The sequence below is a fragment of the Sinohyriopsis cumingii genome, chromosome 3 (genome assembly GCF_028554795.1).
Source record: "Sinohyriopsis cumingii isolate HCF-2022 chromosome 3, ASM2855479v2, whole genome shotgun sequence".
Lineage (NCBI taxonomy): Eukaryota > Metazoa > Mollusca > Bivalvia > Unionida > Unionidae > Sinohyriopsis > Sinohyriopsis cumingii.
In genome coordinates this window covers 122,247,977-122,392,155 of record NC_142963.1, presented here as the reverse complement: position 1 = coordinate 122,392,155, position 144,179 = coordinate 122,247,977, and the positions used below count along the sequence as shown (strand labels likewise).

The following is a 144,179-nucleotide window of genomic DNA, read 5'->3' as shown; positions in this document are numbered from 1 at the left end:
TTTGGGCACACAATAAACCCTTGATATCCCTTTTGGTTTATTGAGTAGATTTTGTTCAAGCGGTCTGGGCATTGGACTTTAATTGCTATCATAACTGAGGCTACTCCCTTTACTCTATCTCTCGATAATCCTAACATGTCTATCTCTTGGGCTCCTTTTTTGTACGTACATTCCAAAAAAGATCCATCATTTGTTTCTATCCGTCTAGTGTTCAAGTATTTTTCTAATTCCCTTATCTCTTTGTTCGCTCTGTGTGTCGCCATTTTTCCTCGTGCGTCTTGTGCTTGTGAAGATATTTCCATTGTATATGTTTAATTTGTTTCTTCTCAATTTGTAAATTTTTTCATCAGTGTGATTCTTGACTCTTCTGTTGAAGCATTTGTGCAATGATTTGCAGTATCTGTCTTAAAGCTACCGTTTTTCAAGAACGGCGCGAGTGACATTGCACTGTATAACCCTGACTATAGTTAACTCTGAACTGTAAAACCAAAACATGCGTTCAGAAAATATGTAACAATTTTCGTCCTATTTTCTCTCAGTTTAGACTGTGGATAGAACAAGGCGCGTTTTGGTGCTGTTTTTTTTTCTTCCCGCCCCTAGATTTGTGAAAATTTTGCAACATTGTTTGTAGCGTGTGCTGCAAAACACAGGACATCTCTTGAATTTGGGATATATTAAGAAAATGTTAAGCAGTCAGTCAACAATAAATAGCACACTACCTTTTATTTAATTTAATGAAATTGATGAATGAATGAAAACGATGAACATTTTTCACATATAATGTATGGCTGTCTTCATTATCTTTGTCCTGCAATACCGCAAAAAATAACAACCAGAAATGAAGTCCTACGTTTGTATTTTGTTCGTTTTTTTACCATTCTTTCTTTCTGTAATGTTAAGTCTGTCTGCACATCTCTTAAAACACTCCAGGCTAAAGTGTCGCCCGTTTTACTCTCACCCAATGCAGTAACACTTGTGTGCGTGTGCTTGCGTGCGTTAGTGTGTTATGAAGATTATGTTTTACAATCTAGTAGCTCCAAACGTGACTTTCAGAAAAATTTAGAACGATGACATACAGACGCGTATGTTAGCTTTCGCTTACACATATCATTTGTGACAAATTTTAATAAACAAACAAATAGCAACCAATGATGTAAATCATTTGATTTTACTGTGATGCTAGGTGTATTAAGTTAACCATGATTTGTCATATTCAACACTCGACATGTGAAACTAAGACCAACCAGTGTCGACAGAAAGCTCGTTTTTCTGCCATCATAACCACTACATAATCCTTACTCAGATATATAGTTTTCCGCTACAGGTCCGGATTAGGGAGGGGGCCACAGGGAGTACGTACCCCCCTCCTCTCCAGTTGCTGTGGATAAAATCACGTGTTTAGATAAACCATATATAGGTCTAAACCGTCTCCTACTTAGCCTACTACATGTATAGATATAATAATTACACGCATATAAAGGACATTTTAAGGACTCATTTCAAGGTGAAGATCTGTAAGAACACCACAGGCACACACACCCGTCTTAAGTGCTCCGCACCCCAACCCCAATCCGGCTGTGTTCTAATGTGGCTGCAGATGACGTTTTCAGAAAGGGTCTGTATTTAAAAACAGCCAGGCACTTAGACCGTAGGTATTCTAAAGAACGACCACATAATATGTAATTCAACCACTGGAACACTAAATGTCGCACATAATTTATAACCATTCCCAACGTTGAGTTCAATGCTATTGACTCAGACCCAAGTGACCAAGTGGCCCAAGGCGCTCGCCTTTACAGATGTCACCTCTGTCCGCGTCGGTTCGAACCTCGGATCCGCCAGCGTGGGTTTGCGAGAAAGCGTGACAGTAGGTTCACGTGAGTCGGTGGTTTTTCCCAGGGTTTTATAGAGTTCTTCCTCCACCAAATATATTGGCCGACATGTATATTCTATATAACCCAAATCCAACGGATCATGCTACGAATGCATGCCGATAGCTTTCTTTTGGACCGCTTTGGATATTTACGAAACAAGGTATGAAAATTTCTGAATGCATACAAGTAGTCAATGGGGGCTGTTTACGGACAGTGGAAATCTCAGTTAAAAAGAGACTGGGGCTGTTTACGGACAAGGTTTTTCAGATCTCCCTGGGGATGTTTATGGACAATGTGAATTTAAAATCGGAAATATTGGGCCTGTTTACGGACAAAGGACACTTGGGATGAATAGGAATGGAACAGGCGAGGTGACATCACGGTACTGGACATTGGCAACAATGTGGCAAGGGTATGACATTGTTGTTGTTGAGTTTAATTATGCACAATTGTGCATGTGCCACTTTTTTCTGACTGCACCGAAGCCTGCTAGTTGTTCCTGGGGAAGGGAATGGTGCCACCTCCCCCAGGCTTTTATGGATTAAAGGAACCCTGATAGTTTGGCCTCAATCTGTGGGTCCAGAAAGGTCCCTTACAGTTGAATGGTGTCTGTCATTAGTGGGAAGGAGAGCTCGGGAACGGTCCTGCTTGCTTTACATCGCTGGTTTCTTGTTGCATTTGCATGGTGTTTCTTGCGATTTTTTTTCGATTTTTTCTTTTCTTCTTCAAAATGTTCTTTAAAAAAAAAAAGGGGGGGGGATGTTCTATGCTGTTTATAGAGGTTCTTAGCAGAAATCATATATAAAGAGAGATTTTCAAGGTTATTATGGTATTACTAGTCGAGGTGTTTAGGGTTTGCTTCCTACGTTATCTTATTTATAAGTTTTTAGACATTGCCTCTTTAAGTTATTTATTTATTAATGTTTCTAGAGATTGAATGTTATTTATGCTTTATTTAGCAAGAGACCGGAGTCCTAGCCGATTACACAGTTCGTTAAGGACATCTAGGACATCCGATTTTGCGGTTTCCTTAGTTTTTGTTTTTATAGGTGCTTCGTAAGTGAATTATTTATTAATACTTTTATAAAATTGAATGATATGTTATGGGGTTTTATGTGGTGGCTTCTAAATTAATTAGCTAGTTAGTGGGTCTTTTGGTTTTGTGGGGATAGTAATTATATTTTGTTCTTAAGTCCTGCTGAGTCCATAAATTTATTTATATTTTTATATGCTGATTGTTTATTTTTATTAGAGTCCATAAGTAACTCTGGATATGTGTGTGGTGATCCAATCTCTTTTTGGTTTTTGATAAATATTTTCCGAGCGGGTTGATATTTTGGGCATATATTGAATACGTGGTGTAGATCTTCGGTGGTGTGGCAGTTAAAGCAGTTAATACTTGCTGGTTTGGGTCCTATAAACCTTCCAAAGCTGCTTGCTAGTTTAGTTTTTTCCAGTTATTATCCTGTTTATGGTTTTCTGTTCTAAATAGGTACCCTTAGGTAGCTGTATTTTCCTATCTACGTTTTTTTTGGTTTCATGGTGCTTTTTACCTTTTGTGGAGGACTTCCAAAAATCTTGCCATGTTTGGTCTATATATATGTTTGTGCGAAGCTTAGTGCTTCTGCAGAACTATAGTTAAGCTTGATAGAGTTTTGATTTCCTAGTTTGGTTTGTGCAACTTTGTCTGCTGTTTCGTTGCCAGAGATTCCAGAGTGGGACAGTATCCACATGAGCTCGAGTAATTGAAGTGCTGTGGTGATATCGTCGATTAATTGGCATACTCTGTCGAGGAATTGTTCCCTAGAGTGTGTATTGCGATTTTGGATCGATTTGATAACGCTTAGATTCCCTAATAATGACTGCTTTAGGTATTTGGTTGTCTTTGATCCATTGTAGTGATTTAAGTATAGCCCAGAATTCAGTGGTGTAAATGGAGCAATATTCAGGTAATCTGGATCCCGTTTGTATATTGAATTCAGGGATGACTATTGCTGCTGCTGTTCTTGGTGTATTGTTTGTTTTTGATCCATCCGTATATATTTTAACATAGTCCGGGTAATTTTAGTTGATTTCATTTACAGTACAGGTTTTAGTAAGTTTTCTTGTCCTTCTTTATTGCCTAATTTGGTAGCATCAGTGTTAATCCTTGGTGGTTTTTGTAACCATGGTGATTTGTTCTGGTCTGTATTGTTTTTTACCTGTTATTTTAGTAGAGGTATCTTTGGGTGTGACCTGAATACGCGCTACTCTAGGGAGAGACATATAGAATCTATGATGGGGTTTGGACCGAGACAAGGAAATCGCAGTCAAGGGTTTATATTATTTGTCTCCCCACGAGGCTTGTCCGAGTGGGGAGACATATAATACAAACCCGCGAATGGGATTTCCTTGTCTCGGTCCAAACCCCAACGTAGATTATTTTTCTCACCCAATATTTTCCTTTTTAAAAAAAAGAATTCTTGACTAGTGTTCACGTCCAATGTTTACATGAGGCGCATGAATATAAATATGTTAATGAGGGCTGTGGTGTGAAACTTTTTTTCTCCATCAGTTCCAATTTTGACAAGTTATATTGTAAATAATAAAACGATGTTGGCTACTCAGCTCTACTGCAGTTATACTTAGTACAAGCAGTAACGAAGAGTAACATGTTTCTTTAGATTATTTACCAGTAATTAGAGATCTGTGTCACTATCGTATATAACTATTCTTTTCTTTGGAGGAGGTGAAACTGCGTGTGACATACTTGTGTTGTCCTTAATATTGATTGTAAAATTACCCCGTGTATAATAGACCCTCCAAAAACGGACTTTAGCGGATAACCATGTGCTAAACTTTCAAGTTCACGGATTCTTTGATCATTTATTTTTTTGGTCCTGGAAATATGGCAAGTGCTACAGTGAAATTTGCTTATGGATTAATGTGCTGACGGATAAATGATTCCTTCTGGCTGGTAAGTGTATTATTTGTCATCAGATATTGTAGGTATAGTTTTGATTCAACCGGGGGCACACTGGAGATGCTTAACAAAATAAGAAAAAAGCATGTTTTTTTATAACACTTTTCTGGCTGTTACTAAGTTTTCCGTAGTTGTTAACAGAGTTGGGAGGCTATGAAGTGTATAGGTCTATAGTCTATATGCATGGATCAGTATTTTCGGGGGTTTCGAGCCTTGGACCAAAGAAGAGGCCAATTATGCCCAAGAGTTGTGATCCGAAATTCAAACGTCAAGTGAAAAATGTAACTTTTAAACCTGTGTTAGTGACAGTGTCAGAAGAAGAAGCAGACACGAACGAAAGGGAGTCTTCAGGAGAGGACTGTCATGGACATTACTAAAAGGCCATTCCCGGGATGACACCTGTGTCACTGTACCCAATGTAGAGACTGTAAGAACATTATATACTGTCCCTAGGACACCTTTGTTACCAAAATCATGTTGTACAGTGACTTGTTTATATTCCACTTTGATCGTAGTGATCTGTATTTTTGTATTTGGCTTTAATGTATTTTTGTCTTTCTTGTTGTTCCATTTTAACTTGCAATAAATGTGTCCTGAAAAAAGTATACAAACTCTTGTTTTGTCTGCTTCGTGTCAAAAGTGACATTCCCTGCACTATGGCTATCTCTACTGTTTCTGCTCCCTCTTCCTTCACTTTCAAAGTCATCGACGAAAACTTAGATCGTGCTATTTGGGAGGTCTTGTATCTTCGCCACCCTTTTAACATGTTAGTTGCCAGACCCAGCGGTTCAGGCAAAATCGAATTTGTCAAACGTTTGGTCGAACATAAACATCATTTGAACGATCGTCCACCTCAACGGATCGTGTGGTGTTACAAAGAGTGGCAATCGGCGTACAGTCGTTTGCGAGAAAGTTAAGGCGATTCCATCGTGTTTGTGGAAGGCATTCCTAACGAAGTCGACGGAATCGTGTCTGACCTCAGTCAAACTCATCTGGTCATCTTCGACGACATTCTAGGAGAAGACGAAGACGAAATTAAACTGTGGTTTACGCGCAAGGGGCACCATCATAATGCCAGTGTCATTTACATCACTCAAAATGTGTTTCAACAAAGTAAAGCCCATCGTACCACCAGTCTCAATGCTCATTACGTGGTCTTGCTTAAAAGCCGTAGAGACAAATCGCCAGTGCAAGTCGTAGCCAGACAGTTAGGACTCATGCGTACGACGATGCCACTGAAACATCACGCGCCTAATTATTCGTGGATTTAAAACGCACCCAGCCCGATTATTTGCGATTTCGTACCCATCTGTTTCACTACTGGTGTCAAGACGGAGGGCCTGTCCTGTACACGTCCACGTCGTCGACGAATCAACAAAAACAACGAAAATCTATAAAACCTCGGACACTTTGGGTCTGACTCACACAGTGTCAACATGACGTCCCTTCAGTCTTATCTTCCCGTCAAATTGATTCGTGCCTTGTAAGGCATCAGTTGCGAAAAAATTCCACAAATACGTGCTCGTGTCTTAGAAGCCAGTCTCAAAGAAGTCTTACGATAATTTATGGCGACAGCACATTAATTACTGCAAGGCATCATTCACATTCCACATCAAACCAAACGATTTTTGACAGAAACAAAGTAACCTTGACGCAACTGGTCGACCCTCGCATCGACACCCAAATCAAAAGGCAAATCATTTGAAACCTGGAGGTAGCGGTTCTCTAGGAGGTTTCATCATTCTCTCCCTCTTAAAACGGGATCCTAATGCCCCCAAAGCCCTCCCCAAGAAAAAGCCACTCCCAAAAACTCCAAACAGACCGAAAAGAAAAAGAGCAGCGGCGTCAAGACGAGGTCACAACCACAGAAAAAGAAAAGCCCCCAGAAAAATAAAACGTAATGCCCACAGAAAAGACCCCAGAAAACAGCTTCTACCCACAAGAGAAGCACTTCGACCAGAACGCAACCTTACATTCGCAAACCAGGACATGCAGCGACGGTGACCATGTCTCCAGTAGCTTCAGGTTCTTTCACTTTTCCGTTGCTGGTGATGCCAGCCAACCCCGATTTGTCAGCCGTTCTTCCTCATTTGATGAAGCATTGGAAACCCGCGTCTCCAGAACTTATCCTTCGGCGGTGACACATACCTTCTCTTTAGCTGCAGTAGCAGCTGCTCACAAAGTACCTGCCCCAAAATCAAAGTCCAAGAGAGATCGGGCATGTTACAGAGTTTACTGGATTTTTCCAAGGAAGAACTAACCAGATTTATTCCGTTGCGAACCTTCCACGACGCGTGATACATGTCATCAAGTTGATACGACGTAAGGACAATCAGTGGCGACGCATTCTAGTATAAAAAAAGACCATCAGTAAAGGACGGGTATCAGTATTTTGGTGCTCCTGAACTCCCAACGATGTCCCCTCAATCAAAGAAGCGCACACCGTCACCATCTTCATTATTTCGTCCAGAAAGGAAAAGCAACAAGAAAAGGACAATCTCGTCATCCGAAAAAACACTTAGCCAAGCATAGACGTTTACTCCTGAAAAGACACAATCGTCCAAAGAAAAAGAGGAGCAATCAAATGGGAGGAATTTTTTTTAAACCTTCTCAGACAAATAAAACAAAAGGACACATGTCAAGCGATGGACTTCGTGTATTTTTGCTCCTGAACCAAAAAGACGTCCCCTAAAAAAGTGCACACCACTCTCTGGCTAGAAAAGGAAAGAAAAGTAAAGGACTTCCTCCTCGTCTAGCCAAATATTGGGACATGTTGTCTGTCCAAACTCCTTCACCCATGCAAAAGCAACTCAACCAATCAGCCTCCAAAGATATCATCGATACCGTGAGCGAATATTGTCTGAATGAAAGAATGCTTAGCCAAATATCGACACGTTCTTCGCCAAATGGTCCAAAAGTAAATACCCATCTGTTAAAAGAAAAAGATGATGGTGAAACAAAAAGGATTTATTTAGGACCTCTTGTCAAAGGAATAGCAGGGTCTATGTGGAGAGGACTCCTGCAAGATGCTTTACCCAAAGGTCCAGAAAATAAAAGGGACCTCTGGAGTTAAAAGATCTCAGACGTGACCATTGAAATCCGATGAAAGGACGAAAACTGGCTTTAGTGCCCTACAAACGATGGATGGTATACTATCGTTGGCAAGAACAACGGACCCCGCATTTACCTCCCAATCCTCATTTGTCCGAGATGTCCCAGTTGCAATCGTTGATGGATCTCAGCGATTTGTCCGAAACGGAAAAATCGCAAAGGTACTGTCAACTGTTGTAACGACTGCAACTCTTTCACCAAAAAGCTTTAAACGAAGCAGCTCTACCAACTCTGAATGAATTTTTTGGACCCCGATGAATAAACCACCCCTCAGCGGTTAAGACGAAGCAGTGCCACGAATGCCTGAGATACGAAGAAGAGGTACGAGAAATCTTCCAAACACCGTCAGCAACTCCCATACCTAGTAAGATTGCATCGTCCTTGTTGACCCCTTCCACACTCCCCAACAAGAAGAACTTAAAGCTTGAGTTAAAAAGATGATATTCACTCCTCCTTCGGCAGACGTCAAAAAGAAAGAAGGGAAACCAAAAGTGAAAGAAAAGAAAAGAAGACCAAAGCTATCCCATTATCAGAACCACACCCACCACTACCCTCGATTTCTACTTTCGTTAGCAGAGGTTTTCAGAGAGGAATTCAAGAAGGATCAAGAAGGAGAAAGAAGAATGGACGGAGAAATACTGACTTCAGAAGCAAAGAGAGCAGAGAGAGCAGCAATAGCAGCAGCAACTAGACAGAGGTTTTGTCGACTGCCTTATAGGCACATAAGAATTCTCCTTCTCTTCCCGAAGAAGCAGACCTTGTGATGTGGAAAAGCCTGCCGCCAGACGGGGACGAAATCTTAGACAATAAAAGATTGCCATAACTCTCAGTCCACAAAACAGCCCTTTCCAGGGCTACCCTAATATTCTAGAAAAGAGATACTAGTCCAGTTGCCAACAATTTGTATATTTGTGCTTGTCTGTACGATAAAGAAATAGAAGTGTGTCTATAAGCACTCATTTCTTTGCTTTATGTCAAAGAGTAGAAATTTGTCTATAAGCACTTCGTTTCCGAAGCTTGTCAAATAATTTGTGTGGTTGTGTTTGCTACTTACTTACTTATTTGGATTAAAGTTGCGTTCGCCCGCTAGAGCATGTGCGACTGTTTTATGCACGGCAGACTTATAAATTGATCGTGGGGGAAGGAATCAGTGCCACAACCCCCATGCATTTCTGCACTCAATGAGTACTGATGATTTAGCTGGTGGGTCTTGGGACTAATTGTCCCATTCAACCTGTAAGTTATGCTTTTATGAGTGGTAATAGACCCAACACACACTCATGTATAAATCTATAGTCAGTCTATTTAAGGATATGTCAGGCGTTGATTATTTATGCGTGCACTGCGCGCTGATAATCGGGTGTCTGTCCGAGGCAAGGGCGGAAGTAGGTTGTGTCTGCGCAAGGTCACAAGATGGTGCCGAGAGATTCCAGGGTTTATGGCATAAAGCTTGTCGTCTTTGACGGAATTTCGAATAAAATAACCTCTGTGCCGTTTTTGAGAGGGTTAGAGAAGACGAAGCGTTTTCCTATATGATAACTATGTTATATTCTTAATCTAAGTTTGCCACCTTGTATGGCTGGCCCTGATGGTTCTGGGCTTAAAACCACCTCATACGTGATTACGTTTGGGAACTTATCATATTTTTAGACCTTGAAGTTGGATAACTTAGTTGCCACATTGTGTTGCTGGGCCTGATGGTCTCTGGTGTTTAGACAACCTTATATAAGTTAATTTCGGGACCTATTTTTCTAAGAATGTTTTTTGTGCCAATTTGTGCAGCGGGGCCTGATGGTCCTTAGTAATGTGACCATCTTATGTGTTCTTATTTTGGGTCCTTTCTATGCTGAAGTTTTAACCCATGCATAATTTATAGCTGTCATCTCGGGCTATAAATCGTGTTAGGATGGAGAACTATGTTAGGATAGATAATGGGGGGGGGGGTGGAGCAGAAGAAAAGAACTCTTTTTTACATCATTTTTTTCCTTTAAATAATTTAAATTAATGTGAGCCCCCATTTTTAAGTGTATTTGGGTGGATTTTGTATAGGACAGATATCAATGCTGAGTGTTCAGGTTTAATATGGGATAGTTTAATTTAAGGTAATAAAGAAATATATTAGGTAAGGGGACTTTTTATCGAATGCAGTTAATTTTAATTCTTATAAAAATTATTAAATTGCCTGGCGTGAGAGATCAATTTAAGGCTCGCGTACGTTTGTGTGGTTAGTAGAGTGTGTGTTTGTGTGCGTTCGATTACTCTTATGTGGCTAGTATATATTGTAGGTTTTTTCCCTTCCCTTCTGTGTGGATAGTAGAGTGTGTGTTTGTATTCTTGTGCGTACGTTGTGTGGATAGTACATTTTGGGTTTGTATGCGTTCGCGAACTTTTGTGTGGATGGTAGATATTGGGATTTTTCTCCCCCTTGCTGTTTTAATTCACGCCCAAGAATATAACGAAGATGGCCATCAACATGGAGAAGATGATGCGATTGCAGGAGGTGCTAGATGAGCTTGGGATGTTGGAGGAAATGTTGGTGAAAGTTGAACATGGGTGTTATAGCGTACATCGTGTTAAATAATCTCATGAAAGGCAAAATAATAGTAGAGGAGCTGCTTAAAAAGGAAAAAAGAAGATATATAAGAGAAAGAACAGATGGAATGCTAAGATTGAAAAATAAGAGGAGAATGAAAGAGAAAAAGAGAAGATAGTGGAGAAGGAAGAAGAGGAGGAGGATAAAAAGGAGAAGAAAAAGATGATTGTGATAGGGAAGAGAAAGTGCTAGTGGCAAAGAAAATGATAAGGGAGAAATTAGAAGAAAAAGAAACTGAATGGCTCAATTCAGGGCCACTCCGTTGTCTCGAAAAGATTTGTTTTCTTGCTTAAAAATTTGTTTAGTCGATTTTATAATTTATGTTTACCTCCCCCCCAAAAAAAAAACAAACATTTACTCTCTTGCCCAATTTTGTTAGTTGATTTTATATTTTAGGTGTGATAGACTGATGTTCACCAGTCTATGTATGTATTATAAATATGTTTACTTAGAGTAGCGCGTATTCAGGTCAGAACCTTGCAACATTGTTGCTTGTTCTTATACGGGCACATGGTACTGGACATTGGTACTGGACATTTCTTGATCAATTCCGTGATTTTGTCTGCCTGGTACACAGGGTCTTGCCATCGCGACTGACTTTGATTTTGAACACGTCGAAGTGATGAAACTCGAAAGAATTTTCATCCTAGGCTGAATTCTTGACAATGCTTATGATCAAACGCTTGATTATCTGTCCTTGGAACAGATGATCTTCAATCATGGATCGCTGGTTAGCGGGAATGGTAAAAGGTTTCGTTTCCACGCGACGCATCGGATACTTGGCGGTCGTTCTGCTGAAAGTGGGGCTGATGTAGTTTTTCACTTTAGGCAACATTTCCACACGGTGCACGTAGAGTCTGGCTTCTTGGATGGTGGTTTTGTACTCGGCATTAGCCATGCAATGGAAAGTAGCACCGCTTCTATTCAGTATCAGGCGGACTCCACGCCTTCTGAAAATACTTCCCTTGCAACAACATTTCCAAATGCAAACGATCCATCAGTTCTAAACTACGGCTTCTTGCAATTTTGTCGTTATGGTCTTTAAACCCCACATTGTGGTCATCTAGGTTTTTGAACTTGCCCATTGTGTCGGTGCATCATTTTCTTTCTTTCTTTTTTTATTCTCTGTGTTTTTTAATAATCAAAAGCGTCTAAGTCTCTGACGGTTCTTCTTTTTTTCGGTCTTTCTAACTCTAGGGGCGTGAAGGCTTCTGAAGGAGTATTTTCGTCGTCTCTTTCTGCTTTGTCCTTGCTGTGGCGTTAGAGTAGCAGGAGTGTCTGACTCAGCAGCGTCCAGGGCATTTATAGGTGTTTCTCGTCGGCCCAGAATGTCTTTGCCCGTTTTCAGCAAGACATTTTTGCCTGCTCTCAGGAAGGCTTCTTTGGGGTTTTAGTTTTTGATGATGCCATTTTGGAGAAATTCTTTGCTGTGCGTCAAAGCGGCATCTTTCAAGGCGTGCAATCCTCGTGTCACCATCGGTTTCAACACAGGAGCCAACAAACGAAAGGCCGATTTCAACATATCTTGTAAACCATGTCCACGCTGTCGAGCGTCGCCTCGGTACACAAAATACATGACTTATAAGTCGTTAGAGAATAGTTTTCGAAAATGGAGTTTCACCGTGCCTTTTCCCTTGGTGAATGAAATAGTTTGTCCTAGATCTCCTTTTAGAGCAATGTTGACAGTGTCGAAATACGACTTACTGACGGGTAAATAATGAGGATGTACAAATTCGCCGTGAATGTGATATGTGTTCCCACCTTCCTCTTCAATGATAGTGGCATAATCCACTTCGAAATGAATGACACGTAGTAACGGTACGGAGGTGTGTCCCACTTTATTGTACTCCACCACATCGGAGTACACAAACATCAAACAGAGTCCTTCGTTCAGTTTTCCTGGAGATCCAAAAGACCTGTAAAAATCCATATTGCTTTTGATCTTCGGGCTCAGATTCTCTGTTATGATCTGTGGCTGTCCACCCAAAATTTCAAACAAATTACCATTAAACCTGATGAACAATGTTTCCTTATCATTAAATCTATTCATTAGGCTACGAGCCACTTTATGGTACTCAATCTTATCACTTGTTTGGCAATTCGCGGTTTTTTCAAACGCTGCATCGAACCTATCAGCCATTGTGTCCACCAAATATTGACTGCTAAAATAATTGCCTGCCTGAATTATCAACGTGTAGATGTTGAATAATGGATTGCTTGATGGCTTTGTGGCAACCGAAAACCAGATTTTATTCATCTCTTCTTGCACTTGATCGTTCAGGATTTCGACGTGAAAAATGCTTTGCTTTTCATTGATGTAGGATGAATAATTTTCACCAAAGCCACTTCCCAATGGGCTTCGTGATCCAATTGATTAGCGTGATGTAATCTGGCCGAGTAACAAAACAAAGTATTGTTGGGAAACACCACGAAGGATCTGTCACTGGTAATGTTAAGTAAAATTGGTTGTTGTGATTCATAATTCCAGAGTTCTGCTGTCCGTGGGTCAGTCGAAGTCAGATGAGTGTCTAAAAGAGGACTGATGTTGTGGTTATTGTTGGAGTGGTGACTGACGTTGGACATAAGACTCCCATTGTTCCGGTTCGAGGAGTATTTCAGGGAAGGTCCAGAAAAGGGTAACCGATGCAACTGCTCAATAAAATGATCCACGTTTGTTTGTCTCCTTGTTGCAAACTCAAATTGGCAATGGCAGCACCGATGAAACAATACACCACAAAGATTTGGCAGCTAAAGACGACTTGCGTTTTAGGTTCACGTTCTCCACACAACACACACAAAGGTTGCTTTATTAGATCTTCCAGAGAAAAACTCGGCGACGGAGTGGTCACGGTTGTAGTTGCAGCTGAGGCTTGTTGAAGGGCATGATGATCACTTCTTTTTTTATAGTCGATGACTTGCGAAGCGTCGATCAAAGAATACAAACTAGGAGAATATCATTTCCAACGTCGTTTGACTCCTTTGACACGTAGTTTTCCCACTTTTTAGGATCTTTGTTCGAGAATGCTTTTGATGTCGTACACTTCGTCTTATTATTAGTCACGCGTTGTAACTCAGGCAAGTAAAACGTTCCTTTTAACACTTTCCCATTTACGTCTTCCTATTTATAGACGGCAGAATGACGGCCACAGACTCGTCCATTGACACGAAACAATTCGGTTGTCAAGTTGGGTAAGTAACCTTTGTCGAAAGTTTTACTAATGCGCACCCCATTTCCTGCTGCCAACACTCCATCTTTCTTGGGAACAGTCACCGTCGGGGCTGTACCTATCAGGCGCTAAAAAACAGTCACTTCGTTGTCGGGAGTCACTTCTTGGGGGGGGGGCACATCCGTTGCTCCGATGGAAAGATTGGTTGTACGCTTGGACCAGGTGGGAAAGACGTCGACGTACTTTCAAGTGTGTTGATGCGTAAAATATTTCCACATGCGTTCTTTCAAGGTGTGTTGAAAACGTTGCATGATGTTGGCTTTGGATTCTGGATTATCGATGGTGAAAAAATGAATGTCACATTTCTTCAATTCTTTTTGGAAAGCTTGGTTCAGAAATTCGGTACATTTGTGGGTTTGCCATCGAAGAGGGTGACAATCACATTGTTTCAACACCAGTTGGAGCGCTCGTACTAACTCACTGCTCGATTTGGAAGTCAATGGCACGATCCAGTCAAATTTGGAAAAGACGTCGATGATACAAAACAAATATTTGCAGATATGATTGTGGCCAAATGAAAGAGATATATTAAATCGGCTTGCCGTCTGGAATTTCACAATTTATTTGAATCTTGAAATACGTACATCGATATCCATTAGGTAGTTGTTGAAAGTCCGACAAGTTGAACACTTTCAAATTAATCAAGTCTCTTATTGCATTCAGATACCATGGAAAACTTAAAGGTTGATGATTGTTAGAATCCAAATGTTTCTTGCGTTTCTCTTGTATCTTGACCAACTTTCTGTAAATTCGTTCTCTCAACTCCACAGGCAAACCACGTATGTTTTCTTGCAAAGTATCCATCCAGAGATTACTGAGGTCCTCCAACTAAAGGTAGTTAGTGACAATCCGGATATCGAATATGTTCTAGGTAAGCGGAATCTTTCTGCTCCCACTCGGAAGTGACACACTGCAAATGAAGCACTTGACTTATATTCCCTTCTTTCAAGTAGATAGATCCGGTTTTGGGTAATTCTTCGGGGGTAGGTCCTCTCATATTTTGTTCATTTTCCGAATACGTTCCTATGGTCTTATCGCCTTCTCTGTTGCGGGCATGTTGGATCCATTTGTCTTCCTTGTCACACAAGTAATGTAGCCAGCATAGGGCCTTGACCGAGTATTGACGTTTGACAAAAATTTGTCGTTTGAGGGATTATGACAGCCAGGGTGTTTTCGGGCATAAATCTTTGGCGGTATACTAAGGAACACGGTTTGGAAATGGTGCAGGCTTCTTTCAAAGGCTCGATCCCTTCGTGTTCCATGAACAATTTTCGATATTTTCCACAGCAACTTCGTAAAATGCCCACTTCAGAACGACAAAAAAAATATTTCTTCCTGAAAGTCGAAAGGGTCTGAGGCGTGAGTTTGGTACCAAAGGTAGAAAGCTTCTCGTTGTTCGGTACGCATGTTGTCGGGGTCGTAGTAGTGAGCCTCAGGCAAATGGGGTAGAACGGCGTGTTGATTGGCTTCGGTATTGAAAAAGTGCGGAAAATTGCCTTTGGCCATTTCTGTCATTCCAAATGTTTTAGGCATTCGACTCAAAGGCATGGCCAGGTAACTCATCGAATCTTTAAACTGTACTTGTCCCACTTGCATGGAAATGATTTTGGCTCCGTTTAAAGACACTTTCGGACGTTCGGTACTTTGTTCCGTATTGTATCTGAAGAGAAACTGTACATCGTATCCCGAGAAATTGTGAGCCATTACCGTGGCATGGCCATGACAATCTCCGTAATGTTCGATGTACTGTTTGTTCAACGTCTCGTCGATGGGGTCTAAGATCCATTGGGCGTAATTGGTCAGCGTGTTCGGTCCCAGAAAGATTTTCCATATCCTCCTGGAATCTCGCTGCAGTGATGGCAATGGCTAAAGCTAGGCTCTTGGATGTACTTCACGAACGCTCAGTGAGCCACGCAGAAATTAGGAATGTGAATGCCCGTCTCTTGCACGCATTTGAAGTCGAAAAAGATTAGATTGCCTTTCTTCTTGTAGTCTTCCTTTCTTGTTTGGAATGATATTTTTGAATGAAGCATTCGTGTTCCAAGTCCAAAATGTGACATAGCTTCTTTCCTGAACATACGTGCGTCTTGGCATTATTGGTACGTATGCCTTGTTCACAAGTAGGGCACAATCTCAGCAATTGACAAGCACTTTTCTGCTGAAAACCTTGCGTCTTCAAATGTTGTTGGTAACAGGTAGGGCTGACAAAAGCGCTCTGGCAAGCAGGGCAATGCACTCGTTCTTTTCCTTCTTCCAGACAGGGTTTAGAGGCCAAACATCCCTCACATTTTGATCCAAAATGCTTGTGTTGCTCTCGATTGTTATAGCCATAGTCACAGTTTTCACGGTAATAACTGTATCCCAGGAATGCAGCGATACTAGTAATGGTATTGAAATGTTCATCGTGATAGACGTGAAAAATATTGCCTCAAAACAACATGTGTCCGCGCACCTCTTGACGTTGTACTTTCAATGTATAGCGTGAAGCGAGCCAAGACGTTTTGCATTTTTTGCATATCAGGAGTTCCACAGGCTGTGTCTTTGAATATCCAGACTTGCTGTAACAGGAATTCTGCTTCTCTTTGTTGTTTGGCTTGGTTAGAGTTTTGACTAGTTTTTCAGGCTCTTTTCCATTCTGCCGTATCTTTCTTGTCGGCATACGTTCGTTCCACCACGATGGTACAGGCTAAACACATCTGTCTTGAGGGTTGTTAATTTGGACGAGGCTACGCTTGATGCTAAGAAGTTCGTCCACCAAGAACACCTTTTTGCTTCCTGTCCCTTGTGGGAGAGAAACGTGGGTCATGAACACTGTCGCTTTTCCATCTGTGATGTGAAACTTGTCGTTGGATTGTTGCACGTGTTGAATCTTATACATGGCTATGGAAGGTATCAATTCTGCCGGGCTGCTAAACTCCATCCAAACGGGGGACTTCAAACTGTCGTGATGAATAGAAATTCTCAAGCGATCGTCTCCTTTGGCTTTACATTGCCGTTTCAGTGTGGTTAACAAAGAATCCCATACATCGGTGATGAACTCTTCTGCATTCTCCAAAGGTACTTCGGACTTGAAATCGTTAAACTTCACATTGTACGTGAAGGACGTGGTTCTAAATTTTATAGAGGAGCGCTTTTCCGTATCTCGAATGTGATAGTAGTTTGAGGGTTTACTAATGGTGGCGGACCTTGGTTGGGTGTAGACTCTCTGGGCCTAGATTCTGGCTCACTCATGTCATCTTCAAAATCGCTGGCATGAATTTCAGCCAAGAGTTCAGCTACTGTACCAGACGATAAATCACATTTCTGCCCCTTACTTTCTTCTCCTTTCTCCTCAAAATGATGCGATCGTTTCAACTTGACTGCAGACCGTTAAATGATTACATTTGAAACGCCATGGTCCCGTATATATTCATGTCAAACAAGTGTATATATAAATGGTCCGTGTCTTCCCTCCCAGTATTCATTTCACTCTCGAACCTACCAGAACGACGGACGAGCCAACATAGCTAAACTTCTGATCAGAGCTTTGCGATATGCCATACAAAAGTTTTCTTCAGACAAGCTGACGAGATAAAAGTCAAGATACTTGCTATATCTGTCAGAAGAAAGGGCATTGGGCTACAGAATGTACAGATCGTCAAAAATGCAAGACATGTGCTAGAAGAGACAAAAGTCAAGATACATGTTATCATTGTCAAGAAAAAGGACATTGGTTTCAGAATGCCCTAAGAAACAACAGGAGCAATACGAAGAGAGGGGTTCCGAACAGCTAGAAGAAGAGATACCCTCCCCAAAGGAACTACCCTGTCACGTCCAGAAAGAGAAGAAAAGAAGACGACGAGAAAGTGAGGAAGAAGAGGAAAATCCCTTGAAAATGAAGAAATTCAAAAAACAGAGAGTGAATAAAGACACAGAAGAAGTCTATGAACTTTTTAAAGTGTTATGTTGTGAATTGGATTGTAAAATTTGTACCAAAATACACCAGACAGAAAACGTAAATGATCTTGGTTTTGATTTTTTAGAATAAGGACCTACACTCGCGCACTCACACACGTTCATCAGGGGATTTTTAGTTTTAATTGGTTTTGGTAAAATGAATATTATCTCTTTTCAAGAGAAGTGGGTTACCCTGGAAAAGGACCGTTGGGTGTTTGTTGTTTCACTTCATTCCCTGTTTTTTGTTTAAAAAACCCAACTCAGGAACGGGAACAATCAGCTTTAACTGCCTTAAGTCTTTGCCACGGCCAAGGCCTACTTCTGGACTTGTTCCTGTTGATGATTTGGTAGAACTCACTAGAGCTGCCACAATGTCTAAGAGTACCGTCACTGTCTGACTTTCACTATCCTCCGTCGCTCCTAGACCCAGTTTTTTCTCTACTGCTTCTTCTTCCTGTCGTTTCCTTTATGCCTCTTCTTCTTCTCGATGTTGCTGTTGAAAGAGAACAGCTTGTTCTGTTTCTTTCTGCTGTTGCAAAAGTTTCGCCAACTCTTTTCCTTTCTATGTTTAAAATGCTCGACGTGTGGTAAGGAAGGAGAAGGTGGCGAAGTTACTGGTACCAGAATAAATTCTTGCGAAGAAGAGAAAAAAATCCACTAAATCCCAACTAAAATCGGTCTCTTCTGGAAGAGGACCGTGTTGACTTTGGTATCCGCTGCTATGCCATCGCTTTTTGTCTCCACGGCCTGTGCACCCCAATTCTTAGTTTCCATCATGTTTGAAAACTCTGACACATTGATTGACTTCGCACAGACGGTAGCGCATCTATATAGGGAATGTGGCGTCATAGTCAACTCTCTTCGGATTGGAAGAGAGACTCGGAACTGTGACTGAATTTTGAAACGCGCATTGGGATTGGTGAAAAATTCAAGCCGTTTCGATCCGCTCTTCTGCTATAAATAACCCCGGTTAACTTCATTCCCTTCACATGTTCTCGTCACAAGATGTGGACTATCGTCGTATCGTCGATGCTGTTCCGTGCGGACTTATTCACATATGTAAAATCATCATGAACAGTCATCCGGATCACCGATACGAGCGTTTGGAAAAGAAGGGTCTATGTGGAGAGACAAGGCTGTCTGAAGAGAGTCCTCATCGACGATCCAGAAGTCAGAAGTTTTTGGAAGAGAAGAAGACCCATGTGATGCCCTTTGTGTTAACGGAATGGTGTTAACAAAAATACCAAAGACCCTTCTTAGGGCCAATCCACTGTCTCGAAAAGATTGTTTTGGTCGATTTTATAATTTATGTTTGCCTCCAAAAACATTTACTCTCTTGCCTAAAATTTTTTTATAGTCAATTTTATATTTTAGGTGCGATAGATTGATGTTCATCAATCTGTATATGTACTTTAAATATATTTACCTAGAGTCGCGTGTATTCCGGTCAGACCCTTGCATCATTGTTGCCAATGTCCAGTACCGTGACGTCACCTCACCTGTTCCATTCCTATTAAACCCAACTTTCCCTTGTCCGTATACAGTCCCAATATTCCATATGTTAAATTCCCGTTGTCCGTATACGTACCCAGGGTGATCTGACAAGTCATGTCCGTATACAGCCCCAAGGGGGTCTGTATTGTATTTCCCATTGTCCGTATACAGCCCCCCTTTCACTACTAACAACCAAAATACATACCATTGTTTTTCATAACCGGTTATGTCAATAACTTTTTAATAAGGACCCTGGTAAAACAAATCCCAGGTCGAGGATAAAAACCAAGCCTATCAATGACGAGAAATAAAGTTCATTCAACGAGAGTTCATAGATGATAGCAGGGGTACAGAACTCAAACGCTTACATGAGCCAGAATCGACCTGATTGGAACTAAGCAGGCAGCAATGAACAAGTTTTGGGTTTATAGTAAATGTAAAAATACTCATGCGTAAAGTGAGGACATCGACCGCGGGCCACATTAATTTGTGTCGGCTGGCCATTCGCATCAAGCGGCAAACATCCTAGTTGCGAAAAGAGGTCTTCGTGAAGTATATTTCATTCTTTAGTTGCTTTATATAAATCTTGTTTTTAAATTTCATTTTTGGGTACTATTTATATTCCAATCATGAAACTTGATAATTGTATACATCTTTATTAGTATTGTATCCTTACAACCGTGTACATGCAGTCTTCCAAGAAGACCCATTCAGAACAATGCAGTTGGAAATAAGAATAAATCTGTTAACTTTCCATATTAATGACTGTTCACTGTATACTGTAATGGGTAACATCGACTTATCTGCGTTTGTACTTGAAAATTAATATATGCACCAGATGATTGGTACTGCATTCTGCACATTTTTCATGCCATACCTTATATTTAGTGGCCAGTAAACTTAATTATTGATGCATGAACTATGACTGTATAACTGACTGCCATTTGAAAGTTACTCAAACCCGTGATTATCACACAGGAAAATCAGTGGTGGGGGTGGGGATGGGGGTGGCCTGGGGGGAGAATGATAATAACTTGTCAAACAGAGTTCAAGGACAATGATTTAAAAAAAAATATAATACAGAAACATTAATCTCTGATTTTATCAATTCATTATAGTACCTTTACGTTATTATCATAAAAACACCAAAAACATTTTTTTGGGGCATTATTTTTATTGTATGCCCTATCAAATTAGGTAGGCAAGTAGATGTATACCTGGGGTAGGTAGATGTATAGGTAGATGACAGTTGGCGTGTGTAATTTGGATTTTTAATGTAGCTTTAACAATTTTTTCAGTCAAATCGCTACGTTGTTTGCAGTGTGGCAGTTTATAGTGATGCTCAGCACCACAGTCACATTATCCTGACACCAGGCCGACCAGTCCTAACACTAATCTCTTAATGCTGAACGCCAAGAGAGGCAGATGTAAGAATCATTTGTGTAGGTCTTTGCTATGACTCGGCCGGGGATCGAACTCACGACCTCCCGCATCCGAGGCGGACGCTCTAACCACTAGACCACCGGAGCGGTCACGAAAATCAGTTGGCAGTGTTTGCTTTAATTCTACCAAAACTAAAACGTTCCAGGCCCGTAACGAAAGATCTGTAGGAAATTAACAAACATATTTTCGCTATTTCAAAAACATTTTTCGAATAATAATGAAAAAAAATTTGTTATAACGAAAACATACTTTGGGAAAATATTTTTGTAAAGTCGAAAATTTTGTAGCCGTTTCTGAAAATAAATGAAAATATTTTCTCTTATTGCGGATAATAGGGCACAATATTTAATGCAACAGCGTTACTTTACATTTTTTCAAGGAAACGAAAATATGTTTCTTTTTAACCAGGTATTTGTTTCCAAACATATCTGTCGTTCTTTCCAACTACACACACACACACACACACACACACACACACACACACACTATTATTTTCATAGATATATTCTTGCAGCAGTTATGAAACATTATAGTTTTATATGGCTTTTTGTATTTTGCACACTGGGATATATGCCTATATATGTTTTAATTACGCTCTTGATTTTTGTGTACAATATCGTTTAGTTATTTCGTTTGGAATATTTTCAAAAATAAAAAGGAAGAAGAACAATCAATCATCCGAGAAATGACACAATTACATGGTTTAAATAGCCTATTAACAGTAGCGTAGCACCACCCCCACCCCTACCCCCGAAAAAGCAACCCCCGCAACCTTATTTCATTGGGAGGGGTCCCAGAATTAAGTTTTGCATGTGGACGGGTGAAGACTGAATTTCTTGCTACGCCACTGCCTATTAATACAACGCTATATAATTTTCTTCTTGTAGGGAAAGACTTAACTTCTAGGTCCAGTTTCTCCAAAATTGTGAAACATTTACCTGCAATTTGCGATTTTACATTATCCTGGATAAGGTACCTAGGCAGTATTGCTGTATTGTTAGTAGAGAAATAAAAAGTATTCGTTTAATTTTAAATGCGATCACCTTGCAATCTTTTTATTTTTAAAAATAGTTGAAACATTTTGACAGTTTTTGGAAATCTTCAGATTTTTTTTACACAGATTAAACAAGATTATTGTTATTTTAAATAGGAAGTATTGTAACTGAATTTTATTCCTTGATAAATTTTTCTGCTGAATGTTTAATGAATTGTTAATTGTGGCCAACAACGTAAAAACAAAATATCAAAGATACTCAACATGAGGAAGAAAATTTGATATCTTTTGTGAAACTGACCTCTTATTTTTTGGCGTTATTGTCAAAATAGAGATTACCACCTACAGGTGTGAGTTTATTTGATTATTGAGGGCCTACATATATAACAAAATAAAAATAAACTGGCAAGTTATTTGCATTAGATGGGTATTAAGTACACTGCATTTAAATGCTATTTTAATCTTGAATTGTTTCGATACAAATACGAGAATGAATCGCGTCGTTGTTTACACGTTTGTTGTTGCCAGAAGTTGGATACTGCTGAAGAAATAGTGTCTCATTAGACTAAGAAAGGTAACTCTTGGAGTTAGACCGCTAGTAGTATTGGGGGAAAAAAACGGGAAACAGAGATGGCCATCTGGTAATACTGGAAATTATCATTTGACACAGTCATTCCGGATTCCTACTTCGGAAATCAAGGTATATAGAATTAATTACATAAGAATTAATTACTTGGTCGACACGCGAGTGTGTCTGCTACGCATGAGTTTATATACTGTACCATCGACTTTGTTGCATCATTTTTTGTGATGTTTGCTTACTCGTGATGGTATATGGACTGGTGCATGCAGACAAAGCGATGGATCACGTTTATCATAGAACCTGGGTACGATTCTCCGTAGAGTACAAATTAAAGTTCTCTAACCGGTATGATAGCATTATTTATCATAAATAAATACATGTAACAGGTGAATTTTGTAAGATGTTTTGGAAACACATAGATGAGTGAACGTTACAGGGTCAGCGTGACACACAGCCAATTAAATTGATGAATGTGTTTAGGCAGCGTGTTAAGGATAGGACCTGTTCTAGAATAATGTGTTTAATTCCCTGGCGTGGGACGAGATTGGTTTTTAATTATATCCGTTTGAAAATGGTCAGACAGATGGACGAGGCGAGGTGAATTTAGAGTCTAAGTATCGGAAAATGACTAGAGTTGAAATTATGCAGAGACACCTTTCGTACTTGTTGAAATAGGTGTCATAAAATGAAACTATCCCGAAAACGGTTTATTAATATAGGGCAGAAATACGAGGAAATAATCAAACCTGGATAAATGTGTGTCAGTTTTCGGCGGTTACATAAATCAATAGTTGATTGGCTAAGCTAAAATAAGGAGTGGGTTTCTCAGGCAAAATTTCGTGTTTTATAAAAATTAGTCAATATAAGGTGTGCAAAAGGCGAAGTCTTAATAGCAAGTATTTATTTCTCGTTAAACAAAAGTTTAAGAAACGCGAGTTGTAAGCCTTGAGAGAAGATTCTGTAAAAGGGTAAAGAGGCGATTCTGAAGGGGGAGGGGAGAGCAAGGTACCGTATCTTAGTTCCATACAATTTTCCTTTGATATGAGCTTGAAAGATAATTGTTTGCAATGATTTGTCTTGAATGTTGTATGGCTCATTTATTCTATGAATTTCAAACAGTATTTTCTTGAAAGTAATCTTGAGATAATTGTTGAATTTAGTCGTATATATTTACTTCGAATCATGTAGGCTAGAAATTGATATTATTATGTCTAGAGAGTGTTATGCCAGGTGATTATTAGTTAGGAAATAAAGTAATTAAGACAAGGAGTGAATTCCAGTAATTTATTTGTATAATTAACACGTGAATTCTTTTAACAGAGAATCAAACACCTGCCGACCAACAGTTAGTCCAGTTAGTGATTTGTAGTTCACGACAGGGCGTACGGGTTTATTGTGTTTAGATTGTGTTATAGATTGATCAGGGATGCAAAATAGACCATTAGAGAGATAGATTAATCTCTTGTTCTAGGTTTTGCAGTTAGTGTGCTTTTGAAGTACGATGTGACCATATCTGACGTAACGATATCTATGTATGAATGCATGTGTGTGTGTCTGTATGTATGTGTGTGTGTCTGTATGTATGTGTGTCTGTCTGTCTGTCTGTATGCATGCATGCATGTATGTGTGTATGTATGTATGTATGTATGTATGTATGTATGTATGTATGTATGTATGTATGTATGTAGGAGTTAGTGGTGGACTTCGGATGGGTGTAGACTCTCTAGGCCTGGATTCGGGCTAACTCATGTCATCTTCAAAATCGTTGGCATGAATCTGAGCCAAGACTACAGCTACTGTGCGAGACGATAAATCACGTTTCTGTCTCTTACTTTCTTCACGAACTGACGCGATCCTTTCATCTTGACTGCAAAAAAGTAAAATGACTACATTTTAAACGTTATGGATCCCTATATCCATCAGGACTAACGTCTTCCATAAATAAATATTGCGTGTCTTCCCTCCCAGTAGTCATTTCATTTTCAAACAGAGCAGAACGACGGAAGAGCTAACATAGTTGAACTTCTGATCAGAGCTTTGCAAAATGTCATACGAAAGTTTTCTTCAGACAAACCGACGTACTCCACCTCCTTTCGAGATAAAAGTCAAGATACTTGCTATATCTGTAAGAAGAAAAGGCGCATCCAGACCTTCAAAAAAAAAAACAACAACGCAAGACAGGTGTCAGAAGAGACAAAAGTCAAGATACCTGTTATCATTGTCAAGAGAAAAGACACTGGTCTTCAAAATGCCCTAAATAAAAGCAACAGAAGCAAGAGGACGAGAGGTGATCAGAACAGGAAGAAGAGGTACCCTTCCAAAAGGAGGAATCCAGACACGTCCAGAAAGAGATAAAAGAGAAGAAACAAAGACGAGGAGAAAGTGAGGAAGAAGATGAGGAAAAACATGTGAAAGTGAACAAATTAAAAAAAAAAAACAGAGAGAGAGAGAGAGAGGGAGAAAGAGAGTGAACACACGCACAGAAGTTTATGAACTTTATAAAGTGTTGTGTTGTGAATTGGACTGTAAAATTTGTACCAGAATAGATCAAACGTAAGTGTCTATTGGTTTTGATTTTTTTAGAATAAGGACCTACACTTATGCATTCACACACGTACATCATGGGCAAAACAGGGGATTTTGAGTTTTACTTGATTTGGCAAAATGAATACTATCTCTTATCGAGAGAAGTGGGTGGCCCCGAAAGGAACCGTTGGATGCTTTTTTTGTTTGTTTTTTATGTTTTTTTTAAAAAAATATCTATATATAAATAAAACTGAGGAAAGGGACGTAATTCGCTTTAACTGGCTTAAGCCTTTGCCACGGCTAAGGACTACTTCTAGACTCGCTCCTGTCGATGATTTGGTAGAAATCACTAGGGTGGGTATTTCATGCGTAGTAACAGAGTTCGGCTGCTTGGCTCGGAAAGGTCTTTTTCTCTTGGGCCGTATTAAATAAGTCTGATACATTTGTTTCAGACTCCTTACCTCTGCTGAAATATCTAAGAGTACCGTCACTGTTTGACTTTCAATGTCCTCCTTCTCTCTTAGACCTTGTTTCTTCTCTGCTTCTTCTTCTTCGTGTCGTTTCATTCTTGCCTCTTCTTCTCGTTGCTGCTGTTGAAGGAGAAAAGGTTGTTCTGCTTCTTTCTGCTGCTGTAAAAATTTCTCAATTTCTTCTTTCTGTCTCTTTTTTAAATTATCGACGTATGCTAAAGAAGAAGGCGATAAAGGTACTGATACAGGAACAAATTCTTGCGAAGAAGAAAATGAAATTGACTAAATCCCAATTAAAATCAGTCTCTTCTGGAAGTAAGAATGTGTTGACTTTGGTAGCCGCTGATATGCCATCGCTTTTTGTCTCCACGTCCGGTTCACCCCCAATTCATCGTCTTCTTAGTTTCAGTCTGGTTTTAAAACTCAGTCGCATTGATGGACTGCGCCCAGACGGTAGCACATCTATATAGGGAATGTGACGTCACAGGTAGCTGTCTGCGGACTGGAAGACAGACTCCACCCTGTGACTGAATTTTGTAACGCGTATTGGGATTGGCGAAAAAACTCAAGCTATTTCGATCCACTCTTCCACCATAAATAACTGCAGTTCATTTCATTCCCTTCACCTTGCCAGTGAAAGTTACCATTCATGCAGACTTTTTGTTATGCCATTTGTATGCTGCACATTTTTAACAACGCAAATAAGACCAGGTTTTATCAAGACCGGACTGGGATTGCTAAAAGAAATATAGACAAAATCTCAGTCACGAACAAAATTGTCGCATAACGAGCTACATTTCCGCGTTATTTCTCTTAACCATCATCACTCCAATATCACCCTGCTTAAAAAAATGTATCGAAAATAGGACCAGAGTATCGAGACACCCCCCAGTTCCGAGTCCCTATACTGGTCCCATAAATACACCCCCAGCAAACAGTTTGGCATTGAGTCCCTATACTGGTCCCATAAAGACACCCTTAGCATACGAATGGGTCAGGAATCCTTATAATGGTCCGTACAGAGACAATCCCAGCATACAGTTGGGTCTGGTCCACATTCTGTTTATGAGCTGTGTGGGATTATGCAGGTAAACACAACACACGTTAATGGATATATGAATCGATGGAATGGATCATTCGTCGCCGACGTTTTGATTTTAATTTTTAAATTGCCGGTAGTGTACCAGAAGTGTTGTTTCTAATTGCCTGGTCGGTAACACGTTATATTTTAAAGCAGAGGTTGGCAAATTGAAGCGCGTTTGACGGGGATTATTGGACAAAGGGAGATAACTTCGATATGCTTACGCTACGATCGAAATTTTGTTCTTATAGTTATAACTCTCATCATCACACACAAACACACATACAGTTTGGTAAATAAATAACAGCGTTCAGGGCAGTCATCAACCCGTTAGTAACATATAATAGTGGTGCAACAATATACCGCAATACGATTTTTGTACCTCGATTTTTTCACGATACGTCTTGCTTTTATCTTACAAATCTGTGTTCCTCGCAATGTTTCCAATTTATTTCAAGAACCATATGCACAGTACCATTATTCGGTAGCCGGGCAAATTTTAAAGAGGGGTGGAGGGTGGTTGGGCTGGTCAAGACCAGGGGTTATTTTTTTCAGAGAAAAATAATAATTATAAACTTCATTTTGCCTCAGATGTTATGTCCTGTACCTAATGACCATAAACAAACAGTACTCAGTCCAGGCTTCACTGAATGAAGCACGAGATTTAATTTGTTCAGGAACGAATCTATAAATTAATGTTGGAAAGCTCATCGGTTTTCACTCCTTGCACAAGTAGCAAGGATAAGGTTATGCATTCCTACAACTTTTGTGCCGTCGAAGAGTTTAGTACAGCAGGAAACGTTGTTACCACACAGATGGCTGTATTGAATTCAAACGTTGTTGGTATTTTCAATGTCCTCAAGAAAAATATGATACTTCGACTATTATCTATTCATCATTTTCCACAGACCTAATAAAAACTCCTGAAAAGTGTGCAGAATAAAATGCATTACCATAAATGCACCATACAAAGGACACTTTCTCAACAAGTCCCATATCTTGTGTATGTATGTTGCATAGGGTTTAAAGGCACACAAGTACAATCCTGGCATGTATGTTGCATAGGGTTTAAAGGCACACAAGTACAATCCTGGTATGTATGTTACATAGGGTTTAAAGGCACACAAGTACAATCCTGGCATGTATCTTGCATAGGGTTTAAAGCAGTGTTTCTCCAACTTTTTTGTCTTGCTGCGCACCAGAAAGATCTAAAAAATTTCACGGCACACCTGAAAAGATTTAACAATTTTTGTGTTGAAGAACTTATTTATTTTTACATATATATTTAATTTTAAATTTAATGTGAAGGATGTGCCTGCTTTCGAGAGCAAATCAGATTGAAGCGAGACTCCAAAGTCGACAAGCAAGCCCGCATTTCATCGTCAATGTTAAGAAGTCTCTCTCTCTCTCTCTTTCGATTTGATTTCAGTCAATGCTGAAAATCCAAACGCACAAAACCACGAAGACACAAATGGTAGAATTACTTTGATTGCTTTTAAACTGATTGCAGGATATGACTTCTTGATTGAAATCCAAAACTCATCCAGGCTCTTTTCGGGAAATGTTGACTGAAAAAATGTATCATTTTTTAAATCAATGAGCTATTCTTCTTCGGTTGTAAGATTTGTAGTTTCGTTGTTTCCGAATGGATTGATCACCCATCCATATTCATCACTTGCATGTGATGGGAAGTAATGCTGCAGTGCTGATTGTAGGTCTCTCAGTGTGTCCAGAATTTCGGGGATGAGATCTCGCACAAGTCGCGCGTTACGAAAGGAACCAATGAATGACAGACTGACAGATATTGCGTTTTTATATATGTTACTTTTTTAACTTTTGCGACATTGATTTATCATTTAATTTTTCGATTTGTTCAAGGTTTCAAAATGCTAGCAATTTTAAATATTTTTCAAAACTCCCACGGCACAGCTGCAAATCTCTCGCGGCACAATAGTGTGCCATAGCACACAGTTTGAGAATCACTGATTTAAAGGCACACAAGTACAATCCTGGCATGTATCTTGCATAGGGTTTAAAGGCACACAAGTACAATCCTAGCATGTATGTTGCATAGGGTTTAAAGGCACACAAGTACAATCCCGGCATGTATGTTGCATAGGGTTTAAAGGCACACAAGTACAATCCTGGCCAGATTAGACAGTTTACACCTCACAAAAATGCATACAAGAGGAAGATAAGAAAGGCTAAAATCATTACAATACAAAGTCAAATCTGATATAAACCAACCATATATACTCACTTATAATCCAAGTCCAACAACAAACTGCACTGTCCCAGATCTGCCTGCACATTATGAGCGACATATCTGGGTCTGTGCAGTTTGTTAGGAGTAATCAGTAGAACAAAAAATAGCATAGACCTCGATCTACAGGTACACTATGCCATGACAGACCAGGATCTTTGTTGTCTGCAGTCTGACTAAACATATAAGCAAGTACAGATGGTAAATCTTAAAACTTTCCAGGCACCTTCCCATAATGACAAGTTATTTGTATCATTTGCCCTTTGTTAGATAATGGGAAAGAAAAGGGGAGGGGTGGGGTAGAGGGGTCAAACTTAAGAATATTCTGCATATCCAAGTCAATAGGCAAATCCTTTCTTACAATATTAATATGACAAGATTCACTGTATTTAATGCAAGATTTCTAACTTGTACAATTGATGTAAATACTGTTTAGTTTTAAGAGTCAACTTATGAGCGTTTCTGTCTGGAAATATTGTTGAGATACAGTGAAGCTTCAAAAACATTTCTAGTATGTGTTTATAGTGATGCTAAAACAAGAAACATGTCCATAGGACATAGATTCCACTGTTAATATGGTTTAATTAAAGAAAGCTTGCTTCAATGTGCAAGGCAAAAGTTCTGGATCTAACAGGGGAAACAACTCATATTATTAAAAGAAATGTTGAAAATCAAATCTTAGCCAGATATTGTTAGTACCAAGCATCATGCCAATTTTCATTTCAATCCAACAGGGTACTTCGTGAGATATTAACAGGAAACAATCTGCAATGGACAGAATCTGACTGGACAGGACATATTTCAGTAAAGCTACATGTTCCTTCATAGAATCTGGTGGATGCATACAAATTCTTAGGACCACTCTGGTGGCATAGTGGTCAGAGTGTCCATCTCGGAAGCAGAAGGTTGTGGGTTTGATCCCTGGCCGAGTCATACCAAAGACTACAAAAATGGTACTAACAGCTGCCTCGCTTGGCACTCAGCATTAAGAGGTTAGTGTTAGGACTGGTCGGCCTTGTGTCAGGATAATGTGACTGGGTGGGGACATCATGCTACATGTCTGTGGCATGATGCCCCAGTGCTAGACATCACTATAAGCTGTCACACTGCAGACATTGTAGCAATATGACTGAAAAATTGTTAAAGCTATGTTAAAAATCCAAATCACACACACACACATACAAATTCTTCAGTTACATCATTTTGTTATCTTCACTAACCCCGACAGCAGTGGTATAAATAAGAAATGCAAATTCCGATGACATTTTATGTTTAATTAAAATGATAGGGCATATATATATATATATATATATATATATATATATATATATATATATATAGCTGGAAAATGCAATATTTTACAACTTAAAATACAACATTATGAATAATTTTTACACGCAGTTTTAACTGTTATATTATTTACCAGATGATTCCTTTAATTAAAGCATACTGACAAATACATAAATATGTAAAGTGCCAACTTACTATATCCCATTTATAAGCCACTCAGAAATTACAGACCATAACAGTGTATTTCCCTATGATCAATTTATACCATTACATGGGCTTACAGCACCATTAGAATCAATACTTTAGTTCGGCTTTTTTTCCATCAAAGAAAATGCCAAAATGAGAAAAGTTCAAAATTTTGCTGATAGTAAATAAAACGTAACTTCTTCACCGAATAAAACAATGTTAAAGAACAAAATCATTAGCAGACATTTCATTAATGTATTTGGTTACATTATAATCCAGAATGAAATTACAATTATTATTTGTCTGCTAAAAGTTTTGATCACCAAAAGGTGACAATTTGATACATTACCACTGTACACATATGGTGTACTATAAACCATTGCATCTTAAATACTTGCATAATGTTTTGGGAAGCCTGATTAAACTTCAAACATCACCAATACAACTTTCAGTATTGTAAATGCCTAAAGCCAATGAACAAACTGGATACAACAAAATTATACTCAAATAGCGGATAAAAATAAGAAAATGCACCAATAATAAACAGCATAACTGATGATAATGACTAACAGCAGTCAAACAAAAGATAAGTTCGCCTGGATATTCAGCAGAATTCCACAATTTCTTCACAGATTGTTGGCTGCATAAGTTATAAAAACAAAATTTCAAAGTAATTGGTATCTACATTCATATTTGATGCGACATCAAGGTCATTTGTTCAATACCAACTGGCCTCAATGCCAGGATGTTTTCTCTCAGGGTTGCCAAAATTCTATTATGTGTTCGTTTCATATCTCTGTCCTATTTTACTATGTGTCTTTTTAATTTTTATAACAGCCATATCTGATGGTGGACTGGTATCATTTGAACACACCTAAAACCCCTTCATTTCTGAATATTTTATGTCAAATTTGATCCCAATTCTATCAAGCTGCTTTGAGAATTTGATTTTCTATTTTCTGTAATAGTGGTCAAATTCGATAGATCAGCATCATTGGTACCAACTTCAATACCCTGTATGCAAGGATGCTGTCAAATTCTGTTTTGTAGTTTTGTGAAGTTGTTTAAAGGGTTTTCTATTTTCATTAACAGTTGCAACATCTAACGGCAGATTAGCATAATTTGTTGCTGTTGTTGTAGGGTTTAACACCATTTTTCTGCACATGGCGGCAAGTATTAATGGTGGAGGAAGTACCTGGGAAAACTCAAGAAAGAACTACCGACCCACAAGAAGCTACTGGCAAGCTCTCTTACATATCCACATTTGCCAAATCCGAGACTTGAACCCACGCAGTCAGAGGTGAGTGATCTGTAACAGAGAGCGCTTTAGACCACTTGGTCACTCGGAGCCCCAGCATCATTTGTAGAAGGTTGGAGAAGTTGAAAATTGCAGTAAAACATACAACCTATGCAGAACCATTCTAAAAGCTCACTTGGCCTTACAGTCCAGTGTGCTAAAAGCAAGTGAAAAACTTCCTTGAAAATAATACTCATTCCACTGATGCTAAAGTCAGTCAGAATGAATAATTCTAAAACAGCTGTATCTGATGAAATTAGTACAAGACGCACTGCAAAGTAAACAGACATGTTACCATTACATAATGACAGAAATCCTGCATTTTACAGTAAATTATTTACACAAAGTGGAGAGAATTATAAGTCATTGTACAATTCTATATGATGTTACAGATTACAAGTTTTTTTATATTTTTATTACTCTTCCTGGTTTGTGGAATAAACATTTCACAACTATGAAATACATGATAGGAACTTCAGATGTCAATAACTAAAATTTTTCATAATTCATTTTTGACTCTTTATTTTGTTGTTTGCACTTGTTTTGTGGCAGCAGGAGTCTGTCTCAAATACAGCCACTTCTCACCTGTAGTTTCATCTGTTCTTGACTTGATCAAATTTGTTTCTTTCATTTGTGCTTCATCACCATGCAAAAGCCAAAATCTGGTTTCTTTTCCCTTTTGATAATCGAAGAAATTAGAAAAAGAACCTTTGGGAGTTAAGTTTGACATTTTTTCCTTGTTACTAAGGGGACTGAGCCATATAGACTGATCACTACAAGTAACTGAGGTTGCGGATTCAAATTTTGATGAAAATTTCAAATCTATGTCTTGTTTCTCAGTCCCCAATTTTGATTGCTGGCTCTTCAACCAACACATATCTTTAGTTCTTGCTTTGTATTTCTCTAGTTCAAGGCAAGGTAGTGGTGTGGTGGGCAGGACATTGACATGACCATTCAGTAACCAAGATTTAATATCGTTATCCTTTTGCAACTTGTCAGGGAGGGTAAACGATTTAACACTGATGGTAGATAAAGTTGTGGTCTTCAGCCAGGGATTGTCGGAATTTCTGATAGCATCAGTGGATTTTCCAAAACGACTGATGTTGGCAAGAGGACATGGATCTTTGGATGAAGAGTGGCTATAGACAGTGGTGCTCTGATTTAAAGTCTTTGATTCATCATTTCCCTGACAATAGGATTTCCTCTTCTGACACCCTTGGGGAAGAAGCCACATTGTGTGATCTAAATTCAGGTTCTGGAAGAAATTCTCGAATTTACTGGTTGGCTGGACCACTTTTTCATCTTCCTTCTTTGGAAGTAACCACTCCTCCAATGGCAGTTCCTTCATCTGAAAGCACACAGTTGACATTCTACGGTTATAAAGGTCGCATTCAGAACCTTAAAGTCAAAGTCTTTCAAACCTGGCCTTAACAGAACTGTTTCTATATAATAGGATTTAACGTCGTTTCAGCACTGCATCTGCTATATGGTGCCAATTTAATAAAAAAAATCTTAAAATAAAACTGCAAACATGGAAGATAAAGATAAGGTACTAAGTAAGAAAAGTGAATCGTATAGGTGTTAAAATTATGTAATATACGTACAAGAAAAAGATAAAAGTAAAAATGAAACATTCTCAAAACGTATGGTCAAACTTTGCTATGTTGTCTGCTTGAATGATCTTCCATCATGACAGAGTCTTAACAGTGTTCAATTCAGACAGCGCTACTGGTGTACTCTGCATGTAAATGGCACACTGGCAACTGGTAAGTGGGTTAAAAAGGCGCACTGGCATTTCCACTAGCCCATACAATCACTTGTTATATTTTTTATTCCCATCATCATCACTTTTAAAACATTAACAACCAAATGTGGCAAAGCAAACACACAGATCTTTACAGCACTTGTTCTGATAGTCCACTGTAAATAAGCCTTTTTTGAGTCAGATCAAATCAATGAATAGATTCAAATATTGGAGAAAATCAAGTAGATTTCTTGTTATTTTATGTGGAAAGATTTATATAAAAAAATAAAAGTAACTGAACTATAAACTGTTATAAATATTAGCAATGAAACATTGACAGAGACTGAAGGAATGACCAGCAATGAGGAAAAAATTGAAAACACTGAATTTGCAGCCAAAGCGGTTCAGTATGTCATGGTTGATATACGATAAAATCCTAAACAACACGAAATGTTCAATCTGCAAAATGAATCCATTTACAACCAGTTGTTCCAACTTTCAATTCAGCAAGAAGAAAAAAGCAATAATAAAAATTAACACTGTATAATTTGATTTCGGTCAAGATCTTGATATCTGGAAGGCAACTCAACAAAGGAGAGCACTTCAATCTATACTTTCCATGAAATGAACTTGATGTTAAGGATCCTTTATTTAGTTAAAATTGTCAGTGAGTGGCTCACAATACTATTTCTTGTTTTATTTGTCCTGTACACTTTAGACAGTTCATCTAGTGTAATACAAGTTCCTTCATTTTGACCCTCTGTATTTTGGCCCAATCAAAACAGATGGTGTGACCAATTTGGCTCCCTTGACTCCAAACTTAGAATGAACATTGTTGTTGATGCCACTGCCTGCAATTAAATAACCAAGTCTCAAATATTTCTATATATTGGTCATACAAAAAATAAATTAATGATTTTTTTCCTACCAACAATAGTAGTTATTTTTCAAAAGGTTTTTTATTGTCCATTTGTACACCTTTATCTTAACAGTGCATTACTAAATTGTGAAATATTCAATTTGCAGTGTTTCTACTGTCAAATTTTGTGACCCCTTCCCAAATGATACTACACAATCACAATGCAGATTTGTACATTTACGAGTTATAAGTCCTGTTAAGTGTTTTCTCTAGGATGAGCAATTACATGAACTCCTCTTAAATTTAATGACCCAGCCCCCTTAAAAATGAGTGAGCCAGTGCAAATGGTGCACAGTTAATTTGATATGAAGACAACAAAAGAATGCAAAATTGAAACTAATAAAGCTCTAACTGAACATACCAGTGATTGACTTCTTTAGCAATCACCGTAGCTAGTACTTACCAATTTTTTTCAACTGAGCCATGAGATGCTTTTCCTGATTATCTAGTTATTAAAATCGTTTCAGCAATACTGAGCAGCATAAGACAAGCTGTACAATGGCAGACATGCATTTTTCTGTATTTGGCAGTAATGTCTCTTCTGTTATATGCAGTTCAAATGCATACAGTGTAGTACAATTTCTACTACTGTGCCAATAATAAAGCTTAACAAGTTTCATCTTTATTCATTCGGCCAATGTGGGTATGTGAGAAAGCTTGCCAGTAGCTTCTTGTGGGTTGGTGGTTCTTTCTGGGGATTTCCCGGGTTCTTCCTCCACCATTACTACTGGCCGCCATGTATAGCATATAGTGTGCTGAAAAATGGCGTTAAACCCTATAACAACATCTTTATTCATTGCAAGTAATCACAAACACAAACATTTGTTGAAAAATACTATAAGGGTTATATTAATAGAAACTGAGCTCATACAAAAGCTGCTACCCCCCCCCCAAAAAAAAACAACAACTGACAATCCCCCTTCAGAAACTACCAATTTCCCATCTGTGCAATATCCTGATGAAATCACTGCTGTTGTGAAGTTTTAGTACGTATATCAGCAAATCATGATGAAAGAAACAGTTCAATTAATGAAAAGCCCATTTAACAAACCTTTTTCAGCCATTCAGCTATTGGAGATGTATTCTGCTCGGGTCCTGCTCCCTCTGCATCCCTCTCCTTCAGAAGAATCCAGTACTGGGAAGGACTTGGCGGTGAACTCAAAGAGGACTTTTTATCTCTATCATTTGATCCAAGACCTGACAAATTCATAAAGATCCAGTTTTGTCTAACTTCAAACATTAAAAAAAAAAACAACAAAGAAATACCCTGAAAAACCTGCTTTATAAAAGATAGTTTATTTGATCATCAAATCTAAAATGGTTTCATCATATTAATTACCTATCAAGGGGATCAGTACCACCTGTATGTCTCTAGGTGAATGTTATTAAGATTTATAACACCAATTTGTATTACATTTCAAGACCACTTTCCTCTTTAAAATGTGCAAATATATTTATAACATAAATGATTCGAGACTGCATAAAAACTTGAGTTATGCTGTGGAGTGAACATACTCTCCAACCATTTATGAATTATATTTAACTCGATATTTTTGCAATTCATTCCAACTAACCTCAAAACTTAAAAGAACTTGCAGCAAACACACTACTGTACGAATGACACAATATAGACATGATGGAATGTTTAACTGGATCAAAGCCACAGCTGTACACCTATGATGAATTAAAAGTAGCACATCAACGATAACGAGTCATAATACTTTGCTCTCTGATTACACACTCTGGTTCAATTTCTGATTACATATTTTGGTCAGACATAAGCATTAGTAAATTTAACCCCAAAATTTTGTTTAGTAAATGTTAAAAGTGAAATTAAGATGCTTGACTTAAGATGTAGATAAACTTTCCATTGTTTACCTGAGCTCCATTCCGCCTGTTCTTCAATCATCTCGAAATCATCTTCCTGTTCCTCGCAAGGGTCCTGTTTGATTTTGTGTAGCCATCTCTGGATGCTGACATCAGAGGAAATGCTGGTCACGGGGGGAACTGTATCCATGGTAAAAGGTTGCTTCAGCCAATCAGAGGTCTTGTTGGAAAAGTTAGGTAATGACAACTTATGTGTGGTATTGGAAGGCGTAGTAACAGTGGAGGGTACAGCTAGCCAATCCTCAAGACGAGGAGACAATTTTGGAAGGTGTACATTCACCTAAAATAAAAAATAAACAATATTTCAACCACTGAAAAATTCGCTGCGAGAAACCGACAAAAGTTTCACACTATTATCTCTAAAAAATGTAAAAAGTGATCAAAACAAGTCTCCTTTTCCCTCAAAAAACCTGTCAATTCTTAAAACTGCAGATTGGCATATCTCCTCCTAATCTTTCGTATGCAAAAGTATGAAAATTTTACTGAGTGATGGAAGGAAGTTTGCAGCTAGAAGAAACAGAATGAGAAATGTTTTCTTGCAAATCATCATTTTATGCTCCTGGCACACCAACAACAAAAAAACGAAAACAGGGGAGGTAAATCATTCTTTGAATTTACCTGCATTACTTTTATGGAGCAATGTGACATGTGATGCCCAACTAAACTTTAATGAAATTACCAAGAAGTTTTGAAAAATGTATCCCAAATTATACCAAAGAAGTAGTTATCTCTAACCATTGTGATAATGTCAAGAAGCATTATGGGTGATACTTCTATGATAACATCCTCATTAATTCGTGCCGAGAAAATCTGCAAACCCACCTGTAATGCAATGAAATCTATGGATGCTAAATTGTAATAGTTGTTAAAAAAGTATCAGCATAAAAAATATTAATTTTAATACAAGACTACTATGCCTGATTGTTTATGGGCATCAAGTACATAAATGACTTCAAAAGTTATGTTTTATCAAAACAAGAAGTTCAGATTAGGTTGACACTGCTGACCTAGGTAAATGACTTGTCTACTCTTTTGAGTACAAAACCAGACATCTATTGAATCTGTTCAGTGCAAAAAAAATTCGGAAGCTTTTAGCTGCCCCATTGTCAACAAGAATAGTATGCACATTTCTGGTTTCAATGGAACAAAGACATGTGGGTGGTCAGTCTGAATAAGATCTTTTTTTCCTCTACCATTTCTTTTAATATGCCTGATTTTATACATTGCCAGGTTTTCTTAACAACATGATCTTACTAAACAAATTTCCACTCTCAATATTGTTACAGGATGGTGCTGGTCAATAATGTGTTGACCACTCGATAACTTAATGAATTCTTTGGAAAAAAATCTCCAAAGAATAAAGGATTAATTAAACATCAACTAAGATTCCAACAGATCTGTGTTTCCAAGAGGAATATACAATCTTAGCTGTAAAAATGGAACTAGGTATGGAATATAGCCTCAAATTTATGTTTCATTTGGCTTATCATAGTCGTAAAATCAAACAGCATCTAAAATTCAAGAATCGAATATTTGTTGCATCACTTCTAGATGGAACTCACTAATTTGATATCATTTTGGCAGTTTTCATTTGACAATCACAATTTAAATTATGAAAGAAATTGGTACAATCATTTACAACTCAAAGCTTTAGTGCTCAGATTTTTTCTTTTTTTATTTTCATCTAGTGACAATTAAAGATGCCACCAGTTACCCAGGTAACTGCCCACTAATAATAACCTGGGTAATAAAATGAACATCTGGGTACTTGTTAAAAAAAGTTTTCCAAGTTCAGATTGAGACACAGAATAATGATTACAGTTCGAGGCTCGTGTTGCGTGTGCATGTATTCATCATCACAGGGGCTCATATGGTTGCTTACAATTTACTTGTCATACATGTACTATATAATTATACAAGGCAGGACACTTCTCTCCTTTTCTCGCACGACCTATTTAGGAATCTATGCTGATATTTCAAGCTGGTCTGACTTGGTTCATGTGCCAATTTTCTCGCGACTTAAACATGCTTGTTTTGAGATTCTGATGCCATTAACTGGGTCAATACCTTTTCGTCGACAGTGACAGTAAGTACTGATTAAGAAATATTCGATGAAATTAAATTTAAATATGTACTACAATTCAAATTTTAAAAAAAGCACAATATTAATGTCAGATTTACCTAATGCCATTTTTGCCTCCAGTTTGTGACCTGGAGTGAATGTCAGCTGTTCAAGTCAGGGCTGCTGTCCACATGTTTGTTTACATAACTATTTTTTTATTAGCAGGAAATCCAAGACAAATATTTTTGTCACGGCAAGGGCAACACAAAAACTTGGTTACCGTAACATGCACTTCTTATACCATGTTAGGAAAAAATGAACGAAATAGACAACTATACAGAATGAAATTTTTCACTGAAATACTTAAATGTATGGGAAATCGTTGTTATTTAATAACACTGAAAAAGATCTCATTAAAATCCACTACATGTGTAAATAAGGTAAGTTTTGCATTTATATATACATGAAACAGTTCTAGAAAACAGAATGGATTCTTAAATGTGAAACCACTTGTCATTGATTCATCCTTTTTTTATACTACATATGCAGAGGACCAGTCTAAATTGAAAATAAATTGGTGCTGGATATCATTAAAAAAAAAAAAAAGGGCTGTATAGATGTGACTGACAGATGTAGCAAATTTTGCAATGGTTGAAATCATGACAGAAAAATGTTAGAGAGGGATTTTGTTAAACTTAAAAACATGTTGCAGTGGACTATCATTAAGGGAAAACCAAGTCAGGTTGAGGATACTATATCATTTGTGGACTTTATGACTATTCGCAAAAGTTACTGTATACATGTAGACTAATTAAAGTGAGTGTTATGCATAAATAATTTATCAATTTCTTTTGTGTCAATACTCTTGTATCAACTACTGATCCACATGGACTTAGCTGATTTGTTGTTGTTGTAGGGTTTAATGCCATTTTTCAGCACACAATAGGCTATACATGGCAGCCAGTATTAATGGTGGAGGAAGAACCCAGGAAAACCATAGAAAGAACCACCGACCCACGAGAAGCTACTGGCAAGCTTTCTCACATACCCACATTGGCTGAATCCTAGACTTGAACCCACGCAGACAGAGGTGAGATGGCAGTGATCCGTAATGGAGAGTGCTTTAGACCACTTGGCCACTCGGGGCCCCTTAGCTGATTTGTGACAACAAATTTAACTGCAGATCTAGGTAAGCAAATTTACATTAAATAATATAAATATGTACTTTTTTTCATAGTTTTCTGTAATTATCTCATGTAATATAAATTGCTCTTTTTATACTCAGAATATGCTTTTTTGCCACTTATATTAGTAATAGTTACGCTTATACCTCTCTTGGAGGTTGGCATGTGTGAACCTACAACAAAGCAGTTCAGGTTCACATTTAATATAATTTCCCTTTGATTGGGTACCGGGTAATCAAGCATTAGGATTGATGGGTACCCGGTAGAAATTTCCCAAAACTTGAACAACTCTAATGAGTTATAGAAACATGGACTGAAATATAGCATTCACTGGCTATAACAATAATAACCAACAATTTACATACAAAGCTGTGAGAAACTATCACTGACTTTTTCAATGAATTGTGTATACTTAATATTTATGTATTATATCTTAACTAAAATGTGCTTGTTTTTTTTCTTTCTTCTGTGTACAGTATTACCAGAGAATAGTTTATGTCCTACATTATTTCAAATTAATGAGTTTGGTTCACTCCATGTTACACTAGCAAAAGAGCTTGAATGATAAAACCAATAAACCTTAAGCTCACTGGATGTGGACTGCACCATACCCCGTGTACTTAGGCCAAAACAAAAAAATATTGTGTTTCCTATTGCACTGGTTTAAAATTAGGGTAGACAGGTCATTATAGATATATTTAATTTTTAAAAAAATACCACTGGGGGGAAAAAGTGCTAGGGATGGCAATGAGAAAGCAGAAAACAGGGATGGTCAGCTGACCGGGAACATGGATTTTTGTCTGGCATTATAGACTAGAGGTACCAGTAGTAACACTGCAACAAAGTTTCGACAGGAAGCTAAATGTAAAAAGAAATAAAATCTTCAGCTGTAGAGGTATAAAAAATACAAAATTGTGTTTTCTTTCGCTATCTGTATTATGTGATACAATTGTTTGGCATACTGAATGTTCTCGTATTTATTCTAAATTTTAAAATATGCAGATCTATCCATACTTTATTCACCCTTGGTGAATAATCACATATTCATAATTTTGTACATTCATAATTTGACCATTCTAAGTGAATCAAATTTGAGACAGCCTCTTTACCTTGTGCTCTCCAATGTTCCACATCTCTGTTTTGCTAACGAGTTCAGTTTCCCTATGACCAATAGTCCTGGGTCTTGACTTGTGAAATTAAGTTTGACTGGAGGAAATTTTTCCTTAAATTTAAACATCATAAGCAGTACTATATAATAACCTTTGACATTCTTGCTGTTTGAATGACATTATCTGCAATATCCAATCACCTCGATGGCCTACTAATCAATTAGCATTGTTCACACGAGAAGTGTAATAAATGGCAACAATATCAACTTTAATCTTTTGTTCTAAGATAACTCGATTGTTTGAGTGACACAGAGACGACTGATATTTTAACACTTTTGTATAAAGATGTAAAATCAACAATAACGACTAGAAATATACCATCTGCAACAAAAAAACAACATTATGATATTTAATGATTTCAATTTATTCTCCATAAATTGGCTACTCTTCTGGTATATAAAGGAATTATTTCCTATTTGATCATTTCTAATATTACCGTTATACTGCACATTGTTCTATTGTTGACTGTGTGACACTTGTATAAAATGTGAATTTTAAAATTTAGGTATTACATATAAATACCATGGTCTAGAGGAATAACTGTACTTATTTATCTGGGGCACATCTGTGTGATAATGACTCCAACTGTGAAAATGAACATGCTTTTAAGATATGCACTGACATTGCTTCAAAATGCATACAAAAAATCAGGGATGTGTGGAAGAAATTTGAAAGGTGACCTTTATATATTGCCATGTCAACAGTACAGATTTTATAGTATCATGCAAATCTTGTCCACAAGTATAAACAAGTTTTAAAATTGTGTTATTATAAGACTTTGACCCTTAGTTTTCAAATTTGGACTCATGGAAATTTCAGGAGTCCATGACTCTGCAGTTTCAAATCCCAAGGGGAACCCTGGAGTTGGACAGGAAGACACATGCATGCTGGAAAAAAGACCATTCCAGGCTTATCCAAATATTTATACTGATAAAGCAAGGCATGATTTACATAACTTACATAGGGCTCATTTGTCTTGCTTCTGCTTATCTCTTCTAAAGTCTTGTACAGAACATGATGCTGGGCATCTTCGTATTCCTCCAGATGGGGTGGAAGACTAAGAGATGGACGATCAGGTTCCATAAAGGATGTCTTGATGCCAACCGGTGAGTCAACAACTTTGCCATAGTTCATTATTACGTCTCGCAATCCCTTTGAGTCAGCCTTGAAGGAGATAAAAGGACTCTCCTCAGGTTGAAGATCATCCACGTCAAGTCTTTATGAAGAAATTAAATATGTTATACTATCTCAGTTGCTTTTCTAAAAAAATATATACATTGCATGCTGATTAAACATGATCTGCATCTGACCATGATTGTAATCTTAATGTCATTTGGTTTTTGAGAAGAGGAAAGTGATGAAGCAGATGAAATTAATGGCTTTGTGTGGATGAAAATATATCTTTGTGTGCTGGAATAAGGGTTTGAACCCCAAACCACAGCATTAAATTAAACTTCCCTCAGTCAGTGTCACCACTTCTTTCTTGATGTGTTTTTTTTTTGTACACCCCCTCCCCCGGTCAAAAAATACAAAGAAACAAATAAGCTCATGTTGGTCCAAGGTCAGAGTTCACCTGCTTGATTGCAGATTGGTATAATTTGTATAAAAATAAACACCCTCTAAGCCAGAATGCTTTTCATCAAATTCTGAATGTTTTAGAGAAGTCCTTTGAAGGAGTTTCTACTTTAAATATAATATCCTTTATGACAGGGCTGTTCCATTTAAACATACATAGTACCCAGGGAAGGCAATTTAAAAAAAAATATATGCGAGGGTACTTTGATTTCAAAGAGTTCATATTAAAATGATAAAAAAATGACAGAATGCTTTCTGTCAAATTTAGTAAAATTCTCAGAAGAATTCCTTACAAGTATTTTGATGTTTTTTTAGTAATGGCCAACATATTTAATAGCAGTCTGACACCATTTGGATCCACAAAAGCGAAAGCCCTCTAGACCAGGAACTGATGTTCAAATCATACTCAACAGTTTCTGAAAAGTCATTTAAAGGTCTTTCACTAACTATGGCCATGTATTTGATGGCAGACTGGCATCAATCATATCAATAAGCCTTGAAGGCTGGATGCTTTCTGTCAAACTTTGTCAAGCCCATTGTTGAGAATGGTGGATGTATTTGAGGGTAGACTTATCAACAGTATAAAATTGAAAACCCTTCGTCCCAGGATGCTTTCTATCAAACAATGTCAGATTCTGTAAAGTAGTTTTTAAAAATAAGTAATTTTAAGATTTCTATTATTAGTTACAGCTCAATGTCTGAGGGCAGATAGTAAGTAGTATAACATGGCTGTAAGTATAACTGGTGGAGGACGAACCAGGGAAAACTCCTGGAAGAACCACTGACCCATGGGAAGCTACTGGCAAGCTTTCTCACCCACCCAAATTTCATTCCTTTATCTCAAACAGCTTTAAAGTTGTGCAACAGAAGCAGAAGTATGAGTGATGGATGGATGGAAATGGCAGCCAAATTCTACCAGCTTGATAGAACCTTTTGCCATCATACTTTTCAGCACATTTAATATTTACTGTTCAGTGGTGTCAAATTTTTAAAAGGATTTTTTTCAATTTTAAGCAATAGCAACCACATCTAATGGCAAATTAGCAGCATTTGTCAGAATGCTTTGTTAAATCTGATGAAATTCTGCCGAGTCAATTTTGATAAGTCATTTAAAACAAATTCTATGATTAGTAACGGTTCTGCTGAGCCAATTTTGAGAAGTCATTTAACAAATTTTCTATGATTAGTAATGGCAGCCATACTGATGGTTAATTAGCATCATTTGTACAAACCTGAAAGCAGCATTGCAAGATTCAATTATAATGGTCACATTTGCAATTAAATTGGTGAGTGAAAAATAACAAGTAAAAACTGCTGACTGGTCCCTCTTTGACATTTAGAATCTCAATGTGCTTATGAGAAAATGACACCAATACTTTCTTTTTATATTAAAAATATTTGGCAGATGTAATTTAATTATAACATGATCACTTTTTGTTTGTGCAATCAGCCATAATAGTACAGACCTGGGAAAACTCAGAAATGGAGACAACTGAAATTACATGTTCAATAACAAATACTCAACAGAAGAAAAGGAAGCTAAAGGCCCTTTATCAGTGAATCTGAGACCTTGTAAGATGTACAGAAGGCAATGTGTATTGAGATGGTTTAGACAACTCAAAAATGTGAATTTAATGAAAGGCCTGAGGATGATTTGTTGTAGTGTTTAACGCCATTTTTCAGCACAAGATAGGCTATATATGGCGGCCAGTATTAATGGTGGAGGAAGAACCCGGGAAACCCCCTGAAAGAACCACCGACCCACGAAAAGCTACTGGCAAGCTTTCTCACATACCCACATTAGCTGAGCCTGAGGATGAAGCATTGATGACCATAGAAATGAATGCTATTAAATATAGTCTCACTACATGTATTTTTTTTTTCAGTAATCACTCTTTAATTTGCTTTAACGCCTTCACATTCCTTCCTCTTTTACCATTAATTCCCTGCTCAAACGATTTCTGCAATCAATGATAATGAGGTGAACTGAATTCTGAAATGGCCATTAAATTGTGAAAGCAACTCACTCTGAACTTGCAGAAATGTTATAATGTTATAGGTACTGGACATGCTGGGAAGGCCTTCATTCAAGGATGATGTTGGCCAAGTTTGGTTGAAATTGGCTCAGTGGATTTTGATATACTGAAAACAGTAATAGTTGGCAGATGCAGGGCCAAACCATGAGCTCGCCTGGCTTCATGACCTGGTGACCTGAACACCTGTGCATACTTTAATATATAATACACTGAGACCAGAAGTATTAATTTAATGGAAAAAAATATGCCTTTATAGAACAAACTTGTTTGTGGACTAAGTCTTGATTTCAACAAAATCATCAAGCCAATCTCAGTCTTGAAAACTGCACTGCAATGTCTGCTATAAAGACAATACCAATATATTTCTATCAGACAATGTAGAAAAAGATTTTGTTTTTAAAGTCTGACTCACAATTGCAGTTTTCTTTCCCAGTTGTATAAGCTGTCCCCTAGCTCTGGGTAGACAATCCCGCTCTGGAGAATTCCCAATGCTTTGTTAAGTCGTGCTTGCTGCTGTTGTAAACCTTCCTCCTTTGCACCTGTCACCATGTCCACCTGGTTCAGGAGCCATACCTCACGGTTTCGAAGTGCCTCCAGCTGACGGCTCACATTGGATTGAATCTGGGATTTTACCTGTGTGAAAGTTCACATACCTATTTATTTTGTAACGAGTCCAACAATATAACAGCAGTTCCAGAGTATGCATTTAAGCACATCTGCAGTGTCAAGTATCTTTTCTGTATCATTTGTGTGTGTAACATTAAATAAGCCTATTATTTTATCATTTGTGTAATAAGTTTCTTATCTGTATCAATTTTGTGTGTAATAAATTTCTTATCTGCATCATTTGTGTAATAAACCTCTTATCATTTGTATGTGTGTGTAATAAGTATCTTACCTGTATCATTTGTGAGTGTGTAATAATTTCTTATCTGTATCATTTGTGTGTACCAAGTCTCTCATCCATATTATTTGTGTAACAAGTCTCTTATCTGTATCATTTGTGAGTGTGTAATAATTTCTTATCTGTATCATTTGTGTGCAACAAGTCTCTCATCCGTATTATTTGTGTAACAAGTCTCTTATCTGTATCATTTGTGTGTAACAAGTCTCTTATCTGTATCATTTGTGTGTAATAATTTCTTATCTGTATCATTTGTGTGTAACAAGTATCTTATCTGTATCATCTGTATGTGTAACAGTTTCTTATCTGTATCAGCTATGTGTAACAAGTATCTTACTGTATCATCTGTATGTGTAACAAGTCTCTTATCTGTATCATTTGTGTGTGTAACAAGTCTCTTATCTGTATCATTTGTGTGTAACAAGTCTCTTATCTGTATCATTTGTGTGTGTAACAAGTCTCTTATCTGTATCATTTGTATGTGTAACAAGTCTCTTATCTGTATCATTTGTGTGTAACAAGTCTCCTATCTGTATCATTTGTGTGTGTAACAAGTCTCTTATCTGTATCATTTGTGAGTGTGTAATAATTTCTTATCTGTATCATTTGTGTGTAACAAGTCTCTTATCTGTATCATTTTTATGTGTAACAAGTCTCTTATCTGAATCATTGTGTGTAACAAATCTCTTATCTGTACCATAACAAGTTTCTTATCTGTATCATTTGTGTGTAACAAGTCTCTTATCTGTATCATTTATGTGTAACAAGTCTCTTATCTGTATCGTTTGTGTGTAACAAGTCTCTTATCTGTATCATTTGTGTGTAACAAGTCTCTTATCTGTATCATTTGTGTGTGTAACAAGTCTCTTATCTGTATCATTTATGTGTGTAGCAAGTCTCTTATCTGTATCATTTATGTGTGTAACAAGTCTCCTATCTGTATCATTTGTGTGTGTAACAAGTCTCTTATCTGTATCATTTATGTGTGTAACAAGTCTCTTATCTGTATCATTTATGTGTGTAACAAGTCTCCTATCTGTATCATTTGTGTGTGTAACAAGTCTCTTATCTGTATCATTTATGTGTGTAACAAGTCTCTTATCTGTATCATTTATGTGTGTAACAAGTCTCTTATCTGTATCATTTATGTGTGATCAGTATCTGTAAAATAAAATACATATACATTTTGTTTATTCGGTTTATGTTTATTCAAAAGTCTGTTTCTATGACAACTGGTTTTATATTGTATTTCTGATCTGTTCAATTTTTTTATTTTAAATTAACAAGCAAAGCTACTTAAAAAGCATCTAAACTACAGAAAGATTATTGCAAAATGGATGGAGTAAGCAAGGGATCTATAAATAGATGGTCTGCATAGTATGCAATCTGACTGACCTCTATTTAACACATTAACCCCTGGTTACGAGTTTAAGTGGCAGGAGGTAGTAGCCAACTGCCGAGCTATGTAGCATGAAGGTCATGTATAAAACACTAAAGTGGGTGGCGTTATAGAAAGGAAAGACAGATGAAGCTCTACAACAGAGATCTTGGAAACGCTTAATTACGTGTATTTGGATGCCAATTTTTGATCTGGGACACAGAAAAGCACTGAGATGGGAGTCCTCCGTACGCATGTAATAGGTGCGCGGCAAAATTCAAAGATTTGCCAGTCCTGCTTCAGCCACCTGCTTTGTGGGAAAATGTGTTGATCAGTTAGCTGTGCTGATATTTACAATGACAGAATTCAGTAACTGAAAGACCCCTTGATGTACATAAATGTTACCATTTTATAAGAGTACATAGCTAGGCGTTAAGTTCAAAGGCTTTGACTGGCGGCCAGGTGGGAAAAATGTACTGATATTTACAGTGACTGAATTCAGAGATAGAAAGACCCAGATATGTACATGTGGTCATTTGTAAAAGTACATCAAATAAACAACTTTAGCTTTCGTTATTGTGTTCATTTCTGAATGAAAACTTTGCCTTCTTCTGTTAGGAAAGCGAAAATGATTTCGTCTTTTGATTATTTGAGAGGTACATTGACTGACCATACCATATTTTTTTTAAAATGTCCCTTGCCTTAACCCGGTTAGTTCTAGTGTTGTAGCGAAATGTATTCATGAAGGCATCAGTAGCTATGCCTAGTTTTTATATCAATTACGTTGACCAACAAACTCATGCCCATTCACAAGCATTATGTTTTGATAGCTGATTTACCATTAACACTTTTCCGAGTAAGGTAACAACTATCAATTTCCTGCATGCTATCCTTTGATGATAAAACATACAAACTTGTGTTTTAAAATCAGAATCGGTGATCTGGATATATATTAACTGCCTCTTGCACAGAATTTCATCATAAAATTAGTTTGAAACTGTAAGTGAACCAGTAGGCGTACGTCGCTATGTCTGGGATGTACCAGTTTATTAGATTGTCTGTTTTCTTAAATCATCGGGCAAATATATTCAGAAAAAATATACAAATCATTGAAACCAAAGCCTAGGTATTATTTTATTAAAGATTTAACTTTAAAATGCAAATTATGTAGGTCAGAAACGTATGGGACAATGCTATGTTGTGGAATTTGCGAGATGCGCTTTAAGGTCAATGCTGTTTTCTGAATTGACACGTATTGGCGAAAACATGGGAAAAAAACAGCAAATCAGATATTATTGCCTAAAATTACTACATGTATGTATACAAATAAATAAATCATAAATTTGTGATCCCGTCAATGGACTGTTGTAATGAAGCTATATTATAGTGAATGATTACATTATGAAAACCTCTCCATCTAAAAATAGATGTACTCAGGTCTGTGTTGATTCTGAAGGAAAGAAGGGACTGCAACATTTGATGGTGGGACTCCTACTTTTACCAAAATGGGAGTCTTGGACTCCTAGTTTTAAAATCCTAGTGAGACCTCTGTACAATGATACCAAAAAATCTGGAAATTCTAGTTGCACTACAAAATACAGAGGGAAAAACCTCACTTTTTAGATCAGATTTATTCTACCCAAAATTCACATATGGTCGGAATCCGATTTTGTGTCCGGATTTTTAGACTCTTTGGTCTCAGATCTAAGGCAGACTGGTATGAACTGTAAACGGACAGATGAACCTTTGTAAAAAGTAGGATAAGATGGGCATTTAGAATAAAGAGTGGTCATGATACGAAAATAATGGGTCCATTAAGCAAAAAAGAAAAGAAAAAAAAGAATTCCAACTTTTACCCTTCTGCTCATGCATGAGCCAAATTACAAATGAAAAACGATGTTTCTAACACAACTAGGCAGTATGTTATTGGAATATCACCTGGAAATTGGTGTTTTAGGATTTATTCAGAAATAGCTTTCAAAATGTTTTTCCTACTCGAACTTCAGATGAAAACAACAAAAACCTCCAGGGGTTATTGTGTTAATGTGTGCATTATGATGACTTCACCAAATTTGAAAATTCCTTGCGTATTTAATCACTTGTGCATCAGCACTGCACATAAATGACAATTTAGCGATTCCTTGACGATTTGTAAAAAAATTAAAAAATCCTTGTTAACACATTAATCCCTGGTAACAGTTTAAGTGGCAGGAGGTAGTAGCCTACTGCGGAGCTCTGTAGCATCAAGGTCATGTAAGATACACTAAAGTGGGTGGTATTATAGAAAGGTAGACAGATGTAGCTGTACAATGGTACCAAAAAATCTGGAATTTCTAATTGCACTACAAAATACAGAGTGAAAAACCTTTTTTCTACCCCAAAATTTGCCAGTGGTCAGAATCTGATTTTGTGTACGGATTTTAGACTGTTTGGTCTCAGATCTAAGGCAGACCAGTATTAACTGCAAACAGACAGATGAACCCTCTGCAGAAAGTAGGATGAGATGAGCATTTAGAATTAAGAGTGGCCTCTATACAAAAAAAAAATGAGTGCATTAAGCAAAAAAAAAAAAAAAATAGAAAAAAACTGCTCACGTGCAAGCCAATGAAAAATAATGTTTCTAACACAACTAGGCAGCATGTTATTGGAAGAAGACCTGGAAGTCGGTGTTTTTGGATTTATTCAGAAACAGCTTTCAAAATGTGTTTCCTACTTGAATTTCTTATGAAAACGACAAAAACCTCCAGGGGTTAATGTGTTAAAATACATAGATCTAATGGACAATGAAAAAAGGATATAATGACTTTGTGATTCACTAATAAAATCATCAGTTTTAATATTTCTGAAAGTGAAAAATACATTAATCAAACACAAATGCAATGCTTTATCTGATAAGCCACTAAAAGGAAGTGAATAGTGAAATATGAAGGTCACCTGAACATGAGCTATCTATCAGAGCTATGCTATATCAGAAATCCTGATTTTAATCAGATCGACATATTACATACATTGAAAAATAGAGAATGGTTTAGAAAATCACTTAAACTGAGGAAGCCAAAATAATTATTCTTCATTACCTCAACATTCTTTCTACCAAGTTGTCTCTTGGCATTGTTGACATTCTGAATGGCTTTCTCCAACTGCTCAATCTTATGTCCTAACAGACTTTTGGGTGCTGACATGGTGTCGAGTTCCCGACTGCAAAATGGTGACCTTGGACAAAAGTACCTGTAAGAACAAAGAGTATTGTGTGAACTTAAAAACTCTGCTGCATCAAGATTATTTCCTAAAAACGAGATATTGTACCAAAGATAGAAATTAGTACCACTGGTCACTATCTTTTCATGTGTCTCATAAATTATATGTAATAAAACAGGAGGGCCTGCAAGTAAATTCAATAATAAAGGCACTACTGTGAAATAAGTAACCCCCAAGGTCAAAAGGTTGAGTAAGCATATCTCACAATGAACTGTCCAAAATTCATAATGATTCATTCCAAAATAGAAAATCCATCAGTAAGCTTAACCAAAACCCTGTATGACTGACCCTGATGCAAGGTGAATGGGGCAAGTGAGCATAGTGCAAAATGAATTGTCTTTGCAATAATAATAATATATTCAAAGCATAACAACAAAATCCATCCAACAGTTTATAAAATAAAAAAACAAACGAAAAACTTAATCCAAAACCTAAACAAAATGTTGTTTAAGATGGCATTACCACCATCAATGGAAAAATGTCTTTCTTGTCACTCAATAAAATCTTATCTCCAATTGTATATTTATCATAATTAAAAACATAAGCAATGTAAGGCAAGTTTTTGCCTGTTTTTTTTAAAAAAAAGAGACATGGTGCCAAAAAAATGTGCAGTGAAATGTTGATTATCCAGGATATGCACTAGTATGAATAAAGGTTACTATAAAACATTAGTCTTCTTAAGCTCTTCAATTTATTGCAGTTCGCCATTTTCAGTAGCTCTAAATAATTCTGTTTTTCACCATGGGAGTTGCATCTTTTGAACAAATATAAACAAGTTACTTTTTGTATAAATATTAAAACCTGACAGCATCTAATTTTGTTTTTAATTTTTTTTTTCTTTACAAACGAAAGGGAGGGTAAGCAAATACTATACAGAGGCATAAACCATAACTACAAACACACGTTCATGTGTAGGTTAATAGATCACAATGGTTCTCCATCAACATCACTGAATCTACATAAACATCCCAACCAACCTCGACCCCGTCTTAACTGGTTTCGGGCCGAAATGACCTATACCTACGACAACGACCTTCTTTCTCCCAAATAAATGGAAATAGTGGAGGATGTTATTATTTGTATTCCACTTTTTGCCTGTGTAAAACTAGTTATATCTGGTATTATGCCATTTAATACAAACTAAACGATTTCTTTTAAACTAGAATCTTCACATAAAATACTCTTGATCAGACCCTGCGTCTTTCTCTTAGTGAAAAACGGCAACGTTTAGGCCTACGACAACGCAATTGTTAAACTACCTTCAAATGGAAGCCATGTTCCAAGTCTGAAACGTCACGTACGCCCTGGGGCACCTTGACCTAGCGAATTTCTTATAATTATTTGGCCCCTAAACTATAAGTATAAAACTTGATTCAGTTTTAAATATTTTTACAAATTAAATACAGTAATTTGCACATCAATACTGAATATTAAAAGCGTACAGTAGGCCTCCAGTACACCGAAGATCTAAAATCATTCATAGATAGAAAACGCAGCACACACGATCATCAGTAAAGTTTACACTAGGCCTACTCTATCTAGATTTTATGTCGATATAACCCACACAAATTATCTTGAAGAAAAACAACAAACAAATTACCTGATCTCACTCTATGACTGACTCGGAGTGTTATGTCCGTCAAGCCCTATTTTGTATTACCATGTCGGCATTGCGCATTCGGCTAACTTCTACATTTTAGCAACCAATCAAATTTAAGTTTGGTAGATCATTCCGCTGTTTTATTTACGTAAAAGGATCACACACAAATACACGCACAAATACACATCGAGTTTTACCAATTGTGTTTTAAAGATATATAATAATAAATGGCCAGTTTTCGGTTTATGTCTATCGGTGTTTGGAGATTGGAACTATTTTATGGGGGAAAAAAGCCATGACGTTAATTCTTTCGTCATAGACTTCTTTGAAAAGGTCACACGTGGAAGGGACGCGCCATTGTTTACAACTCCAGGTTATTGACCTCCCACAAAGCCTGTTCTACTTATCTGGTTTTTACTGACAGGCAAAAGTCGGTGGGCCATTTCATTAACGCAAACCAGCAAAAACCTACTGCACACCACCTTTAGAAATATATTTACTCAAGTTTATCCCATAAACTGCTGTGGGTGTTGGGGTTATATATATATATATATATATATATATATATATATATATATATATATATATATATATATATATATATGGGCTCGTGTGTACAGACAAGGTGATAGGTGCCGTTTACCCGCAGACCTGCGTTCAAATCTCCATAGAGTACAAATTTTAAAAAATTCTCTAACCTGTATGATATTAATATTTATATTAAATATTATTTCTGCCTACTATTATCAAGCATTCTTCTATGGAATCCAGTGATAGCACTTTCCGTTCTGTCTGGTGTATATTTATAATTCTGTATAATTAATTATATATACATTGATTTCTTTCATATGAATGACTGTGTAGAGAGATGAGAATTATTATTAGGTCGTCATACGAGTGTGTCTGCTACACATATAACTGACTGAGTAGCATCACTTTTTGGTGAAGTGTGCTTAGTCGTTAGGGAATATGGGCTCCTGTGTGCAGGCAAGGCGATGTGTGCCGTTTACCCGCGGACCTGGGTTCGAATCTCCGTAGAGTACGAATTAAAAATTCTCTAACCTGTATGATTGTAATATTTGTATTAAATAATATATGTTGAGCAAATAAATCTGAAAATCCCAAGTCAAAAATGATATACCATGAACATTTCATGTTGCATTTACTTTCTTCCAGTTACGACGATATTTGCGACTGCGAAGAAAAAATATCGTTATGGGGTTGTAGTGAAATTGAAGATCGACCTCAATAGATGGAACAAAATGGGGATCTGCGCGGAGACATAACATAGAACAACATGAACTAATAATTAGATCAACAAAATAAAACTGTGCAAGACCCTTGATGGATGTACTTACACCGATAATGGCAAATTTTATCCAAAAATCGAGTGAGCGTTTCCAGCTTAATGGTCAAGATGACTGCCCGCATAGCCTGATCTGATTGCTGTCCACTCCAAATTCATAGCACTCATACCATAGAAAAATGATGAAAATAAGATAGAAAATTCAAACATTTATCTTAGATTTAAATAAAAGAAAACTTATATGAAACTTAGATACTGTACCTTGCCCTCTTTGCACGTCCCTTGAAATTTTTTTTTACTAGAGAATACTCGCTAATCTTCTCGGAGCTAAGATATCGCCTTCTGCAAAACTCAGACTGACGAATTCAGTGGGGTAATACATTTATAAAACAGAGCAAAAACACAATACTTCTCTTGAAAAAGCCACCCCCGATTTATGTTATCCAATCAGGATTTTAGGTTCATTTAACCGCCATAATTAACATACGCCCATCCAGGTTTCATATCCATCCCGCTTTGCTTAATAAATCGATTTCTGCAAAGTTTCAACTTATGACAAATATTTCAACAAGTACAAACGCAGTTTCTGCAACATGCAACTCTTGGCATTTTCAATACCTCCTCTTGACCATTTTGCTGACACAAATCAATCATGCCCCCCCCCCCCCCACGTGAGGACATTAATCATACCTTTCAGTTTGGTACAGTCAGAAGTAAAGATAGTATACTTTGGCATATGAGCAAGTAGAAAAAAACTTCAAAGTCAAATTTGTCTACAAAATTTCAGCTGTACTCTCTAATTATAAAAAGTAAGGGTTAAACCACGCTTCAAAAACATTATATGAGTTGCATCGTTAAATAATTGTTTTAAAACGTACATAAAAACTCAATAGCAATATAAACGGCAAACATTGAGCTTTAAACTATTTTCTTGCTAAACCTGAGGGTTCGGGAGTATCTTCCAAAAAGCAGCATTTTTTTAAAAAAAAAAACCTTGTTCCTGAAAAGTCCGATATCAACTTCACTTTATTCTCGGCCAAAAATGTAGATTCAAGACCTACATACGTGGGATAGTTAGAAGAAAAATCACTGCTTCACTCTTTTATGAAGGGCCGGATTGAAGGGTAGGGTAACAAGAGACACGTGCCTCTGGCCCCAATTGTTATAAGGGCTCCACATGTTTACCTTGGATGGGTCTAAGCCATTTTATACTTAGCCCGATATGGCTATTATAATTATACAAGTATAAAAGACAGTTTAAGGTTTGTTTTTAGTGCTTATTTGTAGATTTATAAAGTCCCCGCCCCATCTTAGGTGTCCCGGACTCCCAAAGCCTTAATTCGGACCTGCTTTTATGACCCATGTTTGATCTCCAGAGGTGATATCGTAGATGTCGGTAGAATAACTGTATTATATTTATTCCAGTATACTGATACGTACCGCCCATTTGAATATTTTTTTTCAAGCCGGCGGTTCATTGGCATTTGTCATTTTCTTCGTTTAGTAAATATGCACGACTGATCTTTATCTGTATAGGTCCATAATTGTTGGTCTTGTGATTATTTGTTATATAATTAAACCTTGATGGAAAAATTGAAAAACTGCACACCTGTTCATTTTTTTTTTTTGACATGCTATGGTTTATGTGAAAAGCAGACATCAGATGTTTTTCGCATAATTCCTATTGGTCTCTCTCAGTACCATTGATATGTTTAGCGTTGCAAGGTAGAAATGGGTTGTAGTTCATGTTGCCAGTTTATACCTCTGACAGTTCTCAGCAATGGATAACAAATAAAATGTTGCCAGTAGTCCATATGGCTCCTATCTTTGGATGAAAGTTTGATCTAAGTGCGTGCGCGCGGGCGTGTGTTTGTATGTGTGTGTGTGCCTCAGATTCAGGAAAAAAAAGCAAAAACTTTATCTTATAGCTCGTTCGCGTGCACTTTCAAGCGTGTGCGTGTATTTACGTCATCCGGATAATCTCCTCCTGTTCCGTCCAAAGAGTGACTTTGTTTTGAAATACGATATGGGCTGTCATAAGACTCATTCACGACTCATAAACTTGACTAATCCTTGTCTGTGTTGTGCTAGGGGGGTTGGTGACCCTGCTAGTAATATTGTCATATTCTCGTTTCTGAATTTCATCCGTGTTTCTTTTTACTTGTTGGTTTTCTCCAAGTATCTCGGTTTCACTCCTGCTCAAAGACCCTGTCTTTCAAGCCTACAACTGGCTCTTCAATGATACTTAATGTAAATTGTTTGGACTCTACCTAAAATAGATCAAGTTTCAGGTCTAACTGTTTTTGTAATTGTTTCAAAGGATATTAGGTTTATGACCAACAGTAATGATACCACCGTAATAAAACACCATTTCACCAGCAACAACTACAATAAAATCAATCAATTGATCAGCCAATAAATGAAACATTCAACCAATTACTAGTAATGAAGCAATCAGTTATCAACCAATGAACATACGAATCAGCCAGTTAAACAAGGAAGCAGTCAGAACTACAATTAAGGAATCACGGGACGTTGCAAAATAGCTTGTTGCGTGTAAAATGCAACTGTCAGAAGAGAACAGAACAAAGAAAGTAAATGTAAGACCACACATAGGTGCAATATGAGGATCCATCCAAAGTGCTACAATTTTATAAATTGACGTCACTAGCCTAACGAGAGTCAGATCACATTACTGGTTAACGTCTACAATCAGAGCAAGAATTTTAAACATTCGAGAAAATATGAGAATATTTGGATGTGTGTGTGTGTGTGTGCGTGCATATGTATATATATATATATATATATATATATATATATATATATATATATATATATATATATATATATATATATATATAAAAGCTTTATATACATAGCTTGTGTAGAGTTAATTTGTATTGTGTGTTGACTTTTGTCCATAACTGAGGGTATAAGTTGGGCCTACATATATTTATTTATTTATATTTCAGGACAGAAAACAGTGAGTGTCCTGGAGTGTACATATGTGAACATGCAATATATGACTGCGGACACTTTTAACTTGTATATATTCTTTGATTGTTATAAATTTTGTTTGTTAGCGTATATTTTATTAGTGTCTATGGATTGCGGCTTGTAGACTTGCAGTGGATATGCCATTCAGCAGATTCGTTATGAAATGCAAAATGGGAACCAAAATGTTAATTTTCAGCCTTTTTGAAATACAAGAATACGTACATCAACATATTTTATTGTTCGGTCGATATATACATATCTTGTGTAAATTTAATTTGTATTGTGTGTTGACTTTTGTCCATAACTGAGGGTATAAGTTGCGCCAACATGTGTAATTTCATGTAGGATTAATATTAGGGTTGAAACGATACACCTGTGCCACTTATAGGTACGATTCATGATACAAAGCCTGTGATACCATACATATCAAATATAGCCAGACCCCCCCCCCTTTGTTTTCTTTATGTTTGATCAGTAAGTCAGGTTTATTTATATTAAGTCCCTGGCTATCACATTGCCAAATTGTTAGTTCATTTTTCCAAGTTTTGTCCACTTAAGTATGTATAATTTAATTATTTTAGTGAATGCAAAAAATATGTTTCTCCAGCAAGTCTAGAAGCAATTTGAAAAAAGGGAATCATGCATGGTATTTGATTATTTTGGGTGAGGGTTGAGATACTTGTCAATAAGTCTTTTAGGTAAAAAAAATAATGGTGGTACGTGAGAAGACTTCTGGGATTGGTATCATTGGGTTACTTGCATTATTTGTACCTTTGTCACTTGCATTGCTTATTTTTGAGGGCGGTGGGAACGCCCCTTTGTCAGTTAATGTGGTGTAGGGGGATTGTGAATATGGTTATTTGGACGATTGGGTACTGTTTCCTTTCTGCTGAGTATTTTGTAGGCGGGGTTAGCGCTTTAGCTTTTGGGTATGTTAGGTTCTGTTCCGTCATAAATCGAATAGTTTATTTTTTCCTTCTTGGTATCTGGGCAGTCGTCCGAGATGGGGGTGGGGTCCATTACAATTTACACAATTTTGGCCCCGGAATGTGAGTTTGTTACTATGGCCACCACCACAAGTGTCACATCTTTTCTTGAATTTGCATTTGTTGGCGCATTGTCCCCGTGATTTGCAATTACTGCGAAATTGAGGCTTATTGATGTACTCTTGGAGAGGGTATGAGTAGCCATCATAGAAGACCAGTAATGGGGTGACTGAGTTGAACTCCAATAAGTAGGTCGAGGACACAAGACCACGGTAAGTCCTTAGTCTATATGCACTGGAGATATCGGCTCATTGAGTTATCAACTTTCGGGCGATCTCAGCGTTGCTGAGTGAGTTGTGCTTCACATTGGTCTTTAGAACTTACGTGTAGGCTACATTATGTTTGGTTGGTTTTGTTTGGTTTGTCATATCCCTCGTTTCCTCATCCATATTCTTGATATATTTTTGTTGGTGCTTGTTCGGGGAACTTGGTTTTAGTGCGCTATGCCTTGTTACGTATATTCTGAGTGGACCGATGAATTGAATTTCCATATATTTTGCCACCTGTTTGAGGGTAACACATCTCACTATAACGTAGTCGTTTTTTGGCCTGATGATTTGAAAGGCAGCTGAGTGGATATTCGTCAAGGCCGACGCAATGCTTCTTGTGCTGAGATTGATGGATTTAGAGTTACCACAAGTGATGAAGTGTGTGTACTTTGCTGTGGTGTTCTCTCTTGATCTGAGATTATTCTCGAATAGCGAGGGTGTTCTTTTCCATCTTTTGATTTTTTTTCCTCCTTTCGTTGGATTAGTATCCTGAAGTTTGGATATTGGTCATTGCTGGGTGGATGCATTCATCTTTTGGTTTGTCTTCTTGATATCTTCTATCTTCGTCTTTTTGACTTTTGATATTCCGTCGACTGATGTTTTTCCGTTTCCTTGATATATTTTTTGTTCCAGTGAATTTTCCTTTCTAGGGGGTGATAGGGAATGAATGAAGAAGCTGATTTGTTCTTCGTCTGTTCCTAAAAGTTCTTCTGTTTCTGTTTCCTTTGAGGGTCACGGCGTTTGACTAATATGCATTACCTTTGTGAGGAATTTGCCTTGGGTTTTGTTTTGTCGGCTTTGAATTTTGTCTTGGAGTTGCTGTTCAGTCTATTCGGGTTTTTGATTTATCTCATTCTTCTTGCCACGGTTAGTATTGGTAATGGATAGACTTTGATCGTCTGTCACAGTATTTGCTTGTTGGTTTTGAAAAAGCGGAAAATGAGAGGTTGTGGGTGAAGGAGTTAACGGGGATATGCATTGAGGTGGATATGCGATTGGGAATTGAATTGAATATGAAGGAGAGTTTGGTTAGACGTTAGATAAGAGGTGGGTGGTTCGGTTGAGTGAGAAAGTGGAGATGGTGCGGTTTGGTTTTCAGTTAGGCCTGGGAGTGTTTTATCATCTCCCACTGGAGTTGCTATCCCAACGTCTTGCAAAGGTTGGGTGGAAAGTTCCCCTCCATGGTTACCTTGTCGAAAGCAATTTGGATGGGGTTTTTCCTGTTAGGAGATATATTTAATGTTTCCAGGCTACTTAGACACATTTGTTTTTGATGTGGTGCTTGCTGATGCACTCAGGTTGTTATTTCTGGAGTGCTTTGTATAGGAGATGGCATTTGAAGAGTTTTGTTAATCCCTTCTGGTTCCAAAAGTTTTTCCTTGACCTGAAAATGAAACTGAAAGATCGTCCCGTGGTGTGTTTGAAATCACGTCCAATGGGCGAGGTTGGGCTAGATGAAAAATGCCCCATTATGGTATTGAGGGTGATGGGACTGCTGGATTTGGCATTAGGTAGGGCTTTGATACTATTGTCATTGCTTGCTATGTTTTCATTAAAGTGTAGCGTGGCATTTGGGTTACCAGGGGAATTGCTCATGGAGTTGTTGAGTTTGTTTAACAAATTGAGCAAGTTATTTATTATCCCGATGTTATGTCTGATGGAATTCATCTTAGCTTGGGACCTATTCACACGTGACATTTTTGAAAAAAAGGCTTCAACATTTGAATGAATGGATAATAGGTCAGGAAGTTTGAATTCTCTGATTGTTAACAACTACTTTTAAGAATGTTGAATTTAGATATGCACCAATGATTCTAGATCGTAGCGTGGTCAAAAGATATATTACTAGGTGTTGAGGGTCTTTGTATTGGATTGGGGGTGGGATAGTGGTTGTTAATGGACAAAAGTGAGATTGAAAGAGAGAAAGTGAATGTTTTCCAAACAGCACAAATAGGTACCCGAAGGTTTAATGCCAAATTAACAAATTATACCTTTTGATTTCGCTCCCTAATTGAAATTTGACTTGATGAGGTGCTAGCGTAAGCTGGATTACAGTTGGGCGAGCCGCTGCGCCTCGTCTCCAGGTCGAACTGCCAGGACGGCTGCTAGTCATCGTCTGAAGTTCGAACGGCTTGGTGGGTTGCAATCTACTAGGCGAGCTGCAACTTCAGAAGTTGATTTGATTCGGTAGTTATATGTTGGTCTGCCCAAACAAGTCCAGCTACAACTTTTGTGCTTTATGAATCCGTACACTTCTTGCGAGTGACAAGACCCAATATGCGTCTGCTCTGCTCAGTGTCAAAGAATGAATGGGGTTATTGGAATCACGGACAGACTGGAGACCACAACGATTAATATGACTCAAGCGCGGGCGCGATAGAACACATCCCTACAGTTTTTGGGTAGAAACGCTATAGCTGATCTCATGGTAAGGGATATATATATATATATATATATATATATATATATATATATATATATATATATATATATATATATATATATATATATATATAGAGAGAGAGAGAGAGAGAGAGAGAGAGAGAGAGAGAGAAAGTTAAAGAGCATGCATAATGATAATTGTTTTAAAATATATTTTTTGACAAGGTTGACAACATTGTAAAGTCAGGTTGGACTTACACTGATGGATGTCATTTGGCCATTGATCTACACTACGTTTCCTAGTTAAAAACAAGAGATATCCATAATGGTGACAATATCATCGATCTACGTTTGCATCGTTTCTAGAAGAGTCACGATCAAAATAGGTCACTAAATGTTCTAAGGGTTATTCAAGACTGCGTTGATGAAGACAATACATGCAATATTGTCCACACACCACTGAATCTGTGCTTTGTAATTTCACATTATTGAATCGTGTCGTCTGGGCATTCCTTCTCATAAAGTCGATTATGTCGTCTTCTAAAGGTGGTAATCCATGAGAATGAAAATACTCCACACAGGCATCTTAGGGAAAGTAGACGGCTGGGTTCCTGGGATATGATTGTCGTCCTTTCTGGTCACATAAGCTTGATGGTCTTGAGGTTTGCGATGAGGAAGTTCGATTTACCGCACACGACAGGACTCCAAGAAGCGGTGTACAAATTGTTTTTCAAAAAGTAATAAAGTTCCAAGGTATCAATTTTGTTTTATTTTTTCGTTTTATTCCCCCAGGTAATGATAAGTCATCAGTTTAAAACTGACTTCTTGTTTGAAAATCTCTGTCAAGTAAACGTCTCTTCGCTTCGTCTCCGTACTATGTGCCAAGAGAGATTATATGCGATGGATCTCTAGAGTAGTCAGTGGAGGGGAGGAATGATCACGCAAGTCTTTATACGACTGATGCAACACGGCTTCTTCCGAGATGAGCCCCCAAGCGTTCTCCAGACACTCGTCCAATTTTTCTTCTTGACTCATCACCAGACATTTATCCTATCGAATTTAAATGTGATGATCGTTCTGACATCCTTAGCAATCTTTCTTGGTCAACTCTGTAATTGTTTCTGCCAGATGTTTGGCAAAATAGGAGACTAAATGTTCTTGTTCTGGCCACTTGTACATGAACATCACCTTTTTGTCTTCGTCTTTTTTGGTGGGTTGTTCTGCTTCCACGATATCCTCCCATTCCATTTCCAAAGATTCTCCACTATTCAAAGAGGGATAAGAGTCTTCCATAGTTTCTAATAGTTGACCAGATTTTGTAGGGTGGAAATGTCCCTCGTCGCTGCCTTGGTCTGGAGTGAAATCAAAAGCCCACAAAGTGTAACCTCCTGCATGATCGTCGTACGAAATGCCGTGACTGGTGTTGGTCCCTAACTGTCCCATGGCTTCGTACCAGGGACAAGTACGATCTCAAGTAATTCTTCTCGGCAAATTTAGGTTCAAAGGCCCTGGTACACAAGGTTCTGCCATCGCGGCTGTTTTCGATCTTGGACACTTTGTAGTGCTTAAACTCGAAAGGATTGGCAGTGACGGCTCCGTTGAAGGATGCATTGCTAACGATTCCAATGATTAAACGTTTGGGTAACTGTCCTTGGAACAGATGATCTTAGATCTTGGATCGGATTCGAGCGGCAATGGTTTTCATTTCCACTCGTTGTATTGGATACTTGGCGGTCGTGCTTCTCAAAGTGTGACTGATGTCGTTTCCTTCTTCTGGTAAAACCTACACACGATGCACGATGAGTCTGGCTTCTTGGATGACAGTTTTGTAATCGGCAGTACCATCCATCAAATGGAAAGCGGTACTGTTTCGATTCATTCTCAGGCAGATATACTCCCCGTTCAGAAAATACTTTTCTTGCAACCGCACATCCACATGCAAACGATCCTTGCAGGATTTTCCTTTTACGATCGATAACTCCCACATTTTGTTCGTCCCCAAACAATCGTAGTTCTGCTGAACTTGGTGGCGACCGATGTGTCAGGTTTCCATACCACACAAACATTCAGATGAGTCTCTTTGGCCTCTTTTCCGTACGTCTAGAGATTTTCTAGAAACGTTCGGTAAGGTAAGCATCCATGCTGCTGCTGACTAGTTTGTTATTCAAGTAAAACTTCACTTCGATGCACAAGGAATGCATGAAATTATTGACAGGAGCTACTCTAGCTCCGTCTCCCCGAACGCTGTCGTCTGTTTTGATCACTTTGTCTTTCAAGTATAAGTAACAGCTATTCAGATCAATGTGATCTTCGATCTGTCCTTTCATTTCAATCCCGATGGGAGCTGAATCCGTCAAAGAGGAGATGGGATGAAATTCTACCTATTGGGATTACTGCATCGTCATCATAGTAGGTGGCATGGCAAACAGATTCAGTTCCAACTTGGAACATTCGCAAGACGTACGATGCATCATTTTTTCCCTCGGTGATTTAATAATCAAAAAACGTCCAATTCTCTGACAGTTCTTGTTTTCTAGCTCTGTGTGTTTGATGTCCTCTGGAGGGATGTTTTCGTCATCTTTTTCTACATTGTCCTTGTCGTGGTGTAAGGTAAGAAAGAATGTTTGACTGGTCAGCGTTCATGGCATTTATAGGAGTTTCTAGCCTCCCCAAAATGTCTTTTCCAGTTTGAAGCGAGACATTTATGCCTGCTCCCAAGAAGGGTTTTATTTGTCGATGATGACATTTTGGAGAAATTCTTTGTCGTGCGTCAAAGCGGCATCTTTCAAGGCGTGCAATCCTTGTGTCACCATCGGTTTCAAAACGGGGGCCACCGAACTAAACGCCGATTTCAGCATATATCATAAACAATGTCCTCGCTGTGGAGCGATTGCTCGATACACAGGATACATGACTTACAAGCCGTTAGAGAATTGTTTTCTGAAATGGAGTGTCACCGTAACTTTCCATTTGAAGAATGGAATATTGTGTCCCAGATCTCCTTTTATACCAGTTTTGGCACTGTCGAATTACGACTTGCTGACTGGTAAATAATGAGGATGTACAAACTCGCGGTGAACGTGATACGTGTTTCCACCTTCCTCGTCATTCTTGTGACATAATCCACTTTGATAGGAATGACTCGCAGTAACGGTGCGGCAAGATGTCCCACCACGGTGTACTCAACCACGTCGGAGTACACAATAATCAAATTCAATCCTTCGTTCAGTTCTAAAGGGAATCGAAAATACTTGTAAAATTCCGTATTGCTGTTGATCTTAGGGTTGAAATTTGGTGCCACGTTTGTGTCTCCACCCAATATTTAAAACAAACTATGATTAAAACTGATGGACAGCGTTTGGGTGTCCTTAAATTTCTTCAGAGCTTTACGAATCACTTCCTAGAACCTGGAAGCAATCGTGTCCACCAAATGCTGACAGTTAAAATAATAGCCTGCATACATTTTTCACAGTATAGATGGTGACTGATGTATTGCTTGCTGTAGTTTGGATACCTGGAAAGCTGATTTCATTCATGAATTGTTGCACGTGTTCATTCAGTATTTCAACGTGGAAAGTGTTTTGATTTTCTGTGATGTTTTTGATTTGTGTGGGATGAATGATTTCGACCAAAGCCACTTCCCAATGGGCTACGTGATCCAATTGGATGGCAGTGGTAATTTTGCCGTAAAACAACATAAAGTATTGTGGGGAAACACGTCCATGGAACTGTCACTGGGTAACGTTAAGTAAAATTGGTTGTTCATCATTCCAGAGATATGCTATCCGATAGGTCACTTGAGATCAGGTGAATGTCTAAAAGAGGGTTATTGTTGTTGTTTTAGTGGTGACTGTTGTGAGGGTGACTGACGTTGGACGTAAGGATCCCCTTGTGACCGTTAAAGTATTTCAGGAAAGGATTGGGAAGAATGTAACTATCGGTAAATCTGTTCTCTCAACTCCACAGGCAAACCACAAATGTCCTCTTGTAAAGTATCCATCAAGAGATTATTGAGGTCGCCCCCCTAAAGGCATGTAGTGACAGTGCTGAAACCATCGAGCATGCTCTATGTAAGCTGAATTTTTCTGCTCCCACTGGTGTAGTGACGCACCACAACTGGAGCAGTTGACTTTGTGACCTTAGCCCTAGTAGATAAATCCGGCTCTGGCTAATTCTTTGGGGGTAGGTCCTCCCGGATATTTTGGCCATTTGTCTTGGAAGGTTTGTTATCGGCTTTCAAAGTCGCAGTATTCAGACAAACGCACAGGGAACGAATATTATTCTTTCACGGGCTCATTTCGATGAGAGTACGGTGAAACCCGCTGTAGTTTGCTTAGGCGTGGATGACAGGTGTAGTAGCCGCATGATTTCACGTGGAAGATTACATTTACAATAAAAACCAATAAAGAGTCCACGATAACGAGTGGCATCGCTTTCGCATCGGTCAGGTTTGACACGCACAAAATAACTTTGCATGGTAGGCATTGTAGTAGTCAAAGCAAAATTCCCAGGATGTCCTGCTGAATTGCTGAGGCCACAGCGTACTGCATCCTTGCAATCACAAGGCACAGCATCTCACTCCACTTGAAAATCACCAAACATGAAATGTGATTGTTTAAAAGGTTTCATCTTTCTCGCTTGGCAATGGTAGTCACAATGAACTATCGGTCTTGGGCGTTTTCCTTTATATACTGTCGTAATGAAGTCTCGAGTTTGTTTTAAAAAATGTATGCCTAGTTTTGGAAGTCTTACTTTTTTCTTCCTGGACAACGGTACAACCGTCTCTAAGGTACCGTCATAAATGTACCGTAGTGTGATGGGTGGAAAGGCTATAGAAATGTAAGGACAGTGCGGAGACCATCGATTATATTCCAGAATAGCTGAATCTGTATAGATACATCGATCTATACGCAACCTTAGACCACAACTGAAACACTTGTCTTCGTATCCCAAACCAGTCTCAGGTTCCAAGTAGACAAATCTTCTTCTAGCTAAAAGCTTCGAAATAGGTAATCTTTCGCTATCCACCGGCCAATTTTTGAACTTTTTCAATCGACGGGCACAATCACAATAGTCAGGCAAGAAGACAGGAAAATTGCATTGTTTGAACATAGAGTCCTCAGTGGGTCCTCGATCGATTCTTGCTGTGTCGAAGTCATCATTTTTGTTGGTGGCTATCTTCCTGGAACCATTTTTTTTACCAGTTTGTCGGTACGTCAAAGCGAAGTTGTTGGGAAGTCGCACTCGCTTCTGGTACACGATTTGATACAGTTTTTCCAAAAGTCGACTGACGGTTTTGTGTGTGGCTAAACGTACTATCTTGTGCAATTCGTAGGTGGTCACATTAAAATGTTGATCCTCTCCAGATTGCAAAGCTTCTATCAAAACGCCAAAGTTCACCACTTGACTCGTGCGATAAATGAGAGTATATCCTTTTACTTCACGCTCGATGTGCACTTCTTGTGCGTTACGGTATTCGTAGCCGTAATGTTTGGGACCGCCACTAGCGAAACTTAGAATCGTGTCGTCGGGGTGCTCGTTCGTCCAGGCTCCTAAATGATCTTATTCGATGTCAGGGTGACGGTGATCACGGCGATCGATTTAGATGTAAATGTCCTGATCAAAATACAGCACACGATCTCCTAACAGTACACTTTCAAACGAGCATAGGCTGTCACGAACTCTGGAATGATGACATTTCCAAATTCGTCAGCCTGTACAATGTCCAGTTCTTTTTCGCAATTGACCAGGATCAAGTCCTCACGAAGGACGTCCGCGTGTTTCATGTACTTGGTTTTGTCGTGAATCATCTGGAAGTAGCTGGAAGGTTCTGCCAAATACTCCGTCTTAGGTAAAGACGGACGTTGGATTGAGCTGCGTTCAGTATTTCGAAATAACTAGAGCCGAAAAAAATAAACCACCCTCGGGTGACGCTGTACGCGGCAACGAAACCCGAGTACATTTTTTATCACATATACATATTGATATAAATCATAACCAATACCTTGACAAAGGGCAATGAGACTCAGAAAAGCATTTTCGCAGATTACGTGGATGCCTTTTTGAAACTAAAACAAGAAGCCAGCGGCTATCCTACCTGGTACCACAATCCCGAAGACCAAGATAAATTCAAGGAGAAGTACTTAGAACAGGAAGGCATCACTTTAGACCACGTCAACAAAAACGAAGGAAGGCGTTCGTTGCCAAAGTGATGTTGAATTGTTTGTGCGGGAAAATGACACATGCTGCATGTGGAAATTGCCTGCAGTGAAAACCTAAGTACCTAGCTGCGCATATCTGTCACAGCTAGTATACATATAGAGCAAATTCCCTATAAACAAATTACACTAGGACAAGTCTTGTCAGAAGGCTTACCTATTTACAGGAGCAAATCTCCAGCTGTAGAGCTGCCTTATATATGGTTTGGTTATGTGGAGTCACATAACTCTGTGTGGTTTCTTGTGACATGTACGCTGTCTGGTGACCTTGGTTCGGAAGAGTGTACTGGTGTTCTCAATGCGAGGGACCAAGGCTTCGCGACCATCGGGTCTGTGTTGAATGTGAGGGCTCTCAAGGGATCCTTCAACAGACAGGGAGGGGTGGACCGTGCTCTTTGTCTTTGACCATTGACTAGAGCGGGTGGAACCGGAGATACATCTTGGACGTCAAATGGACGCCACAATAGTTATATATATATATATATATATATATATATATATATATATATATATATATATATATATATATATATATATATATATATATATATATATATATATATTACGTGTTTCATGTTATTGTTATTTTCACTATTGCTATCTGAGCAAAATTACATGCATTCACATTTCAATATCGCTATATGTGCGATAGATTCATAATTTCATGCATTCCCATTTCAATAGCGTTATATGAACAATAAATTTATTATTTCATGCATTCCCATTTCAATATCGTTATATGAGCGATAGATTCATAATTTCATGCATTCCCATTTCAATATCGTTATATGAACGATAGATTCATAAATTCATACATATTGCAATATCGCTTGGTGAAATTGATAAATTGATGAGTTGATAGGTTGATGAATAAATAAGTATTATATTGATAAGTGCATAAATCACATGCTTTGGTCACCCTTGGTGTTTAATAAGACCTTGTTTATATTGGGGTGTTGATCATATAATTTTATTTGTTGATCGGTGATAGGACGTTATTCACGTTTGTTTAAAATTTCATTCGTTAAATTCATCTTTAAGTTTTCTCGTTGAGTTACTTGTTGATAGTTCCATGTTAGGAACTTTATAATTTTCCTTATCTTTTTGTTTATAATGGTGTCCGATTTGTTCATACATAATTTGCGTTTATAAATAAACACCTTATTAACTCAGTTGCTTTCGGTGTCTTCACTAATCCAGTCCCAACCCGGGTTCATCTTGTGACACCCTTGTGATACTGTTCTGTCTTGGGAAAGTGGTAACTTTCGTACACTTCTAACAAATGGTATCCCAGATCCAAAGCTCTGAAAAATTTCACGCTGATCCACGTTCCTGTCAAGGCAAGTTCTTCCTGGCTCTGCTGATAAAGTTGGTACTGGTTGCATGTTTCGGCACGAGTACGGCACAAGGGAAACAATGGTGAGGTGAAACGGTATGGTACAAGTCCGTGTGATGCAAGACTTTACATTTAATCAATCTTTCTTACTGTCGAATGTTGTCCAGATGAATGCGTTCCGTCAGCAATTTTGGGTGCCCTGCGGAAAGGTGACTATATTGGTATACGTAAGCATACAGTGAACATACGTCGGCGTGGTACAGAAAACAGGTGACATTCGTCCGTTCTCCATACAAACTGTCTCGGAGATTTAGAGGGTCCCTCAGCTTGTAACTTTCCACGATACGTTTAAATTCGGGATCGGTTCTCAAACGGTGATCGTACTCGTGTTTAGACATTATCACAACTTGGTATCCCATGACTGCACTTGGTATCCTTGCTGTTCTAACTTTAAGCGTCGCTGTTAAGTGGCCTCGTACAAATCTTCCATGGTTCGTTGTAAAACCTGATTTTGGGTGTACGTTTGAGGGTTACAGATGGGACATCTGTGAAGTAAGGAACCGTTAAACTCGTACACGATCTGAGGGTTTTCTAAGTCCCAACCATCTACCGAATACGTTCCAATGGTCTTTTCACCTCCTCCATTTCGGGCGTGTTGGATTCATTTATCTTCCTTGTGACACAAGAAATATAGCCAGCGTAGAGCTTTGATCGAGTATTGGCGTTTGACAAAATTGGTCGTTTGAGGGCGGGTGACAGCCAGGGTCTTCTTGTGAATGAATCGTTTGCAGTACAACAAGGAATACGCTTTGGCGAAGATGCAGGCTTTTTTCAACGGATCGATCCCTCCGTGCTCCAAGAAAAATTCTCGAAATTTTCCACAGTATCGTCGTAAGATGTCCACGTATCACCGACAATACTTTAACATTTCTTCCTGAAAGCCGAAGGGTTCTGAAGCGTGAGCGTGGTACCCAGCGTAGAAAGCTTGTCGTTGTTCGGTGTGCATGTTGTCGGGGTCGTAATAGTGAGCACGAGGCAAATGGGGTAGAACAGCATTTTGATTGGCATCGGTTTTGAAAAAGAGGGGGAAAACACCTTTGGCCATTTCTGTCATTCTAAATGTTTTAGGAATTCGACTCAATGGCATGGCCAAGTAACTCATAGAATCTTTAAACTGCACTTGTCCCACTTGCATGGAAATAAGTTTGGGTCCGTTGAAAGTGACTTTAGGACGTTCGGTACTTTGTTCCGTACAGTATTTCAGAAGAAATTTTCCATCGTATCCCGAGATATTGCGAGCCATCACCGTGGCATAGGAATGGCAATCTCCGGAACGTTTGATGTCCTCTTGGTTCCACGTTTCGTCGATAGGGTATAAGATCAGATGGGTGAAATCGGGCATCATGTTATGTCCCCGAAATAATTTTGCACGTCCTTCAGTAATCTTGCTTCAGTGAGGACATGACATAAGATATACTCTTGAATGCACTTCTCGCACGCTCGATGAGCGACGCAGAAATTAGGAATATTAATGCCGGTCTCTTGCATGTAATCGAAATAAAAATAAAAATGAAATTGCCTTTCTTCTGGTCATCTTCTTCTTCCTCCCCCAGTTGGGGTTGGCATTTTTGAATGTAGCATTCGTGTTCCAAGTCCACGATTTGGTGACAAATTTGACATCGTTTCTTTCCTGGTCAAATGTATGCCTTGGCATTATTGCTACGTATAACTTGTCCACAAGTAGGAGACATTATCAGGAGTTGACAATCACTTTTTCGCTTGCGTATTCAGATGTTGTTGGTAACAGGCTGGGCTGACAAAAGTTCGCTAACAAGCAGGGCAATGCATTCGTTTTGGTCCTTCGGCAAAACAGGGTTCAAGGGCCAAACATCTCTCACATTTCGATCGACAATACTTGTATTGTTCTCGATTGTCATAACCATAGTCACATTTCTCACAATAATAACTGTATCCCAGGAATCCTTTGATACTGGTAATGGCATCAAAATGTCCATCGTGATGAAAGACGTGAGTGTAGTTTCCGTCTTTGAAATCTTTGCCTCGAAACAATAGAGGTCCGCGCACTTCTTGAAGGTGCACTTTCAAGGTGTAGCGTGGAGCTAAGAGTTCTTGCAACTTTTGCATTCACGAATGCCACAGGGTGTGTCTTTGGGCAGGCCAGCTTGCTGTAACAGAAGTTCTGGTTCTCTTCGTTGTTTGGCACATTGTGATTTTTGAATAGTTTTCCAGGCTCTTTTCCATTCTACCGTGTCGTTCTTGTCGGCATACGTTCGTCCCACCACGATGGCCTGGGTTAAAAAATTATTGTCTTGAGGGTTGTTAATTCAGAAGAGGCTCTTTTTGGTACTGCGAAGAGCGTCCACCAATAACACCTTTTTGTTTCCGGTCCCTTGGGGAAGAGAAACGTGTGTCATATACAGTTACACTTTTCTATCGGTGATGTGAAACTTGTCGTTGGACTGTTGTATGTGTTGAATCTTGTCGATGACTTTGGAACGTGTCAATTCTGTTGGGCTACTAAACTCGATCGAAACTTGCGACTTCAAACTGTCGTGATAAATGGAAAACGATCGTCTTCTTTGGCTTGACATTGCCGTTTCAGCGTCGTTAACAAAGAATCCCACACATCAGTGATGAACCACTCTGTTTTCTTTAAATTTCACCATGTACGTGTAGGTTGATGTTCTAAATTTTCTAGAGGAGCGTTTATCCGACTCTCAAACGTGGTAGTTGTTTTCAGGGGTTAATGGTGGTGGACTTTGGTTTAACGTAGACTCTCTGGGTCTGGATTCTGCCTCACTCATGTCATCTTCAAAGTCACTGACATGGATTTGAGCCAAGACTTCAGCTACTGGTGAGGCGATAAGTCAAGTTTCTATTTCTTACTTTCTTCTCCTTGTTTCACGAAATGGTGCGATCGTTTCATCTTTATTGCAAAAGGTCAAATGACTACATTTTAAACGCCATGGTCCCCTATACATAAATGTAAGGTCAGTGTCTTCCCTATATAAAGGGTTAGTGTCTTCCTCTCAAAGTAGTCATTTCACTCTTCAATCGTACCAGAAATAGCCAACACAATTTCGAACTTATGATCAGAGCTTTGCGAGGTGTTATGCGAAGGTTTTGCGTCAGAGATGCCGACGGACTACTCCACCACCTTTCGAGATAAAAGTCAAAATATTTCCTATATCTGTTAGAAGAAAGGGCATTGACTTCTGATTGTCGACAAAGTCAAAGCAAGACACGCGTTAAATAAGACAAAGGTCAAGATACCTGTTATCATTGTCAAGAGAAAGGACATTGGTCTTCAGACTGCCCTAAGAAACAACAGGAGCAGAAGAAAGAGAAGGGTTCCGAACAGGAAGAAGAGGAAGAACCCAGACACGTTCAGAAAGAGAAGAAAAGAAGACGACATGAAAGTGAGGAAGAAGAGGAGGAGAAGGAAATTCCTGTGACAGTGCAGAAATTTAAAAGAAGTAGAGAGAGAAAAGAAAAAGAAGTAAATGAAAGTTTTAAAGTGTTGTGTTGTAAAATTGGATTGTACATTTTTACCACAGAATATATCAGAAAGAAAACCGTAAATGTCTCTTCGTTTTGATTTTTATAGCAAGGATCTTTACTCACGCTCTCACACATGTCCATCATGTGGAAAATGGATGTGAGTTTTATTTGATTTCGGCAAACATTAAGTAGTCTCTTTTCGAGAGAGATGTGTGACCCTGAAAAGGAACGGGAAGTAATGAGCTTTAACTGTCTTATTCCTTTGCCACAGCCAAGTCCTACTTCTTGACCTGGTGATTTGGTAGAGCTCACTACTGTTGGTATCTCAGGTGTAGAAGGACTGTGAACGGGATTGGAGTTTTTGACTCTGGAAGGTCTTTTTCTCTTGGGTCGTATTAAAGAAGTCTGATAAATTTGTTTCAGACTCCTTAACTCTGCAAAAATGTCTAAGAGTACCATGACCGTTTGACTTTCACTGTCCTTCTTCTCTCCTAGACCTTGTTTCTTATCTGTTTCTTATTCTTCTTCCTATCGTTTTCTTCTTGCCTCTTCTTCTCGCTGTTGCTGTTGAATGAGAAATGCTTGTTATGCTTCTTTCTGCTGTTGCAAAAAGTTCTCCAATTCTTCTTTCTGCCTATGTTTCAAATCCTCGACGTACGGTAAGGAAGGAGAAAACGGCAAAGGAACTGGTACCGTAACAAATTCTTGTGAAGAGACAAAATCTAATAAATCCCAATTAAAATCGTTCTCTTCTGGAAGTAGGATTATGGTTGTTTTAGTAGCCGCTGCTATGCCATCACTTCTCGTCACCATGGCCGGTGCACTCCAATTCATCGTCTTCTTCGTTTCCGTCAGGTTCTAACGGATTGGAAGACAGGCCCCGAGCTGTGACTGAATTTTGTAACGCGTATTAGGATTGATGTAAAAACTCAATCCGTTTCGATCCGCTATTCCACTATTAATAATAACGGTTCAATGCATTCCATTCGGCTGTTCTCGTCACAAGATATGGACTAACGTAGAATCGTCTACCCTACTATCGTCGATGCTGTTCAACCCTGGCTATCCCATGTATGTCAAATCATCATGGGCAATTATCCAGATCACAAAGACAGCCCTTTGGAAACGAATGATCTATGTGGAGAGACAAAGCTGTCTGAAGAGTATCTTAATCTACGGTCCAGAGGTTAGACGAAGTTTGAGGAAAAGAAGAAGATTCGTGCTGATGTCCTTTATGTGAACTGAATGTTGTTTAAAAAAACACCCAAAGGCCCTTTTCAGCGCCACTCCATTGCCTCGAAAATTATATATTCTCTCCTGCCTAAAAACTTTTTAGTCGATTTTTTGTTGAATGTTTTATGTACTGGATACGTGAACAGTACTCATTTGAAAATGATATAATATATAATGCACAAAAATCGGTGTGCTGTGTTTTTCGTTCAACTTCTTTCAAATCACCTTACCCCCTCTGGTTACATTTTAATAATCATGCTCTTACATAGGTCAACAGCTGTTCATATTTGGGTCTTAGTTGAAAATCCAATCAGCCAGATGATGAAAATATGATGAGACATTTCAGATTTATTTTTTACTCGAATAAACAGGCTTCTAAGCATTTATAGAAATTGTTCTTTGAATATCAAACTTTGATTATTCAAATCTTATTGATGCACAATGTATTGCGCTCATCTCATCTGCGGACAAACTTTATTGAATGTATGAAAAGATTGGTTCTACTAAGTTTTCGTTTTCTATAGAGCCTTCCAAGATGGAACAGTGCCTTTAACATGTTTACAAACTATAACATATTCAGATTTGAAGTAGTAACGAGAAAGTATGTTTGCTCAATGATGACAATATTATCTAATAGTAAGAATTGTATCTTGAAATATATGTGGGACTATGACATTCATAAAAAATTCTTGTATAATAGATAGATGAAACAAATTACTCTTTAAATGTCTTACGTGATTTCATTCTTAACACTGCTGGACACAGCCTATAGTTATAAATGTGTTTGTCTATTTGTACTGAAGATTTCTATGATATTTTATGCTTAAAATACCTTTATTTTATATTGATATTTTAATTTAGATGTATGAACTATGCAGTATGAAAAAGGAATTTTTATTCGGATGGCAGTGGTCTAACGGAGAGACCACCGGGTGATAAAAGAAGTTCCGTGTTCGAATCCCGGCAGACCCATCATAAGATCAAAGAAAACAAAATGGCACCAAAACTACCTCGCCTAGGTTCAACATTAAGAACTTGCTTGGACTGGACAGAGAGTGGGCAAGATAAAACTTGCAAGTAATATTTAAGACACAACCGCCTCCACGAATCGTCCTACCTATGGGAGAAATAGGGTAGTGGTAACATGACATCACAGGGCAGAAGTCTTCCAAGTTGACGTCAACGTCCTGGGCGGAAAGGTTGTAAGATGAACTCAACGGCCTACTGTTCGAGACCAGGACGAGCCATACAGTAACAGGGCTATAGGCTGTGGTTTACCACCTGGACAGGGACGTTCTTCGCCAGGTTGCAAGTGCCCATGATACGTAAGGATGAGGAAATGACAGTGATTAGGGTTATTAAACCGGATTGGTGGCAACCCGGGTTACCAATGACCACTCCATCCGCTTGAAACCACGACGGAGGCAATAAGTATGCTACTACCATCAAAGTACGGGAGATAACATCATCATTGGAACCTGGAATGTCAGGACATTAAGACCAACAGGGAAACTCGAGGAGCTAATCCAAGGAGTGGGAAGATACCAGTAGCACATCCTTGGACTCTGCGAAATTTCGGAGAGAGATCAACAGATGAAGGACACGGTATTTACTTCAGTGGGCATGAGGAAAAACATAAGCAAAGAGTCAGATTTAAGGTACATAAGGACATTGTGAGTGCAGTCATGGGTTGTCGAGCAGTGTCTAATAGGATGATTAAATCACCTTCAGGGCATCTTCCTTCAACATCACCTATTATAGAGATTTATGTCCCAACATCTAACCATGATGAAAAGGAACTGGATGGGTTCTACGACCAGCTTCAAACTCTCATCAACCAGGCACCCAAGAAGGCTATTCTAGTTAATCGAGTAGACTGGAATGCCAAAGTATGAGAAGACGCACAGACAGATTGGTGAGAGGTCTGTGGTCCATAATGTAATGCACAGACCAATGAGTGAGGTCCTACAATCACCTAGTGCTAACAAACACCCTTGGCCCCCATAAACTATCTAGAAGATGGATTTGGCATAGTCCAAACGGAAAACATCACAACCAGATTGACTACATCTTGGTAAGGAAGCGCTTTTGGTCTAGCGTTAAGATTGCCAGAACACCTAGCTTTCCAGGAGCTGACATACTAAGCGACCATGACATGCTAATGATGACTATCAAACTTCGTCTGAGGAATACCAAGAAGCCAAGACATATTAGGATCAAGTTTGAACTTGAATAATGTAAAGTTCTCAGCGTGGCATAAACATGTGAAGTATCAATAGGCAGAAAATTTGAGCCTCTCACAATTCTGGGTGCTGCAGAAATCAACCTAGACTCCTTGATCACCATCTTCAAAACGGCAGTAATAGGCACATCCAGCGAGATCCTTTGATAGCATGGTAGATTAAAGAGCCATGGATCACAGAAGATATCCTCTACCTCTGTGATGTGAGGAGAAAACTGAGGTGGAAGCGAGGAGACCTTGAGGGAGCAGAAGAATACAGGGAGATTAACAACAGAATTAAGAAGAACTTCAAGAAAGCGAAGGAAGGCTGGTTGGAGGACTAATGTAAGGAAGTCGAGAAAAGCCTTAATCAGAATAGCAGTAGAAAGGTATACCAGCTGGCGAAAGACCTAACAACAGAGAAACTGGGGAACATAGCATGATCCATGACAATGCTGGTAAGAGTCTCACAAAAGATCTAGAAATTCTTAACAGTTAGACGGAATATTGTTCAGTGCTTTACAACCAGGTGACGTATGGAGACCAAGCTGTACTAAACTTCCCACCGACGACAACATAGGTTGATCACCCAATCTTCAGGGAAGAAGTAGAGGCTGCAGTAAAGGCACTACAGAAAGGGAAGTCAGCTGCATAGATAATATATCAGCAGATAGAACTTGTGCAAGCAGGAGGAGCCTCCATGATAGATGTCCTCGCAACAATCTGCAACAAAATATGGAAACATGAGAATGGCCCACTCAGTGGACCCATTCTCTGATCATCATCATTCTTCTTAAGAATTTGAATCTGTAGCTGTGCCAGAACTACCGAACAATCAGCCTCATCGGTCACTCAAACAAGTTTATGCTTAAGATCATCTTCAACAGACATAAACTCCAAGCAGAGCAAATCATTGCTGAAGAACTGGCCGGTTTCAGATCAGGACGTAGCACTATAGAACAAATCTTTAATCTTTGGCTCCACTATGAAAACATCTGCAGCATCAAAAGGACCTCTGTCATTCCTTCGCTTACTTCAAGAAGCATTTCGACGGGGCATGACATGCATCCTTGCAGGCCACCAAGCCTCTATAAAACTTAAACACAAAACTAATAAACACCACAAAAGGTTTACATGACAAGGAGATCAGCAAAATTTTTTGTCAATGGCAACATAGGTATTGGTTCAGAGCCACAGCCGGAGGCAGACAGGGGTGCCTTCTCTCACACACTCTCTTCTACATCTATCTGGAGAGGATCATGTTCGATGCCTTGGAAAACCACGAGTACAGTGTCAGTGTTAGAGACAGAACAATCACCAAGCTGATGATATCGATGACCTGGCATGGAGATGAACAAGAACTGGAAACCTTAGTGAACCGTATTGACCATGTATCACGAAGGTATGGGATGGTGATCAGCGCTGAAAAGAGTAAGCTAATGACAAACAACCCGAGTGGCATCCAAAATGAAAAAAGAGTAAATAGACATAAGCTAGGCACAGTGACAAACGTCAAGTACCTAGGTACATTCTGCTCTGAATGAATGTTCAGAAGCACAGACGACAACTACTCTAGCTAGGTTGAAGCCTATTTGAAAGGACACCCATATTACGCTTGGGTCCAAGGTCAAGCTTATGCGCTCCATGGCCATGGCCAAGTTCTTGCATGCATATGAGACATTAGTCCGATAAATCACCCCTCCCCCAATATGTGTTGATACTGATGGACGATACGTGGATCTGATGTGACCTGTTCATTAAAATGTGCAATTTTGCTGCATGCAAATCTTTCGGGAACAAACCTGCGCGCACTTTAGACAAATACCGGTAATTGTTAGGTGGCGCTATACAGTTTCACATTTTGCATAGGTTAGGATTTTAAAGAAAAAGAATTTCCCGGCTTTCCTCACTTGTTATACTGGCTATTTAAAAAAGACATTGTATATCTTAGGTGTAATTAAAAGAACCTTTAATTCTCTTTATTTTGGTGTGTGATTGATGGGTGTACTATGGGTTATAGAGTATACAGCTTGGCCTTACTTCAAATGTGCATCTTTCAAGAAAGTGATAGCTCTACATGGTCATTTTCACTTCCTGAACTTCAGAGGTAAATTGTATAAAAAAGAGCCGATAACTTTTTTTACATTTTATATATTTGGTAATTCATTCATTGCACTTTCAGAAGCTGGTATTGTCTAGTCTGGCAAAATTCATTTTCCCTATTTTAATAGCTGCTATGTATAGTGTACTTTAGACTAATTCAGGCTGATTTTTTTTAACACAAGGGAGCAGTCATTTTAGTTAGCAGTGTGCTTAAATCATGTAAAATTTCCAAAAGTACAATATCCAAAGAAATATCATCCACATTACATTACTGTAGCATATAGGTATGCCAACATTCTCTCCACTGTGCATGTTTTAAATGCAAACTACTTCACCTTACATACGTCACTCTCTCTAAAGTACATATTAATTGGTGAGCGCCCCCTTAACAGCTATATCAAGCGCGAAATTCAAAATGGCCACAGGACAGATGGTTGTGCTATTCCAGGTGAATTTACAAGTCACCAAACATATGATATGCTCCGGAAATATAATGTACATATCACCAAAAGAACTCTAAAGCCGGCATTAGCTGCACAGTTACGAGAAATACCGGTAAGTGTACAAAATGTACACCAATGTGTGCGGGCAAATTTGAATGCAGATAACTGCAGCTTTTAATGAATAGGTGAATGTCAGCCCCTCACCCGAAAATCAGTATCATTACGGGTGAAGGGCTGATTCATTGGCCTAACGAGGCATGTACCCGGACGGCAGAACTAGAGAGAAGAATCCATGCCTTAGAGATGATATATTATCGAATGATCCTGAAAAGCTCATATCTAGACCACTTCTCTAATGAGGAGGAGCGTATTAGAATCCAAGGCCCATTGAACCATAAAATCTGCTCACACCATAAAGAAACGCAAACTAAGATGGTATGGTCTCGTCTCAGGCTCATCTAGATTGTCAAAGAGAATCTTACAGGCATAGTGAAAGGGGAATAAAAGAAAAGAAGAAAAAAAAAAAAAGAAAAAAAAGAGGCAGACAGAATAAGTGATGGGAAGATAACATCAAGGAGTGAACAGGCAAGAACTTTTGCAAAGTCCCAAAGAGCAGTGGAGACCGCGGAAAATGGAGAGAGGTTGTCGCAAAGTCATCAGTGGAGCCCCTACGAGCAAGGTTACGAGAGAAATGAAAAAGAATTAATGAATATTGTAATAACATTATATTTTCGTAATTCGGAGAATTTTGTCACTGTAATTTATTAACCTTTATTTTAATTTTATAGTTTATAGTGGTTCTTATCTTGCACGTTAGATACAGTATAGATGTACCGACGTTTAGTTTACTTGCGCGAGGATCCGCGTCACTTCATGTACTTATGTAATGTGTATTAGGTTGTGTTCCAGCTATAAAAAAAAATATAATCTTGTTATTCCTTACACTCGCTGTTGACTTTATCTTGCGCGGACATAACAATGTTTAGTTTGAAATTTGTAAGGCTTAAAGGGATAAATAATCCTCATATACGCAGTAATTGTTCCGAGTAAATACTTTCGAAGACCAGCGGCTGAGTACGATTCATAATGGACCGGAACCAAACCATAGAAATAGTCTTGAATAAAAAGTTAAAGTGTGCTGCACGTTTTGTGCTCAACGAATACAACTTAACAATAATTCATAAACTAGTGGTAATCAGTAAGAAAAGAAGAACCACGAACCAACAATTATTCAAAATCATTTTCCTTTAACTACTTTTAGACACTGGAACATTCCACTCATTCACATCAAAATCAGAACCAGCACCGGTCAGTTCACCTTGGTAAGGCGAATATTTTTTCCCCCCGAAAGTTTTCATTGTTAATATTTTATATGACCATATTACACTTTTCCATGCATTAGTCATCTCCATAAAATTATAAGGAAAGATATATAGTGGAAAGCTCGAAATATTTCGTGAGCCTAAATGGTTGGAATGGGAAGTAGCCTATAACCAATTTAATATTTTAGTAGTTATTCCCCTTTGCCTATGCGTGCATTGAATACTCCTCGAAGTAACTGGTGAATGTGATGCAGTTTAAAATGAAAATGCTGAAGCTTTGGAAATATTTGTATTTATGAAGTATTCATTTAAATTTTACATCCATAACTTTTATATATGTTTGCTGTTTTAATTTTTTAATATGCATGACATTCAAGCCTGAGGTGATGTTGTAGATATTCTTGGATTTTTTTTTAGATACAATTTTTCTTCGTAGCCCTGACTAGAGGTCAACGACGGCAGTAAACCTTGTTATTGTATACGGTACGCCAGTAAACTTGATTTCAGTTTGATGGATCGGTACGTTTTCATTAGGTTTTTATCATACACTGCCACGAAAATGTATCGGTATACAGTATTACCCTTGTCAGTGGTTTAATTCACAGTAGTTTGTTTCATCAATACAATAAAGTAATAATAAAGATACTGTAAAAAGTATAGATACGGGTATATTTTTTTTCTTTTTTTATGGATGAAACATCAATTACTTATGGTTTGATTTTACAGTTAGTCCTATAATCTTAAATATCTACCCCAGTATTTAAATATCAGGGTAGATACCTTTCATTTTGAACTAGTGCAGCTGTAATGTAAGATGTGACCCCCACCTCGACACCAACATATCTGTGTTGATGTTCTGTATTGTGTGCGACTAACCTTGCTTAAGTTTTGCATTCAATTAATGCCAGGAACGGGTGTATGGCATACAGTTCCATGAACACATTTGTAGTTATTTAAAAAGTCATGCAGTTTTTTTTAAACAGCCTCTTGTGTTTGTATGCATGTAATGTTTAGCAGTGGCAGCTATAATAATGAATAGAGATGTGATGTAATGTTTAGCAGTGGCAGCTATAATAATGAATAGAGATGTGATGTAATGTTTAGCAGTGGCAGCTATAATAATGAATAGAGATGTGATGTAATGTTTAGCAGTGGCAGCTATAATAATGAATAGAGATGTGGACGAGGGAAAGTGAAACTAAAGATGCTATATATCACGATATGTACAGTGAAACTTGTGTAAGTTGTTGTTGTTGTGGGGTTAAATGCCATTTTTCTGCACAGGATATGCTATACATGGTGGCCAGTATTAATGGTGGAGGAAGAACCTGGGAAAACCCCAGAAAGAACCACTGACCCACAAGAAGCTACTGGCAGGCTTTCTCACATACCCACATTGGCTGAATCCAAGACTCTAACCCAAGCAGACAGAGGTGAGATGGCAGTGATCCGTAACGGTGAGTGCTTTAGACCACTTGGCCACTCTGGGCCCCCCTTGTATAAGTCACCATAGTGTAAAAGCATGTCTGTCCATGCCCTTTTTCTTAGGGAAATATGATGCCAGAACAATCATACATTCAAGCAATTTGGTATTTAGTTACCTAACATTAGTCTCTGTGATGTCTTTCAAAGTGGCAAAACAACTGATAAGTACATGAGTCAGTACATTATCTTTCAAAGTAGCCAACACAAACACAGAAGTGCTAGGCTGAGTCAGTGGAACAGTATAACAATAAAAAGTTACTGTGTCTTAAAGTAGAATGGGGTTTTAACTTATGACGCAGAAAGTTTTTAAGCCTGCTATTTGCTGCTAATAGCTGGAAGTAGGATCCAGTTAAAAATTGTGCACTGGGAAAGTAAGGACAAGTCCTTTGATGATGATGATGTATGTTCATGCCTGTAAGTGTAGGGGTGATATTGTTTTTCAAGAAATATACAGCAGGGAATATGTCACCCTTTTTTAATATACACATGTGTTGATTTACATGGATGTTAATGTCTATGTTTTAAAAATCCTTCAACACTGTCAGACATTGTATTTACTTGCAAGATGAGTCCAACTGAAAACTGCTCAGACCCAGATCTCCGATTGCATAATTTGCTGGTAGATCTGGGTTTGTGCAGTTTGTTAGGAATAATCAGTAGAACAAACAACATAGGCCCTGATATGCTGGTGCATTAAATACCTTTTTTTTTCAAGACTAATTGATATGCCTGAAAAATTGTTAAAACTACATTTAAAATCCAAAACACACACATATACAACACATACACAAACCACATAGTAGTTTAGTAGTATCAAACAAGCATGTGTGACTGGTAAGTTTCAAGAAAATATTTATGGATGTTTAAGTGAATTTCAACAGCTGCTTTGCTCCAGAGGCATTTAGGAATTGAGACTTGTGCATTTCAAATAGAAATTTGTTGTGAGTTGCAATCAAAAGAGGTGTGTACTCTTGTAAGGCATATGCATATATTATGTCAGATACAGTATCTATTGTCAGATACAGTATTATTATGCCAGATACATCATGTATTATATAGATACAGTATGTATTATGCCAGATACAGCACATATTATATAGATATAGTATGTATTATGTGATACAGTAGATATTGTCATACAGTGTATTATGTCAGATACATCATGTATTATGTTAGATACAGTATGTACTATGTCAGATACAACATATATTGTCATACAGTGTATTATGTCAGATACATCATGTATTATGTCAGATAATGTATGTAATGTCAGATACAGCATTTATTGTCATACAGTGTATTATGTCAGATACAGTATGTACTATGTCAGATACAGTGTATTATGTCAAATTTATCATGTATTATGTCAGATACAGTATGTACTATGTCAGATCCTTTTTTTAAATTACAGGGCAAATTGACACCTATATTGTCATTTCTAGAATGCATGTTTTATATGACACACCCTGATATGATGTCATCATAACAAAGCCTTAGGCAGTAGTCCATCATGTGGTGAATTTAGGAAGACAGGGCATTATTGTATCAGTGATCTTGATTAATTTCCATTTGAATAATTTGCCACATTTATTGGCTCATATTATAAGAGATATATGATAAATTACAAAAGCATTTGGTGACTTACTGCAGTTCCACAAATTTGTTGTTAATAATGCTGTAAAATTGAGATGATAAATGCATATATAAAAATTAGCATATAAGAAAATAGGTATACATGGAGCCTCTGTCTTTTTTGTAGCAGATTTAAGCACATAATTGTGTAGAAGAAAATCGAAGTCAGACTTGAAATTTGCTTTTCTGACATTTTTTCTGCCTTAATGATATGCACATGATTAGCGCAACTACCGTATATACTCACTTATAAGTTGAGTCGAACTGCAAACAAAAAGATCCAGATCTTCTGTAGCATAAAGTGCATGTAGATCATGGTCTATATTGGTTGTTCTACAGATTGCTTATAACAAACTGCACAGACTGAGATGTGCCAGTGCATTATATTTTGGCAGATCTGGGTCTGTGCAGTTTGAAGTGGGACTCAGCTTAAAAGCAGGTACATAAGGCATTGATCTATTAACATTACATATTGTTGTTACTACTTATATGTTTCTTCTTTCTTTGATAGATAGTAATGTGCTCTACATCAGCTTGATAAGTGCATGTAAATAAGATTTCCATATGACCATCAGTAATTTAAAAATAAGTATATGCTTATGTTCCAGATTTTACAGATATATCTAGTACTTAATATAAAGTATTTACAGGTTGTTAATCTGGTATGGAAAAATTGTCTTAAATTTTCTTCTTCTTTATTTACATGTTTTCATCAGGCTTAAGTTTTTATCCAAATTATATTTTCAGATGACAGTCATCATAGATGGTAGGCTATAACCCAGAACTTGAGAAGCAGTTGACTAAAACTGACCATGCTATTGCAGGGGCTTCTAGTGGGTCTGTTTCCAGAGCTCTATTCCAGCCCCTTGATGTTCTGAAGATTAGATTTCAGGTATTAAAGTTATAGTAAGGATACATGAGTAGAAATTAGGGCTGGGGGGGCAGATACCGTATGTTGATCCTTACAAATCTGATTTAACGGCAAATTGCACAGACCCAGATCTGCCAGTGCATAATATGCTGGCAGATTTGGGTCTATGCAGTTTGTTGGGAGTAATCAGTACATACATAATAGACCCAGATCTGCTGGTGCATTATGTGATGGCAGATCAAGGTCTATGTTGTTTGCAGTCAGACCCAACTTTTGAGTCTACCCAGTAACTCTGGCATAAAAGTTTTAGATGTTATCTGGATTGCAAGGCAGTTTCATCTTGGTGATTGATGTATGTTGTGATGCCCTTCTGTTGGACTGACATGCAATGTAAATGTCTTATGATTAGTACCTCACCCTTCTGTGAAATCCAGGTCAATGTTATCGAAATTTCAGGGTTTCAGTGATTTATGCTTGCTTTGGCATTAAGCTGAGTTTCTGATTTAAATTGAACTGTAATCGGGATTATTATTTTTTACGTTGGCAGGAATCACTTGACTTGACCTCATGAGACCATAGAAAATAAAAAATGTCCAATTTTTCTCGTTAGCAAATGTTCAAACTAAAATTGCTGATTTATAAAACTTTTGAATTGAATTAATAAATTTCCTAAGAATTAAGATTATACAACTGCAAGATTTCAGAACTGTCTATTAGATCTGTCCAAATTTACTGTTAAAATATATTTTTTCCTGGTCAGTATAAGGATATCAGAAAAATAACTTAAAATTGCTGATTAATGGAAAAATAATAAACTAAAGAGTTAACTTTTTCTTTGTGCATGACCATATGTGATCTTTGCGGTAAAATAGTGGAAAAAACAATCATACGGACACATAGAACTCTTAAGTGCAACCTTCTGAAAACCAGTCAGGTACAGGCATAGATGCTGAGAAGTCCGTGCATATTCCCTGTTGAATTCTGCATCACGCAGGGAAAATTCTACCTTCTGCTGGTTATCAACCACGGTGAAAAATTTTGAAGCATGTGCTTGCAGGCACAACTGTACTTTTCTACTGATATTCCTGATGATAATTAGTTAATATGATCAGAAACCGTACTTATTTAGTGTTTTATCTAAGTGTAAATACATTGAATATATGTGTAAATGGTAAAAATAAATGTTTAGTTTTAAAGATGATGCTATAAGTGACTGGTAAATGAGATAACTACAGAAGTGTTCCAGATATAAGAATACTGAGGGTGGATTTAAACATTAATTCATGGCATAGCATCATGAATTTGTACTGTTCGAAGGATGACTTATGATTAGTTTATATGTGAATATAAACAGGAATCATATCAATGATCATTTAGTACTGGGTAACAGTAGGTTAAAGACAAAATTGTCTGTAAATGTTGACAAAACCACGTCTCGCTTTACGGTGGAGGGCTGTATGATGAATAAACTTAATTTACTATAAACAATTTCAAAGCCTGATTTCCTGCCCATTATAATATTGGGGTCTCTGATGGTTAGGGAAAGGATTCAGTGTTTTTTTAATTTCCCCCCAGTTTTGTTCTCTTTGAAACTTGGGCCAGACAGTTACCCTCATTAAAGATCCATTCCCTATTTGGAAATTCATTTGCAATAAGTCATGAAATATTTTCATCAGAGATGCTGATACACTTGTGAGAGTCAATATTACCCATCATTGTGGTCAGATTTATAACACCATTGTAGGTAATACATCCTCTAAAACATTGAAGAAATATTCTTGGATGTCAAATGTCCTCTGTACAGATGTAAACACTGGTTGCCATTCTTTATGTGGTTTTCTTCTTTAGATACTTTGCCCAGTCATAATAACTTGGGAGAACTACTATTACCTTGCAAAGCCCTCCCTCCCAGATATCACTTTTAGCTAATAAGAGCTAAAAGTTATTAGCCCACCTTAGAGGCAGTTGGGCAGAATGATCTCCCTTTGATCTAGGGATTGGCAGCAAAACTCGTGAATATCCCACTTAACTACATTCACTCTCACCATGGGAGACCTTGCAAAAGCCAGAATCAACATCATACAAATTATAAGAGTTCTCACTTCCAGTGAAAGTATACTTTATCTATATTTCCAAGTTTCATTTCTTTCTGTGTTGACAAAGTTCTGCCTTTACAATTTTACTACACTTTGTCATCTTTACACATTTAATTGTACTTTGGGTCCTAGCACTGGTAGCCTATGGGCTGTAATTTTCCTGAATAGTCCCTGAAACCTATAGAAAACTCTTAATATATGTATAATTCCATAACGGCTGGCTGTATGCAGGTTTTCTCTATCAAATACATTTAGTGTCCAGATGATAACACTACACTGCATTTACCTGTACAGGCCATCCTTTAACCTTTCACAGGTAGTATGGTGAATTATTTTGGTTTTTACCTGGATGCTTCATAGCTTTATTAAATTCATCTGCTGTTTTCCAGGTAATGCTATAAAGCATAGCTCTGCACTAACTTTGTGTTCAATAATAAGAGATAGGTGCAGAGCTACAGCAAGTCTGTACATTGTGCTGTTTTTCTTACAAATTAGACCATGGGCAAAAAAGTTCAGAAATGCACGGCTATGGATGAAGACACCATAAGCCTACATGCTGACTTGTCTATCATGCAGGAATTTTTTGGTGGATAAGGGAGATAAATCAACAAAAAGCTCTCCAGTTACAAAGAAATCTACACATTCAGAGATAGCCCCAGCAACTATGTCACCACCACAGGACTCATCATTGTTGGCAGTACCTTTAGACCTGGCCTCCCCTCAGGCTTTGACTATACAGGGATGGTCCTGGCTTTTAAAAAGCTGTCGCCAAAAAAATCGCCAACCTCAATATTTTGTCGCCAGTTTTCAAAAAGTGTCGCCAAAACAAGTAGTGTACATTTTTCCAAGTGTTAATTTAGTCTATTAATGTAACAGGCAATGAAAATTACAAAAGATGGGTTAGTTAATACTTTAATTACAACAAGCATTAACAAAATGTTACAAAGTGTTACATGAAGATCTGTCGTGATTTTAGGACTGCCCACTTGTTGAATGCAGTTTCAAAGTCTAATTTTTCACATCTGTACATGCTGATTCTCATTAACTTCTCGAGAGATGAGATGCAGAGCTTATTTCTGATGTCAGTTTTTATGAGGTTCATCTTACTGAATCCACGTTCACAGTCTACAGTGCTGACAGGTGACACCAGTAGTCTCTCAGCAGCCCCACCCCACACCCCACCCCTTTAAGGCTAGCTTCACAAAGCTTGTAGTGAATTGCTTCCTAAATCCCAAGAATGATCACTGAATGCTGTATAAATTTTCTCGACAAGCAAAATAGGATCTCCATTCCCACGAATGAAACTTACATGAGTCAACACCTGGCAATATTGGACCGTATATATAAGCATAAATTCACACCCAATTTAGGGATTCTTTCACTCCTGTATTTTGAGAAATAAATAATTATTAATTATGCAAAACTGTTGTTTTTTTTTGGTGCTATTTCTTGTTGCAGAGTTTAAGTCTCTGCTGCCGTAACACGGAATTGATGGCAAAAGGAAAAGATCAATGAGTAAAATGCTGCACTGGCGACAGATATAATTGTGATTGAGATTTTTTCCATTTGCTTTGTATTTATACACAGTGGGTACTTCAAACGTTATCAGTTTTCTATAAAGGTTCAGCGAAACTATTGTATTGGTATATGTAAAAAAAACAAAAAAAAACACAGAAGGATTAGCCATACAATTAATTTTATCTGTTCTATTTGCGTCTTCAGAAGTCGGTCAGTTGTAGGTATAGTGCGGTAGCATGATTGACTATCGCAGCATACAGTACTCAGCCCAGATGTCAGCATAAGCAGATTATGATGTAGCAATGCACTGTAAAGATGGGGTCGTCAATACGAACAAAGGATCGTTTGTGTAACAGATTGATTCCAATGCATTGCTTAGTCAGGTTTGTGGCTTCCTTTCGTTCTCCCTTTTAATTTATCCAGTCCAAATCCATGATTGTATGTACAAATTAAATAACCAAAAAGTATGTCGCCAAAAAAATCGCCAGATGGGATATTTTTATCACCAATAAGGGAAAAAAATCGCAATTTGCGACATTGGCGAAGCCCAGGACGATCCCTGCTATATATTTCTTAATGATCAGTGAGGCAAATGAGCAAAACAAGCTGTCATCTCGCACAGCCAATTCATGGACTGGTCATGTGGATCAAACATCCCATAGACCTGCCCCAACATTATGACTTGGATGACATCCTCCGTACAAACATGGCTTTCTTCCATTTCAACTGGCCTAGGCCTGCTATAAGGGACAAAGACCTCAATACATATATGATAAGTTCCCGGTCCAGTCTGTCAAACCTGGTGTATAAAGGCAATTATGGTGACCAGTCTGACCCACATACAGCCTCGAGGTGCTCTTTATGATCCCAAGCTTAGTACCTCAACTAATGATCAGTGTCGACTGCTCTGGTGGCCTAGTGGTTAGAGTGTCAGCTTTGGAAGCGAGAGGTCATGGGTTCGATCCCCAGCCGAGTCATACCAAAGACTTACAAAATGGTACTAACAACTGCCTCGCTTGGCGCTCAGCATCAAGAGGTTAGTATTAGGACTGGTCGACCTGGTGTCAAGATAATGTGACCAGGTGGGACATCATGCTACGTGTCTGCAGCATGATGCCCCAGTGCTAGACATCACAATAAACTGCCACACTGCAGACATCGTAGTGATATGACTGAAAATTTTTTAAAGTTACATTAAAAATTCAAATCACACACATGCACATAATGATCAGTGTCATTTCTCAGTTCTTTCAACCCCTTGTCAGTAGAAGAGACTCTTTAATTGGTGTCCGATTGGAAATTTCTGTTTCTATTTCAGGGTGCTCCACGAGTTTTGCTAGTGGCAGACCTGGACACTGTTCACCAGCTGTTCAGTCAACTCAAGAGACATCAGCCTCTTTTCATGCAAGCAGAGATGATGATGCTTGTTCTCAGGCTCCTTCATCACTTCTTGACTAATATATACTATGTCACAGGAAGACTCAGCTTTCAGAGTTTTGATTGAAGAAGTTTTCTGCCTTTTACCTCTGGATTTCTGACCTCCTACCCTATCAACCACCTGGACCAGAGCTCCAGCATCTGCTGATCTTATCACAAAAATGGAAGAATCCAATGTCAAATTACTTATGAAATCTGGCAGAATCACATACATTGTTTACATCATCAATTACATGATCCCAGCATCAACTCTTTTAATCACAAAAACGCTCTAAGTTTTCATCAGCAGTTTTGCTATTAGCAAGCATCAGTTTTCATTTGGACGCCCCAATAGTTGACTGTGACATGCAGCTTTTGAGATGCCAAAACCATGCTTCATTTTTATCAATCATCCTTCAGTGAGACTCTGCAGTTGGTCCATAATGTAGTAGCCATATGGACACTTTGTTGAATTTGGTATTGATGGCTATCTTCCAATGGGCAGGAACAGAGCTTATCTTCTCCTACTCAAATTCCACCAGACATACATGGGAGTTGGTCTCCAGAATGGCATATGTCTTGAATGGAGTTGCTCAACATACTTTACCCAATGCCATCACAGCAGCTGCAAATTTGCAATTGGCAGAACAAGATGCATTGCTGTCTACTTGTGCCTTCCTTGAAGATCCTTTTAAAGCCAAGCTAAAATCACAATCGTCATAGTCTATTCTACTCTTTAACTGCCAGATCAACAATTAACACAAACAAGCCATTAAGGGGACAAATTTCCTTGCCCCACAACCACATCACCAATACAGGGTCATTTCAGGAAATCAAGAAAAGGAACCAAGGAACACATCTTGAACACAAACCTCTGGTAAGCTGTCCTATCATAGTGCCTTCCTTCAAAGACCACAGCTCTCACAAACCAAAGTGAACAAAAGACAGAGAGGTAGCTATCACTTACGCCACAGTTTTTCTACATGACCACCTCCATTTCTCAAAAAATGACGTCTCCACACTGCCCTTATCTCAGATCCCGGTAGGAGGAAGGCTTCAGTTCTTTGCTGCCAAATGGTACAAGATTTGCCATGATGATCATTGGACCCAACAAGTGGTTTCTGGGAGACTCTGTGTCACTTTTAAAACACCTCCTTTGTCCAGAGTTTCTTCAGCTGCAAACATTCCAACATTTCTAAAAACATTGGCAGCAGAAATCATTTGAAATATAAATTCTCCAGGATTTTATTCCAGACTTTTCTTGCTCCCAAAGGCAAATGGCACTCTGTGCCCTGTCTTTGACTTAAGTTCCCTCTGTTCATTCATTCACTTTCCTTGGTTCTTGATGGAATCACCATGGTGCATTTTGAATGTCATATCTTCATGTCCCTATTCACAAGGCTTCCAGAAAGTTCCTGTGATTCACCTATAACATCGTTTATCAATTCCAAGCACTCCCATTTGGACTCAACATCAGTCCCTGGGTCTTCACTTCAGATGAACTGTGTTATGGTTAATGTCATCTCCAGGGCGGTGACATCAAGTTACTTGGATGACATCCTGCAAAACCAACAGGTGAGTTATATTTTAGAACACAATATGATAACCCTCATTACACTGCTTACAAATCTGGATTTCCTCATCAACCAGGACAAATCCTACATAGTACAATCTCTTTTGTTCATCTAGGTAAGGAATTCAACCCACATGTAAACAGTATATCTCCCACAGGAATGGGTATTGAAATCTGGACCGTTGTGGCTTTGTTACTCTCGAAGGAAGTTCTCTCTGCATGGTAATTCCTTCACCTTCTAGGCATGCTCAATGCAGCAGTGGACCTCATCATCCTAGATCACTTTTATATATGCCCTCTTTTATCCCAGTTGAGACCAGAAGTTTACCCATTGGACCAACCATCTGCACAAATATGAGGTACCATCTGCAGACAGGGAGCAACCTAACTTGGCTCACAGCAGGTATACATCTGCAAATACAATTGCCAGAGATCACATTCTGTATGGGTGACACTACAGAAGACTCAGTGGTACACCTACTACCGTCTTTTAAGGAAGCCAGGGCCTGCATCTGCATATCAATATACTAGAGGTTAAGACCATTTTGAAATCCTTTCACAGGTTTTAGGATCTTTTAACTGTAAAGTGAATCCTCATCCTATCCAACAACTCTACTGTGGGGACTTATCTCAAACGGTAAGGCAGACCAAGTCCCCAGACCTTTGCATACTGCTTTGGGTGTCATCAGCAACAAAATCAGGTCCGAGTTCATCATACTCCTGGATGCCTAGAAAATTCTTTGCCCCAGACCAATCAACTACACAGATGGAATATCTCTCCACCCCTTGGTTTTCACACTCATATGTACCAATTGGGGCCGACCATCGGTGAACCTGTTTGTGACAAGGTGGAATACCAAGCTACCAACCATTGTCTTATCAGTCCCGGATCCCAAAGCCTGGGAAGTCAATGTGTTATTCATAGATTGTACAGCCTGGATGCATATGCCTACCACCAACACCTCTAATTCCAAACTTGATACAAAAAGCAAGAAAATTGGAGTGTCACCTCATCCTCATTGCACCACTCAGATGGGAGAAGTTGTGAATTAATGACCTCATCAATCTCACAATGGAGATTCCATGAAAATGTAGAATTACTCAAGCAACCATGATGGTAGTTGTATCACCCCAATCCAGAGCTGCTGAATCTGCGCGTCTGGGTCATATTAAACAGACCCTCAGAAATAAACATTTCTCACAACCAGATGTGCAGAGAATCAAGCAAGAAGGCCTTCCACTCTGAAAGTGTACAAAGGAAAATGGAAAACTTTTTCACAGTGTTGTACACAAGAACACATTATACCTCACCTGGCATCTATGCCTGAAATAGCTAACTTCACCATTGGTTCTTCAGTGAGAAAAAGTCAGCACCTGGCACAATCAAAGGTGACTGTTCAGTGATTGCTGACACCTTTCGTTATGATTGGACAAAACAAAGACTCATCTGACCTCCTTGCCATCTTTGATTATTCATGGCCAAAAACATTGGCTCTATACCCAAAGTGGAATCTATCATAGGTACTAATCAGGTTGAATAAAACATCATTTGAATCTCTTTCAATGGCATCTTTGACTCACCTTTCGTAGAAGACAATCACATTAACAATGGCAGGCAGAATCAGCAAAATACCTGCCCTATCAGGGGACCCGAATTACATGCAGTTCCCACAAGATGGATCAGTTTCACTCATGGTCAAGGACAGGCTCCTGTCCATGTGTAACCAGACCTTTGTACTGAAATCATGTTCTTCTCTGGACACTTCCACTCAAGATCACCTACAAGACCCAGTATGACCTTTGAAGTGGTATCTTAAAAAGACAGCAGTTGCACTGAGGGAGATCTCACCTAGTTTTAACTCCCAAACAGGACAGTATAATATCAAAGCAACATCCTTTCTTCCTGGATTAAGTGGTTTATTCACTACACGTATTGAGAAATAAGTCCAGCTTAGATCAAATTGTTACACATTTTGGCTCACCAGGTTAGAGCAGTTGTCATAAGCGTTGCCTTTGACTGGAACCATTCTCAAACTGATATTGTCCATGCCATGGGATGGTGATAGGAGTCAACATTCTCTGGTTTTTACTTCAGATATCTTTCATCCCAAATTGCTCTACTTGATCTGGTGGGACCTTTAGCTGTAGCTCAACAGGTCACCTTTTCAGGTTGTTCATCAGCTTCTCAAGATGCAGCTTCATAACTTCCGCTGGATTTGTGAGAGGGAAAAGTTTCTGTTTTTTTACACAGATTGTCTCACATACTTTAGGGGCCAATGTGGATATGTGAGAAAGCTTGCCGGTGGCTTCTTGTGGGTCGGTGGTTCTTTCCGGGGTTTTCCCTGGTTCTTCCTCCACCATTAATACTGGCCGCCATGTATAGCCTATCTTGTGCTGAAAAATGGCGTTAAACCCTACAACAACAACAACAACATACTTTATGGGACTAGAGATGGCATCTCCATGGTATGGGATCTACCTTCCTCCACTTCTTACCTATTCTCTTAAGCTATTATGACTGGGTCATGTATATAAAGAAGAAACTAATTTTTTCTAGTAAAATGTTTCTTCATGAATACTTACCCAATACACATCCAGCATACCTTACGCTCCAGTAGTAACTGAGAAATTCATGGGTTTTTGAGAGATCACTGCCTGACTACCACCTAGGTGGGCAATGACATTTAGCTAAAAGTGTTATCTGAAAAGCTGGATTTTCAAAGTAGTAGTAGTTTTTCTCCTAAGCTATTATGACTGGGTAAGTATTTGTGAAGAAATATATTTTGCTAGAAAAACTTTTTTCTCCAGAGATAAATTTTCAGTCTTTGCCCAAAGCAATTTTAGTTTAATAACTAAACATTACTCTTGACTACTTCTCTTCCAGTGACCAGTGGTATCTTATTAAACCATGCAATATTTGCTGAGAAACTAGACTGTTGCTTGTTATATTACAGTTCGATTTATGTACTTTCATTGTAATGCCATTGATATATAATGGAAAAAAAACTCCACTGCTGGCTCTATGTGCTTTGATTTGTGCATATTTCATACATGCATTATCTATCATTTGTTTGAAAATTATAAATAAATAATCATTACTTGAAAACTTTGACATATAATTTGCCCAAGAACTTTCTTAATTTTCAAGTATCCTATGGGAAACTTACTTTCAATTTATGCCAATTTTTTATATATGGTATAACCTCATCTATGATGTAAATTGAGCATCAACTGTAGTTTTCTACCTGCAATGCATCTATTAAATCCTAAACTTCATTTGGTAGTGCTTTTAGAAACATGAACACTGCAGCATGATGCCCCAGTGCTAGACATCACTATAATCTGCCACACTGCAGACATTGTAGCGATATGACTGAAAAATTGTTAAAGCTACTCACACACACTTATTATAGTCCATACATTTATGATACCTGTACTCTATTATGGTCCATGAATTTATGATGCCTGTACTTTATTATGGTTTATAAATTTATGATGCATGTACTTTTTATTATGGTCCATGAATTTATGATGCCAACATTCATTCATGGGCAGAAACTTTATGAAGGCTGAGAAGTTATGTATCTTATCTGTGCCTGTTTCTTGTCTACAGCTCCAAATGGAGCCCATTTCTTGTCAACATCTTAAGTTTGCGCCCGTGTCTTGTTTACACTTCAGATTGAGCCTATTTTTTGTTTACAGCTTCAGGTTGAGCCTGTTTCTAGAACAGCCACAAAGTCCAAGTACACTGGGATTCCCCAGGCAGTTCGGCAAATAATTAAGGAGGAGGGCTGGAAAGCATTATGGAAAGGACATGTCCCAGCCCAGGCACTTTCCGTCGTGTATGGAATTGTTCAGGTAGTCACTACGATTGTTAAAGTCAAAAGTATTAACAATCTTGGCTGTTATTCTTTAAAGAAAATAATGTCTTGGAAGTGCAGAGCTGACATGCATTAACAGCTTACATTTCCTTTTATTATTTCTAGTACCCAATACAAGGGGATTATTCCCTTCACCTGTTAGTACTTGAAAGTTTAAGATATAAAACAGTATCAGGGCTGATACATTTTTTTTCACCCACTATTCCAGGACAAGTGAGTTAAGAAAATTCAGTTGTCCCACTTAGTTTCACTTCTTCCAAAATATCCATCTCTTGTCTAGATTTGGTAGGATGTATACATTTTAGCCAAAGAGAAAAAAATAATATTCATCTGTTTAGTTTCTTCAAAGGCTTAATTTTTGTTATTTTTGGGAAGATAAACGTGTACGCTGTTTCTTTTTCTGATACAGTAACATCCGTATTTCCATCAGCAAGAATGGAAATGAATTTACTGCAATTAAGACTTGCCCTAACCTCTTCTCAGAAGACTTTATCAGTAGATAGAACAAAGTCTCTTGCCCCGTGTCTGTTATAAATAGCATCAAACTTAACGCCATTCTCCTGGAAAGAATAAAATATTTCCATGTCAGAAAGTGGTTTTTCATATTGGGCGAGGGCGAAGACTTAAATAAAACTCATTTTATTTTAGTTTTCATTTCATTCTCATTTAATTTTAAAATTGCTTTTCTGCACATGCTTGCTTTATATTTCTGCATATACTGTGCTGCACAATCTTTATAGGGTCCAAAACTGTGATGAGATGTGCTTGATTAAAACTCTGAATCTGTTAGTTCCATTGGCAAATGTATTGGTTGAAGATCCGTCCCATGCCAGTTTGGGATGTTGCTTGCAATAACTGCAAAACATCTTTCCATCAGAGTTAGAGAATTCAAGGCATTAACTTAGTGTGGCTGAAAATTTCTTTGACTCTTAGTTGTGTCCTATTTTGATATTTTTTGGTACAACAGAGTCTGGTTTATGTTTCTTTGAAAATATAGTTAACTCAAAATCATTTGCAGCCAACATACATTTTATTCCTCAACTTTTACATGAATTTTCTTTCTCAGAATGTTCCTTATGACCTTCCTTGTGACAACAATATAATAAACTTGTTTTATCCAAAAATAGTTAAGATCACCTCATTTGACAACTATTTCTATTAAAGGGATAATCATATACAATTTGTTGTTTGAATGCAAAACACCAATCATCAATTACATAATCGATCCACTTCCAATGCAGTATCACACATTGAAGTTGATCCTTTGTATAATCAATGAAATAAATCAAAGACTCATTACTGTGTATAAAGGAACTAGACACTTTTGTTGGTAAAGTGCATTTTAGTAATTTTATTACATTGACTCAGTATATTGAAACCAAAGGGTGATCCACTCGTGAGTGTCTGAGTTGAGTTGAGTAAGCACACGGTCATTTAAACATTGTTGATTAAACATACTTGATTTGTTTTGTTTGAAGAGTTCTGATTGACCAATAATTTGTTTGCTTAACCCCATATGTAGTCATGACAAGCAGTAATAAAACTCACACACATGACAAGTCAATGACCACATTTTGTAGTATCATAGCGTGTGAATGAATAAATGAAGAGAGGTTAGATTCAGGCATTCTGTATGCACAGAGGGCAAGAATGGCTCAATAAAGGTAGATAAATTGATTAAAATTAGAGCTTGCCTGACTCACTTTAAAAAGGTTAAAAGCAGTGTTCCAGAGTTGCACTTTGAAAAATTTTACTTTTCCAACTTTGAGAATAAAAAGTCCGGGATGTTAGGTATTGAATTTGATCCCTGTCTGGTACCTTAGTCTACTTCTGACAGTCAGAAAGAATATAAAGAATATAATCCTTCTTTATAATGAACTCTGTGCACTTCCACATATATCTTGCGGGGGGGGATTCAACACTTCATCTATTAATGTCTTTTGGCATGTCTGCTTTCAGTTGTATCCTTTTTGTATGCCAGAAGGTGTTGGTGAACAGGCATAAAAAGGTACTGTGGGACTCCCAACACCTGTTTATCATGCACTGCATGAGTACGCTTGGATGGCTGCCCCATTTGTTGTTTGTGGCTTGATGAGTTTGGTGGAGATTTGTTGATCCTATAGGGTCAAGATAAAGGATCCTGATTTCTCCATTTGTGTCTGGTAGATACCTCCATTCACAGGAAGGGTATATGGCACTTTCAGATTTAGGGAAATCACCAGCTTCTATAAAAAAAGAGGGCCAGGGCTAAGGATGTCAACCACTTCTACTAAAAGGAACAGGATCATGAATATTTGTTAGGAAGGTGTCAGCTCCCAAGAGGGATCCTTGGTACTTCCAGCTGTAGGGAAGTTGCTAGTGCCCGGTAGCAAGTCTTGTCTTCCAGCGCAAGAGTGGCATGGAGGAGTGGAATTAAATCCAGGAGATCTTGTTCATTAGATCTAACTGGTCATTGGGTAATGTGCCAGGTGACAGTCACTGAAGGTCACCAGGTACTGGGCACTCTGGAATGTATCAAGTGATCATCACTGGTCTGTTTCCAGCCATCAGGCAGCAGTTACATATCACTTGGCAATTTCCCAGATGTCATTTACCAAGTGTCTGTCAGTTGACACTGGGGAGCAAACAGTTTGGATGGTGTCATTGGCACTGATCATTGGGTATAGGGTGTGGTGCCATTCTTCCATTTTTGAACTTGGGTCAGTGACCAAGGAGAACATAGCATTGGTAAGCAAACACCTAATGCCAGGCAAAGTGCACTGAGTGATGGATGCCATGTATCAGACATGAGGGATCGGTTTGATGACCCCCATTTCTTTATGTTTCTTTTGAGTCCATATGGGAAACAGACTTCTGTATTGGAGGACTTATCTCGGGGGAAGTGTTCTGGTCAATACCATTCACATCTTGATATTCCAGTTTAACCCTTGCAGAACTTGTGGACTTACATCATTCACTGGTGAGTTGGCCATGTCTCTTTTTCTGAACATGACACAATATAGGACTTTGCTCTGTGGATCAGTAGACTAGGCATCTCCTAGGTCTTTTCTGCCTCCTCAAGCCTTGTTATCAAGGGAAGGGGATGGGGATGACCACTCACTACCTCTTGTACTGAGATGGAATTGGCATTCTCTTTCTCTAGGAGATGGGAAGACAAACCCTGGTCAGAAAATTTCACAGGAGGGTGATGCAACAAAATAATCCTGCCTTGTTCCAAGAGCTAAGACAGGATGATGACCCAGTTCCTTCTTCTTTGTTGGGTTCTCCTTGTTGGTCATTACACTCTATGATTCATGTGACAAAAGGAGGAAGAGGTTTGGAATTTTTATCAGTCTGTATACGAGATTTACCATCTCTTTCCCCCAGATCTGTGTCCCAAACCAAAGGGTTGTCTGAGGCTGGGATCCTGCCCAGTTTGGACAGCTCAAGTGGGTCCTCACCTTGCTTCCTTACTTAACAGTGAGTGGTGTTTGGAGCTGACTCCAAAGTTGTCAGGAGTGGGGTCAGACAGCAGTAGGAGTGGTCTTTCCCCTCATCTACACTACACCTTCGGAGAACAGGGTCCATTCGCATGCTTGGCTCAACACCCCCTCACTTGGACTTGGCTGCTTCCTACATGGGGATTTCTACAAAGACTCTCAAGGCTTTGAAATTGAAGTTACATCAAGCCTTGCATGCTGATCTCATTTTGGCTGCCACCTTCATTCTGTTCAAGGAAGAATCATTATCTTCAGCAGCATTGCAGAGATTGTCAGAGGAGATGCTGCATTGGAGGCATTTGCTGGAACTTATCCAAAACCTTTACAGGTATTCTCTTGTGATGTGTAGACACTATTCAGAGGGCTACAGACCCTTCCCTTACCATGAGGAAGGAGGCAGTTATCTTTAGGGATCCATATCCTCCCTTGCCAAATCCCCCTCTTCCCAACATCATAGTAGGTACCATATTAAGCTTTTTTCTGAGGCTTGGTTGGATGATGCATGGATAATTTCCAAAATGGGGGTGGGGGCTACTGGTTTCGTTCTCAGGACCCACCACCTTATTCAGTGACCCTTCACTTAGTTCCACCAGTTCCAGCTGGTATCTGTTCAGAAAGAGTTGTACAGTCCTTGAAGGAAGGGTGCAGCAATGAGAGTGGGCACATACAAATACTGTGATTTTATTTCTGGTTCTTCTTGGTTTCATAGAAAGGAGGACAGTTTTGACTCATAATATCTTTCCCTGTTGAACAGATTTCTTCTGTAGAAGCATTTTAGGATGGAGAAATCTGCCCCAATCAGGAATGTCATCAGGCCGAATGACTGGACTGTCTCGAAGATCTCTAGGATGCTTATCTACACATTCCCATCTTCATATCCCACCAGAATTTCCTCCAGTTTTTTCAGGGACAGAAGATCTTTTCATTTCATGCACATAAGGTGTCATAGTATCTTATTTAAAGTCTTTAGTGGCTTCTCCTACTGTAATTTGATGACTGGTTGGTGCACATCATCAGACATGCCCATCCGATGGGATTTTCTACCTGTCGGTTGAATGTGACTTGTCTAGGCTTAATCCCCAATTTTGTTTATGTGAGGATGAATTTTCAAACCCATCAAGGAACAACCCATATTCCTGATGTAACCTTGCAGATGGCTCCTTTAGGTAGAGATGGCTATGATGTCATATGTTTACATCTGGAAAAGTAAATGGTTGGTCCCTCACATTACTTATATTTTGCTTCAGCAACATCGTGATAATTGTTATGACGATGTTAACAGTGATGATGATAGCAAAATAAGATTGAAATTATATTTTGAAATTACTCCCCTTTAAAGCAACTGACTAATCCGGTGAAATAATATAAGCTTTCATATTAGTTTTGCATATGTATTATTGCTTGCTGACTGCATGTATCCAAACTGTTAATGAATAATGAAAGAGGAGATGAGGAAAATGTCTAATTGTTCAATTGTAATTCTTGTTGACTAAATTAGCTACGATGTCGTAGCCTCAGCTTGATTTGTTGTGGTTGAGGCTACAAACTGATCCCATATCATGTAATAGAGCAAACAAAATCATCACTAAAGTCAGAAAAACAAATCGTGTAAAAATCTACTACATAAGTATAATGATGTTTTGAAAGAAGTTTGGCTTATTTTGAATTTATTAAGCCCTTACATGATAAAATAAATTGACATGGTTACACTAACCTCACAGTGTCCGTCATGACAGATAACACGAGACTCTTGCTGTGACCCATTTTCTATGTACGGCTTCCCAGGCTATATTTGGATATTCTGTGCTATGTTTTTATCAATCACGTGGCGACTAATGGCTTCTTGGTGGAATTTCAAAGTTGCTGATAAACTGCATTTACTTTTAATGTGCAGAATTTCTGACTCAAACCGCGCCATATTTTTACTATGATTTGTTTACTTTTCTAAAAAAGGTCTCAGTGTCCTTATATGGCACACAAACAAGCAAAGCAGAGAATGGAAGTAATCATTATTTGAACTAATATGGCAGATGATCTAAATGAAAATATCGGATAAAAAAGGTAAACAAGATTTTACAACTATTGCTATAATGATTTGCGATACTTCCGGTATTAAATAAGAGGATTACTCAATTTATTGCACTATATGCAAGGAATATGTTCAAATTGTTGATATTAGGCTAAAAGAGCATTGATTGTGAATCACACCCGTCTTGCTCCATTTACACGTATATGCTTATGTTAGTACCCCGTCCATGAGGTAGGTGATGGGGTACTGATATTAGTACTAGTGACCAGATATGCTTATTGGTACATTACATCTTTGAGGTACTATTTTGGCGAGCTTTAACTGTGTAGTCACTGAACACACATTTGGTAACTTTTGGTTTACATATACTACTAACGTTTTAGGAAATTGAATGCACCAGGGCAGATTTAACTCAGCTGGAAATGGAAATTTAAATTTTATTCTTCTTTTAATCTTCTTAAGATTAATGTCTTTTATGGAATCATTAAATAAGCAAGGTAGTCAGTCTCCTGTAATCCACCTCATCTTGCTGACATTTCTAGATAAAGTGGTTGTTGTTTTCTTAAAGATTTATGTAATATAAAGTAGTCTGGATTTTGCGGAAAATATTACTGTGGAATGTAATATAAAGTAGTCTGGATTTTGTGGAAAATATTACTGTGGAATGTAATATAAAGTAGTCTGGATTTTGTGGAAAATATTACTGTGGAATGTAATATAAAGTAGTCTGGATTTTGTGGAAAATATTACTGTGGAATGTAATATAAAGTAGTCTGGATTTTGCGGAAAATATTACTGTGGAATGTAATATAAAGTAGTCTGGATTTTGTGGAAAATATTACTGTGGAATGTAATATAAAGTAGTCTGGATTTTGTGGCAAATATTCCGTTTTGGACTTAATTAAGAAGACTTTACTTTTCTTATCAATTTCCTTAATGAAAACTACTTACATTTGGCACAAAGTGACTGTTCTGGCATGCAAGAGGAATACCAGTTCCAATGGTCATGTAAGCATTTAAAATTCTTTGTAGGCATGACTTCCAATGTTATAACTTAAAGATGAACTTGACATACAGAAGAGATGCACTTATTATCGTCCAACTACAGATTGTACAGACCCAGATCTGCCATTGCACAAAGCACCAGCAAATCTGGGTCTGTACAGTGTGTTAGGAATGGATTAGTAGAGCAAACAACATAGACCCTGATCCACTGGCACATTATGTGATGGCAGATCAGGGTCTATATTGTTTGCAGTTGAGTACATATGGTAGTTATGTTTAAATGGGACCAATTGTACATGAGCCTTACATAGCGATGAATGCTGTTCCAGGTTTGACTATATAACATCCCACTGAGACACATTTTTCTATCTCTTGATCAACTGTTTAACAGCGATTGTAGTATTTTCCACATTTTTTCAGTTGACCTTTAATCAGATTTAATTTATTTCAGTTTACAACATTTGAGTATCTAACAAAAGTTGCATGGCAGAAGCTACCTGAGGAATTTTCATATCGTTTCCGCCCTATAAGTCATACATTTTGTGGAAGCCTGGCAGCAGTTGCAGCAACCCTTGTGGTACAGCCTCTCGATGTCTTAAGGACTAGATTTGTAGCACAAGGGGAGCCAAAGGTAACACACTAATGCATCCATGAAATACACTACAATACAAAATCCTAATGTCCACAAGAAGGTCATTGCTTTGACATTCTTGCTGGATCTTTAAAAAAACAGTGATTATTTAATTAATTGTTAACACAGGTGGTGATGGTTGATATTTTTTCTTGGATTTCATGCTTTTTAATTTGTTGTTGTTTGTTGGTACCAGTCTTTGTGGATATCATTTGATACCAGTCTTTGATTTCATGGTTGCTAAAGACCAAGAATTCAGAGACCAAGCAAACATAGATCTTTCTGTGGAGAAGACAGGACCACTCCCCAAAATCATGAATGTAAATCCTGACAAGAATGTTATTTTTTGCAAAACCAGAAAAATTAATATTCATAAAAGTAAATGAATTGACAGTGTTACAAAGCATACAAAACCTCATTAATGTCCTTTATACCCTCTGATTACCAGTGCGGTGTCATGGTAATGTCACAAAAAAACACCATTGTTGAACTTAGGATCCCAAAGCCAGTGGACATCATGGACCTTGTCCTCCAAATTTGTGGGACACACAACATTTAAAAGGAACAGAATATTACTAGATAGTTTTTAATGCACTAGTATTGAAATAAGATAATCTTATTTAATTTGACAGCTTTGCCACTTTAAATTTGTCATCTGCACTCTACTGTCATCTTTTCCATGGATTTGTATATTTTTGTAATTAACATTTTATCAAGTGCTGAAGTATCCCACATAAACATTTACATCTTTAAATATACGGTTCACTAAAACAGAGTTGCACTGTGGAATTTTTGTTCCTGATCATGCTCTCATTTAATTTTAGTCGTTCACTAATTATCTGCCAGTGTTTATTATAATAATTCTCATATTCTGTACATTATTTTTTTTTTTAACTAACAAAATTAAATTAATTCATTAAATGCCAAATTGTGTATTTCTGCCATTTTTCACCCATGTCTTTTTTGTCATTAATTCAGTTTAAAAAATCTGTTACACTAGTGGTTGTAATTAATGTTGCAACTTGGCAGACTACAACAGACCGTGAATGTTTTGATTGCCAACTGTGTTGTTCGAAATAGAAATTAACTTCCAACCTAAAGGTTTTATTGCCTTTAATGACTTTAGCCAGCATAGATGTGGATGGATATGCCCAAAAGAAATAACACTCACTTTTATGTACCTAATTCTCTTATTTTTGGAAGGGGTGCATAGTTTTTTTTTATTTAGAAGAAAATAAAAAGCTTTTATTCCAGGTTGATCTAATGAGAGGATCGTGAAATATAACATCTGTTGGATTGTAACTAAGTTAAGTTTTTTATATATACCAGTACTGGTCTTAAAAATGGAATTAAATAATGCTTACAAACCTCTTTAGTCTCATTATTTGATTGCTTATGTTAATAAACTTGTTTCAGTTCACATCATTTGTTCGTGACTCAACTGCAAATACATGTGCAAAATGACTCGTAACTTGTTGTTTTAAAACTGTGCAAAGTACTTCATTGAAGTGGAACAAATGTATGATTACCCTTCTTTTAAATATTCACTATTCGATAACTGGATCAAATAAAATGTTTCTTTTTTAAGGATTTCTTTATGTTTGAATTGTAATATAGTATTTAGAACTCAAGCAGTGTTAATGTCCTCATCAGAGGCACTTTTAAGGAGCATTGTTTTCGAGACTGGGTTGCTGTAACATTGAAACTTATGGAACAAATTAAAAATAAATTGTAATGATTGCTGAAGAAAATAAATAAAATCCTAACAATAAATTCTTTGTGAACTGGTGTTAATGAACAACTTTATAAGGTCAGCATTTCAAAGAAAGAATGAAATTCAGGTTCTCCTCCAAGATATTAGTATTGTCAATGCCTGGGTGTGTCAGTGGCAGTTATCACAAAGTTTGCATTGCAGTTATCATGAAGTTTGCATGGTAGTTATCACAAAGTTTGCATGGCAATTATCACAAAGTTTGCATGGCAGTTAAAGTTTGCATGGCAGTTATCACAAAGTTTGCATTGCATGATTTTTCTTCCCATTGAACACACTTCAGCGTGTTCCTTTACAGTACTGAGTGATATGCCTATGACTGCTGTCAGATTTATGTGAACACAGTGTATTTGTACATAGTATGGTCACAAAGTGACACTGAATATTGTGGGGGTTGTCTTAAATTTCAAGTAACTTGTGAGTCACCTTAAAAGTGATCACTCATACATCAGTGATACATTTTTTAAAATATTTGTTTCTGCTCTAGAAATACACTCCATTATGTCCTGAATCCAGTGATCATGGGAAGATGAAAGTTGGTCTTTCCTGTCTATATATCATATCAACAAAAGGAAACTCTTTCTCACTACATTCCCTTACAACCTCTAGGTGGCTATACATCAACCAGTTGTCTACCATTTGTAAGCTTTCAGTGCAGTATGATCATCATCCTGTATTGCCTCTATGAATCCTGCAAGATCCAATCCATCCATCAACAAGTGTGGTGTAATATTGTGTTTTAAGTGTGTGTATGTTTGTGATTTGGACTTTTAACATAGCTTTTTAAAAAAATCCGTGATATGGCTATGATGTCTGCAGTGTGGCAGTTTATAGTGATGTGTAGCACTGGAGCATGAAACTGATCTGACCAATATTTCTTGCCAACCATCACAGCCCCACACCACCATCCTGACTGCTGACTTTCCAGCAGGCTCAGCATGCCAGATTATTGGTGATCAGTCCTTTTGATGGGCCATGCAGCATACCAGTCATCCATTCTGTTTTATCTGGTCCATCAGTTTCTCCTGTCAGCCAGCCTTCCAACCAATTACCAAGGAAGGAAGTACATATTTCATACATGTGAACTTCTCGCTTGGGAGGGTTTTCCTCCAGACTTCAGGGGTTTCTCCTATCCCTACTGTAACTCACTGAAAACTCGCTCATATGCATATTTATTATTGAAAAGTTAAATGTTCCTATTTTTCTTCATATTTTTGGTTCCAGTTTAGTATATTTATTGTAATACTGCCTGTGATCACATGACTGAATTGGCTTTCAAAGGGTAAGATGATGTAATTGCTGATATCATCCTTTGATCATGTAGGGATAGTCAGCTGGCTTCATTGTTTGAAGTTTGTGGAGGTGGATTATACAATGTGTGAACAGAAGTAATTCCAGAAGGATCAAAGATGATCAATTAGGGTTGGTTTAGAGCTCAGTTAGCAGTATAAAAAATAAAATTTATACTTTGATTCTCTTAGCATTCTATGCTCTACTTCAGTGAGATCGATTAGAATCAATGCTAGGTTTGATAAGAAGTAATTTGGACATGATGATTATAGATGTTAAATGATTATGCTTAGATTACTCAAGAGCTCAAGTGGCATAAAATTGGGCTGGCTGAACTTCTGTATTTAAAGTTTTCTTTACATGACTAAGTGTGTCAATGCCAAAATACCTAAATCCAATCAATCAAAATATCATGCAAAATTCAGTGATGGTTGGAAATGAGAATTTCAGTGTTAGCAATCATTTTTAAAGGGACATGAAAGTGCATTCTGCTCTTCCTGTAAAGCTGATTTTAAAGTTTGTTACAGTGCAAGAATGACATCACACATCAGGTAGAATCCCCATCTCCTACAAGCATATTAACCCGTACACGAAGTTACACATGCTGAGACACTATTTGCCAACTTTATTGTCAAACTTTATCTGTTTTCTAGTAGCAGATCATATTTTAGATCTAGTCAAAGTAATTTCCCTGACTCTTAAGTTGCACAAAAGTTCTCATTCAAACATACAAAAACTACTTGCATAATTACTTTTTTATTGTTCTTGTTCATATAATAATAACAATAATAATAATAAGAAGAACAATAATAATTTATTATATACAATTACTGTCATGAGTGACCATCTGCAGAATGCATCTAGTGGATATGATTTTGACACTGTTATGAATGATCACAAAAACTGATATAAATGTCACTGACCTTGGTTTAATCCATTGTAAATATGAATGTAAACCAGACTAATGTACATGTCACTAGCTCCCACTGAAATCCTTAATGCCTGGGATGATTGAGGTCTTTGTCTTTATCAATAATTCTTGCAAGGGATAATGCTTTTCAGGATTTAATTCTCATTACTAAAAGGGGATGATAATGATAACAACAAAGGTTTCTCCAAATCAGCTTAAAGTCGCATGGTGTGAGGGTATAATACATATGTTTGTACTTCATGTTAAGAATCTTACTGACATTAAAACAACATTACCAATGTTGAGCAGTTCTGGTAGGCGGTCAGCAATGTGAATCTACCAGCTGGCAGGAAACAATTTAAACTTCTTAGTTGACTCATGGGTTCTGAGGAAAACTCCAGATGACTCTTAGAGGAAACCTGGGTCCAGTATCTCCATCATGTCCTAAGTGTTAAGATCAACAACGATGTGGACTGCCACCAGTATAGTCTACCAATGATCTCCTAAGAAATGCTAACAATATTTGTGTACATATAAGAAGAGTATGAATGGTAACAACTTACTGTAAAAAGTATGATTTGACAAAATAATGTGAAAAGTATGATTTGTCAAAATAATGTGAAAAGTATGATTTGACAAAATAATGTGAAAAGTATGATTTGACAAAATAATGTGAAAAGTATGATTTGACAAAATAATGTGAAAAGTATGATTTGGCAAAATAATGTGAAAATTATGATTTGACAAAATAATGTGAAAAGTATGATTTGACAAAATAATGTGAAAAGTATGATTTGACAAAATAATGTGAAAATTATGGTTTGACAAAATAATGTGAAAAGTATGATTTGACAAAATAATGTGAAAAGTATGATTTGACAAAATAATGTGAAAAGTATGATTTGACAAAATAATGTGCATATTTAAACACTTAAAAAATGTACATTTGTTTACCAGTTGTAATTTGTATCCATAAGCATGCTGAAGCTTGGGTTGCAAAATAATGACAATCACTATAGATCCTGGATTTAGGTGAGAGAATGTTTATTTAATATAATAATTTTTGAAGAATAGCTGGTAACATAGATGTATATTGGGAACCAATGTATGGCATATTTTGTAATAGATGCTGATAGAAAAAGCCAGTAGTAATTACAGACTTTGTTTTTATAATAGATTTATACTAATTAATACAGAAAATGTTTACTGTTGGAAAATTATCAGGAAAATATACAGACGTATATAGAGTACAAAAACCTACTTTGAAAACTGGTTTTGAATTGTGTCTTGTAAAGCCATATGATGGTTTCATCTGTCAGTATTCAAGTCCACATTCTGGTATGTTTTTGATATTTATGACCATTTCTTTCTAACTGGAAAATGCCAGTGAATGGGTATCTTCAGAAATAGACAACTGGGACTGTAAAATAGATGAATGGGACTGTAAAATGTCTAGAGGATACCCTCTTTGTTCGTGTATAATGCCCATTAAATTACCAAAAGTCTAGACCCAGAACTGCCATTGCATAATGTGCTGGCAGCTGAGATTCTCTTCAGTTTGTTTTGTTTACAACTTAGAGGAAAATGCATAGACTCTCATCTGCTGGATCATTATTAACCGACAGATCTGGCTATGTGCTGTCAACACTTGTTTTTTTAAAAACCATATTCAGTGTAATACCCACATTTGAAAATTTCTTACTTGGGTATTATTTTCTTGTTTTTTTAAAAACTATATTTAGTGTAATACCCACACTTTAAAAAAGGTCTTATTTGGGTGATAATTTCTTCTTTGTTTATTACATTCAGTGTAATATGATATATATTTGCTTATAAGTTGAATGAAACTGCACACAACAAAGATCCTGATTTGCCATAGCATAATGCATTGCAGACTGGGCATATGTTGTTTGTTCTGTTGACTGCTACTAACTGCACAGACACAGATGTGCTCGCACATTATGCAGTTTATAGTTGGAGTCGACTTATAAGCGAGTATATACTGTACCTACACTTTAAAAATTCTTATTTGGGTGATTAGTTCTTAAAATGAAGGATCATCATCATAAGTGCGCACTGATGATATAAAAAGAATGTTCCCATCATGTATATATATGTTTCTAGAAGAGTTACCTCCCTTGCATCTTTCTGTTTTGGAGGTGAATAGTCTCTTACAGTGTTGTCATGCCAGTTGACGGATGTAATAGTAATTGCAAGTAGGAATGGCTGGTAACAAGTTGCAAAATTGTAATATTCTAGAAAAATCAAAGCAACCATAAAGCATGCTTGAGTTCAGACATGTATGGTTTGTAATGGATTTTTTTAAGGTGAGTTTTGACTGTAAAGAGTAGTATGTATTTAAGGCATGTGCAGATTTTAGATTCAATACTGAATCTGTTAAATACGGTACATGATATACTTGCTAATAAGTCTGGTCTAACTTTAAGCTTAGATCCAGATCTGCAGTTGTATAATCATCTGGTATATCTCGGTCTGTGCAGCTTGTTTGGAGTAATCATTAGAGCAAACCACATAGACTCTGATCTGTTGGCAGATTAGGTTGTGGCATATCATAGTCCATGTTTGCAGTTGGACCCCACTTATAAGTGAGTTTATATTGTACTTGGTATCTTCTTTTTCACAGATGTACAGGTCATTGCTGCATGGAACATCAGCTATAGTTAGACAGGAGGGGTTTCTAGCCCTCTATAAGGGGTTGGTTCCCACCCTGTTTGGTGTGGTCCCCCAGATGGGTTTGCAGTTTGGATTCTACACTCTATTCACTAGGATCTGGAAGAATTCTTTCGGACAAAAGGATCCAGCATTTGCAGGTTAGAGTCCAGCAGTGTGGGTCTTCCCTTGCCTGCTGGAAATTATTTCATAATTTTGCAGTGATAGGTAGATGAAGATAATGATTAAGAGGAGACTATTTTTAACTCTGCCATAGTATTTTCCCTGCACCCCCACTCTCTGCCATTTTTTCAGCTTCGTGCAATTTTAAGAATGAAAAACAACGAGGCTTCCAAAAATGCACAAAACTTTGTCATTTCAATTATTTATTTATAATTTCTAACCTAATTATTGCAGGGGTTCTCTGACACTGTCATCTTGTTCACATTTCAAAGTGAATGGCAATTGTCAGTGTAAACAATGAGTCTCTTTGTCCTTTCCAGTTCCTGGAAAAGTTCTTTTTCAGTGAAGGGGATGCATTCATAGGAAAGTACATACATAGAAGGCAATACTGCATCATCAGCATCCAATATTTGCAATGTGTAGCTGGAATATTTTTTCTAAATATTAAATATAATAAAAAGGGCAAGTAGTTTACATTTTATGTAAATGAGTTTGAAGGGACATAACTCCAAGTTATAGAAATTTACGGAATTATTAAGAGCTTATCAGAGACAATAAACAGCATCACTTCATTTGTCAAAAAAATTGTTTTGTGCATTTTTGTATCATTGAGGTCTGTCATTAAAAAATTAGGGGATACAAAACTGTTAAATGGTGTAGGTGAATACTGTTGTCATAGATCAGATGTGCTGATTGGATGACCTATTGTCCCTCATCTGTACAGCCATTGACACAAATATGTTATTTCTACTCCTCCTAACTTACTTGGAAGATTGCTGTAAAACTTTATACACACATTCATCCCATGGTCTATATGGTCCAAAAATGAAGATGGTGCTAATTGGACAGCTTGAAAATCTTGTCGCTAGTCTATACATGCCAACCATTTTGGCGTAATCATTAGGCTTTTTCCCACTAAATTACGCCTTACGCATAAATGTATTCGAATTATGCATTTTTGGTATATCCCCTTCCCAAAAAAATTAATAATTTGTTTTCTCATTTTTATTAACATCCCATTAATCCCACATACCATATTCTAGAAAAGACGGCTTCTATGTAACTTCGACATGAGAGTACACTTTTCCGTAGACTTGCATGCACTTTCCTAACAGTATTGTTGTTGGCATCCATTAGTCTCGAGAGACAATGGAAGTGCGCCCATGAAAGATGTCCTTTTTGGTGGTTGTGCAGTGTCTGCTGTAGCTATGTAGCCCAACATGGGAGTGGCAGTCCTTGCTGCACTTGAAGGTTGCATCTGGTTTGGATTGGAGCTGCTTCTTCTTCCTCTGCAATCGCTTTTCATCAGCTAGCAAACGTAGCTTGTCCTCGCCGGCTTTCACACCAGTGATCAGAGCATGTCATTAGCTGGACCTGTCTAGAGCGAGGTCTTCCCAGGTGTTGACATCGATGTCAAGGGCTTTCATGTCGCGCTTGCAGACATCCTTGAAGTGGAGGTGTGGCCATCTGATTGACCTTTTGCCAGAGGCAAGTTTCGAATAAAGAATGTCTTTGGGGATCCATCCATCATGCATCTGACGTACATGGCCCACCCATCTGATGCGATGTTGGCGGAGGAGTGTGACCATGCTGGGAATCTTGTGAGGTGTACAGAGTCCAGGTTTCACTGGCATACAGGAGAGTGCTTAGCACGCAGGCATGGTACACGGAGATTTTAGTGTTCAGGGTCAGCATGCTGTGCGACAATCTGGAGAGAGTTGTTGAAGCATTTCCGATCTGCTTGTTGAGCTCAGCATTGAGCGAGAGGTTGTTGGTGAGCTGAGGTATGTGAACTGACTGACCACCTCAAGTTCGTAGTTGCTGATGATGATGCTTGGGGGGTCCACGTCCTGAACCATCACGTTTGTTTTCTTTAGGCTGATGGTCAACCCAAACTCATCGCATGCTTTAGCAAAGCGGTCCATCAGGCGCTGTAGCTCAGCTTCTGTGTGAGTGGCTAGAGCAGCAATGTCTTTGAAGAGCATGTCCCTGATGATTGCTTCATGCACTTTGCTCTTTGCCTGCAGTCATGCCAGGTTGAACAGTCTGCTGTCTGATTGCGTGTACAGGTAGATCCCTTCTGTGGACGTCCCAAAGGTGTGCTTGAGCAGGACTGCGAAGAAGATGCCAAAGAGCATTTGGGCAAGGACGCAGCCCAGTTTCACTCCACTGCGGATGTCAAAGGGGTCAGATGTTGAGCCATCGTACTGCACTGTGCCTTTCATGTCATCTTGAAAGGACTGGATCATGCTTATCAGCTTTGGAGGGCATCCAATTTTCGCCACGATTGTGGAGAGTCTGTCTCTGCTCACCAGATCGAACACCTTGCTGAGGTCTATAAAGGCCAGGAAGAGGGGTCTGTGTTGTTCTCTGCATTTCTCCTGCAGTTGTCTGACGGAAAAGATCTTAAACTTTACCCACAATACTGAGAAGGGATATGCCCCTGTAGTTGTTGCAGTGGCTTCTGTCGCCCTTGTTCTTGTACAGGGTTATGATCTTGGCGTCTCTCATGCCCTGAGGCACTGCACCCTTATCCCAGCACTGGCAGAGGAAGTCGTGCAGGTGTGTGAGCAGCATGCTACAGCTGCACTTGATGACTTTTGCAGGGATGCCATCCTTCCCTGGGGTTTTACCTAAGGACAGTTTCTCTAAGGCCTTTTTTAGTTCAGCTACAGTAGGTTTCTTGTCCAGTTCGGCCATGAGAGGGAGGTTTTCAATGGCGTTGAGGGCATCGTTGGTCATGTGGTTCTCTCTGGAGTACAGTTCAGAGTAGTATTCCACCCAATGCTCCATCTGCTTGCCTTTGTTGTGGATGGTATCGCCTGCGGCAGACTTCAGTGGTACTGTCACTTTCTTCATGGGACCCATTGCTTTCTTTATGCCATTGTACATGCCTCTGATGTTTCCGATATCTGCTGATGACTGGATGCTCTGACAGAGCTGAAGTCAGTATTCACTGGTGCACTGCCATGCTAATCTCTGCACTTTGCTTCTGGTAGACCTGTATGCCTGTAGTGTCTTCTGGCAGGGGGATCGCATGTATTGCAGGTGAACACTTTGATACTTTTCTATGGCTGGCATGACTGTGGCGGAGTTAGCCTCAAACCAGTCATAGTTCTTTGATTGCTTCTTACCAAAGATCCATGTGGCTGCACTGTACACAGTCTCTCCAATGTGATCCCATCTTTCTTTGGCACTGCTGTTGGGAGGTTCTGAATCAAACGTCTTGGAAAGAGCATGGGTGAATTCCTCAGCCTTGTCTGGATATGACGTTTTGCTCACATCAATGCATGGTTTACCCTCTTGCCTAGAGTGAGAAAACATGATACGTACTGCATTTAGCAGGAGTCCTCTGATGGTCGTAATACCAAATGATTCTTTAATTTTGTAGACAGTATTAAAATTATTATCTCTCAAATGGTCACTGCAGACTATTTCACCTGTCACTGGTAGGATAACGCACAGTACCATCTACTGAATACAACTAACAATGAAAGTAGAAATGCACAGTTCCCTACAGCACGCCACTTCCGTTTTGTCTTACAGAAATTGCCGAGTGCAAAGTTTGCTACTGGCAATTTTCCTTGTGTGATAAAAAATCCATGTTTTGTGGTCATTATTTTCATTAATGATGAGGTATTTGACATAATACCTTTAAAAATCACATCTAGAAGATTAAATTTATTATATATACGAAAGTTATGTGAGCACACTAGTAGACCTTTAAGGAGCACCATAAAGTCACACTTTGACCATAACCACTGATCCCAAACTGTCTCTTTCATGGCCATGTGTTGAAAATTTGGAAGCATGCTACCAGAGAGGCAAAACTTGCACAAACCAAACCATTTCTGGGAGACCAGAAAAAAGGTAAGGACCCCACTCTTACACACATCTGAAAGTCATGCCTAATGAAGAAACAGTCATAAAAGCACCTATCTCAGAGAACAGAGTTTCTGAGGGCCCACTGATGTCAATTTTCATCCTTCAGAATATTATGCCATACTTGTGCCACCCTTTTCACACATCCCAGTGGGGTGAAGACTCAAACACTTCACCACAGAATGGGATGGACTTCTCCCCAACTATCCATGGGTCTTACAAAGCTTTTTCTTTCTCGTGGCACTTCCAGGTCACAGTTCAGTACCTCATGGACAAGGACTTCCTTTGATACAGATGTCCTAAGAGGCCCATCTGCAGTTGGATTTGTGGAGTGAAAGTTTTTACATACAATCTGTGTCCAGGCATATCTGTATGTTAGCTTGAGGCTGTATCTCTTATGAGATTTGCTTCGTGTACATTAGGGAACTAGAGATTTGTCCTTATGTGTGATAAGGGGATGCAGTTCCCTCCATCTTTTATCAATTTTCTTATTGTATTATAATTGGGTGATGTATCTGAAGAAGAAACCAAATTTTGGAGTAAAATGTTTTTTCAGTAATCCTTACTGAATATAGTACATCATCCTAGCCTCCCATTTTAAGACCTGACAGAGCATGCATATCTTTTCTGTCAGAGATTGAAGTGTAGATGGAATTTGATGCCAATCCTTTAATCCAAGCAGGGCAGACAACTTTTAGCACTTATGTTGTTGTAAACAAGCTTTGGAAGGCTGAATTTGCATGGTAATTGATATACTCCAAATCTGTTATGATTGGGTAAGTATTGTCAAAGAAATATTTTACTCCACAGATTGGTTTCTGCAAGGTTTGCATTCATGTTTGAGTTTACACAACATATTTGCATGCATTTGAAATGTTGAATGATGCAGCTTTAATATTATTTTGTGATTTGTAGATGATGATGGTGTTGGTGATTTTGACATCAGAAAGGATATGTTTGACAGTTATGGGAAGGAGCATCCATTTATTTCTATCCGGTTAGGACAAAAATTGTTGAAAAACATAAAATTCATTTCAATTAATATTTTCTTAACTGGTATGTGTTACTTTCTCTTCTCATAGGACCATTTGAAAGCCTAATCTGTGGCTCAGGATCTGGACTGGTTTCAAAATGTCTCACTTACCCACTGGATGTGACCAAAAAACGTCTCCAGGTGCAGGGATTTGAAAAAGCAAGGAAATCTTTTGGTGAAACCAGACATTATCATGGAATGGTTCACTGCCTTTTTAAAGTGTTCAAAGAGGAGGGTTTAAGAGGAATCTACAAAGGACTATATCCAAGCCTGCTGAAAGCAGCAGCTGTATCTGGGTGTAATATGTGTGTTTATGATCAGATTTGTAGATTGATTGCATGGTCAACAAAGTTGTGAATGTTAGTATATTGTACTGGAAAATCATTTTCCTGTTGATACAGTGAAGACTGCTTTCAAGAAGATATACCTTTTTAGTGCTGATAAATTGAATCTCATTATTGCTTGGCAGCATTTGTGATTCCAATAATTTATGATTGTGATTCCAATAATTTATGGTATCTTTGCCAGAAAACATTTTTTTATATATTCATCTGTTAGGACTGAGTGTTGAACCACTTTAGCATTCTCGTACATGTCCATCTGTATGTCAGTCTGTTTGTATGTCTGTCCACGACTTAGATTAACCTCAGTGTTCAAGTTTTTTCCAGGTAAATAAATGCCTTTGTTATCTAAGCTCAATATGGCCATGTCCAGCATCTTGTTGTACAATAATAAGCTCAAGGTCACAGACATACAAAATTTGCATTTATGGTTTGGTTAGCTTTTGATTTGCTTGTATTTTATAAACTCCTTAATGGATTTTGTTTTCAAATTGGGCAAATCATTATGAAGCTAAGACAATTCATTCTGTGACATGCTCACTATCCCCTTTAACATTGGGTCAAGGCCACATATTTTACACCTGTGCTTTTTATTTTGGGCTCATTGTATTGGCCTTGACCCCATTAATAATATGTTCACACAAGTGCTGTTTAAGTACTTGCTATGGAGTGTTTAGATTTCTTTTTTTTTCTAATTGGACTGTATTGAATCTTTGTTAGTCTTTCTTAAAGAGTTAAAACTCATTATTTCATTTTGTTTTAAAGGAATGTATCCAAAATTCGTGTGGTCACAGCATTCTCCATACGAGTCTCAATCTGTGTCCAAGTCTTATTGTGGTCACAGCATTTTCCATATGAGTCTTAATCTGTGTCAAAGTCTTATTGTGGTCATAGCATTTTCCGTATGAATCCTAATCTGTGTCCAGGTCTTATTTTGGTCACAGCATTCTCCATATTAGTCCTAATCTGTGTCCAACTCATATTGTAGTCACAATATGCACCATACAAGTCTTAATCTGTGTCAAAGTCATATTGTGGGCACTGCAGTTTCCATTTGAGTCCTAATCTGTGTCCAAATCATTGTGGTCAAAGCATTCTTCATGCAAGTTTTAATCTGTGTCCAAGTCATATTGTGGTTACAGCATACTCCATGGAAGTCCATACTCCATGCGAGTCTTTATCTGTGTCCAAGTTGTGTTGTGGTTACAGCATACTCCTTGCAAGTCTTAATCTGTGTCCAAGTCATATTGTGGTTACAGCATACCACATATGAGTCTTAATCTGTGTCCAAGTCATATTGTGGTTACAGCATACTCCATATTAGTCTAATCTGTGTCCAAGTCATATTGTGGTTACAGCATACTCCATATGAGTCTTAATTTGTGTCCAAGTCATACTGTGTTTGCAGCATACTCCGTATTAGTCTTAATCTGTGTCCAAGTCATATTGTGGTTACAGCATACCCCATATGAGTCTTAATCTGTGTCCAAGTCATATTGTGGTTACAGCATACCCCATATAAGTCTTAATCTGTGTCCAAGTCATATTGTGGTCACAGTATTCTCCATACAAGTCATAATCTGTGTCCAGATCTTATTGCATTCACTGAAGCTAGTCATATAGTATATTCTGTATTATTCATGGTCTTTGTTGAGTGGGATGGATGGAACAACAGTTGGCAAAATAACTTTTGGTTTTGCTTTACATTTTTAGGTACACCTTAGTTAAGTCGGTCTTGATTACATCATGATTGTGCATTGGTGTCAGTTTTCTGAGCATGTCAGTTTGTGTCTGTACTGTATGTGTGTTATATTGAACACGTTTTACCAACAAGAAGCAATGCAGTTCATATGGTAGTACTTATCATTCACAGAACACTGAAAAGGTGAATGATCCCATTGAATAGTTCATAGAACATAGATATTGGTAGGTTTTACCAGGTTTGGGATTAAGGCTCTAGTTTATTTACTGTATATACTTGCTTGTAAGTCAGGGACACTGCAGGCAACATAGACCCTGTTTTGCAATTGCATACTGTACCATCGGATGAGGGTCTATATTGTTTGTATTTCTAATTAGTCTTAACAAATTGCACAGACCCAATTTTTAAACAAGTTTTCCCACAATCACAGCCATTCAGTAAAGAGAATACTGCATAATAATTTAATTGGCTTCTTGGGACCAGTCAGAATCACATAAAGTGATATGTTCACATGTATAATATCGAAAATATAAAACTGCACACACTGTAGGCAAAGTGTACCACCTTTGTGGTAATTGCATATTTATACACATTTAAATGCATATGATAGATTTGTATGTATGGATATTTATAAAAATTTAAATGCATATGATAGACTTGTATGTATGCATATTTATACACATTTAAATGTATATAATTTCATATGTGCATATTTATACACATTTACATACATACGGGGGGCCCCGAGTGGCCGAGTGGTCTAAAGCGCTCTTCGTTACGGATCACTGCCATCTCACCTTTGTCTGCAGCAGTTCGAGTCTAAGATTCAGCCAATGTGGGCATGTGAGAAAGCTTGCCAGTAGCTTCTCGTGGGTCGGTGGTTCTTTCTGGAGTTTTCCGGGTTCTTCCTCCACCATTAATACTGGCCGCCATGTATAGCCTATCGTGCTGAAAAATGGCGTTAAACCCCACAACAACAACAACAACATACATACATACAATTGTATATGTGCATATTTATACACATTTAAATGCATATGATATTTAAATGCATTTGATTGCATATGTGCATATTTACACATTTAAATGCATATGATAGATTTGTATGTATACATATTTATATGCATTTAAATGCTGATGATAGACTTGAATGGATGCATTTTTATACCCATTTGCATGCATATAATAGACTTGTATGGATGCATATTTTCATGTTTAAATGCATATGATAGACTTGTATTGATGCATATTTACACACATTTACATGCATATGATATGCTTGTATGGATGCATTTTTATACCCATTTCATACATATGATAGATTTGTATGTATGCATATTTATGCACATTTAAATGCATATGACAGACTTGTATGTATGCATATTTATGCACATTTAAATGCATATGATAGACTTGTATGTATGTATATTTATACACATTTAAATGCATATGACAGACTTGTAAGTATGCATATTTATACACATTTAAATGCATATGATAGACTTGCCATTTATTTCTGGTTGAATGTAACTGATCAAAGCTGCAACTTTTTCATAGTTAATATCAGCCACAGATTTTTTTCCAGACAATTGTTTTGTTGACATCCCTTTTGCAACAACTACACAAAAATGGGAGATACAGTGAAGACAGTTTATCCCATTATTCATCTGTCTTTTACTTTCCAACTTTGTCCTTTTCGGATTTTTTCTCTTAATGGTATTTCCATTTGGTGTTGTTTGATTATCAACAGCCCTGGCACATATTGTTGGATAAATCAGTAGGCTTGGCTTGAGAAGAGAATGTACCACAGATGATTCCACAACTGCATCCTCACTATCTGGTAGCAGTTAAATATCCAACTTTGAGAGTGCCTTCATACTCAATAATGTAATAACTCGACAATGTAATAACTCAGTAATGTAATAGCTAAATAAATGTAATATGTCTGCATTTTTCCAAATGTGCATTTATGTTGAGGACAGTGTATTTACAAAACTCCTCAACCTAGCGCACTCTCAGAATAAATTACCAATGTCTGTTTTCAGGGTTTTGGGTTTACTTAGGTTCCAGACAAAATGAGTTTTGATCAAATATGCCTCCTTATATGTAGTGTATAGTATAAAGCATAATAATGCTGTGTTCAAATTAATTTTGTGTTAATACATGTGTATATCAAGTGTACATGTGCCTCTTTATATGTAGTGTATAGTATAAAGCCTAATAATGCCGTGTTCAAATTAATTTTGTGTTAATACATGTGTATATCAAGTGTACATATGCCTCCTTATATGTAGTGTATAGTATAAAGCATAATAATGCCGTGTTCAAATTAATTTTTTGTTAATACATGTGTATATCAAGTGTACATGTGTATATCAAGTGTACATATGCCTCCTTATATGTAGTGTATAGTATAAAGCATAATAATGCTGTGTTCAAATTAATTTTGTGTTAATACATGTGTATATCAAGTTTACATGTTTTGCTGGATAGACCAAAGTCAGTAAATATTTGTAAAACATAAATATCTGTGATTATCAAGACTTGATTGTACGGGTTTCTTCATGGTGGTGGTTTTATTCTGCGTGGCCTCAGGGTATTTTTGTTTTGTTTTGCATGCCATTAGGATATTTATCTTTTGTTTTGCATGGCCTTGGACTATTTTTTTTTGTTCTGCGTAACCTTAGGATATTTTTGTTTTGTTCTGCATGGTCTTAGGATATTTTTGTTTTGTTCTGCATAGTCTTAGGATATTTTTGCTTTGTTCTGCATGGTCTTAGGTTATTTTTGCTTTGTTTTGCATGGTCTTAGGATATTTATGAACTACATGCTTTCCACATAAGTTGAGTAAGCTTTGCTTTCATTGGGTTATTTGTGTTTGTAAAATTGACACTTGGAGCTGAATTGTTTGGAGGTTGTCTGGGTTGAAGGATTTTGCTTAAGCAAGTTAAATTCTATTGAAAATTTAAAAGATAGGAAAAACTTTGCTTTTATGAGGTTGTGTTGATGAATTTCACAGCAGATGCTGTTATTTATTATGTACAGTAATACCTCTTTATAAGATGGAGGTCCTGAGTGACAGAGTGGTCTAAAGCGCTCACCGTCACAGATCACTGCCATCTCACCTCTGTCTGCATGGGTTCAAGTCTCGGGTTCGGCAAATGTGGGTATGTGAGAAAGATTGCCAGTAGCTTCTCGTGGGTCACTGGTTCTTTCCAGGATTTTCACGGGTTCTTCCTTCACCATTTATACTGGCCTCCATGTATGATACATATAAATTTACTACAACTTAATATATTGGTATCCTTGATATTGCTCATATTATACAGGAACTGTTATAATTAAGGGCGTTCTAGTCCGAGAATAATGCAGTAGTCATCAGTTTTATAGTATCAGAAATACTGCAAGTTAAGGATGATAAGTACGTATGCATAATTTATAAATTAGTAAAGGCCAGGTGCACTTATTTTTTATACATGTTTTATTGAAGTCGAAATGCATCATAAAGTAATTTATTACTTTGTACAATTGTGAACATTTTATGTCATATGAACTTAATTTTATTATATCGCTCTGGTGGCCTAGTTGTTAGAGCATTCTTTTCGGATGCGGAGGTCATGGGTTCGATCTCCGGTCAAGTCATACCAAACACTTACAAAAATGGTACCAACAGCTGCTTCGCTTGGCGCTCAGCATTAAGAGGTTAGTGTTACGACTGGTCAGCCTGGTGCCAGGAAAATGTGACTGGGTGAGGCATCATGCTACATGTCTGTGGCATGATGCCCCAGTGCTAGACATCACTATAAACTGTCACACTGCATACATCGGTGCAGTATGACTGAAAAATTGTTAAAGCTATGTTAAAAATCCAAAACACACACACACTTAAGTTGATTGATAAAAGAAAAGGGGAGATAGCAGTATATATTTATATATATGGCTAGTTAATATTTTAGAAGGGATGGTTGCCCACTGGATAACAGAACTGTAAAGTCTGGTTGATGGTAAATAAATGTGGTTGTCCACATTAAAAATTCTGTACAAAATTCCATTGAAAAAGATCAATCAACAGTAAATAAAATATTGCTTCAAATGTCTAGTCAAATTATGAACTTAATTACTCAGTATATTATACCAAAAATGTATGATTTAATCATCAGGATTTTAATATTTATGCTAGTTTCCCGATATGCTCCTGGAGCATCAAGAAACTCTAACATTGATACAAAAGAACTAATTTCAAAGAGAGAATTATATCATTCTGGCTTGTCCATAAATTATAATCTGTCAAGTATTTCTCTGTATTGTCAAGTATTTCTCTGTATTATGCATAGTCAGCACTATTGATAAGTTCTGAATTATTGGAGTTTCAAATGTTTTAAAGCTGAGTTTTGGACAGGAATCTCAAGCTTATGCCAAATACATTTTTTGTTTTCACAATATAGATTTATTTTTTCATTTACTAAGATTTTCTTTATTTTCTTTATTTTATACATTATTTGATTTCATTTCATTTTGTGGATTTTCTTTCCTTTTTAACTGCAAATCAGTGTATCATGTACATTACCAAATCTATTTTTGTATGTTAAATTATCTATCTGTCTTTCTTAAAAAAAAGGGAAAAGACAGTTATAATTAACACAGTGTAAGTATTTAACAGTATAACGTATCTACATATAATAATCCATATCTAAGTTCCAAGTGAAAAATGCTCTGCATGACATAGAGGAGTTTAAAACAACTATCGTATTTTGCGACCTATAAATCGGTACTTTTTTAAATGGAAGTCTAGGCTTTGACTTGTACTCCAGATCGACTTGTATACAGATTGTGCCATTGAAATTACTTTGTGTAATATCATGATTTAGAGATGTAATCAGTATAATTGAAAACAGGTTACATAACTTTATTATTCTTGTTTATTTACCATATCAATAAACTATTATAAACTAACATGACTGCTTTTATTTTATAATTTTTATTTTGTATACATTTCTGTTTGCTTGTTTTTTCAGATTTCTCCAACATGAAATAAAAATAAACAAAGAATTCACAATTCATGGGCCATGTACTACTTATTCACAGCTTATTGTTTTTTTTCCTTCAAGAAATATGAATGGATTTTGCTTTATTCATTCTACTAATGACTTGAATGCAATCCATACTAATGACTTGAATGTAATCCATATTAATGACTTGAATGTAATCCATACTAATGACTTGAATGCAATCCATATTAATGACTTGAATGTAATCCATACTAATGACTTGAATGCAATCCATATTAATGACTTGAATGTAATCCATATTAATGACTTGAATGTAATCCATATTAATGACTTGAGTGCAATCCATATTAATGACTTGAATGCAATCCATACTAATGACTTGAATGAAATCATGTTAATGACTGGAATGTAATCCATATTAATGATTTGAATGCAATCCATATTAATGACTTGAATGAAATCATGTTAATGACTGGAATGTAATCCATAATAATGATTTGAATGCAATCCATACTAATGACTTGAATGTAATCCATATTAATGATTTGAATGTAATCCATATTAATGACTTGAATGTAATCCATATTAATGATTTGAATGTAATCAATATTAATGACTTGAATGTAATCCATATTAATGATTTGAATGAAATCATGTTAATGACTGGAATGTAATCCATATTAATGATTTGAATGTAATCCATATTAATGACTTGAATGTAATCCATATTAATGACTTGAATGCAATCCATATTAATGACTTGAATGCAATCCATACTAATGACTTGAATGAAATCATGTTAATGACTGGAATGTAATCCATATTAATGATTTGAATGCAATCCATATTAATGACTTGAATGCAATCCATATTATAGACTTGAATGCAATCCATGATACTAATGACTTGAATGTAATCCATATTAATAACTTGAATGCAATCCATATTAATGACTTGAATGCAGTCCATATTAATGACTTGAATGCAATCCATATTAATGACTTGAATGAAATCATGTTAATGACTTGAATGTAATCCATGTTAATGATTTGAATGCAATCCATATTAATGACTTTAGTGCAATCCATATTACTGAATGTAATCCATATTAATGACTTGAATGCAGTCCATATTAATGACTTGAGTGCAGTCCACATTAATGACTTGAATGCAATCCATATTAATGACTTGAGTGCAATCCATATTACTGAACGTAATCCATATTAATGACTTGAATGCTATCCATATTAATGACTTGAATGCAATCCATATTATTGACTTGAATGCATCCATATTAATGACTTGAATGCAATCCATGATACTAATGACTTGAATGTAATCCATATTAATGACTTGAATGCAATCCATATTAATGACTTGAATGCAATCCATTCTAATGACTTGAATGTAATCCATATTAATGACTTGAATGCTATCCATATTAATGACTTGAATGCAATCCATATTAATGACTTGAATGCAATCCATATTATTGACTTGAATGTAATCCATATTAATGACTCAAATGTTTGATGAATATTTCAAGTACAGTAAGCGCACAACTATCATATATTCACAATACTGTCATATATTCAATAAAGAATGACCATAATATATGTTAAAATTAAGAATAGAGATGGACTACTCATTGGTCATCATTGACTTGATTTAGTTTTGTGTTTCAGCTTAAAGCAATATGTAATGTCAACACATTAACTGTATGAATTGTTAACAAGATATTGCTTCAGCATCTCTCTTTGATTATACTGGTAATTGATGGATTGGTCTTTGGTTCCCAGCAACATTCCAAGCCAGTTACTATACCTGTTTGAAAGCTGATATTGGCTTAGGATACTGGTAATTGTTATGGTGTTGTGTATATCTATCCTTCTTGTGACTCTTGGCTCATGACTGTAGATACATGTATGTGCAGTTTTTTAAATGACTATAAATTGTAGTGATCATCTGTAGTCAAGGTATTAGATAGGTAATCTTTTGTACTTAGGTAGAACATATTATGTTAAGAAATTATGATTGTAGATTGCATAGGATCTATAAATAGATGTCATGTTTCTAATAATAAAGCCTGTCAACAACCTTAGGGTAGTTTCTCATTGGCTGGAGGGTTTTAGTCATGTAAGTTCGTATAAGAATTAAGTTATTTCCCACTGGATGGGTTAGGTCACATGAATAGGTATTTTGAAAATATTAGATTGAGGATTAAGATCTGTCACATGAGTTATATTGTGACATACAGTCGTAATTGATCCTCGAAGGTGTATATAAGGAGAGAACTGAGCAATCACATTCATTTCCGATTTTGGATTCATTTCTATTTTGTATTTTTATTCCATATGTTGAAGTCATTGTTAGGATTATTCATTAGAACTACAAAGTGCACATTGGACTAGAATATTATTCTGGGTCTATTGTGAACTATTCAAAGGCATTCTGGACAATTTGAGAATCTAAATTTATTCAGGTCATTGAATTCTTTTGGATTTTAGTAGAACTTTTTAGGATTATTTTGGATTCACTTCATATTACTGTAAGTTCGTATTATATATTCATTTTGTATCTTTGATAAATTATTTTCATTAAGTTTTACAAATTTAGTTGGTTTTCTTTGTTCTGTTATGTAGTATATTATCATAGAGTCATTACAGAATTTAGGGGCTTGTATGGGATATGAATTTCAGAAATATCTCAGAGAAAATGAAACTTTTTGAAATTTAAGTTCATTTTGTTTTGGACATTTCTTTATTCCTGGTCTTTTGGTTTTATCCATTCAAACCAAAAAGCTTTCACAATATCATCTTGGGTGGAGAGTTTTGTTTAAACTATGACCCAGGCAGGATTTGAATGATTAAGGAAAGGTGAGTTACTGGAGCGTGTCTATAACTATTCCCTTTCTAACATAAAATCGTCTTTGTTAAAACAGGAAATCAAAAATATTTTGGTTAAGTATTTGGTGGAAAAGGAGTTTTTTGATGCAGATGCTTTAGTTTTAATTAGCAAGTCTCTGTATAGGTCTGAAATGAAATTAAAGGAATTGAAATTAAAAAAAGACATGAAAATAGAATTTAGAAACGTAACATTCAAAAAAAGAAAAATAGATGAAAATGCAAATGCTGAAAGAGGACAAGGATAAATTGAGAAAGAAGAAAGGGAGAAGCAGATGGAATTGCAAATATAAAAGGGAGAAAGGGAAGAACAACACATGCAATTGCAAATATAAAAAGAAGAAAGATATGCCAGTGAAATTGCAAATACAAAAGAGAAATGGAAATGCAATTGAAATTTAAAGAATTGGAGCTGACAAGCAAAATTAATTCCCTCATGAAAATTTAGTTTCTGATGGTGCCAAAAATATTAGATCAGTATCCCCTTTTAAAGAATTTAAAATGGCCAAGAGAGCACTGAACATTGTTATTACAGACTGTGCTTATTGGCAAAGCTCGTGATATTTATACTTTACTGTCAGTAGAAGCAAGTGCTGATTATAGGTTGGTCAAAGAATGTATCTTGAAGGGTTATGAGTTGGTACCTGAGGCATATTGACATAGGTTTCTGAATTGGGAAAAATTCCAACCCCAAACCCATGTCAAGTTTGCTATGGAAAAATAAATACTATTTGACAGGTGGTGTACATCTAAAGAGATATATAAAGATTATGAACTACTACACAATTCTTATTAGTTGGCGAGTTCAAGAACTGCGTTCATAGTGACATAATGAATTTCCTTGATGAACAACATGTATATATCTTGGAAAATGCTGCTCGCACAGCTGATGACTTTTCCTAGACTCGAGTTTTTGGACATTGAAGTTGTTAAAAGTGAAACTTCCTTCAGATGAAGATACAGAAATTAACCTTCTCTATTATGTTTCTAATTTTAAATACAATTCAACGGCTTGTGAGTTTGCAAGAACTAATCTGCACTCTATTTGGTAAAAATTGAAATTAAGGTATGAAACATATACCAAGGAATGGAGTTTTCAGCCTGATGACAGAGTTCAGGTCCTTTTGCCCATACCACAAAATGCTCTTCAGGCTAAGTACTATGGTACTTATACAGTTTAAAAAAGAGTAGGTAATTTAAATTATATCATCACTATTCCAGGGAGGAGAACAAAAAAAGACTGCTATGTAAAAATGTTAAAGGGAAATGTTAATAGAGATAGCCAGATTATCCATGCAGGCAATTTAGTTGTACCTGTCGCACAAAGTGGTGGAATGCAATCAAACTGTAGTGACAAGGAGTAACCAATCTTCGCAATTCAGAAATTATGAATAATCTGGACCAATAACTTTCACACTTGCAACAATAAGAAAAGAATGAACTAAAACAGCTATTACTTGAATGTGTGTACATGTTGACATATGTTCCTACAGTCTCGGGCTTACATCGCAGTCGCATGCAGAAGTGTCCGTAACCCATGATTTCTAAACTACGTCCATGCGTTTTCTTTTGCTGGTCTTTAAATCTGGCAGTGCAGTCAGCGTTATCATCTGCGATCGGCGCTGTGTCACTAATCTTTTCGAAAGTGTCAGGTTTCCAAGCCACTGAAGCATCCAGATGTGTATTCTTGGCTTTTAACCGTATGTCAAGAGATTTTCCAGATACTCCCGGTAAGGGTATGTGTCCATGCTGTTGCGGACGAGTTTGATATGAAGTACAAATCTACTTCGCTAAATAATGAATGCCTGAAATTGTTGAGGGCAGTTACCCTGGCAACGTTCCCTGAAAATTCTGTTATTCATCTTGAGGACTTTCAGGAACAAGGAAGTGGTATTCAGATCTAATCATCGGTTTATCCGTTGATTTCAAATTCGATAGGTGCTGATATGGTCAAAGGATGAATTTTACCCATTGAGATTCTTGCATCATACTCATCGTTGGTGGCATGGCAAATAGACGGAGTTCCATGCTGGAGCATTCACAAGAATCTCGGTACATCATATTTTCTAGTTAGTAATTGAAAACACGCTCTGTCAAGTGGCCCTAGGTTTTCTAACTTTTGCTTCTTTTAATTACTTCTTATGGACTGCAAATTGTTGAATACTAATTGAAAATGGTCCATTATTCGTACTTATTCCCTTCAATTGTATGTTGAAATTCAAATACACATATGGATGGTCATATTATAAGCAAAGTCCGGTATGGCCTCTGTGGTGTGAAACTGGGTGTTTAAAGTTTATATGCTATTTTTGGTCATTTCACCAGATATTTTGCTATTTTTTCCTAAAATGAGCACTACAGAAAATATACACCATTGTTTTTGACCTTCTATTCAAACCGTAATATTACACGTCATTAGTATCAACTTTACAGTTGCAGGTTTAAGATGAGTAAAGAGATAATGGGCACTGCAAACGTCAAACCAGTTCCAGGTTTTATGCCCGTAATCCGATGTAGTTTGTCATAACGTATTTTAATTTTATTGCATTCACGAACAGTACGGATCAGCGCGATGAAGGTTTCCGCCTTGAGACGCATTCGCACGAGGCATATTCATGTCCAGACCCAACTTTTTGAACGTGAGCATGCAGAGAGATACCAGAGACTGATGTATCCTGACAATACATAGATGATTCATTGTTAGAGAAGAATTGCAGTGGGCTATTATATAATGTCATTATGAACCATACAGTTTGATACAACATTGTGAAAGAATTCACTTTTGCGGCAAAGGCAGGAGTTATATTACCATACTAATGGTGCGTTTGTAACGTCAAAGACAAGATTAAATCGGTTTAGTTTGAAATGAGTCATATTTTGTCAAAGAGGCTCAAAATGTGCTATATAATTTTTTAAAAACCTATCTAGAGTCCTTGATAAATTACCAGAGTTCGGAATACCGTTAAAGCGAGCACGGTGAGAACTTGATGTAGAATATAATAAGTCGCCAGTAAAGTCATATGACATTGTGCAAAGAAAAAAGTTGCGGACGTTAACCGAATTGCCGGTCCGAGCGATTTCAATCGCTGACGGCATTGAAGATCGTGAAACAACCAGAGAAGGTAGAAAAATGTTCACCGAAGACAATGAAGAGAGCCAAGATCTTCGCTTGCACCCGATGACGGCAATGCAGATAGTGAAACACCCAGATAAGGCAGAAAGATATCCAACGAAGACAGCGAAGTTTGCAAAGACGAAGACGAGAGCCAAGATCTTCGCGTTCATCGTCAGAGATGTCATCAGTGCATAATATATAGAAAAACCAATGGAACTCATGCATATGCACAACAATAAATTCATTGGCAGTGACAAAGACTATTTGGAAATGATACGCAGCCCTGGAAAATGGTTGCATTTCTGTGAAACATTATTCCAGTGCAGAGACACAGAACTCATAGTCACTCTGGGACGGTATGATGATTGTAGGGAATTTCAAGTTCAAAGACAAGTTCGCGAACATGTTTGACATTGTTGGATGTGTAAGTACCATGGATGATCAGTTTCTATTGAGTGTAAAGCACTATCGCAATGGTAAGTGTGCAGTGATTTCAGCAAATACCCGCTTGAAGAAATGAAGAAATGTTTATGTGAACAGGAAGAGCGATTTGTGTGTGTGTGTGTGTGTGTGTGTAAACTTAAATGGCATTTGTGGTGCAATCGATGCAAAGGCGTATGCCTTAGAAAACAGGAACTTTTCAAAAGAGTGGTCATTACGATGGCTGCAAAGGCATAGACAGCTGTAAATCAGCTCAAACAATCCGCGCAAGGATTTTGATGTAAAGCTACCGAGAGATAGAGAAAGGCAGGTATACTTGCCATAATATCATTTCTTCCGAATGAACCGCGTCCGACTGTGAGATGGCTTCGTACAACCACAACAAAGCTACATATTAAAATTCCACTAAGGGCCAGGCCGGCTCAAATCGCACTTGTGGTTGCTGATTAAGAAAAAGGTCTGTATGGTTCTAAAATAATAAAATGTCTAGAATTCAAGTTATACAAGCGCTCTCGCGCTCTTCAAAATCATCGGACGATCATCCCAAGTGTATACAAGTAAAACAGAGACACTGTGAAGCTTCTCTCGAATATACGTTGGCAGCATAATTTCCTGTGTATTAACCTAATATAGTTCGAATGACAACCTGGTATTGTCATTACTCTGTTTGTTTGGAACAACGGCCTTCAGACGATTCAATTAGATGCACACGAACTGACTAAACGTGCTGATCTAATGATGTCCAACAACATGGAAAAATTGGACAGCTCAGATGTCTCAGTGGTGGGGATAAAATTCCGCGAACAGTTTGCCGGCACATCAACGCCATGGAAGAAAGTTTTCATGTCGACGAAACATGCATATATTTCGAACTGAACAGCTGCTTGATGGCCATGAATTTTACTGTGGAGGAGTGAGCGAGAAACCTCAGCGCACGAACATGCCAGAGTCTGGCAATAATGTTTTGAAATCCACCGCAATGCTATGGAAGATGAATGTACTATATGTGATTTACGCCGACTTTGAATGCATACACGTTCCCGTGGAGGATTCGCTTTCCGACGGCACCGTGGTTCCATCAAATGTGACGAAAGATGTTGAACAATTTTCATGAGGGTTCTGCTATATTGTTGCCATATGTGATGGAGCAGCTTAGCTACCAGTCTTGTACCGTGGCAGCGGTTAGGTTGATATAATATTAAATCGCTCCGAATTTCAGCGAAATGGATCTGAAAACAGGTTTCTCCATTCAAGGTGATAATTGTGACCAACGATGATATGCGCGTTTTCCGCACCAACTCATTGTTATATCTGTAATGGTCCCTTTGGGACTAATGTATAGGTGTGTGATCACCGCCAAACAACTGGCGCCTAAAGAGGAGCCGCTCATAGAGCATGCAACCTGTAGCTATGAATTTACCCTGGCAAAATAAGAACTCAGTCGTGCCTCATAACCTGCGTGGATCTGATGGTCACTTGACCATGCAAAGTATCGTAATTGAATCGAACGCAGTAATAAGTGTTATTTCCATAAACATGGAAAAATACATGATTTTTCGGCTTGGCCAACTGCACTTAATTGAACGACCTTGCGTGAACGACAACGATCACTTTGCGATCACTCCCTTGATACCGTGGATTTGAATCATCCCCCGTGAGTATTTAGCGACACGAAGAAGATGTCTGAAACGCAATTCCACCGAACAAGGCCTTTATATCTGTCCCGCGAAGGCATTAACATCCGCGATTACACTCACACGGACAAAGACTGGTCCGTTGTTAGTTATTGAAATCTCAGTGACTACGACTATTAATATCTGCGTGCAGACGTGTTGCTGCTCGCGGATGTCTTTGAAGCTTTTGGCGATACAGCCATGGCCATGGATAAGCTCGACCCTGCGCATTACTTCTCATAGCCGCGAATGGCCGGGGACGCACTGCTTTCGAAAACCAAGATCGAGTTGGAACTGTTCACTGACATAAATCAACATTTTTAATTATGAACGTAGCATCCGCATCGGGGCTTCCATGTCGAGTCACCGCTTCGCTTGTGGATGGGGTAAGACACAAACCCTCAAAAACATTTACATCATGTATTTCAAATCAAACAAAATATATTAATCAGCGATGATGCAACCAATGCCCGTATTCTAATATTCGGTGGATTAATCCGGAGATACAAACATAAACAAATACATATGCGAGTATGATGAAAACAGTGACCATGGACACATGGACTAGCTTCACTACACCCACGACGATCATTCACTGGCCCCGGAAGGGATATCGGTTCCCTGCGAATGGTCACCGTACCAGTGTGAGCAGCAGAGAGGGCGAACAGACTCTAACTGACTCACCCTCGAATTGCAATATCAAACCTTCCTGAAAATCGCAAAAAGGGATCGCGGTAACTGGGTGCCGAGTTGGAGACTTCGCCCTCTCTGGTGCTATTAATTAAAAATTGTAGCAAGACCGATTCGATATCGTGACTGTGGATCATACAAGTTTATTGTTATGAAACCATGCGGGGATAAGTGAGCCTGACTAAATAAATTTTTTAACTTAATTATGTCCATATCTCCGCTGCACCATGTCTGAAGAATATTTCGTAGAGTATGTGTATCAACTCCGCAAAATATTGCAGTTATCTCTGATCACTTTTGGTATTTGTGTATACCGCTAGGTTACATAAATTACATCTGTGTATTTTATGTCTACCGCGTGAAAATATTCTGTCAGGATTTGATTACTTATCCAGCATTACATCGTCGTATACAACTAAATTAGTACCAAATCCATCAATATCATCTACAGATGGCGCTTCATTAATATCAGTAATAAATTCAATAACATCATCACCATTTTCATGCAGCAATTTTGCCTTATCATTAAAGTCTTTAAGTACATCGTAGCATCGCTGATCATCTACAGACGGAGCTACTAAATACAACGGGGCCCCGAGTGGCCGAGTGGTCTAAAGCGCTCACCGTTACGGATCACTGCCATCTCACCTCTGTCTGCGTGAGTTCGAGTCTCAGGCTCGGCTAACGTCGTTACATGAGAAAGCCTGCTAGTAGCTTCTCGTGGGCCGGTGGTTCTTCCCGGGGTTTTCCAGGGTTCTTCCTCCACTAATTATACTGGCCGCCATGTATAGCCTATCTTGTGCTGAAAATGGCGTTAAACCCCACAACAACAACAACAACTAAATACAACTTGTCCCATTTGATCCATCTCATTATCAAATTAAGCAGTAGTTGCGTTTTACCAGACCCAGATGGACCTATTATGATCATTCGAACAGAATTTGGTAGCGCAGCATCATGCTTGACCGGCTTTTGCTTTCGTGTCGCTGAGAAATCAATTACATTCATGTTGTAGAAACATAATAAATAATATGGATTTATATGGTGTGAAATGCAGGACACGTACTCGTACAGGTGGAATAATAACTATTACAACAAAAAATAACAGATCAGCAGTTACAGTTAAGTGTGAACAATGTGGTACAAAGAAATTTAAATTTATTCTTGATCCAAACAGTATTTAAAAAAAGGAGGTGATATTGCCGCCCAGTTAACAAAGTTGCCAGGAACTCCACCATGGGGGAAATATCAAGGAGAAAAACATCTTCCAGGATATAATTACTGTGGTCCTGGTACTCGACTTGATATCCGACTTGATAACCAAGACCAGCCAAAACCAGGTGAATATCCAGTAAATGCTATTGATAAAGCGTGTCACGCTCATGATGTAGCTTATAAAAGTACAAACCTACAAGATAGGCATATTGCAGATGTGAAATTAATTCACGCGCTAAATTCCATAAAAAATAAATCTTTCAAAGAATCATAAGCTAATTGGTTGGTAAGATCTGCGATGAAGGGTAAGCTTGTATTAGGAGCTGGTAATTAATCAACCGATTATTATTATAATGGAGTCCATTTATTACAGCCCAAGAGGATACTGGAGGGGTAGAGCAGCGATTAGTAAACTCGCCGAAGCAGCAGGTGTCGAACGTGTTGCTGCTGAAAAATGGTTAGCACAACAGGCTATATGGCAAATTTATCTACCACCGCCTAAAACAATAGAGTAAGCACATTTTGATGTCAGCGTTCCAAATGAAGTTCATCAGGCGGATATTTTGTTTTTACCACATGATACAATCAAAATTGGAAGACGTCGATTAACGTACAAATGCGCGCTAACTGTCACTGATGTTGCAAGTAGATACAAGGAAACAGAGCCGTTATCAACAAAGACAGCAACTGAAGTAGCTTCTGCGTTTGAACGAATTTATCGACGTGGACCCTTGCAATGGCCACAGCTGTTACAAGTTGATCCTGGCAGAGAATTTCATGGTGCAGTATCATCGCTGATGAAAAAACATAAAGTCAAAATCAGACGAGGACATACTGCAATTCATCGTCATCAGGCAATTGTTGAACGATTTAATCGAACACTTACTGAGCGGTTATTCGGATATCAATACGCGAAGGAAATAATTCAAGACAAAAGATCTCGTAAATGGGTTGCAAGATTATCAAGTGTGATAGCTGCATTAAATAACGAAATAATCTGAACAACCAACATGAAACCTATTAGCGCGATCACAAAAACACATACCCGTACAAAGACGTGATTTTTTTTAGTGCAGCCAGTGCTGGGTAATGTTACTGTCAGGTATTTATATGAACCCGGTGAACTTGAAGGTGGTAAAAATAGAGCGACTGATCCTATCTGGAGTATTACTGCACATAAAATTTCCAGTGTGGTTACATCTACGGGTAGACCCGCAATCTACAGATTAAATTCAACTGCTCCTCAACGTGGATTTACACGTGAGCAATTACAAGTAATTCCTGAAGATACACAATTACCACCGCGATCACTTAACTAGCATCTCTAGCCGATTACACTCAAGATAGGTCAGCATCACATTTTCGCGTGTATGACCAAGACTATTATCTTTTCTATCACCGGTAAATTTTCTTGGATTATTACTCGAGTACTGCCACAACAATACTATTACAGCTTGCACAATGCTTATTCTGCTGATATTTTAGCGCTATGATAAATTCGACATCGAAATCAAAATGTCGCGTTTTTTTGTGGTCACTTTGTTTATAACCAGCTAATTATTTTCTTACTATATCATTATCACTTTGACATTTATCAATGGTTTCTGTAACGTCTATGACAATTCTCCGCAGCTGAGATATTTTTCTGACTCGAGACACTGCGAGATAAGCTAAGTTTGACCATTCGAAACGATCATCGATGATCCAAACTCGCGTATCAGAGACGGTTAACCTCCGAGATGAGTGAATTGTCATTGCGTATCCCAGTGTCCACGGGGATTTATTAGCGCGTAGCGCATCCTCAACAACACTGACATCAACTGCGACAACATCATTTAATACGAGATTCCGTTTCTCAGTCTGTCCTGGTATGTCAACGTCGATATTCTGTCGTCGTGTATCAGCTGGTCTATAACACAATGGTACACGTAGATCTAAAAACTTTTCTTTATGCAACTGAAATAACCGCTGTTGAAGTGTATAACGAACTATCTTTCTACTTGCCACAATTAAATCATTTGGTCTCCACACTTGCAGAAAGTCGTTCATCGAAGTTTTTGAAATTATTTTATGCGTTGTTTCACACTAAATTTATTCGGTTGTAGTCTGATTAACTTTTTAAACTCCGCTATTTCTACATCAAGAGATCTATGATAATCAGTTATCTCCTCGTAATAATCTACAAAATTCTTTAGCCACCCGTGCGGAGATGGCCTAACAAACGGCGGTGGTTGACCATGATCGCCGCACATGACCACAGCTGTATTTTTGAATAACAGCCAATCGAGAAACATTTTTAATGTATCTTTAGATACTGTGCATACTTCATCCCAAATAATAATTTTTGGAATATATTTCTCTCCCAGTCGATCAGGAGTCCACAACTCACCCTTGTATCGAAAAAAGCCATGATAAGTACATGATCGCACTCCTCGTTGTTTCATTTCTCTTGCGAGTCTGTATGTAGGTGTTAAAACAACCATATCATCCGAACTCTGCAGAAATAATTCAATAACTCGCGTTGTTTTACCAGAACCTCCGGACCGTTTAGATAGACCGTCTTGAGTCTGGATACTGGATCATACACAGATGCCGCAGACGATAATTCTGATATTATTTTTGTAATAAATATCTTTGATTTCAACATCTGTGGATTCAGAATAATTATATAACATTTCTTGTTTTATTCTCCATTCTCCCCATGATGCATCAGTGGTTGTAAATTGAGTCAGTAATTCTGAATATTTTTTCGATATAGAATGAATCCGTTGCAACTCTGACTGCAGTGGTAGGGAATCTATTTATCATCGATAATACATTTATAGAAACATAAGCGAGCATTGAAGATCTTAAATGAGTAAACTGAGGTGACTCACCATCAATATAACCAACAATTGTACCTAATCGTGTTCCGTTAGACAAGTAATATATAGACTTACAAATATATCTCTCTTTGTTGCATCGGCGATTATAAAATTATATTCAACATCGTCAAATTAATCGTGCATAATGTCGTTTATGATCATATGCCCCGCCTTGAGTAAATTTACCGATTATTCTTCTACCGAGATCATTTGTGGTTTTGTCATCATCAGGTGGTGGTAATCAAACTTCGGTCTGAGGATGGTATGACATAATTGCTTCACTTACAATCAACGATATCAACATCGCTGCATCGAGCATATATTGTAAAAGCACTATTGGTGCCCAGCGTTTTTCTGAAAAGTGCCTACCAAACCAAACATAACAGATCGGATGAAGACCCTTAGCAAAATCGAATGATAAAATACGAGCGAATCCAGTTAGATCAAAATCAGGTAGGGGTCCGTTTATTGATACTCTAGTCATCTCGTGTGTGGGGTGTCCAAATCTTTAAAAATATCCAGAACACTCTCCGTAACCAAGAAAACTTCCAGGATAACACGCGACCATATTAACCGAGATATCGTCACTGTAATTATACTTAGTATTCCACAATCCACCGTGTCCGTATTCACAACAGCTTAGTTGTATGTCTTCGAGAAATTCAAATTGCGCTGGCTTCCACGAACTTTTCTCTTTTGCAAAGTGAGCTGCAACAGATGAAACGGTGAAACAATTATTTAGTAATTGCTCAGTATTCTCTGTTGAAAATTTCTGCGCAAGATATTTCATTTCTTCGTGCAGAGATTCTTTACGATATATTTCGCCGTTAGGTCGTACAAATTGATCATATTTTTCATCATCGGAACTCTTAAATAGCCATATTGATACAGGATCGTTTTTACTTATTTCGTGAATAAAATCAAACATGTTTTTCCCAGAGTATTTCTCTGGGTAAAATCTTACAGTCCGATCTCGTGGAAATATTGTGACTGCGCTGGTCCACGCATGCGCATTATGATCAATACTTTCAATCGGGGCTTCTCTCGATTTATTCTTTGATTCGTAAAAAATCTCTTCGGTTATCGTTGCTAGTATTATTGGAAATTTTAATTTATTTCTTAACTCGGCGACATCATTTTTTGTAGCTCCGCTATCCTATTATACCTGAGAACAGTTGCCAGCGGTAGTGTTTTTCTCAATTTTTCAAGTATTTTAGGAAAAAAATCATCAATGATATCACTGACGAAGTTTTTAAACTCAGCTGAGTTATAGCCGGGAAATTTAAAATTCGGTAGATCAGCTTCTGTTATCGAGTATGCATCTAAAAATCGTTGTTTATAGCGATTTATGTTGTCAGTATAATTAATTGTTGCCTGAATTACTCTTTGGTTAATATATTCCATATCAGATACGAGCTGATTTAATAATTCTATTTGTTTAATGATTTCCTTGCGTGAACTTGCTATATCAAAAAGATATTCAGTGAAACTTTGCTGTAGTTTTTCTCCTTGTGTTTTATGTTTTTGATTAATAAATCTAAAATATTCAATAATTATATCTAGGCGAATACCTGTAGAACCTGTAGTTGCTGAACCATCACGTTCAGAAATAAAATGCCACCACATATAGTCCGTACTACTGAAGCCAAAATCACTACCCAACATTGCATTTTTTATAGCAAGTAAACGATCTTTGTATGATGGGGTAATTTCCCAATATGATTGTTTTCCGTCGTAAAATCAGTCCAGGTTGGTTCAGGTATTGGCGGTGGTGCCTCCGGGGCAACATCGGGCCATCCTAGCACTGATCTGATCGACGTCTGATAGATATCCACGGCGTAATCTGGGGGAATTTATCTCTATCGCGGAGGACAGTGTTGGTTCATGGACTATTATTGCTATCTTGGATTCTTTTCCGGTAACATATTTAATTCTGCGCTGGAATTCATCATTGATCTGTTAGATTTGATAACTCCCCGTGGGCATTCCGATGACCTGCCAGTCAGGTGTTCCATCTGGTTTATTTTTATTTGCAAATAGCAGCGAATTATTTGATTGTAAACCACCGAATGATGTTGACCGGATATTGGGCCAACTGTTGTATACTCGCAACTGCGCTAGAGCGATTTCTTTTACTGGAATCGCGGTTGGAAAATTAATACTGAATTCAGGATTTGTTGAAATCGCTGATATCATCGTGGTTCTCAACAGACTATCTGCTGAAGTAGTTCTGTCATTATTTAAATTTCCATTTTCCAAAAGGCGATTATCTAAATAAATTACTTCATTGTATGCCTTAACCATTATATCAAATTCAGAATCTGATATCGTCGTATCGTCAAGGCTGGATGATATCAACGACGATAATTTAGAATACGCTGTTGTTGCCGTGTGCAATTTTACAGCATAATCGTGCAATTTTGTACTCGTGCACGTGGATATATTTTTCGCCATAATATTGAAAATCTCAGCAATTGTTGCTGATGATGAAACACGTATAGTTGCTACTGCTACCGTTAATGGTGTTAGCGCTGATAACACTACACCGGTGGACGCAACGAGTGTAGATACTGAGTATACAACAACATCGATGGCAACTACACATCTTTGGGTTTTTTTTCTCACTTTCGTTGTATACTTGTCAATGATGGTTTTCAACATTGCTTGCCAATCACCTACTTGATCAAATCTAAATTTTTTAACGTCCATTATACTTTACACAGTAACCAATTGAGGCGTTTCAGCAACAAATTCCAGACACCAGCAGTAAGATGTTGCGGTTAATTTCTTATCAGCTGCTTCTAGTATAAACGTTTTTTCGTTCCCGCTATTTAACACAACCCCGGAAATCTTATCGGTTGAATTCCGCCACGGATATGTTGTGTATATACTAAATTTTCAGCGCTGAACACAGACAACCTGTACACACCAGTGACTTCCGCGGTATGTTTTATAGCATTATTTTGCTGTGACCATGTTGAGAGTCCTGATGATATCGTGTATACTATATTGGTGATCTGTTTGTGGGAAATTTTAATCAGATTAATTTTGTTAACGATATCAGGAATTCCCCTTACGACATCTAGTGTATTTTTAATCGTTTCAATGCTCGTCTTGACATTAGAGAGTTTCACTTCAGCGGTCAACGGGGTACCAAAGAATTCCTCTGCGGTTTCATTAATTTTTCTAAAGTTTCTACGGAGATTTGTAAACATATTTACATGAACGTCGTACTCGGCCCGCAACGTGGATAATTTACCATCAACCGTGCTATAGTTGACGTTTACATGTTTTTTGTTGCGGCATCTTCGTCGGATGTTGGATCTCTTAGCACGACTATTTTATTTCCGTTCATGCTGAGTTCACCTGTCATTGTGTCACCGGTATTCTTCAAACGATTAGCAACGCTTCTTGCAATATCCTCTCCGACGGTTATAAACGATATAATTGAGTCTCTGATTCTACCGCCGTCAGTAAACACAGGGATGTTATCCGTGGTAGCATTGAGAACTCTACGAATTATATCATTCCATTTGATATTGCTCTTTTTCAAAACACCGTATTTATCCTGAAAAACAACAACCTCATCTCGGTCAACTCCAGAGAGGTTCATAATGTCAGCGAGTTCGTCTTTAGTCGCGTAATTTGACAAACCTATTTCATCGAACCTTTTTTTCCTCTTAGTAGTATCACCGCGGGATCTTCCGTAAATATCTACCATTATTATTTTCTTTCTGATCTAAATCAATGATTTCTCAAAACTGTTGACTTGTATAATTAGATACGACTTTATGAGGTGGCAACGACGGCATCGCTGATATAGTGTCAAGTACAGCAATTGCTTAACGGCCGCATATTGGTGGATCGATTAGTGTTTGTGTTGGTAGCGTTGAGTTCCAGATTGGCACTTTGTGCCCGACTTTGTACGCAAAGACAAAGTGCATAAATTCCTGCGGTGGAGCTAACCCATACGAATCGAAATAAACAATTCCACGGGGATCAATTGCGTATGCTACCTAATGAGGTTTAGGTCCAGTGCTGTTATCGAGATAAATAATACCGGTTCAATATTGTTTGGTCGTTGTGGTAGTTGATCTCGCATAAAAACACCTCTAAAATTGTTATTTCTAGTTGTTTAGCAGCATCAAGTAAATATGGGAGTGAGTTTGTGAGTTTACTCGATTATAATTCTGAAAAGGAACAAATATATATCTCGGCGCAGAAAAATCTTGCTTAAGAAGCTATATGCCATGTTAACTGCCCGGTGATGTTAGTTTGCATACCATCCGTGGTTACTGTCAACCATGACAGCAATGAGTACATAAAAGACAGTAGTCGCGGTTCTTCGTCGATCGTTGGAGTCATTACTGGCATCCAGAACGAAAGTTTTGTCAGTATTACCCACCAGCATCAGCAATAGGTCTCCAGATAGCGTCGTTGTCGGTAGCCTTTTTCACAAGAGTAACTGTGTGTTTAGCTCCAAAGATAACTTTTCTAACACCTCTACAAAATCCAAATATATATAGTGTGGAATAGCACATGAAAAGCCTCTACGACCACGTCCCAACATTGCTCGGCACGTTAAAAATCCTAGGTTGAATTCTGAAGTAGCACCATGAACCACAGGCCACACATCAGCGTCAGCGTTATTGGCATTGTGTCTTGGTCGTCTTATATTATACTGTATGTCGCTAGGATGGTCGGAAGTGTCCTTCACAAACATCATTGGGGGGCCGGCTGATTTTGTATAACCATCAGAGTATCTTGCTAAACCTATTATTGTTGGGGCAATGTCTACGTCCTTCTGAATTGTCTCGATGTTGTTTCCATCAATCGAGTATGTAGCGCTGTCAAACAACGCCATGATGTCGTTATTGAAAAAACTAATTCTAACATCATCTGCATATACAGTATCGTCTGTTTTTATAATTTCACATTCTACCTTAATAAAAGCTTCAGCGGTTAGAAAGTATCTACTTGTATTATGGACTTGTAAATCAATCTTTCCACGTTGATCGGGTAGTCGTGCGTCATAAGAATAAAACTGATAATCACGTACCAATTCATCCTTGAGAACGGGTGCGTCCACGTCGAATGCTGTGTCGGATATCCGTTTTAACATTGTAACATAACCGCGTTGATCTAAATCATGGTCGCGTAGGTTTGCCAAACACACGAGGATTCCTTCGGGAAACTCCGCTTCCTGCTATCAAACTTGAAGCAATATTTTTTTTCTGCTTCACCAGCCTACTCTGCCAATTTTTGATTTGCGGCTTGATTTATTATTTTACTGACATTTGCAGGCATCACTTCAGTGCTTGATAATTTCACTGGTTGTGGTCGGACTACTTGTGGTCTGCGTATTAATCGTGCTAGTCTATCTTTGATTGCCGAGAATGCTTTACCAGCAACGTCTCTGATTGCACCAGCATCTTTTTCACGACAACGTCAATAGCTTTCATTGAAAATTGTTTTGCGATTGGTGCCGCTTTTGGAGCCAATCTTTTTAATAATCCCTGAAAAACATCGCCGAGTCCATCTCCATAAATCGCACTGTAAACGGGCAATCGTGAGTTTACTACTCTGACCATTGCAGATCTACATTGAGTGTTGTGTATGGTCATCTTATTTATTATTCATTTATCCAATCACTGTAGTAGTCATCAACGATTTCATCAATAAGAGATCGATAAACATTAATATCCATGATACCGCCTTGAAATAATCGTCGACAAATATTAGCTGCTTCATTAATTATTTCTGGAGAATTATTACGTTTTCCTTCTATGAGAACTTCTAGTCGCTGCACGTCAGAAAGAATATTGTTAGGGCATGGAGTAAGACCACTTGCTCCTTCTTCCTCACTTGTTGTTTCTGCGCTTTTTTAAAATAGTCTTAAGGGTGATCTGTCTACTTTTGCTTTTTTAAGTAGCCCTTGAGACCTTTCAACTTTTGCCGCGGTGACGAAGATTGTTGTTCTTCTAATTGTTGCTGCGGTGGAGGAAGTTGATATGAAGGTTCCTGCGGGGGGGGGGGGGGGGCTGTAGTCTTTGTTTTTGTTGAAGTTGTGACTCCAAAATTTTTTTATTTATGTCGTTAATATATTCAATGTATACTTCATCATCATTTCTATCCTGGGGTTTGTTATAATACACGCGACATAGCCATTTAAAATAACTATCAGTATTTATGTTAGCGTACTTAGGTTTTAAAATTTAGACTTTTGAGGAAAACTATCAAATGCAGCAGAAGAAAAATATTTCTCTTTAACTTATTCTCTGAGTTCTTCAACAACATCTTCTCTAAATGTACTAATCAGTTCATTATTTTCTTTTCTTACTTTAGGTTTAGGCGCAAGTTCTTTTTTCACGTCAGCGATGTCAGTACGAATATTCTCAAGTATTTCTTCACCTACAGAAGTAAGCTGAACTACAACTATATCAGTTTGAAGTTTTCGTAAAATATTTTTGTTTTTTTTTAGTTCTTTCTGCTATTTTTGAAGTTTGCTCAGCGGTTTGTTTTGATACTGGAAGAAGATCATCCCTAATGGCCGTTGTGACTCCTTCAGTAACTTTTGTAACAGGTCTAAACAATTGTTCTGCACTTTCTGCGAATTCAACTTGAGATTCTTATGTTCTTGTAGTTTTTGTCTAACAGAATCACGAAGAGGAAGAAATTTCTTAATTGCCTCTAGTCGTTCTCGAGCTAAGCTAGCTGTATGAGACTCCAACGCTGGTGCCATAATTTGATATAATTTTATTTAATTATAGCAGCAGAGAGGGCGAAGTCTAATACTCGGCACCCAGTCACCGCAGCACCCCCCCCCCACACCGCCCGGCGAGTTTTTTTTTTGTTGCGATTTTCAGGAAGGCTTAATTTTGCAATTCGAGGGTGAGTCAGTTAGAGTCTGTTCACCCTCTCTGCTGCTGTGTGCGATTGTGGAAGAGAAGCAAAGCTTCCACGCGGAAAAGTTTACTGAATATATCAAGCGGGTTTTTTCTACGGTTGGGAATGCGTGTGTTTAAAATTTGCTGAGATTTCACCAACGTATGTGGATGAATACGAATCTGCGAACGGCGGTCTCGAACCAATTGGAATAGGACTTTTTCAAGCTGGTGAACAATGCTGTATTTGGAAAAACCATTAAAAATTTGTGAAAACTAATTTTGGGGAAAGCGAATAACAAAAATCTTCAAGGGTTGATTGCCCACACGGAAATTGAGTCACATAAGATATTCGTTGGCGGATTCGTTACCGTACACAGCAAAAATTCCAAGCTAAAGTAGACGGAACTCATTTACGCTGGTGCGTCTGTGTTTGATTTGTCAAAGCTGTTCATGTACAAGTTCTGCTATAACAAGATCAAACTTAGTTGCTACCACCATACAATCTGACAGAATCTTAAAGCCTTTTAATGACGATTCTATTTACAGTTCTCATATTCCTTTAGTGATGATGCTGTTTACAGTTGATTATTCATACATTTAAACTCTTTCAGTGATGTTTCTGTTTTCACTTTGCCTATCTATAAGTCTGAATTCTTTACTTGCTTAGATACACCATTACAGAGCACGTACTAGCTTTTCAACACGTTTTGGAATAGGTTAACCAAGTTTAGAAGTCTTCATATTTTGATTTATTGCCCTATAGAAATTTCAATATTATTTATTGCTACTGAATCTTTAAATGTGAAAAAAAAATTTCCGAAGTCTTATGAATATTCCCACTGCAATACCTAAAGCCTTAGGCCGATAAACCAGCCCCGCACCTGTGATAATCACTTATTCATTAAAACCTGCAAAATTCTGCAGATATTCTTGTCTGCAAACATCGATGTATATTTTGTATACTTACCGGCTGTTGAGCTACCGTCGGCTGAAGGGTTCCTTTGGTGATATTCTTATACTATTTCTGAATCAAATCCTGTTAGGAGACTTATAAATATACGTGGAATAGCACAACCCTCTGTCCTGTGGCCATTTTGAACATCGCGCTAGATATGGCTATTACCAAATACCGGTAAGTGTCTAAAGTGTACGCAGGTGTGTTCCGGAAATATTTACATGCAGAGAAATAACAGTTTAATAAAAAAAAGGTGACATCGTACCCGTATATCGTCCATTAATATCATCACAAATTTGGGCCGGGGGGGGGGGGCTGATTTATCGGACTACTAAAGCGTCTGCTCCTGGGTATAGTACATAGGAGAAAAGGCACTTAACACCCACAAAGGATATCACATATCCTTTTGTGGATCTTTTTCATACACTAAAATATCGAAATTTGTACCCGTTTTTCATTTTTCGTACAAGAGATTGTATGTCATGCTTTATCATATTTTGTTTTTAATCTTCTCATTTTATTATATTTGGTCATACACTGGATTCTGTGTGACGCTTTATCACACACAGAGCCGACAATGGGGAGGGGGGGGGGGCAACCGGGGATATACCCCGAGGGCCAGGGCCAGAGCCCGTAAGGGTGCCCGGGCCGAACAACACTTTGTAATTTTATAAAGGAAATTTTTTGTTTGAACAAGAATTAGGGGAGGCCCAGGTGTTTCTTACCCCAGGGCCTGTGATCGCTCTCTACGGCCCTGGTCATACGCCATTTTTCGAGGTTTGTGTTAAAAAGTTTGGAACTTTACAAATGGAGAGGTCTTTTATTGATTTGCTTTTTATGTGCCCAGCATTAGGTACTAAGGTGGTACGCAATTATATATGTAAAATACTTTTATAGAAGTAGAATTCCATCCAACAGCCTTGGTTTCGAAAACCAAGTATTATTCAACTGAATTCAGTTACTTTGTCGGTATTTCCTATTAATTTTTCTGCCTGCATGCATGCACACTATACTGGATAAATTTTTTATCAGCTGTCGGTGTGTTGTGTTTGTCAGTTTATGTTTCATTATCTTATTGTGTCCAATTTAATTTTCTCAAATATCAATGTTTATGATATTACGAATACTGTATGTGAGTTTATGATGTTATGGATGCTTTCTGTGTGTTTTTGATATTATGAATACTGTCTGTGTGTTTGTGATGTTATGGATGCTGTCGGTGTGTTTTTGATATTATGAATACTGTCTGTGTGTTTGTGATGTTATGGATGCTGTCTGTGTGTTTTTGATATTATGAATACTGTCTGTGTGTTTGTGATGTTACAAATACTGTCTGTGTGTTTGTGATGCAACGGATACTGTCTTTATGTTTGTGATGTTACGAATACTGTCTGTGTGTTTGTGATGCAACGGATACTATCTTTGTCTTTGTGATATTAAAGATGCTGTCTGTGTGTATGATGTTATGAATACTTTCTGTGTGTTTGTGATGTTACAAATACTGTCTGTGTGTTTGTGATGCAACGGATACTGTCTGTGTTTGTGATGTTACGAATACTCTCTGTGTGTTTGTGATACAACGGATACTGTCTTTGCGTTTGTGATGTTATGGATACTGTCTGTGTGTTTGTGATGTTACGAATACTCTCTGTGATCCTACGAATATTGTCTGTGTGTTCGGCGTAAAATAGTGATATAATTTCTCAGTTATGAAAGTTTGTCTGAATGTGTTTCAGTATAAAAGAGTAATGTATTGTAAATTTCTCACATAAGTCATGCAATACTTTCGCTGGTATATTAGAAACAGGGACAACTGCACTATATGCAGTTCCTACTACAGTCAAGTTATTGATATCATGGACAATTGCCATACATACATATATCAATGAATAGCTCAGTCATGCACGTGCAGGCCTTGTTGCTCGGCACGTCATGTACGGAAAGACAGATAGAAGAGGATGGATTGGCATGTAAGCAAATGAGGATAGCTAGAATCTGAATTAATCTGTTAGTCCTGTTTCAAATATCGCGATAGAGTAGTAGTATTTCAGTAGTCAGATACAGAAAAGTTCTGCTGCGCATCTCTGAAAATCCAATTGTAAAATCGTTGTCCAGTATCAAGGTCCAGGAACACAGTGGTGTTTATGTTTTTATTCAGTAGTTGAGAATGTGATCGATTAATTTTGGAGTCTAGGAATATCTGTGTGTTTTATGTAGTAGTAATTAGAATGGTCCAGGAATGATGATACTTTTGCGTTCTTGTCAAACAGTTAAGTAGTTGAAATAACTGACATTTGAATTAATCATTCAGTCGCTTTTGTTTTGTTTTTTTGTGCTTGGGCATTGCATTTGTCAAAATCATATTTAAATTTTGGTCCAGTACTCACTCATATTATCTACTTAGAATGTGAAATGGAAAGAATGGCATACAAAAGTATAGCTCATATGTAGGCCGACAGATTGCTGAATGGCCTGATAAATAATCGACCATACATACATACATACATACATACATCTAATGATAGATAACCAATCAAGAAAACGTTAAACTGACAATCACCATTATTATATATTAAGGGAATGCATCTGTGAACATTCTTCTTGGTTTGTTTGGCTTTATAATTTGCAGGGTACGAACCTAAATTAAAACATTCACTAGTTTGTCTGTTCTTATTTGTCATTAGAGTTCATTATAAAAGGAGGACTCACTCAGCCGGTGGAGACAAAAAGGTCGCAACCGTTCGTTACATCAGTTACTTATCTTTAATTATGTCGATAATGCAGTGTATAATGCAAAATAAAATGTAAGCAATATTTGGCAGTGAATTAGAAGAGGAAGGGAAAAATAAAAAGATTATGTATGACATTATCACATTGTTTTCCATTACGTAAATGTTACCGGTACTGCTTCTGGCACACATTACAATATATACAACTCGCTGAGTTAAAAACGGGCGTGAATTAGGATACAAAATGCAAAGGTAAATGCATATTAGCGGAATGAAACTTGGACACAGTTAATTATCATTGCACATATGGCGTTTCTAAACCATTTAAAACACTACATTTAAACTGGCAGAGCTCTAACTGATGTCATTCTCAAGGAATTTCACTTTAATATCACGCAAAAAGTCAATTGATTTACTTAAGCAATACGCCCGTAGCAACTATTTGCTAGTGCTAAATTCCTCTTCAATGTCATGGTAAATCAAATATAATTACTTCAGAACATGACATTCATTTAATTCAGAACAACCCAAAGTTTATCTTTAGGCAGTTTCAATTGTGAAATTTAGCACGAGAGTTCAAAGCTTACCTTTACTCCATTACACTTATGAAAATCAGAAAGAGAGTTCAAAGACAGAAACATCCAGTGACAAAACTAAAACAACTTACAATATTTTGTGAGAATGGTGGATTTTCTTAATACTAATATTTTTTTTCTTTCTGGTTGAATATTTCTTTTTGAAATTTGCCATTTTCGTATGGCTCTAAGAATAGGAACTGGAAAGGCACTCCGTGTGAGCATTAGTCCAAAGAAATGCTATCTCCTGTGCCCCTGAAAATTCAGTGTCTTTTAATGGTTTGGCATTTGTTCATCTAGAACTTTCTTCTTAGATAGCTTGTGAGCAGTTAGCAGAGCAAGTTTATTCTTCAAGCAAGTGTGTGCCAGTAGGTAATCTGTTCCCTTTGATTGCTAACCATTTCGTTCCAGTGTTGAAGCTCTTTGCCACGAGCAAACATGAATGATCCAATTGTCACTCGTCCGATAACTTTATCTGAAACAAATATTTAAAAATTGATGAAACTGATGTAACAGCTCATATAAGGTCAGTTGTACGGGTTCAGAAACACATCGAAAGTGTTTTCGATGGTACAATTGACAGTGTATGGTATTGTTTGCGATATTAACAAACATAAATTCCACACGGAACGATCGATTAGCATATTGCCAACGGAGATTGCTTTGTCTAGACATTCGCTTAATATTTTATAAGAAATCCAAAGCTTCTAATGGTATTTCTTTTCATATGAAATATACTGATTTAAAGTATTATTGAAATGTTTATAAAAATGGAAAAGAATATTGTCATCAAGACCAATGAAACTCGTGTATTTTAGAACGTGGTAAAGACAGGCTTTCGAGAGCCATATTAAATGCCCGATCCAGATTTCAAATCCGGAAATGCAGAGGCGCAAAATAGTTGTATTTATCACTGCACATATGCTATCGATACTTATAGTAAGACTCTTATTCATGTACATCGATTGTGTCATTCATATACATCGATTTTATCATTCATGTACATCGATTTTATCATTCATGTACATCGATTATATCATTCATGTACATGAATTGTCTCATTCATGTATATCGATTTTAAAATTCATGTACATCGATTTTATCATTCATGTACATCGATTGTCTAATTCATGCACATCAATTGTAATTTTTATGCACCTCTGTACGTTGAACATTATCATCTTAAGTCGTACTGAAATATGTGTCCGATGAACGTAAAAACTAGGATGAAGTGCCTTAAGAAATCACCAAATTCGCATAGCAACCGAAACCTCAGACCACAAAATACTGACTGGAGATGGTAAAAGTCTGACAGTGAGTCTAAGATCAAGCTTTAATTTTAAAAAATCATACAGGTCATGTTAAATTAAATACGAATTGTTTTTTTAAAATAAAAATATTATTAATTTTGCTTGATTAAAGCATATTCACTCCTGATTATTGAATGGTGTGCACCTTAACTGTTATCAAGAAACTTCCAAATTATCTATCGCTATGCACTTTTGCAATGGTGGCCATCTACTAAACTGGGTCAAGAAAGTGCAAGTCGAGTCAAATCATCCCAATATGGGCAGCACGAATACATTTATCAACATACGTAGCTTTCCTTGTTACATCACAACGCACGAAATTCAATCCGAATTGTACTAGATGACACCTTATAATAGATCTCGTTCAAAAATGTCCACATACTTCAACATCGATTTTGCCGTACGTACTTCTCGGAGCGTCAATAATGGCCTTTCAAATGAATATGGATGCGTGAGAATCCAAATAAAGTGAACAGTTGCCATTTAAGAGGTATGCAGAATCAAAGTCTAAAAAAAATTGCATCCGTTATTGAAACAATCGGTGTTGAACGCCTTCAAGACGTGTATGGCTGTTACTATAGTCTCAGTAAATCAAAGGTGACTTTACAACAGTCAAGTTCTTTCTGATGATCAACATATAAAATTAGACTGCATCCTAAAGTCAAGAGTTATATGATCTCTAAGCTTGAAAGTTTAGTGTTAACCAGTCTAAAACACAATTTTACCTTTGAAACATCACTTTCGACTGGATATGAGTGAAAACAGTCACAGATTCAAGCTCAGAAATTTGGGATCCCGTACTTGAACCTGGACATTGAGCATCTAACCTGTATCATAGCTATTTCTACAAGTATAGTTTAAGTACGTAATTATTTAATTGTAATCGATATACATTATAGACAGTTATATCATATACGTATGCCGATTGTTTACTCTCTGTGAAAATGGTTAGGTAAAATTATAAAAAAGTA

At 37.7% G+C, this 144,179-nt stretch overlaps 3 protein-coding genes across 6 annotated transcripts in view; 1 reads left to right on the top strand and 2 right to left on the bottom strand.

Moving 5' to 3' along the window:
• Positions 1 to 29,816: 29,816 nt before the first annotated feature.
• Positions 29,817 to 51,182, bottom strand: LOC149803746 (uncharacterized). Its single transcript, XM_089953506.1, has 7 exons — positions 51,047 to 51,182; positions 49,266 to 49,416; positions 44,319 to 44,539; positions 41,256 to 41,511; positions 35,872 to 36,160; positions 35,045 to 35,190; positions 29,817 to 32,678 (listed from the first exon to the last, which is right to left on the bottom strand). Exons 2-7 carry the CDS (start codon positions 49,368 to 49,370, stop codon positions 31,851 to 31,853), a joined length of 1,845 nt encoding a protein of 614 aa, XP_089809632.1. The 5' UTR covers positions 49,371 to 49,416; positions 51,047 to 51,182; the 3' UTR covers positions 29,817 to 31,850.
• Positions 51,183 to 77,120: 25,938 nt separating this feature from the next.
• On the top strand, positions 77,121 to 117,795 carry LOC149803745 (mitochondrial thiamine pyrophosphate carrier-like). Of its 2 annotated transcripts, none has more exons than XM_089953504.1 (6): positions 77,121 to 77,444; positions 81,309 to 81,453; positions 91,738 to 91,893; positions 98,881 to 99,060; positions 105,676 to 105,862; positions 110,849 to 117,795. In XM_089953504.1, exons 2-6 carry the CDS (start codon positions 81,325 to 81,327, stop codon positions 111,154 to 111,156), a joined length of 960 nt encoding a protein of 319 aa, XP_089809630.1. In that variant the 5' UTR covers positions 77,121 to 77,444; positions 81,309 to 81,324; the 3' UTR covers positions 111,157 to 117,795. The 2 variants fall into 2 exon arrangements, with proteins under 2 accessions (XP_089809630.1, XP_089809631.1); XM_089953505.1 differs by lacking the exon at positions 77,121 to 77,444 and adding an exon at positions 77,662 to 77,744.
• Positions 117,796 to 141,338: 23,543 nt separating this feature from the next.
• Positions 141,339 to 144,179, bottom strand: part of LOC149803744 (synaptotagmin-15-like) — a 319,482-nt gene continuing 316,641 nt past the window's right edge. For all 3 annotated transcript variants that reach the window (XM_089953500.1, XM_089953501.1, XM_089953503.1), the window contains one exon: positions 141,339 to 142,373. In XM_089953500.1, coding sequence (XP_089809626.1) covers positions 142,249 to 142,373 — 125 coding nt within the window. In that variant the 3' untranslated portion in view covers positions 141,339 to 142,248. The remainder of the gene's footprint in view (positions 142,374 to 144,179) is intronic.

Coding starts and splice junctions, on each gene's coding strand:
- LOC149803746 (XM_089953506.1), bottom strand. CDS start 49,370: ATGTCAGCACCCAAAAGTCTGTTAGGACATAAGATTGAGCAGTTGGAG. Junction 44,540..49,265: donor TTGGTAGAAAGAATGTTGAG/GTAATGAAGAAT, acceptor ACTTTCACACAG/GTAAAATCCCAGATTCAATC. Junction 32,679..35,044: donor TAGCTGAATGGCTGAAAAAG/GTTTGTTAAATG, acceptor GTGTGCTTTCAG/ATGAAGGAACTGCCATTGGA.
- LOC149803745 (XM_089953504.1), top strand. CDS start 81,325: ATGGTAGGCTATAACCCAGAACTTGAGAAGCAGTTGACTAAAACTGAC. Junction 81,454..91,737: donor TTCTGAAGATTAGATTTCAG/GTATTAAAGTTA, acceptor TTTTGTTTACAG/CTTCAGGTTGAGCCTGTTTC. Junction 105,863..110,848: donor AAAGGATCCAGCATTTGCAG/GTTAGAGTCCAG, acceptor CTCTTCTCATAG/GACCATTTGAAAGCCTAATC.